Consider the following 135,000-nt stretch of genomic DNA (forward strand, 5'->3'; position numbering starts at 1 on the left):
GTTCTTTCTGTGTTTTTGGGTGGGAGAGTAACCACTTTTCATGTGCATAATAAATGTAGAGGTTTCTCTTTGTTTTTGTCACAATAATAACTATATTTTATGGTGATTTTCATCCTGATTTGATCTAGTTGACTTCATTTATATTCAAAATATATAGAATTATATATAGAAATTATGTTAAGAGAAATTATTTTCAATTAAATTGTTCATGACGTTATTGAACCTCACATGAAAAAAAAAGAATAGCACATTGGATTATAACACTAGGATTCCAATTTGAGCCAGTGCAGACCAGAATTCCAATCTGGGCCTCAACATTCACATGGATTCTGTATTTCTGACTTCTGATAGTCATGTGGTGCTGATTTAAGCTTTTCATATTTTAGTAACATAGAAATACATTTTACACAAACAACTAGAAATGTTAACTGCAAGTACTCTTGTTACCCCTGTGTTATATAACTTCAAAGTTACAACTGGGTCAGTCGAACTGGCCCTTTAAGAACGGTGCTGTAGCCCCCTCAATGAAAATTAAGTTTGACACCCTTGCTTTAAAGCAATGAACCCCAAATTCGTTTTCCTGAATTCAGCTGAAATCCAATTTTTACTAAATGAAACGAATGATTGGATCGAGCGGATGAAATTTAAATCAGGTTAAATGAATTAAACTCCATTGAAAGACGCCCCTGCTGTTCCCCTCCAGTCCGCCAGGCGGCGGCTGTTGCTCGCGGAGCCATTGAGCTGAACGGTGCACCGACAGCAGAGGGAACAGTTTGTCCCGCCGGTGTTTCGGTTTAGCCGCAGAAGGTCGTCCGCGGCTCGGCCACTTTCGGGCGTCGAATCACCGCCAAACCCAGCCTAAATATTCTCGGTTTGTAACGGGTCGGGCGCTGGAGACGGGAAGTTATGAGTGTTACTGAAGGAGTCGAGGATCGCGGCTGTGCGTCGCGCTTGGTCGGTCTGTTATGAAACCGTGCTAGCTTAGGCTAGCAGCTGGTAGCGCTGACGGGTTCGAACAAGAGACCGACTGAGGTGCAGGTGGTCCGGATAAACGCTTACAACTAACCGGCTTTTTAATTTTTAAAACGAGAAGCCGCCCTGAAGCAGCGGTAGAGGGTTTGGGTTGTCACCGTGTGAAACCTCCCTGCCCCCGGTCTCGGACCAGACCCCGGGCTCAGCTTCACGCAGCCAGGCGTCAGAGCGGCTGGTTTGATGGCAGCCGCGGCCGGTGCCCGGAGGTTACCCATGGGTGTGCGGACAGTCAGCGACTTCCTCCACATAGCCACGGTGGGCTCCCCGCGATCCTGTCGTACAGCGGTGCAAAGAGGATGCCAACGGCAAAACATCAGGTGAGCCTGGCACGGACCCCCCGGTTCTATTATTAAGGCGGCAGGCATTCGGAGGGTCGCCTCTGGTCAGGCGCTGCTCGGGAGAAGGTCACAGGCTGGACGGAACCAAAGTCACTCTGCTCACTGATTCTCTTCTCATGGGGAGGAGGGTTTTGATTCTCTTGATAAATACATAAATATAATTGCGAAACGCTTTAACTGAAGCCTAAAATGTACCTCATACGTTTGGCCTTATGTGTGTTTTACTTGAAACAATCATTTAATAGTTTCATTCCTCTTCTCAACCTCTGTTTTGTCATTTTTTTTAAAATTCTATGTAGATTTCAGTATTCCTGATACTTTCTCTTTATCCTATCTTCCTAATTTGTCTGTTTCATTGTTATTGATTTATCTTCTGTTTACTTTTTGTCTTCCTGTGTTTATTTCCCTGTCCTTACATGTTTAATGTTAATTTTTTCTTTCAGTAAATCACTTCAAATTGTATCAGCGTGCCTAAAACATGCACTCCATCCACAATGTCTGCAAAACATTATGTCCTGTTATGTATACATATTAAATCAAGGATGGCCAAGCAGAGTCTAATATAATCAAACACACAAAGGGCCGGCCACTCACCACAGGGTAAACATATGGCTTTACCTTGAGTGTGTAAAAGCTAGCAGGCCGATAATAGTTGGGGGCTTGTATAGTTTAGAGGTTTTGGGATAAAATTATTTAAAACACAGTTTTGATACCTCAACAAATAGATTTCTGAGAGACAGAAATGAGACTGAAGATTATTTGATTGCCATACAATTAAACTTAGGATGTGTTTGAATGTTGTTTCTTGTATGTAGGAAAATTTCTATTGATAGAGTGTTTAAATGTTATTTGATCTCTGGAATATAGCTGTTAGTGTTGATTATGTATTCTGAAACACATCCAGGAATCAAAGGAAATTTCCTGCATGATTTATCAGGAAAATTCCAAGCTGATCTCTCTAATATGTTAAACAGCAGTTATTGTTGTTTTCCTTCCCACAGGGTTTTGGGAAACAGTGGGTGGGAGAGTATTGCTCTGACCCTCAGCAGGTTAAGGGGCGTGTTCTACTACAAGAAAATCTATGTAATTTATAGTTATACGAATGCTGAAACACAATCTGACATATCAAACCATTTTTGGCCTTCTCGTTCAAAGCTCGACACACAACGGGTGAGGATGTTCAAAAACAAACAAGATTCAGGAAGCTCCTGGTGCGGCGCTCTGCGTGCGCTCGCTGGAATGTTTCTTTTTGTTGCCTCTGGCCGATCGTTGGCTTTCCAGAATGAGGCTTTGGAAAACATTTTCCCTCTTACCTTTCAGACATTTGTCATCATGTGGCATTTTGATGACGAGATCTCCCAGGGTGCTTTGCCTTCAGGATTGGGACACAATGACAAGCGTTCCCCAAAGCAGAAACTTCATCAGCCTCACCAACAAAAGAAAGGAGTACTCGGAGCGGAGGATACTTGGGTAACTTAGCCCTGTGAGCCACTGACATCTTGTTTTCGACGTCTAAAACAAAGTTAATCCGTGCTTTTTCTCTCTTCTAGGTATTCTATGCAAGAAATGTACGATGTGGTGGCCAACGTTGACGAGTACAAGCACTTTGTGCCTTGGTGTAAGAAGTCCCAGACCATCATGAGGAGAGCCGGCCACTCCAAAGCTCAGCTGGAGGTGGGCTTCCCTCCAGTGGTGGAGAGATACACGTCCATGATCACCAGTGTTCGGCCTCATCTAGTCAAAGTAAGTGACGGTGGCAGTAACCGCTGATGTCGGTCTCAGTATTTTTTTATGTCCTGCGTGAGCGATCTGTGTAGGGAAGTTTCTTTAAAGTTCTTCAAATGGAGAGGTGGAGAAAGTGATGAATGATACTTCACGAAAAGCTAAAACATTTGCTTTTAAAAAAATCATTAAATAAAAACAGAGCAGATTTCTCAAAGGATGCATTTGATTATTTTACTTAAATAGAATATTTACTTTAAATTAGATTTCCTAGACAGTCTGTAAAGGAAACACACAAAGAGAAAGAAATATAGAAATAAAGTTTACATTTTAACTGCTGAAAGAATTAAATAATTTACTGCAAACATGTAGATCAAATGTGGGGTTATATAATAATAGGTAATTTAAAATTTTGGGTGTTCCCAGTAGTGACTAAAGATTTTTAAATTAGATTATTGGCATAAACTCAAGTAAACCTATCTTTATTTTAACCAAAATAAACAAATAGCCAAGACTTTAAGTTCACTGTACCATCAAAACCTTTTTTTAATGACAGTCCAAGAGACAGCATGTATTAATCAAGGACTTAATGACTGTAAATTCCTGTAATTATTTGTTTCCATTCCTACTAAAATGTGATAAAAGTTTTAATCTGAGCAGTCACCTGAAAGTGAAGCCGAACTGGTCGTGTTTGAGACACGAACACGTTGTTTAGTTCGTAACGCTGTCGTCTGTCTCCGGGTTGTTTCAGGCAGTTTGTACAGACGGAAAGTTGTTCAACCACCTGGAGACGATATGGCGCTTTAGTCCTGGCATTCCCGGTTACCCTCGCACCTGCACAGTAGACTTTTCTGTAAGTATCCTGAGGTCCGTGCTTCACCGTGGACTTTTCCCCTCGTCTGTGGCCTTGTTTAGAGGGACAGTGAACAACACCTGATCACTCCCTTCCCCTGTGTTCTCTCTCTCTCACGCAGATTTCCTTTGAGTTCCGCTCGTTGCTGCACTCCCAGTTAGCCACCATGTTCTTCGACGAAGTGGTGAAGCAGAACGTGGCGGCGTTCGAGCGGCGGGCCTGCAAGGTGTACGGCCCAGAGACTCGTATCCCCCGAGAGCTGATGTTCCACGAGGTGCACCAGACGTGATCACGTCCGCCGAACGCCCTCGCCTGGCCTTAAACCCGCCCCGTTCCCGGTCCCCCCTCCCCCCTGTCCCCCCCGTCCCCTGCTAACACTTCTCAGACCCGCATGACGCCGCTTAGTCAGTCCCCACCTCCAAGCTTCCGCCGCTGCGCAGACGAACGAGGACTCCGCCTCCCGTTAGCACAATGTTGGAGTTCTTTCTTTAGCCCCGCCCCCTTGAGTTTCCGTCTACCTCCACTTCAGCAGGAGTCCAGCGTGTTCAGAGCTGTTACAAGCTGTATTCATGTCGTAAACCACTGATACCTTCACGCTGGAAGTGTTAGTGAGTCCTTTTTTTTTTTTTTTTTTTTTCCTCTTCTTCTTCTTCTTCTTCCCCCTCCCGAGACACGAGCCAGGCGTTGGAGCTCGCTCCGGCTCAAGGTTACTGTTCTAACCTCCCTGCTCATCAAGTAAATTGCAACTCTGGGATCATCTCGCTGCCTTGTACGTTATCGCTTCTCTTGAGTTTTAATATATTTCCTGACGTGAAATAGTCGCTGTTTTCTACAATAAAACATCCCAGCTCGTTTATCCATGCACACATTTCAGCGGATCCAGATTTTAAAACAGGTGCCATGATTCGGGACGTTAGGAGAGCGTTGTCACTGTGCAATGAGACGATCCGATGGCCTCGGCGCTCGGAGGCTCGTTTAGCTTTAACTTGGTTGTTGTGCTGTGAGCGTTGTTTTTTGTTTTTTTTTTTGAGAATGAGACTTAGCCTGCCAGTTTTACTTAATGCCTTATTTTACAGCCCAGCTTTGAGAGAGGGGGAATAAAAAAAATAAATAAGAAAATTAAAAAAAAAAGTAGAGTTGAGACATTTAAAGTTTGCACAACCGGAATGAATCCATGTTTTCATTTCTAGATAGTGTTAAAAATAGAAAGTAAAGAGAAGTTGCTTCATTTTGTGTTTAGTTGCCAAAAGGAACTAAAGACGCGTTGATGGGACGCGTCAGATCAGAGGAGATGATGACAGTCGTGTGGATGTTCCCTTTATCGTGCACGTTCAGACAGAGTGACGGGCTGTAGAATAAAACATTACGAATCATTTATCCTCGTCTTGCTTATTTGTGGGAGCTTTTCTTTCTATTTATTGAGATGCATGGATGTAACGGAACTGAAACCAGGCGAATCCATGTCGAGCCTTTCCGTGTTGCGTCGCTCGGGGCCGGAGTTCAGTCCTGCTGGGGTTTGCTCTTCATATCGGAGTGAGCCGTCGCTCCTCAAGCTCACTGATTGTATCGTTTTCATACGTAGAGGTCGCCAGAGGTCGCGCTGCGACCTCCTCCGTCACCGGCAGTTTATTCAGTCCACTCGCTCGAGATTCATTCTCAGATAAGACTGAACTGTGGCTCGATAGTTTTTTTTTTTTTTTGAAGCTGACGTGTTTTAGTTGTTTTGTTTAGAGGTCATGTGAAAGTCGAGGGTCAGTTAATCAATGCATGAGGAATATGTATTAAAATCTAAACAGGCCTGTGAATCACTGTTCATGTTAAAAATGACCTAAAAAAACAGTAAGTTATTAAAGATTTTAAAATTCTACTTTTTTTTTTTTTTTTTTTTTTTTTGGAGTGTTAAGTTTTATTTTTTCTAGAAAAACTGATAAACAAATATTGAAAGTTTTGATTTGTGATCATTCAAGCTGTCCTGTAAGTCACTACAGGCATTGAACAGATGGCGTTTTGTGTCGGTGTATCATCCAGTCCGGGCGCCAGCAGCGACTTCACGTGGAACGACCGCTGAAATGTGTTTTCTTTCGTGCCGTGGTGTTTCTATCCAGACTTAACGGTCAGGATTACATTCTCTCCAGGCTAAACTGTTGTATTGTTTCCCCCTCTAAAAGATCTTAAACTTGAACTGAACTGATAAACTGCTCATTGTTTGCTGCTTCAGTGTTAAATAAAAAAAGCAAGTCGTGGTCGTCAGGAGAATGATACACTGACCAGAAACTCTGAAACCGAGTGTGTAAATGTGACTTATGGGATAGCTTTGTGTTATCAGCGATGCTGCGTCATTTAGGAACCTCAAGTTGTAGCAAGCAGTAGTGCGACGGTGGCCAATCAGCTGCCACCGATTGAATAAAATGAAGTGCTGTGTAGTAAACGAATGTGACGACGATGCATTTTCTATTAAGAGCAATGTGCAAAAAAAAAAAAACGCTAAAATGTTATGTTATTACACTATTGGCAAGATTTCCATTACTGACCTTGTTACACTTGAGTTGACCAAACTGATGAGCTGGCAGGGGATTTCGCTGCAGGAGCTTTGTCCTTCGTGCCAATACAGCTCGGAGAAACATAAAGACAGGAGAGTGAGTCTGCCTTTGCGCTGAACCTGAATAAACAAAAATGAATTAAAGCCCCACACTGTGTCTCCTCCTGAGCGGCCTCGGCCCGGTTCGTTCACTCGGAGGGAGGCTCCGTCGCCGGCTGAGCCGCTGCAGCACAAAGTGCCGCCGTCACTTTGGACTTCAGTCACTTTTAATGTTGCACACACAAATGTATCGATGTAAATAGTGTGGATGTACCCTCAAAGCTTTATTTAAATAAAAAAGGAGGCGTGACCTGCCTTGGTGTGCGTGGTCTGTGAGTCGCCCGGCGGTACCGGTCCCCCCCCTGCCCTCCACCTGCGGTGGCGGCGGCGGGGTTCAGTGGTTTTAACGGCACAGTAGAGGCACGAGGCGAAGGCGCCTCGGCAGCCGCAAAGGCCAACCGGAGAAAAGGACACAGCTGACCAGAAGGAAACCAGAGTGGGGTGAAGGTATGTGGGCCAGTTATTAATAACAGCACGTAGAAGAGGTGGGTATTTGAACCATCCTCCTTTTCATGATCATGAAGGTACAAAAGGAAATGATTTATTGAAGCCAGACGTCATTCTGGCATTGAGCGCTGATTAAATTTTTTTTTTTTTTTTTCAGATCAGTTAGGAAGTTTGAGCTCCTCTCATCCAGAATGCAGCTGGACGTGTGCCAACAAGCATCAGAAAGACAGTTTATAACCCTCTCTGTGTTTGAGCTTTATTTGATTACTCCATGAGCTCTGTGGAGCCCTCAGGTGTTCAGCTGGAGGATTTTCATCCTAAAGTTAGAACAAAGCCCTTTAATTACTCCGACCCACATCTGTGGAATATCCAGCCTGAATCCCAGACGACACTGAACACAAACAAGGAAAACCTGTTCAAACAGGCTCAAAGCTTTAGTTTTTTTTGTTTTATTCTCTGCAATATAATAGGGTTCACTTCCAGGTGTGTAGCTCTCTTATCACCATCAGCTAGATTTAGTTACTGTGACCTCGTTTGTCATTTTTTGCGAAGATGTTCTTGTTCTCTGAAGTTGATCAAACAAATATTTCAGTGATGCCCTTATGTACTGTCTCGCAGAGGTCATATTTGCTGTTTGCATGTCCTCCCCGCTCGCAGTTGTTCCTCCCACAGTCCAGAATATTGAGGTTAAAGTGTCGACTCTACGTTGCTTGGCGAGCGTTTGCTCTGCGACGGAGCGGTGACGTGTTACGGAGTGTATCCTGCCTTGACCCAGTCAGCTGTGATCGGCGCCAGGACCCCCGGCCGACTTAGATAAAGAGGCCATATAACCTGTGGCTCAGTTGGAGAGGAGTGGTTAGTACTTATCAACTTCCTGTATTGTGGAATAAAAAAAAAAAGAGAACAAACGAGTGTTATTAAAAACCTTTATTTTTCATTTTTTGTTAGGTTTTTCAATAGTTGCTCCGCAAGCTTTTCTTGCCCTTTTGACGCATCCAGCCCCCATCTCCTGTTTGCTTTTCAACGAATCCTCCCAGTTATCACATACCTTCATATACTCCTCTACGATCAAAATAACCACAACCATGTGGAGAAGATGCTGCATGGTAAGAACACCACAAGAAAACACAAAACACACACACACACACACACACACACAAAAAGAGAAGAAATGAAAAAATAAAATAAAAGCAAGGTTTGGAGAAAGTGAGAAGAAAGCAGAGCAGAGAGAATCAAACATCTGCGTGAGCGACTGACTAAACGCGAGTACTGTCCCGGAGGGGGAAACGCCAGATCTAAAGCGACACAAACACTGGAGTGTTGACCAACCTGGGACTTAAGAGCAAGCTTGAAACCATCAAGTGAAACACCTGAAGGAGAAAAAAAAAAAAAAAAACAGCACCAGCTAAGCCCACAGAGCCAGGCGACAAGTTTGTGTATGTACAAAGATAGCTGCAGGGTTTGCATTTTGTTCGCTGTCAGGGTTTCGCGGTGCCCAGTGAGGCGGGGTGTTAACAGCGGGGCTGACTGGGCGCCGGGAACACGGTGGTAAACTGTGGTACTCATTGTGGTTGTTACAAGCAAGTGATCGCACAGAGCTCATACATTCAAGCTATACATATATATACCTATGTACACAAAGTATAAATAAAACCACGAAATGAGAAACCAATTATAGTTTTTATACATATTCAACACCAGAAAAAAAAAAAAAAGAAGAAGAAGTAAAACCCCCATAAAAAGGGACACAATCATCCTGGGAGGGTGTCTACTGCTACTAAATCAGGGACGCCAATCAAGCAAGTGCTCATTTTGGAGTAGTTGAAGTTTATAGAGCTCTCCGGCGAGGGAGAAGCGAGTATAAACTCAAATAAGACAGGACTTAAACAAATTCAATACAAAGCTCCCTCCCCTCCCCTCCCCCGCTCCCAATATCCCACTTCAGATTCAAGCTTGCTCTTAAGGATCTTTCACAGGCTGACGATTCCAACACCCTTTGCTGAAGTTACTGTACATTATTCTGGATTCTCTACTATCTATGAGACTCTTTGAGCAGAGACATTTGATTTAAAAAAAAAAACAAAAAACAAAAAGGAGAGCATGTTGAGGGGAAAGTATAGCAGAGGAAGAATTACTATAAAAACAGAGACAGTTATTTTGATCATAGAGGGGATACAGGTCATCTTTTAAAAGAAAAAATAAACTACGATCGGAGAAATAAGGGGGGACACTAAAGATTTAAAGGGGCAGTATCTTTTAACCGAGTTTCATTTCTCTGAAATTGTATTTTTTTTAAAAGGGGCTGTCAGTTTGACTGGTGAGGAGCCTTGTTTTTCCTAAACTGGAGTGTTCATAAGTGGGAGTGGAAAGTGTGGACCGGACGACGGCGTTGCATAGAGGAGAAACTAAACTCAACGGGGATCATTTGCTCGGAAAACCATCTGAACTGAAACACCTTGTCGGCCTATCCCCACCCCCCACGACCCAAAAAAAAAAAAAAAAAAAAAAAAAAAAGCCAGGAAGGCTTATTATTCTTTAACTACAGATCTGTTAAGCAAATCAAGTCCAGTCCACTCCCACATTTCCCTTTAAAGCCACTGCCTGGCGGTGTTTGGGCCGCCGTGCTGAATGGGGATGGCGCCGGCCGCTCGGGGGGAGTCGTAGCCATGCTCGGCAGACCTGCAGTGGGGGCGTGGTGTGAGCCTACGGAGGGTTACGGGGACGTGTGTCTCAAACTTTTGCACCAGATATGAACACGCGGCAGGAAAAGCTCATCGGCGGGTCAACTAAACACACCTAAACACTACTGGTGTTGACAATTTTAAAAGGCCCTTCTTTTGTGAAATGACATTAAAAGCGTACTGTCTCTTTGAATCCCATTAAATCCCTGGGGTTGGAAATGACAGGGGGTCAACGTATGTCTGCCTGTGTGATATTTCCACCTCCTCCCACCCTTCACTAACCCCAGCTTCTTTCACAGGCGGCGCCTTCAGCCCGACTTTGCTCCGACCAAAGTCATCAGTCCATCCGTGCTCATGGACTTGGGGCGCTCCAGCGGGAAGCCGAGGGCTCGGCTCCACACCAGCTGGGCCAGAACGCCGAGAGCGCGGGACACGCCGAACAGCACCGTGTAGTAGTTCATCTCGGTCATGCCGTAATACTGTGGAGGGAGGGAGGGGGGGAGGCATGGTCAGCCGGTCGGCGCTTACAGCGGTCAGATGCACGGCGGTCGGCGTGTCTCACCTGCAGCAGCACGCCGCTGTGCGCGTCCACGTTGGGCCAGGGGTTCTTGGCCTTGCCCTGCTCCAGGAGCACGTTGGGGACGATCTTGTAGAGCTGAGCCACCAGCTTGAACATGGGGTCGTTGGGCAGATGCTTCAGGGCAAACTCTCGCTGGCAGGTGTAGCGCGGGTCGGTCTTCCTCAGAACGGCGTGGCCGTAGCCGGGAACCACCTGCGGCCAAAACAGCAAGGTCATTTTAGAGGTGAACGAATATGTTACTGATAAAGAGTTATACAATCATCACAAAGAGCACTTTCTATAGAAGCAATCGTATTTCTCCCATATCAGGATTAAATTTTGGTTTTATATACAACTCCATCAACAACCAGATCCTGATACGTCTAATCTTAACACCACAGAAATAAGTTCAAACTGTGTTAATGTGTCTCAAATAATTCTTAAATTGTATTTGTGACATAAAATATTACTTTTCCTAATTTTATTTTCTCTTTTTTTCTCAAAGTCTGTGAACACATTTCTAAATTGGTAAAAGGTGATCAAAGAAAGGAAAAAAAAACTGATAAAATAATAAATCAAGAAAGGCAGACTTGTATGAAGTGTATGATCATTCAAATTATTTTCTAAACAGATGGTGTGCCAGCTGAAAACACGGAATCTAAAAAAATATTTATAGACTGTCATATTAGGCTATTAGACTATCATATTATGAATTACACCAGTCAGCCATAACATTATGATATATAGCAACACCAGCCATCTCTTCATCAGGGCTTAGTTAGCTGGTGAAACACATTAAGCTGAATATAAAAATAAATAAATCAGAAAGCGTGTGAGAAACTGTGATGGTAAGACGACCGTGTCCGATAGTGTCTAAAACAGTAGCTCTTGTGCAGAGTTCCAGTCTTTAGGAGTTACAATCAATCAGAAGAAGAATATTAACTATACTGCATTGTTTTAATGTTGTTTGATTGATCAATAGTGGAGTCACACAACCAAATCAGTGCAAAAAGAGACGATCCTAACTAGTGACAGGTGTAGTGTGTTTTTACCCGTCCAGACTTGAGAGTGTTCCAGATGTAATCCCTCATCCTCTCATCAGACACTTCTCCTCCCAGCTCCTTCTGCAGAGCCGTCAGCCACACCAGCACCTCCTGGGAGACGCAGCAGAGCAGGGTGTCGTCACAACCCAGCATTCGGAATAAATAAGTAGGCTTCAATCATGATCTTCACACTGCCCAGACTGCTTTTTCCCCACTTTAAATACCACAGAATACGACATGGTGGTACCAGAAACAAGTCAGTCCAGTTTTACCGTACTGTGTGTTTTGGGAATTCTTAAATGTCAGCAGTGTTTTGAAATAAAACTTTCAAATATGTCAGCAGGATCTGAGAAACAGGCGGCCAAATCATATGATTGATTTTTAATTAGCAAACATAAAACCAGATGGCAGACTGTACTGGAATCGGTGCGGGAAACTTTGACAGCTTGCAGGCTTAATGAAGGAGGAGTGACCTTCCCTCGTGCACGGCTAAACAAGCTGTGGTGGTGGAGAACGCTCTCCAAAACAAGTTTCACAATTCAACAGAGAACAAAAAATAAACCCTGTGTTGAGGGACAATAGTTTTAACTTCCTTTCTTCTCAAAATCCACCTTATTGTTATAATATTAGCATAACTGGGATAAAATGTGAAAATCATAAAAGCACAGCTATCCAGAGTTAATTCTGCCTACATCTGAAACTGTCTGAAAAAACAATGATTGGCTTTGTACGGACCTGATTGGCCAGGCCGTGCAGAGGCCCAGCCAGCCCGTTCATGGCAGCGCTGAAGGACAGGTAGGGGTCGGACAGGGCGCTGCCCACGAGGTGGCTGGTGTGAGCGCTGACGTTGCCTCCTTCATGGTCGCTGTGACGTCACAGAGGGAGAAAAGGCAGCAGCATTGAGATCAGATCAGTGCCAGACAGCTGAGGATTATGGGTTCTTGCTGGTTTTGGGCACTAGGTGGCGAACACCGTTTGCCGGACAATGCAGCGTAATCAGTCACTGAAATGAGCAGCCTGCCAGCGCTTTGCCCTTTGTATCCGAGCCGCGGTCGACAGCTCTGAATGATTCTGTGTCCGATCCCACAGTGACGTAAAGTGACACAGTGGGTTACGACATGCGGCGCTTTCATCGCTCATTTTGCTGCACGATGGAAAATCTGATGGCTAAACAGAGTGCAGTGTACGTTAGATATAAATCTATAATCTGGGTTTCAAAGTCATGAGACACATTCAGACTCCTGTCACACACCGAGACAACCTGAGCTCATCTACGCCGATCATATACAATTTTTTCGGCTTTCTTTTCCTTCTTAAACATACATAAGTAGAATGTGGGAATTGTGCAGTGGTTAGCACTCTCAGATCACTGTGAGATGGACCCCGGTTCGATAAACGATGGAGAATGGTCATGCTTGATGCTGTTCAACTGACATGAAGGTTTGACATAATGACCTATAATCAATAGATAAATATGGCTAATATAAATATATATAATACACATTCAACATATTTCTACCTGTAATTACTACTGTATAAATTATTTTGATTGCATTAAAGAAACAGATATGATCTAAATATCTATTTTATTTTTGTGCTACTCTAAAAAGACGTAAATCACAGAATCAATTCTCAATAACACTAAGCACTCGTATAGTGTGGATGTGATATAAATGTTTAAAGACATTGGAAATGACCCCTCTGGTTTCATGGTCGATCCGACGCGGCCGGCCGCCATCCTGCAGTTCATTTAACGTAGCTCCTTAAAGCCATGTTGGAAATGAGAGCTCTCCTGACACATGGCCCCGTTGATCTACTCGCTCATGAAAACCCATGAATAAAATCAATAAGATCCTTGTCCCGGAGCAGCTCGGCCTGTTTGAAGAGCCGTCCGCTCCTTCAAACGCTTCATCTTAGTTTGTTTAACGCTCCACGTGTGATTTACATTAACGCTGCGCCACTTTGATGGCGAGGCGTAACCGGAGACAGAAGCTTGGAATAAATCCAGATCTCTACACGGGGAACCAGTTCCCGACATCAAAGCGGATGTTTTTCGCGCTGCACCTGTGAATGGTGAGGTAGAGCCTCATCAGCTCGGTGAACTGAGCGTCGCTGTAGCCCAGCATGTTGGTGAAGTTGTGCGACCAATCCAGGTTGGAGTCGATGGCTCCGATGCTGCTGCCTTCGCGGTACAGGTTGCGGTAGATCTTTGCAGCGATGCAGGGCAGTTTGGCAATCAAGTCCATGGAGTCCTCGTAGACGAACTGGGACAATAAAGACAATAAGATTAGGTAACGGCATTACATAAACAAAAAGCATCTGAGGACAACGCATTTGTGCACCAGATTCACTGGAAAGTCCTCTCAGACAGGCCGGACCGGATGTTTGCAGACCCAGAAACGGGTGAAGAGGAACTGACCTCCCAGTACTTGGTCTTGTGGACTCCTTCAGAGTACGCCCGGGCGAAGCTGCTCTCGCTGTTCAGGGCTGTGATCGCAGCACTGAACTGAGACATGGGGTGCAGGTTTGTGGGGAAATTGTCCAGCATGGTGACAACGTGGGAGGGGAGAGCTGCTCTTTTCGCCCACTCTTTGGACACCCAGTTCACCTTGGAGGAGGGGAAAAATGAAAAAAATAAACACATGTAAACCCTCCAGTTAGCGAAACCTTTCAGTTATTAAGCAGCTCGCAGTCATGCTGGATTCAAAGTTCACTCCTCAGCTGCATTCTTTAACTGACATGATAGATTAATCAAAGGGTGGAAGTTGAAGTATCACAGTCAGGTAAGGACAAAGCCTCCTGACAGCGTTATCGTCACGCCTCCCCAGGGCCAGATAACGTAAAACAATAAAATGTCTGCAGGCTGCAGCTTGTTTTTCAATCAACCTCGGATTCAGGGTGTTGGTTTCTCGTCACTGTGGCTGAGTCATCACTACAGGTCTGCCCTCTGTAACCTAATTTGCTCCCTGTAGCCTGACCTACCGCAACAGTTCATAAGACAAAACTCAAGAATTTTACATATCAATATCTTCTAATGTTGCTGGAAGATCAATTAAAAAACTTCAGGTGTTGTTGAAGAATATTTTTATCCATTTAGATTTTCAAGTCAGTAAAATCCTCATCATCAACATACCAATTATAAAATCTAATTTATTGCAAGACAGACTAAAATCTCTACAGATTTTCCTGATTCTATTTCTTTAAACTGGCTTCAGTCCTTCAAATGAATGCATTATAAACTTGGTTGAGGGGGGTGTTTTCCAGTCACCTGCTCCTCGGTGGGGACCTGTCCTGTGACCAGCAGCCAGAAGAGGCCCTCGGGCAGCGGCTCCTCGCCTCCCGGGGCTTTGGGGAGCAGCTTCTGACACTCTGGAATGCTGTAGCCCCTGAAGCGAATGCCCTGAGCAGAGGACACACGGCGAGACGTTAGTCATAACACACACGATAACCAGTGCTGATGATCTGATACAGGAAGCAGTAACCGGGAAAGCAGGACGACACAACAACGGTTCTGTAACGCTGAGAAATCACAACCTCACTTCATTTCACCGAGTAAAAAAAAGAATGAAGTCAAAGTAAATTAAAACGAATGCAGGAAATCTTGAATTCATTATGCTGGCTGCTGTTTCTAAGACTGTCCTGACAAACACAATCATCTTTTCAATTATAACAGCTGAGTAAATTAAAACTAGAATAACTCTTTGAAATTGATCTTTAGAAAGAAATTCCACTGAGAACTTTAACAGCTGGAAAGAAAAAAAAAACTACTTTTGCCAAGCCCATTGGAAACTATTCCCCAGTGACCTTGTACCTTGTTTGATAACCGAGATCAGAAATTTTATTGTGATTTACTGACAGCTGTTAATGAGCGCAATAAACTAATACTGACCTCTTCAGGATCCAACACAGAGGTTTCATACACCAGACCCTTCATGCCCCTCATACCGCCATAAACCTGAGGACGAACAAAAACAAAAGAAAAGAAAAATCACAAAAGTGCAGAGGGTGAAAACTACTGCCACGACAGTTAACATAAATGTGTAATCAGCACATTATTTCTGTATTATGCAACACTCGACATTTTTATGGTGAAATAAAAGAGCTTCCTGTTCCTGCTAACTCACCAGACAGTAGATATGTGATAGATATGCAGTGCTAAAAGTTATGATTTTCCGAAAAGCGACAGTCAAGTTTTCCTTTTATTTGACCGTTATGTTAGAGATGGACAGGATTATTAAAGAAACATTCTTAGAGTTCTGTCTTGTCACCATTAACCAAACAGTAAGAGGGTAGAATATTAGGAACACCTCATAACAGTTTTTTTAAATTCATGAAATTTGATTGGTTTGATCTGCTTCCTACAAATGGCAAATTCCACATGAGATTATCAGAGAGAAAACAATCAAGGATTCTCACATGATAAAAGCACAATATATATGAATCAATCTCCCAAATTTAAGTAAAACAAGTCTCCTCTAATCATTTAAACTGATAATATGACAAATTCCCTTAAAAACCTGCCCACAAGTTTTACATTTAAATCAAAAAGAGAACATTTTCAATGCACCATAAATCTAGTGATTCCAGGAGGTCCGTTGACTATGTAAAAAAAAAACAAAAAACGTGGAAGAACAGTGAATAAGACAGTAATAATTCATACGCATTGTCCGTATGCGCCAGTTCTCCATTAGCCAATTGCAGCAGGGTTTGCAGTGACTCAGCGAAATGCTTGGCAGGCAGAAAGCCGTCCACAACCTGACCTCCGAGTGAGGTCGCTGAGCACCGATGCCTGACACAGAGGGGAAAGCCGTGCACAACCGCATGAATTATATGCGAATGTAATGTGGTCAGGGGCTTCGGAGTTCCTCCACAAAATTATTACGACGGACCACAAGCCTCTAGCTCCGTTAATGTATTCTGCCTCGTCTATATTTTAAGCACTCATGTTGTTTACGGCTGTCGGAATCACTCACCATATCCACAGTAATCTGCCCTATGTTGGTTTTGCCGTACTGTTGTTTAAAATTCTTGATCCTGCTCTGTTCTTTGGGAATGAGGTCTGCCAGGACATCCTTCAAGTTCTGTGACAAAAAACACAATATTTAATCAGTGATGCTATTGACTGAACAGCCAGACTAAAAATAAATCACATCCTTTCAATGTCGACTGCAGTTAATTAAACAAAGTTCAAGTAAACATTTCAGAAGGAGAAATTGATCTGTAGCAGTGCAGAGGTCAGCATTTTCTGTTAACAGACAAAAAAAATCCAACTGTGTAAACCTTTTTTCTTTTTCAGCCACAGATTTGATGGCGTGCTGAAACATGAAGCAAGCAGAAAACTGGAGTGAACTTACTGTTGTTGAGGCGCTGGCATTTCTGGCAGCGACAAAGAAGCAAGTGGCATTCTGTGGAATAAAGAACAATGACAAATCATTTCAAACGCCAAACAGCAGAATGACCTGCATCTACAAGTTAAAGAACTTGATGATTGATAAATAATTAATCCGTCTTGTCCAATTTTTAATTTCTCCACTCTGCATAGCCCCTCTGGGCATTGTCTCCAAAAGTGTCACGTTTCAACTGGTTTCCATTTCTGGTCTTGCCATCTTGAGACGGGTGGAGGTTAATCTCCACTCAAGGTTATCCCAAATGTTTAATGCTTCAATAAGACATGTCTGGACTGATCAGAAATAGCTGCAACAATTAAATGGCAATAAGATTGATTTGAGGAAGTTCCTCTACCAGCACAATAGACATTATCCAGAGAAAAACAAACAAAATATTTAAACACTGATGGTATCATGACTCGAACCATTACTTCCATCAAACAAGAGAATGAGTGGCATCAAAAACCATCAATAAAGTATTGATTCTTGTTAATGTGATTGCCTGATTTCACCCCATTCCGATTCCAGTGTAAAACAAACAGGATACGTTGGAACAGGAAATGTCATTGCGTAACGTTTTTGCGAGTTAAAGGTTTTCCTCCTCGGTTACTTTTAACATAAACAAATACGCTCCTACAGAAAGGCCAGTTTCAATTCTGCATTAACGATCTTACAATATCTTCATTTTGTGCTGGATAGTTAGAAGAAAAGCAACTGTCTCAAAGATGGCTGCTGCCAAAGTTGCAAATTGTGGAGGAAGTCTAGTTTTAATTCTTTGTCTCAACATGTTGTAATGAGTTCAAACTGAAGATGATTTTCATACAAGACATTATAAAACTTGTGTACATGAAGTCTTAAGGTGTGAGTCATACATGGAACATCAAAACCCTTTGGATTGCTGGTGAAACTGTGAGAAAATTATGGGATGTAAGAGATTAAGGAACACTGGCACAGGTTAGGAAAGTGTTAGGATGGCCCTAATCTCATTGGAAGCTCAGTGAAAGCGGCGAGACGTTGAGCCAACTGCTGCTCACCACACAAACACAACCTCTCTGTCAACCGATTTAAATAGTCAAAGGCAGAAAGAAGAAGGGTGGGGGGCAGGGTGTCCACTCTCTGGATCTGCAACTATTGAGGGTGAAAAAGGTCGCCACGGCTTGTCGAGACAAAAGGTAGGATCTTGCGTCACCGCGCACACTTTCCACAGCTGAGAGAGAGATTATGCAACAGCTCAGTGACTTAAATATAGAGCACCAGTGTCTCTCCTTCACCAACTTCCAGCAGCAGTTACTCGACTCTGAGGGGCTGATAAGTAAACTTGTAAAGGCTGTGTTCCAAACAAACACAAAACCTGACTGATCAGCCACCAAGCATTCATTACAAATCATAACTCCTGGTCTGTAGTTTAAACTTTACTAAAGTCAAGCTCAAATACATGTTTTTTTTATTTTTTTTTAAGGATAGTTTCTGTTGGATAGTTCTTCACACCTTCAAGACTGTAACATTTCAACTTTCTAACTGGGTGTCTTTCAGAAGAACTTGGAAGAACACATGTAATTGCTCTTAGGGGAATTAAAAGTAGCTGAAACAAATATCACAAGACCTCACAACAATATTGTCATACTATCACTGTGAACCACATGATTTTTAGTTGTAGCTCTTAGAAAACGATGTTATGCAAGAAAAGAGACGGAAACAGAGATAAGGCTAGATATAACAGGACGCCTGTGATAACCCCCACTATCTATTTGGTTGAAGCTAGTTCATCAGTCAGAGTGGGCCTAGGTAAAGACCACCAAAATGTGTTTTTAACATTATCAGTGGTGGGGATCCGCTGATACGAGGGTCATCAAGTCTAAGTAGTGCACCCTGAGAGGTCAGTGGAGTAAGACAGTAGGTTACAGACACTGGAAGGTTACAGCCGGCATGGGAGGCAAAACACTATCACTGATAATCGAGGATACTACAGAAGATATTAATGAGACAAACTCCAATGCCTACTGAAGCAATCATTTTTAACACGTGTTGAGAATCATAAAGTATTCTCAGAAAGGGAATATTAAAAATAGTATATTGACATGCAAGGCAACCTGTGTCTACTGTGTTCAATGCATTTGTATGATGGATCCACGAAGCATATGTTGTGGTACGTATAAACTGCTTGATATCATCTAATTGGCTTAAATCTTCACCTGAAGGTCAACGGGGCAGGTGAATACATCTTAAGTTGAAGCTGTCGTCTAGGCAGCCACAATGTTAGCAACGAGAGAAGCATTGTTTGGCGGAAATCAATACGACATGTGGATTTGTGAGACAAAGTTAACCCAGTCTAGTCACCACTGGTTACAGACAGGCTGTGACAATACCAGGCCATCGGGCTGCTCGCTAACGACAGCTAACCAGGCACTAAGTTTACTAACAGCGCATTTTTACTCCATATCACCCCGACATGAAACAGCGATTAAGAGCTACCGTTCCTTCCAGTCATAATCGATGTGGGTTCGTTAACTGTCCAACTGATCAACTACATTTAACAGTGCGGTTGACAAGGCTGAGCAAGCTAGCACTAACTAGCCCGTCGTTAGCCGGCTAGCATAAAGTTAGCTTAAAGGTCTCGTCCACAGCTTCGATTCAGAGGGTGTCATCGAAACAGCGTCTAAATCTCTTACCTTTGAATTGAGGAGTTTAGGCGCTAGCCTGCTGACGGTCAGAAACGACATTGTGTCTGTGAGGAAGTGTTATTTCCACCCGTAAAGCTGAGGAAGCCGTTGCCAGTGCACCGCGGAGCTGGTTGAAGGTGCCCCTCCAGAAAGCAGAAGGTTGAAGAGGGATTCGGGCCCGCAGCGAGCCGCCTCGCCGATTGGCCGATGGGCCGGATCGGCGTAATACTATGGAGTGATCTGATTGGACAAGGGGACAGTAGCTGGTTTCTGATTGGATGGAGGCCACTCTCGCTTCAGTGATGTCATCTGAAGAGCGGGGTCTGCTCAGGACCGAAGTTTATAAAAAAAAAAAAAAAAAGTCTCTTCTTTGTTTGGATCGATTGAAGCTGAACTTCAGTGACACTGAGTGTGTTTTTTCAGAACAAACATCTTAATCTATTCATTCTTAACAGGCGCCTCTGACGGGCCCGTTGTCTGTAGCGTTCCTTAATTAACTCCAAAAAGTTTCAACATTGTGTAAATGTGTTAGAAAGATTATAAAACATGAGGCCTCTTGGAAGTGACAACCCACTTTAACCACGAGACATTCTCTCATGGTTCCCACAATCCTGTGAAGATGGATGGATGTCACACTGGAAGCACATGACTCGAAGAAGCCCTAAGTCCAAATCATGAAAAATAAAGAACAAAAAAAAAAAAAAAAGGAGTTGATCTGAAAAAGTCTATGATAGACAAAAGCTGTATGTCCTTTACTATTTTTCTAATTTCCTCAGCTCATGGTTGGGAAACTTTAAAACCAACCAAAAAGTTCTTTTTCATGCAATACTTCTGTTAGTATTCATGAGTTTACGGAGCCCCTAAAGGGACATCAAAAAAATTATTTTTTTAAGGGAGTTGTACGTGTTCACGTAAAGCTTTTACGTGCTCACGTAGAACTTTTACGTGCTCGCGTAAAGTTGTTTACGTGAGCACGTAGAACTTTTACGTGCTCACGTAGAGTTGTTTACGTGAGCACGTAGAACTTCTACGCGCTCGCGTAAAGTTGTTTACGTGAGCACTTATAACTTTTAAGGGAGCACGTAAAACTCAGCTCCCGTCCGTACGCTCCCGTCCGCGCAGATTCCTCCGGGGACATCTGCGCACAGCATTGGGTGTACACCGGTCGCACCTATACGCATGCTCCGGAGCGCTACAGCAAACAAACCAGTACCGAAGTTAACATTGAAAAGTGAGTCTGTGAAGCCATCAGGCTGTAGCTTAGTCAATAAAAGACACCCAGGCCAGCCTCTCATTTATTAATCAATCATAAAACGGCACAAGGGTGCACTGCCATATGAAAGAGAGATCGGCATTTGTGCATAGCTCCTTTTATATTTTCATGTTATATATAAAGTTAGATCTTGGATTTCTGCTATTATTCTTAAGATTCAAAATTATTCTTACTCTTTATTTGCACATTTCAATCGCTTTGTTGCACCCCCATGTGTGTTCTAGCCTCTCTAACTTGAAATTTCTCCGTGGTGAGATAAATAAAGTCTATTCTATTCTATTCTGATATTTATCAATATGATAATGGTATGGAAAGATGAAATCAGGTCTGACATCCTGTGCATAAGTTTGAGTCAGTATGGATTTGCGGTGCAGCACAGAAAAACCTGGCGGAGTAATTACAAAGCGAACCTCCAACATGTCGTAAAACACAAGCAGCACATATTCAGTACAGATTCAAAAGTGAATGTATATTTAAAAAAACTAATGCTCTTAAAGAATATCTAATAAAATTTCCTCTTGTGGGAATAATAAAGGATTTTTAACTTTCAGTAACTGATGGATCCTGCCACGGAGAGCGCAGTTTTAACAGTGCGCACGCGCTGCTGCAGAGCGCATTTCAGACGCTCAGATCCAGCAGGGAAAGGTGCTGTTTAGCTCCGAAATGGTGTGTGACTTTATTTTGTCCTGTGTAGTTTTAGAAAATAGTGTACTGGCTGATGGAGTTACTTTAGATGCACTGGTGCCATGAGAGGACTTGATGTAGGAACCAGGAGAGACTCGGACCGGAGGCTGGACGGAGGAGACGGACCTGAAGAACCACGACTGAAATGTAAATATACTATAAGTTTAGCAAATGATTTATCTAATCAGTGATTTTATTCAGGAAAATAACTTAAAGGAGGTAGTAGAAGTAGTTAATGTAGAACTCAACAAGATAAAATAGTGGTTTGACAGTAACAAATTAGTTTTAAATGTTAAAAAAACTAATTTTATATTGTTTAATGATAGAGAAAATAATATACATATATCAATTAAAATAGATGGGATTCAAAGAGTACATAAAACAAGATTTTTAGGTGTTATTATTGATAAAGACCTTAGCTGAAAGTCACATATAAATTATATTAGAAATAAAATATCTAAATCGATTGCAGTATTACATAAAGTAAAAGCAGTTTTAAATCAGTCAGCATTACTTAACTTGTATAAATCACTAATTATTCCATACTTAACTTATTGTGTGGAAATTTAGGGGACGACCTGTAAAACTTATACACAACCAATGTTCATTTTGAAAAAAAAAGGCCCTGAAAATTATAAGTAATAATAGAAATAGAGACCTATCAAACCCACTATTCATTAAGTATAATACTTTAAAATTTGATGATATAGTTGAATATAAAATACTTCAGATATTATATAAAGCTAATAGGAACATGTTACCAGGAAAAATTCAAGAAAGATTCAAAAAAGAACTTTTTTATAATCTAAGGGATTGACATTTTTAAAAACCCCAGATTCAGAACAAAAATAATGGAACTCACTGTGACTGTTAAGGGAACCAATCTGTGCAATGCCCTTCAGAAAGAAGTGAAAGAAATGCGAATAATCACAGCATTTAAAAGAAATGTAAAAACTACATTACTGGAAAATTATGCAATGTTGGACACATGAGATTATGTGTCCAACATTGCATAAGTTTATTCTGACAGAATGGAATTTGTTTTTGAATTTTGATTACAGATGATTGAAATTTGAGACGGAATATAAGCGGTTGGATAAAGAAGAGGTAGATAGAGAGAAAAAATAATAGGTGTGTGTAATGAGTGTAAAATTCGGTGAAAAATATTATGGTGTTTGTAAATACTGTGAAAATATGTAAAAATATGAACTGATGAAAGAAGAGGCAGACAAAAGTTATTCTTCTTTCTGCTCTGTTTTCATTCATGTATGTATTACTTTCTTTTATGTATATTTTTTGTGTCATCTTTTGAATGAAAATAAATCTATAAATAAAATAAATAAAATGTGATGCCAGTAGCCCAGATATAATATATTAGCTGACGGAAGATTACATACAGACAGTGGACGTTTAGTCAAACATTTTATTCAGACTTCGACAAACTGTCATTAATTTTGTTCAGTGTATTATTGATTATTGGTCACTATTGTGGTCAATGAACGGCAGATTTCTGTTGATCTTTCCAGGATCTCTGCCGTGATGACGGCTGCTCTCGGTCCAGCAGCACCGCTCGGTCCCGTGTCCTGCTCAGCATCGGTCCGGTACCGGGTGTGTGTGTGTTGGGGGGGCGGGGACCTGGCCATGGTGCAGCTGCTGTATGAGACATAAATAAACGAAACAATAAAAAATATGAGCTGTGTGAGTGAGTCAGCCTCATTATTTGCTATATCAGGGTTACATGAACGGACCTATTCAAACCTCCGCCGGTGTCCGTTCATCCTCGGTGACGCTGCTCATTGCGGCGTGATCTTCCTCCAGACAAAGTGTTTCTGTCCTCCTTTAATTCCAGTTTTTAGTCATCCACTGAGCCCCTCCTTATTTACCTTCACCTCAGACCTGAGAGGAGCGATATCCAGAATCCGGAAAAGTTTCTTTTTTGCCAAAATTGCGGGACTTCTGAACCATGAATATAGCCGTGCCATCCGCTGCCGGTGCAGCTGAATCAAGACCAGCAATCATGTTTGCTGTAGCGCTCCGGAGCATGCGTATAGGTGCGACCGGTGTACACCCAATGCTGTGCGCAGATGTCCCCGGAGGAATCTGCGCGGACGGGAGCGTACGGACGGGAGCTGAGTTTTACGTGCTCCCTTAAAAGTTATAAGTGCTCACGTAAACAACTTTACGCGAGCGCGTAAAAGTTCTACGTGCTCACGTAAACAACTCTACGTGAGCACGTAAAAGTTCTACGTGCTCACGTAAACAACTTTACGCGAGCACGTAAAAGTTCTACGTGAGCACGTAAAAGCTTTACGTGAACACGTACAACTCCCTTAAAAAAATAATTTTTTTGATGTCCCTTTAGGGGCTCCGTATGAGTTAAAGATTCATTTCAAACAAGTTTTTTCTATTACAATTAAATTGGGGGGGGGGGGGGGGAGATAAGCAAAGAGTATGAACTTCATTTAGAAAAAAATGTTTAGGGAAATTGATGATTGGTTCTATTTTCAGTTCAGCCTGCTTTATGAGAATCAAAACACACATTCTCACTTGTTTGTTCAAAGAAATAATTTATTTCTTAAATACACAAGAAAAAGTTAAAATGCCAAGATGTATCAAAACAAAAACATACTGTATGTCCGAATACAGTATACAGATGCCTGTACAGATGTTATTGTCATCGTTCTTGATTTTGAGCTTGATGTTAATATTCTTAGTTGCATACTCATTCCTAATCACATAATGCAAATAGAACCAGAGGATAAAGTTCACAAAATGTATTTGACACATTTAGAATGATCCATATGCTTCATTTAACCTTATACAAGCTGGAAACACACTATAAAATAACTAAAAACAACTCATTTTTTACAGTGGCAGGGTATGCACAGGCCTTTAACTGATGGAGATAGTTTGCGTGATGTCCTGGAGATAAGGTTAAATCCAGATCTCTTTTACCAGAGCCGTGCTTGATTTTGTTAAAATGTTATCTGTGTCATTCTGAAGTTGATACTATCGCTGGTTTATTCAGTAACCTGTATGAAAACGTCAAGCATTGTATGAAATCATTATCTATGTAAGACTGCGTTTTCCCATTGCATGAAAAAAGTACTTTGAAAGTCTGCAAGTGTGTTCCCATCTGTTGGCTGAATGTGCACAATTAACCCTTGTGGGCAAGATCACAACCTGAAAAACACACAAAATGCAATTAAAAGTAACCCACATCATGCAGCCATTACGACATGCATGTTATAAACGCTTTGTAAACTTTTCAAGGAATCTGTAGCCTTCTTGTGAACATCTCAGTTGAATTGTGTAAACAAACAGGACTCCAAATATACAACTGAACAGCAGAATTAATTGTGTGCAACACGTTATACAGTACATAAACTTTTCCAGTTGTGTAGGAGGTGATCTGACATGTTTGGTCCCCTCTCCTGTGCTCTTGTGCCTGGAAATCAAACCCAAGGTAATGGCGTACAGTCCCGAAAGACAGTCTTTCCGAAAGAAGAGGAAGAATGCTCGAGGGCTCAGTCGTCTTCCTCCTCGTCATCCTCTTCCAGATCGAGTAGGGCGCTGTGCTTCAAGCAGGTTTGGAGGTAGTTCACCACAGTCCGCTGGAAGTGCTGCACACTGCGGGGCTCTCTCAAGACGTGGCCCTCATCGGGATACAGCTGCAGAGAATAGTTGGCCTCCACCTTCACGAGCCGGCTCAGGAGCTCCGCGCTGTGCTGGAAGTGTACCCTCGCTTTGGTGGCACACACACACCGATACACAAACATGAATTATGAAAGATGAAAGAAATTCAACGATCGAATGTGAATAGATGTCTAACTCACCGTCTGCAGTTCCATGAAGGATCAGAAAGTTCTCGTCCTTCAGCTTATTAACTTCTTCCAGCACCGAGGCAGTCTGAAAGCAAATCATATTTTACAGCTGAGGAGTAAAACTCATTAAAGTTTAGCAGCCACATACAGCCGAATGTGATCTTTAGTGGGCTGGATTGATATAACCCTTTAATAATGAAACTTAGTCTTTTTTTGTTGTTGTTGTTTTGTTTTTTTTACTGCAAAGATGTATGAGTACTTTAGAGGAAAATATCTATTGAAACACAGTTTGGATGGCGTTTTTTTTTTTTTTTTCGCCATTTCACTGACAAGGAAGTTTTGAATTGGAGACAAGACACTCCAGACTCTCTGTCCAGGTCTGTTACTTTGATAGCAGTAAGTAAGTGATCCCCAGTGCGTCAAGAAAAAAATAAAAAACAGTGCATTTTACTGACAAATCCAATTTACTGTGTTCCTTCTTTCACTTTGTCATTTCTCGCTGCAGAATGGATCGTCTGGCAGGCCGGTTTTGCCCCACGGGCAAAATTTGACACCTAAGATTTACTGGATAGATGGTATGAAAATTAACATTATTTGACAAAACCAATTCAGTAAACCTTTCCTTCAAGATTACACCTTTTCTTACAAAATCCAGAAGAACTTCAATCAATTTTATGTGAAAGCCCAGATGGGACGTGCTGTTTAATTGTATTGTTTTGTAACGAGAGGTGTTTTTTATTATTTTGTCACAGTAGATTCATCAGTAAACGTAGACTGATGCACCAAAACATTCATTTATTATCATCTTGGGGGCTGTAATTTGCAGTTACTGCATTAATGTAGCAGGCAAAAAAAAGAAGACAAAATAATTGGACAAGCTCCACAAACTGCTACCTCCAAATGGTCATAAAGTGGAAACGACGCAGCAATAACACAGTTTCAACAGAGACAAAACATGGAAACCGTCACAGAAATAAGATTTATTGCTGGATTGTTGCATTTCATTGCATTTATTCTGGGTGATAATCTTGTATATAGGGTGTATATATTCATCACTTTAATCACTGTGAGCACATCAAACCCACGTCTGTGTCAGTAATAAATAATGAAGAGGTTGGAGCCTCACCGAGTAAGCGTGCTCCTCCTTCGCCGGAAGGCCAAGATACCGCTCCGAAAACGCAGCACCTGAAAAAAAAGAGAATAATTTTTGCTTTATTACATTACCTACCTCTGCGTTTTGGCACAGTTTCCATGGGCTCATTTTATCAATATTTAATGACGTGATCTGAACTCACTGTAGAGCCTGAAGTCAGTTATCGGTGCCACGGCGGCTGTGCACTGAAAGAGCTTATCTGTTGCTGCTAACATCTTGAGAGTTAGATATCCACCAAATGCCTGCAAAAAGACGCAGCAGAGCATTGAAGCTGCCAGTTGATTCAATGGCTGCAGCTGCAAAGAGTGAAATTTCCCAACATTAAAGCGCTTTAACCTTTCCGTAGAGGGCCATTCGGCGATCATCAATGTAAGGCAGCTGCATCAACAACCTGAGGAAACATCATAAAAGCCCTTAAGTTTTTCAATTACCTTCCTTTATTGTCACATTTAAATGATATGGTTTCATTTTGCTGCATAACTGCACTGACTCAACAACTCCCAGGTAATCTTTGACTCTCAGCGAGCCGATCTTGCGCGGATCCACGGCGGCGGTCTTCTGCCCGCGGCCGACCCCGCTCCTGCCGTCCACCCAGGCCAAGGCCACACTGTGCATGCTGGAGAGCACCTGAGGCCAGTCCAGGGCGAATTCCTCTGTCACCGACTGACCGCCGGGAATGCCGTCTCTGAGGGGACAAGACGGACTAGATCAGAGACCCGGGCCGCGGCTGCTGGGCTCGGCGGGGTAAAAAAAAGAGGCTGGGGATCATAGGTTGTCAAACAGATGGTGCTGGCTGTCACTGAGCATGACTTTGCCGTGACACTTACACAATGATGAGGAGAGGGTGCAGGTTGGCCTCGTAGCCCTGAGGTAGAGATAGTTTCAGGTGCAGGTCTGAGGGGAGTAAACAGGGATTGCAAAAGGGACGATGATGCATTAAGCGCTTGTGTCTGGAGCACATGTGACTTCCACCACTAATCATGTAACCACTGGAAAACTGAATTATTGCTTTAGATAATGTTTAACTAAAGCAGTCTCTTCAGGGCTGTGACACTTCTTTATTGCTGATAACACAAGTTCTTGATTGATCAAAACACAAAATATGTCTGAATATAACTGGGTTAGAAAAAAAAAAAAATAAAGTACAGTTTGTTGGTCTCACCATGGTTGTCTGCTGGGAGTGTCCTGAACAGAGTCTCAGGGAGCCTCTTGTCCTCCAGAGCTTTAGACAAAGGGCTGTTATCCTCCAGCAAGACGTATCCTACAAGAGGTAAAAGCACCACCGTCATATATTCTTCATTCTACGCGTTAATGCTGACACAGTGCGCCAACAGTTTATGTGGGGAAGCTTTACCATCTGCATGCAAATTGTTCCAACTAAGCCCACAGACAGAGGGCAGTGTTCCCAAGCATGACATTAAGCAATCTGCATTTTGGTATGCTTGAATATGTTGCTCTCTGCAGGCAGCCAGCAGAAACTGCAGACAGACTGTGTGTGTGTGTGTGTGTGTGTGTGTGCAGTATAGCTTATTGTTCCATTAGTCAGACAAGCAGATGTAAAACTCACTGGAGGGGTCCTTTGTACTGTGAACCGTCACTTTAGGGATTCCTGGGCCTGGGGATTTTTGCAAATGACAAACATTATAAAACCAAGTGGCTAAGCAGCATGAAGCCTTCACGTTCACTGCAGCTCTGCACGTCCCTGAGTATGTGTGTGTGTGTGTGTGTGTGTGTGTGTGTGTGTTATTTTACCCAAGCAGTAGAGAGTGAAGTGGGTCTGATTAGGGCTGAACACGGCTCTGAAGAAGCGACATCCATCTATGAGATTACAGGAGATGCACTGGCGCTGAAACACTCCATCCAGGTCCACGCTAGGAAACAAGAGGACACTGTTATTGACCACACGCTGAAATAATGGGACAGTCTCAAGCTGCATCGTGTGCTCCAGGAGAGAGTCAAATGATTTCTACATTATTAAGGAAAGTGTCAGCGTCTGGAGACAAACGATCCAGGCAGTTGACTTTTCAGAAACAAATGGGGTTCAATAAGGTTAGACATAAAAGTCGTTATACAGATTGCTCTGTTAGGCAGTGTCGAGTCTCTAAATGTCCCTCTCCACTCCATTGCTTACAGATTTCATACAGGATTAATCACGGCCCCAAATTTAAACAAGCCGTTCCCTCTCGTCCGTAATAGTGAGTGATGTGCAGAACCCTAAAGCGACGAAAGCTCATAAAAAGACACGGGAGCAGAGAGGTGGATGAAGGATCAGCTGAATGTGAGTGTAAGTCAGTTTTAAGTTTCAGGCTTGACGGGGAGGTAGGACACCTGTACAGGAGTCGGGTCAGGTCAGTTAACGACTCACTTCAAAATGTATAATTTTCAGTTCATACTAAAAAGAATCTGAAACATTCCAGAGTGAAGAAACAATTAGAATGGCCTCAATAGAGATGATAGATTGTGCTGCAGGAATATTCACAGGAAGTTTGCAGACAAACCAAGAAGCGTCGCCACCAGGCTTGTAACAACACTTCACAACACACTATGGTGCGGTGAGTCAATCCGGTACATTACAGATGGTGAATTTGTCTCGTTGTGGTTGTTTTCTTCAACAGCTTTTTTTTTTCATTTTTGTTTTCTGTTTTTTTTATATAAATTTCTATCCTTTTTTGATATTACTCATCCTTCTGTGATGAATTTGAATCTATCTTTGATGATTTTCTGACTCTTTGTGGTTGATCCATTCCTCTCTGCAGTTTTTTTTTCCACTTCTTTGTGTGTGTATTAAATGTGTTTGTGTTTGTTTGTGCCTTTATCCTCTTTAGCATATTTCCTGTGTTGGAACTGTTCCAGTCTATGATCGAGTCGTATGTCTTTGAAGCTGCTCTGTGGTCATTTTCACCTTCTTCATGATTGTTTTTGTGTTTCGCAGCATATTCTTAGTGTGCCTCTAATATTTTTCTTCAACTCTTTGTGATTTTGTGATTCACTCTGAGTCTGATCTGGAGACTCTTTGTCATCATTTTTCTTCTCATTGTGTTTTATATTTCATGTCCTTGCGATTGTGTGGAGCCTCTGTGTTGTGCTTTAGCGTCTTTCTTATACATGATCAATGCCTTTCTGTCGTCATGTTGTTTCGCGTCACAGCAGTTTGCCACCTCTATTTTTTTTTTTACATTCTTTGAGAATGATTTGTCGTTAATCATATCTTCTTTGTAGGTTTTTGTGTTGTTGCAAGGTTTCTGTGATAAAATAACATTTTTTTCTGTCTTATTGGAAGGTTTGAATCTGTTTGTCCTTGTTTTTACGTTCTTTGTATTTGTTTTGCAATTCTTTATGGTAATTCTTTGCCTTTATGTTGTCCTATAGCATCCTTCTTGCATTCTGTTGTGTATCTCTGTCGTCTTTTTTCTTTCTTTGCGGTTTCTTTTCATCATTTTTTACTTCATTAGAGTTGTTTTGCATTTCTTTGTGGTAGTTTTGTGTATGATCAGCTGTGATGTTATTATTCAGATATGTTCCATACATTACTTTGAAAACCCCCAAATCACCCACTGAGGTCCCCTTTGTCTAGAAACAGCGATAAGCCCAGAGATTAGCCGAGCGGCGGCATACCTGTACAGGTGTCTGCTGTGTCTGGACTCCTCTGTACTCAGGAAGTAGCTGATGAAGAGGAAGATGGACCACATGCACAGAAAATCAGTTGGAACACTGAAGGAGCGGCAGATCACGGTTTAACTTCATCCTAATTATTCTGAACATCAAATATTCATGACAAGAATTTATCTACACGTATTTACATATTTCAGCATGTTAATAAAAGCAGCCTTTGCATCGGGCCTATTCTGTAACGCGGCGTCAGTCTGCTCCGTATGCTACACAGCACCAATCAAGGATCCATGTAAACACAAGGCTGTACCAGTGAATTATTTCTCTGCAGGTAAATTACGGCACTAACTCAGGGGATCTGAGACCAACAACCGCTGACAAGATTTACAATTGACTTTGGTTGTTTGCTTGTGACGCTCACACCTCACTCAATCAGCCGGTGTGGGCTTTCTGCCCCCAGCAGGATGAAGACAGATTTAAGCAATAATCTGCTCTCGTCAAGTGTAAATAAATCTTTGTGCTTAGATCCAATGGCTACAGGCGAAGCCAGGCTCAGAGCTACTTCACCCAGCGCTACACGCTCTATTTTAAATACTATTTTTCCACTGCAGTCATGAGCGTATCAATCACTGACTGTGCGGTTCGACCTAATAAGAGAATTTGCTCTCAAACAGTCGACACGTGGAGAATTTACTCTCCGCTCGCAGCGAGAGATGATCATTATAACGATGGCCAATATTCGACTCCACCCCCGCTGTCACTTGTGTGTTCATAGTAAGGCGCTGAGAGCTGATAAAGCGTGATTTAACCGCGCTCCACACACTCCGGCTCTCACACATACATCTTCCCAGACTTCTCGTCCAGGGCGCAGAGCACGGTGACGTCCCAGCTCCCCGATGTCAGGAAGCGAGGGGGTACAGAGGGGATGGCGGGCTGCGTTACACAGAGAGAGGGAGATGAGGAGCAATATAGAAGCAGTCACATATGCAGAGTAAAAATAGGTGCAGCCGCACTGCAAGTGTGTGTCAGCCACTGACAAGGAAATAAAGAAAAGAAGATAGGTTCATAAAGTTAAACCACATAAAGACACTGATGAGAATACAGGAGGAAATGTTTCATTAATATGTTCTTTTTGATGTCGGAATTGAAATCAGAGATGCACAGAGACACATCTAAAGCAATAGCACTCATGAGCCAAAGGTTTGGTTTTCGACTACCCACAGTCTGCCTTTAATGCCTCATTTGAAAAGAGAAAAAGATAAACAGGCACAACTCCATCCAGCCAGCACCACCCAGCCCCAACTCCCCCACTGCAGGTTTATGCTAGAAAGGAAGAACAAAGCAATATTAAATATTCCTCAATTACTCAGCTCGGGCTGAATAAACTGTTCAAATAAAAATGAAAGTGAATTCTGTCAAATACTGAACACCACAGGACAGAGAATAAATTCACGGAACAACTGGCGTAAAGATGGAGTTTTGAGCGAGAGCTTGCATAGTCAGGCAGAAAATAAACGCAATTAAATAGCTGCGCTAATCAGAGACGTGGAGGAAATTGTGAGAGGAACACACTTTATCGTCAGTGCTGAGATCGGCAATCACACACGGTTTACGTGCCTCCCACCGAACCGCCACTGAAATATGAGGAGCCGCTTCTGCCATAAATCTGCTGGAGCTGAAGGATGGAGCCGGGGCTGCACAGTGGCGTAGCAGTTAGCCTCACAACCACCAGGTCTGGGTTTGATTCCAGGGGAGGTGTGGGTTTATCTCTGTTTCCTACTGGAGCCCAGAATGTTAATTATTGACCTTTTACATTATCCTTCAGTGTAAATGTGTGCATCACTGCTTCTCTGTCGTTCTTGTTGTGATTAACTGGCGACCTGTCCAGCATGTATCGACATGCTCCGTCCTCCTGTAGCGCAGAGCTGGATAAAGCGGGTAAAAAGGACAGATGGACGCAGCAGCAAGTACTACACAGTGGAGGCAAGCACAGTGAAAAAAAAAACACCCAGATTTGACTTTGAGCCATCTGCTTTCTAACCTGCCCGAACATGTTTAGTCAGGTTCGATTAGACAGAGTCTTGATGTTACATTTCCTCTCGGTGTGAACCAGAAATCTTTCATCTCCAGCTCCCTACAAACCTTTGGTGGACAGCATGGGAACAGAAGACGAACGCATGATGAAGAATAAGTGAACACACCTGGGCTGTGAGGCCAGCGATGTGGCGAAATTCTCCACGAGCTCCTTGCTTAGCCGGCAGGATCGTGTAAAACACCGAGCCGTCTCCGGAAAACAGCGGCACGTCCTGTCAAAGGACAGTGCGGAGTCAAAACAGAGGCAGCAGTGATAAACTGGTGAAATCAGACTCTATAAGATGGAACCGACGCGTACTTGTCGTTGGTTCTGTAAGATGTCCAGTGCCATTTTGTGTTTCTGTGGAGTCAAATTGCAGAAGATGATCACCTCATTTATAAAGTATTAAAGTGGATACAAATGACATTACACAGGCTTTACACTTTCATCATTTATTTAAAAAAATAATAATGCCAAGCAGGAATCAGACAGGATTAACAGAAAGCCATCAGGAATAGAATTCTGCAGTGCATCACTGAAAATTCCTCTCATGTAGCAAATGACCTTAAATATTAATTCAGCCAGCAGAGGTTTGAAAGCTTAAAGAAATCAATCCCAACTCCCAACACTGTGTAAATGAAGCAAAAATTCTATTAAAGCTGTATACTGCAGCCGCGGCGGTTCAGATTACTAATGTGGAACAACTGATGACCGCTCACCTCTGAGCACGCCCCTGTGGTGGCCTCGCACACACACACCACTGATTGGTTCTGGGCACGATTCAGCCAGCGGACTGCGAGCCGGGTGCTGCTGATCCAAGTCACCATGGAGATGTAGCTGTCTCTGAAGAGGCGATGCAGCAAATGATACACGGGAAAAACAGTGGGGGAGAGGAATGCAAAAGAACGTAAAAAAAAAAAAAAAAAAAACTAAGCGGAGAAGAATTTAGATATGTCTGATGAATACTGGCAGGCGATGGCTGAAATCTTCAAGGTTCATTCAGTCTTTACATTCACAGATATATGTTAGGTCTGTGCTCTCTAATAGGTTCATGAACCGCTACGCCGGGAAAAGTAGATTTCATCAAATTGGGTTCAACGGTATCTTTGACTGCACAATGTGGCTGAATTGGACAACTGCAATGTGTGTAGAGGTCGTGTGTATTTTCTCTGGGTGCTGCGATTTCCGCCCTGAAACGATCAGGAGACTGTCCAGGATGAATCCCGTCTTCATCTGTGACCCTCAACGAGACAAAAAGGTGTCGAAGAAGGATGTAAGTCATCTCTGAACAATGTGAAGTGTGTGTTTGGTTCAGGCAGACTGGGCCCTGCGTTAACTTCCGCAAGAATCTGCAAACTTCTGTTTAGTGTTGATTGAACTGTCGCCTCATCTTCTCTTGGCCGTTGGTGGCGGTAGCTTGTGGCTGCAGTCACACCGCGCGGTGTGACTTCTCACACTGACAGAAAATCATCTCAGGCTGTCTGTGGTCACACCATGGTGGCTGCAGCCGTCCACAAACTGTCTCACTTCTCAACTCACAACTCAAGATATGCTCTTGATAGACTGACAGTGTCGTCGGTGACGGGCAGAGCCATGCGGAGCGTCCTTTACCTGGCCCTGAGGGAGTCCGGAGGAATCATCTCCAGAGTGTGAGCTGGACCATACAGATTCACCACAAACAGACTGGCTGATGGGATACTTGATCCAGCCTGTGAAAGATCAAATAATTATTGTTGACAAGAGAAAGTGGTGAATTATACACCGAGTGCGACCTTCCTATTTGATTTTCTCTTTCGAAGCAAAAAATCCTCTCACTGGCAGACTGTGATAATGCTTCTTATGGCCTATCAGTCTCAATAACCACATCAATCTTTTACTGTATTATAGAATTCCTGAGTCAGTCCAATAATCAAAATGGGAGAAAAAACCAACTTAAACAGAGAGATTACAAGTGCCGCCCTCAGAATGTATAATGTAACTTTCACTCTCCAGATGTAAGGCTTGACGTCTCTGCTTTACTTGAATGTACGCCGGCAGTGTTTCTAGAATTTATGGACACTCTGATAGTAGATCTGTATTATGCAGTGAAAATAACAGATTACGGCATAGGACCGTCGTTCTCACAAGTATAATATGGATAACTTAAACTCCTCATGGTAAACAAGTGAGAAATATAAACACATAAATTGTGCACCAAATGTGATTTTGGTCAGTTTCACACTTTCCTTTGTTTTGATGGATGGCGGTCCTCCAGTGGATAAATCCTTAAATAGCAACTATTTTCATCTGCAAAGGACTTTCAAGGTGAAGTCTTTTGCTTCTTTTTTATTAAATCTTTTCATGATTTTTGAGAGGTAAAACTGTGGCTTTACTGCTCTCAGCCTGGTCTGCTGCAGTGCTCTCGACGCTGCCGCTCCTCTCTCATGTTTACAGCAGCTTCAAAATGCGGCAGCTCGTCTTTTAACTGGAAAACTCAAGCGAGAGCACGTCACTGCGGTCCGGGCCTCCTTTCACTCACAGGATTGGTTTAGATTTTCTTACTGTTTCGTTTTAAATCTCTTCACAGTTCTCTGTTGAATCTGTTTGACCCACCACGACCTTATGTCGCCTCTGAGGTCGCGTACGTCTGCTGACCAACATCTTCTACCAACATCGAGATGTAAAGACTGAATGGATTTGAGGTTTTGCTGTCCGAACTGTCAGTCTTTGAAACGTCTGCATGTCAGGACGTCTCCACATCATATTCTGAGACTCTCTTCTCCTTCCACTGACTTTTAGCTCAGTAAGAGTTGCTTTTTGCTGTTGTATCACTATTGAAATCATTGCTTTTTATAACTCCACAGCACTTTGGTCAACAGCTGTTTTTTGTTGTTAAATGAATCTGATTACATTTCAATCTTTTTGTATTTATAATTTTTTTTTCACCTCAAACTCAGTTAAAAAAGGCTTAAATACCCTTCAAAACTGTCCTCAGTTGGGAATTTTCAATAAACCAGTGTCCATCCCCTCGATTTGTATGTCTGCTCTTTATAAGCTGAGCCAAGTCTTGCTGGGTCTGAGTATTAAAAACAAAAAAAAAAACCCTTCATTTTGATTAAGTTCATCAAGTAGGAGAAAAATAATTCTGTGTGTCGAATATGGTCTCATTTGATTACAAGGTTTTTAGAGACTTATTAACTCCAGAATGCATTCATGCTTTAATTTTTAAACACTACGATGTTTTGCAGATTTAATCATAAATTGGCATTCAGTGGTATTTGCAGAAACCCCTCCGGCAGTCACAGAAGCTCTGATTCTTCTCTCAGTAAATCTCTACAGGCTTTGCAAACTTGGATTTGGGCAATTTGGACAGCTGTAACGGCTGCTGAGGAGGCTTCGACAAAGCCCTAAATTAACATGAAATTAGCGATCTGACTGCTTTTGTAAAACAGAGATTTTAGTTTCAGATTTTGAACAAAACACAATCCTATAACAAGGCAGCCATTTGTTACGACGGGTTACTCGATGTATACTGGCGTTTATAAAAGATGAAAAAACGTCATGTTAAATGGAAAATCATTAAAAACTCGCTACAGCTGAACGTGTCCGTATCCTCTCTGAAGTCTCTCTCAGCTTACAGATATTCCCGTTATGATAAATGAATGTTTTGGTCTTTTCGTGGAACACTATTCGCAGGTCAGCATTCGCTAAACTATTGATTTTCACTTTAATCCTCCTCTGGAATCTGCTGAACAGTTTAAAATCACTGCTGGATTTTAGGTCGTCTGAAGTTTTACCACTAGTAAATGTTTGCAGTGAGGCTCGTGCGCGCTCACAGCAGCGCGCGGAAGGCTGTTCTGTCCGGTTTGATGGCCTGCTAATAGATGGATCTGTCCTTGTGGGTTGTCAGTTAGCCTGTGCGGGGAGGACATTTCCCCCATAAAACCGCGAAAAGAAGGAATCGCAGCTTCATAAACGGAAACCATAAAAGAGCTAACAGCAGCGCACGTCTTTGACCTCAAACACGCCAGACTGTCACTCACATTTCAGGATGGTTACATGGTGAACACGAAGAGACAGGAAGTCTGTAGTTTGAATTCCTGTGGATACCTTTTAAAACTATAATTCTCTAAAACTGCCTGTGTTACGATGTTCTTCTTTAATCGTGTTCTTGAGACAGTAAATAATTACCCATGAGGGCGTGTTCCTTCTGCTGTGCAACAAGGGTTTTCTCAGACTACTCTGGTTTCTTTCAAATAACTCGAGACTCTAAATTGGTAATTTGCTTTAGTGTGTGTGTGTGTGTGTGTGTGTGTGTGTCAGACTCTGTCTCTCTGTGTTAGCCCTCAATGGACAGCCAACCCGATTCAGCCGCAGCCAGCAGGAGTCTGCTCTGGACCCTGCCACACTGACGCCGTTAAAGTAACAACAGAAGAATGGATGTTACATTTTATAATGTGTGAGTATAATGTGACAAAAAATAAACACCGTAGTTCATCAGGGAGGGATATTCCCTCAGGAGAAGGCTGTCCCACATTTGTGGAGACTGGAAAAAGCTGAATAACATCTATCAGCTGAAGGTCCAGTGGGACCAAACTGTGACTGATTAATAATAAATTGTGGTGTGGAAATTCTTTCCTTTCACAACACTAAAGTCCAATATAACAAGGCGAGTGAGGCAGTAAGCATCCCATCATCTTCACATTAACACTGTGCTCATATGAGTGGCGGCTGTTTGTACCTTGGGGTAGGGGAAGAGCACATTGGAGGGGTAGAGGCCGCCTAGGAAGTGGGGTATTTCCATCACAGGCGTGGCAGAGTTGTTGATGCTGAGATAAGCAAGCCGGGCACCGTCCAAAGACCACCAGTGTGCAGGATAAGCCAAGAGAATCTCCTCTGTTTACAAAAAAAAAAGAGACCACAATTCACTTTGTTGTCACACTCAAAGAACAAATCTGCTTTTCATGACTGCTGCAGAAAAGCGTGAAGCTGGAAGCACGTCCCACCTTCATAGGTCCAGTCGGAGAGTCCGTTCACTACGTTCTCCTCCGGCTCTGTGGCCGTGAGGCGCAGAGGTCTGCTGCTCACACTGGGCCTGTAGTAGATGTCGCCCTCGAACACATAGACCTGGCACAGCAGCCCACACAGACAGCAAGAGGCCATTATCAAAGACAGGAAGGTTGCAGACTTCAGAGCTGGCTGCCCGATTCAAACAGAGGATGCTGTCCAAGAATGAATGAATCACTGGCCAACACACACACACACACATACACACACACACACACACACACACACACACACACACACACACCGGTGAGAGCCAGTTTATCTTTTATTTGCCAGTTAATACGGAGCAGATGAACACTGACACAGCTGCAGCGGCCAATTATATTACAGGGAAAGTAGATGAATTATATTGTGATTGTAAAACAGCCCCATTATAGCAACACGGCCACTGGAGCTGAAGTTCAGCTTGTAATTACACAACAGCACCGATGTTATCGAGATGCAAATGATATCAAATGCAATAATGGGTAGACTGCACCATTATTGATGATAAAGGGTGAGAAAATCTTCACTTCATATCGAGAGATTAACCCGATATACGGCAGATTGAAATATCTCAAACCCTCGAAATTAATAATGGACATCTCAAAATCTTTTATGCTTTCATTTTGGTGACCTTTTGAAATATTTGAAAATAACCAAAGTTTAATGCAACTTTCATAAAATTAAATGAAATTTATTCCAAATTATGTCTACTGGATTTGTTTATCACTGGATATATGTGAAATATCGACCAGTCCTACTGCTACACTCTTTGAGATAAGTTTTAAGTGCCAATTGTAATAATTTGGCTTGATTAAAGGTTAAACTGATGACTCCACGAGGAGCCGTGAGGTAGTGCAGCGGTTCGCACTGCTGCCTCTCTCTCTGGATATTCGGTTAAAACCACTTAGACCAATTGATTCATCTCAAATGAACAATAAATTTTCAGCTGTCCTACATGCCTCCAGTCAATGGTCATTGATTTAATGAATCAAGGAATCATGTGGGTACATGTTACAAGAATTTCCCCAAGGGATTAATAAAGAATATGCATTAATAAAAAACAACCAGTTAATTAGAATAAAATCAATAAAGTGAATTAAAGAAATTCCCATTTGCTATTGGGTGAAGTGCAGTGGTGACCAGAGGGCAGGAGTAAGACGTCAACTAACAGAATGTGGCCTGGTTGTAGGACGAGGAGGGCGTGTATATGTGTGTGTGTGTGTGTGTGTGTGTGTGTGTGTGTGTGTGTGTGTGTGTGTGTGTGTGTGTGTGTGTCTGACTGGTGACATGTCCAGGCTGTACCTTGACTTTCACGTCACCTGGGATCGACTGCAGCCCTGATGGATGTATCATGGATGGATGACTGGTTGGACGGACACCACATAGATTAGCAGAAAGTGCCTCACTTACCAGCTGGTTCCCCTGAGGCCCCCAAGAAGCGTACTGCAGCACTGCCTTGTCACCATCGGGAGGGTTAAGCTCCTGCAGGTCCCTGGAACACACACAGAAAGCCAGACTTAAGCATTCATTAGGGACAGCCGTCCCTCTGATGTCCGTCCACGCCCCGCGCCGCAGAGAGCTACGGCACTGCGAGGACGAAAAGAGCAAGATGCAGAGAAGGAAATGAAACAGAGAATGGAGCTGGTTCATGCAAGAATGCAACATTTTTCGTCTTTCTCTCCGTATTTTTAGCCACACAGTATTTTATCCTTGGGGTAGGCAAACACTTCCCTCCTCTGCAAGGCATACTCAGGCAATGAGCAACACTGCAGGTTTTTCCTAAAATCCCTTTCAGAATCACTAATTTCACGTTCCAGGGATAATCCACAGCCACCACAGAGTTGTTTCCACTGATAATGCTGAACATGAATCTCAGGCAGTGAGGCACAGTACAAACCTTCCACACGGAGCCTGCAAGAAAACACTGACGAATGAATGCATGTCCAACAGAAACATGGCGCTCTGATTCGAATGACACACACTTTGGGAGGAAGTTTCTCAATCTGCAGGTCTGCTTGCATCTGTCACGCTCATGCCCAGTGCAGCCCATGCATTAGCATTCACGAGTCCACCTACCCATTAGCCACATTGTAGATAGCATAGGAGGCTGTGAAGGACTGAGAGAACACCTGAAAGAGGTAGAGGATAACATGCACACAGCTGTGCTGCACAGAGATGAAAACACACACACGCGCGCACACACACACGTTTCAGTGCTCACTCATGCTCCTACACACACACACACGTGTGTAAAGTTAAATAAAAATGACACAAATGTTATGAGGGACGCCGCCGAGGTCAACCTTGCAATGGAGCAATAAGCAACGAGGAGCCGTGTTTGCCTTCCTGAAACCTTCTGAAGTCGCTGCAAAGCACTGCATCAAGTGGCTTATTGCTGGAGACAAAACGCAGCAGCACAGCACTATTATTCTGCAAAATTAGGCAGCTAAGTAGTCAGCAATCCCACAATTATTATTTACTGGACTGAGGTATTTTTTTTTAATGTGATTCTTCAGCCCTCAAAGTGCCTCATGCTGTTTGTGGGGCTCATTGTCAATGAGCATCAGTTCAAAATCACTTTCTTTGTTATCCATCCGATCACATCGTAGCACCATAGATTGGATTTATATATTCGAGTCATTAAACCACTGGCAGTAATTTCGTCTACATTACATCATTACTCTGATCACTAGTGAATAACCGAAAGTTGGACTTTTGAGACTGAGTAAAAGAGACAGGTCTAAGGACATAATCTGCAGCAGTAAAGTACAGACATTCCTATTAAACGCCATCATTACGGCTAATATCCTTCCCACTGAGCTTTATTGTAGCTGGCAACTGTGTCGCAACCCCGACACAAGCGTCAGCAGATCTGAATAATTAAATTAACATGCTGAAGAAGACTAAGAGAGCCCAATCAATGAGCGTGCGCACATGTGCCACTGAAGAGGAATTGATCGAAGCATTACCTGATGAATTCTAGGTAATATATTGATTTCTACCATTCTCTCTTTTGTTTTTGTTTTTTTTTTTTTCAAGTAAAGGGATTAAAGAGGCGTATTTGCCCACTGGCCTCTGAAGGCCCCCCTCAGCCACCCGGAAAACCAGTCCCTACAGAAATTAAATGTCACATCCTCTACACAGCACACTTAGCAGTGAAATTGGATTTTTCCTCGCTGTTGTTCGTTCGTTGTTGGGGAAATGTATGGATGGAGTGACACAGAGGTAAAGCTGCGGGGATAAAAGAGCGGAGGCACGTTCTCCGGCTGACTAAATGACATCAAGATCTGATTGCAGTGTAAAGTCTCAGCGTGAGGGGCAGAGGGGTGTACACTAAACCAGCATCAAGCAGCAGCACGAACAGGAAGAAGGAGAGATGAATTTGTCAAACAGAGAATTACAAAGTGAGCAAAAGGAGAAAGACAAAAAAAAGAAATGAACGCAAAAGACAATCTGCATACAAATCAAGGCAAAGTGAAGCTGCTTATGTTTACAACCTAAATCAACGGAAAACTGGCATAGCATGTAAAATTACGTAAAAATGCAACATCTGACGATGAACTGTATAAAATCATAAAATGTTTAAAAATATTTCCCAATATTTATGGCAGTAAAATAGGTTGAAACGTCTTCGAGTATGAGTAAAGCATTATGACATGCCATTATACTATCAAACAATAAAAATGCACATTACACAAATAGTACATGAGTAGATCAGCAGATTTTCAATAGTTATGAACCAAAGAGTTTACAAGCTTTTGAAAAATTTGGAATATGAGAAAATAGCTGGATAAATCTTTGTAAAATCTCCAATATAAATAGATTCTGTCCATTTTATTCACTGTATTCAAATGGCTTCTGTGTTGTTTTTTTCATTATGCTCTTTGAATAGAGGCAAGGAAAATGTTGCATATAGACATAACAAACACATAGAGTGAAACGACTAACAAAACAACTGAAATGCCAGTAATATTTTCATCTTTAACAAATAAAATGCAAACATATAGCAACATTATTACCTTGACAATGTGCAGTTGAGTTGTTAGCTGCACTCTTGTTTAAAGCTGAGAGTCTAAGCCTCGGCAGCATATTGAAAACCGAGGGAGTGATTTACTGCGATCTTTCATCAAGTGTGCCAAATTATACGGTCACGCAAATAGATTGCTCTTTCAGTTTGTGTGGATTTTGCAGGTGATCAGCAAAGAACAACACTATAAGTGGCATCACGTGCGGATAGATGTGTCTGAATTAAGTCTTTACGCACATTAGGTGTGTTTACAAGAGGATAACCAGCTGGGAATGGTATCGTTTCAAATTCATTTGTTCACGGTCACCATGGTATGACTGAACAGAGCGCCGAGCCGCAACAAGATGAAATGAAATGTAATACCGTGGTGTTGAAACAATGTGCTCGTGGAGGAAGTTATCTACCATATTGAATTATTGGTGCAAAGATATCTGGATTTTGCAAATGAAAAGAAAAGAAAAATGCAGTATGGGAGATAATGGGACACAAATCCAATGTCTGAAGTGCAACAGAGCAAAGAATGTTATAATAAAGCAGATAAAAGTTGTGGCGAGTCAGCTGAGGAAATGCCTCAGCATAAACTCCTCCCAGTAATTGTGTGATCTGGAATATAAACCAGATATTGCACGCTGTCAGATGAGGCCATTCTCACCAGCAGAGAGCAGGCCAGTTTCCCAGCTCTGCTCCGGATTCTATAATGGCCTATAAAATGATTTTCTTTGACATGTGTGAACTCATTTTGACGACCAGGACATGCAAGGTGGCCCAAGCTAGCAGTAAAGGGTTTACAGTCTGACACTGGATGGCTCGTATTAAATGTTTCATTCATTATGAGTTTTTGAAGACTGAAAGTTAAAGGAAATATCAATTTTTAGGGCCAAATTGTTAACCAGCACTGCCATCAACTCTATGTCGAGTCAATTGTTTATGATTTGTTTGGAAACCCGATGCTTGGACTTGTAATTTAATTTTATGAAGGTGTTGGCAGATTCCTCACACTGCTGTGTGATTGTATATGTACATGTTTGTGTCTGTCTGTGTGTTGAACAGAGCGTCTGTCTTGGAGAGGCAGAGTGAATTCTAATAGCTGCCAGTATCATATCATAAATCCTCCAGATCGCTCTGCTTGTCACTCCCTCCTTTTTTTTTTTTTTTTTTTTAACTACCCACCCACCCCCTCCATACTGCCACGGGTGGGGAAATGGGGATGGGGGGGTTTACAATGCACAGATTAAACACCCTGGAAGAAGATAGTGTGGAATAATGTGGAAGAGGATGTGTGTGAAGATTACAACACCCTTAGCCGGAGCCCAGATATTGGGATCTTTTGTACGGTGCTGAATGCACGGTGCAGAGATAAGAGCATCCTCCCGTCTCAACATTGTTCCAGCCTCACAAGCATTTCTAAGCAGCCCCACAATGCGCCGCCTTTGATACAAACACCCATCAGCGTTTGCTGCAGAGTGCAGACACAACTCCCCTGGCGTTTTTGTTTGTCCCTAAACTACACCGTCTCACCAGCCGCTCGCTCGTTTGCATCCGCTCGCCGATCGGAAACGCTCACCTCTGCTGACCTATTTTATTACCACTTGTTTAAAATCACGTCAGTCATCCTTATTCCTCTGGTTTTTTCATGCAAATAAACACTCAAACAAATTAAAAAAAAAAAAAAATCTTGCTTAAGTCAAACAGGCATTAAAGGAAAGCTATTTCCCGGAGGATATCTGCTTTCTCTTGTTCCTACGAGGCAGAATCCCTAACTCACTTCCATGTACACCGTCTTATCAAAATCCATTTATTTTCAACCACCAAGCACCAAGCATCCCCAAAAGCCTCCAGAGCTAATACAAAATCCAGGGAAACCTTTTAACTTTACACATAGCCGGCTCATCCATTTCTCTCCACTGCAGCTCTCTCCTTCCAGGATCTCTGACATTCTTTGATAATCATTCTGATTGATTTCAACTGGGCAGTGTATCTGAGGGCAAACGGTGCATATCCCATTTTTCAGCCCGCTCTGCCGTGAGTGTCTCTCCCCCACTGGCTCTCTGTTTTTCTCTATCATTCTCTGCCACTCTCAGCAGAGTGCTGCTCCTCTTCTCAACAGCAAAGCCGGTGCCTGGCGCAAACTGCTTCAGTCAGCATAAATCCCCCCAGAGATAGACAGAAAAAAGTGAGTGAGAGTGAGGAAGATGAAGCAAGAGGGAGATGGAGGCAGCAACAAAGACGGGAGGGGGGGGGTGACGGAGAATAACCCCCGACGCACGCCAACGCCAGCCGTACCCGCGCTCGAATACCCATTTCTAAATAAACAAGTGATTCCAGGTGGCGTGCCTGCTGCCTCTGATTTCCTCGAGTGTGCACACACTCCAGGCATACAGATGAGACCAGACAATCCGTGCTGATATCAAAGGAAGTATGCTAATGGCGCGGTATAAATTCAGCCAAAGCAACCTGCGGACCCGGTCGTAGATCCGAGCCCTCTCTCCACAGAGATATCTGGGAACTGATTGACTACATGCTAACTGCTCAATAATTCAGTTAGAATGGATGCGCTGGGTTTGTGACGAGCGCCGTAACACAGCAACAGGCTCACTCGTTCCCCCCCCACACACACACGCACGCACGCACACACACACACACACACACAGAAAATATGATACGCAGTGATTAGAGCACAAGCAGGTTTCAATGAAACCCAGAGAGATGGAGGAGTCTGAGAGAGCAAACAAATGAGAGCACGTAAAAGGAGAAAAATCAGTTTTAATATTCCTCCAAAAAATGCGTGGAAAATGTGCAGAGGACCTCCGTTTCTTTCCTTCTTCGCCGATTACTTGCACATTACACGGCTTGCCTTCCCTTTGAGGACACAAGTCAACTGTTTATTAACGATGTGTTTACAGAGTGAGATGAGATGGGTGGAGAAGCCGAGCCGTTCGGCGATAAAGTAAAAAATCAGGAGTCAATCTGCGATTCTCAGCCCCGAAGCTTATCTGAAAGCACCTGCGACCGCGATTCTCCTCAGTTCCTCATTAAAATTCCCCGCTGAACGAGCGAGGGGCGATTTCATTACTGCAGCTCCAACTTTACCTCTTCATCTCATTGATACCCCCCCCCCCCCCGCCCCCTGCCGTTTTTGCACCTTTTCACTCCCCACTTCACAGTGATAACTCATTCTTTGCTTTCCTCAACGTCTTGCACTTTCTGCCATCAGCCAGTTTAAATATTCAACTCCTCATATGTTAACCCAGCCATTTGGCGGGTGGTGTTATGGAGCCGAAGACTGCTGCAGTAGCAGAAATGAGCTCACACACACACACACACACACACACACACACACACACACACACACACACACACACACACACACACAAATCCCTCCTCCTCCTCCTCCTTCATGTTCTTGCTCCCTCCCGCTGTTGTTTCCTTGAGTCTCTGATCAGGATGTGTGTCACCAATGTTTTGCAGCCACCAGTGGCCCGCCAGACATGTTTCGGGTTGTGAGACATAATGGCCTGTCTTTGATATCCGTGGATAATTTATGGGCCTAGATATTTTCTGCTAGTTTTCTTTTTCGGGAACAATCGGAGAGACGACAACTCACCGGTCGGATGTCGTACGCCAACAGGACAAACCTCTTGTCTGCAGACACCTGGAATTTAGTGGCGGTCAGATCCTGCAGAGAAAACGCAACGTTAGACGACAACCTGGAGCGAGAAGGCAGCAGTCTGATATGGAAGCCGTGAAGCTGTCGACGTCCCTTCAGAGGTTCATCAACACAACACAATACTAAATACTGCTTCCTGGCTGAAATATGCAAAAACAACGAGTGCCGATATAATGGTCAACCAGCATTTCCTCTCTAATCATGTCTCTGCAGATAAAGCATCTGTACTCATTAAAGCCTTCGCTACAGTTTCCCAGTGGCTCATAAAAACTCTCAGAATATTATGTCACAGTGTATTTTGATGCTGTGTTCTATCTGCTTCCTTCTACACCGTCAACGTGGCGGTGATGTTTCACATCAAGGGTGATACTTGATGCATATTCCAGCAGATTCCTGGGGGTAACAGTATTCAAACCAGTGAACCTCCAGTTAAAAACTCACTTTTCTAACCTCCAGTCTAAGGTTCAGGCTTTAAAAATCACTTTCAATAACGTTTGTGTATTCAGGTGATCTCATTGATTGAGACTCTAAACAAAGCCTCATTTCAAACATTCAGTGTAACAAACAATAATTAGTTTTGGACAGACAGAATTTTTGTACAGTATAATACATTTGATACATTGAAGGAGACTGAAGTTCCATTAATGCCATTTTTTTTTCAATGATTTCTAATCTTAGGAGTCCCTCAAAGATCAGTCCTAGGGCATTTTTTATCCCGTTATCCTCTCACTGATTAAAAAATTACAGTCTAGGTCAGTTAAGTGTCTTGTATTTGTTTGTTTATTCACCTGATATAGTCAATAAACTTCGTAATGTGGCTACTTTATAAAGACGTAACAATGGAGCAGAAATATTTTTACATTCAGCATTTTAATAATTAACAATTTTATGTATTTTTACAAATAAAACACTTCATATTTTGAGTGTAACATGATGCATTAAAAATAATAACATAGCGCTCTTGAATATTTAATGATGTCTTACAGTCGTGAAGTTTCTCCCACACTTGCTGAAAACAGTGATTTCTGATATGAAAGGCTGAGACTATATTTAGCAAAAAACTGCCTCTGGATTTCAAACCAGGGAACTCCCATGTGTTATTTTGTATGCACGCAAAAAAAAAAAAATAAAAAAATACAGTTTTCTGTAATTGGAAATGGTAGCTGAGATGATAAACTGTATCACAACGCCAAGGAGAGACTTCTCAACCTGACAACAGAACCCTGCTTTAAGCTCCTCGGCGATGACCCATATAAGTCTGTCAGTGTCGCGCAGAGGCGGTGTTCAGAATGATGCCCTTGCTTGGGAAATTCTCTTTGAAGGCACATGTTGAGGGCTCACACAGCAGCCAGAGCGGAGGGGGAAAATGAGCCCGTACTGTCACTCTGAGAGGTCTTTTTTTGGTCTGAACTGGTGCGATGTGGAGCCGCTTCCCTGCCTCCCCTCCACATTCGATCTGCGGATATGAGTCAATCAATACCCAAACGCATTCGTCACGCCTTGTGTTTGCAGTTACTCACCAGGGAGCTATTGTCCAGAAGGGTGCTCGTTAGGTTGTTGGTGAGGCTGAATGACAGGACGTGTCCCTCTCGGGTGCGCAGAGCCACTTCGTTCTCTGAGAGGAGCGGAGACGGTTCAGAGTTATTAGACGGAGGATCTGAACCCGCAAAGTCAGAGTCAGCCGCTTCAGTTTCAGGTGACGTCAATCCGTCCATCAGGATCATGCTTCTGGATGACAGCGCGGACCCTTACCGTTCAGCCACGCCACACTGGGGTCATGAACTTTGAAATCTTCACTTTCCAGGTCCTCCATGGTGAGATGGGAGCGGAGCAGCAAGTGTGTCTCATCTTCAAAGGCAGAGACACAAAGTTCCCTGGATCAGCAGAAACTTTTCATTTGTTTACAGACATGCAGCATGCTGGGATTTTTATTCTGTTTGGCCAACGCTTCTTTTTTTTTTTCTTGGCATTAGCTGATAGTCTATGGCATTCGCTGTATTTGGAGAATGATTGTTCACTCAGTTCAGCATTTGGAAAACTGCAATTCTTCACTTTACAAGACAACAAAGAGGAGGGTGAAATACACACATTCCTTCAGGTATTCGTGTAAAGAAAGCTGAGAGAAAAGTCTAACAAGTGGATGATCTTTTAAATTCATTGGGCTCAAAATTGTAAAAAAACCCCACAAATTCCAAGAATAAAGTTAAAAAGTAAACCTGAAGGGTTCCATTAGCGTTTTCAAAACTAATGGAGCAAGTCAAGGCCGGCGCATTCCTTCCTTGCTCTTCTGGCTTTATAACACCTCCAATGTGAATTTTTTTTTTTTTTTATGCGTAGCTAATACCCTTTTCGTTGTAAATTCATGCTAATAATAACAAAGTTTTTCTTTTCAGAAGAAAAAGGAAAACATGAGCCAAATCATCTCCAATTCATGTTCTGGTTCCTCCAGCACCGCTGCATACTGCATGATCTCCCAGTCGCTGCTGAAGCCTGGCAGTCTTAATAATATCTATTTAAGAAAAGCTAGAGCATAGATTAACACTTACTGGACTGACCCTACAGAAGAATCAACTTTTTTGTGTGAATATTTGCATATTTGAAGTACATGTTTGTTAACTGTGGCTCTATTTTGTCCGTAGTGCAACTTTCATCCTCTTTATCCCTGGGATGGACCGTCCATGCTGCAGCCTGGCTTCTGCACACTGCTGATGCGGTGTGTTCGCGAGCCTCGTATGAATAAAGCATGCATAGGAGACAGGTGGTGAGATGTAATGTCATAAATGGTATACGTCCTGCTGCTCCGAGTCCATTCCTGTTGTGTCAACCAGTTCTCCCTGTCACAAACATAGTATTTAATAGATTAGATAGGAGAGAAAATAAAAATTTAATGGCTTCTTTGCGCAGGAAATCTCCATTGCAAAGTAGTTCAAGAAGATAAATACACTGTACATGGCAAAATAAAGATTTAGGGCGAGATGCTTAAGATTAAAAGGACTATTAGACTAAAATGTTGCTTCCTCGTAACTGTCAGCTGAATTAAAAGCAGGAGGAAACGGCTAGCCAGGCTCAACAACAATAACAAAATCCACCATCCAGCACCGCTACATCTCACAAATGACCACATTATTCCTCGTTTGTTTAATCAGTCCTAAAAACAAAATTGCACGACTAAGAAGTCACTGTTTTAGTGGCTTTTACGATCTCAAAGAGACGATTCTGCAACTGGGAGCAGCCACTTCCTGGATTCTACCCTGGTTGCCTGGCAACTGATCAGAGGAAAGAAACCATCCAGATGTGGACTTTATAACATGTTGAAATGACGAATTTACATTTATTTTGCTCATTCTAAACAAAATTTAAAGCGAAGCAGTGTGGCTTACAGGGAGTGAGGAGGTTTAGTTGCTTCTGGAACGAATCGGGTTTGCGATATTTCTGTGTTCCTGTTCTTCGTGCTAAGCTAAGCTAAGCGGCAGCTGGTTGGAGCTTCACATACCCTGCAGACATGACAGGTAAATCAATATTTTCATCTAAACCAGAAAGCATTCCACTCTCACATGTGACATATCTCTCGGAATATGACAGGATATCTCCTGCAGTGTCAAACTGCTCCTTTCGTCCCCCACATCACAACGCTTCTCTGCTTTGGTGCTTTTACTTCCCTCCGGCTTCTCATACCCTCTTTGTCCTTTCCCTCTCTTTTTCCATGTTCTTACCAGGCGTGAGGAGGATGACAGAGAGGATGACCAGAGACATAACAGCCAGGATCACCACCATAGCAATGCCGATGCCCTTCCAGTTCCGCGGGGGACCATCTGTACTCCCCAGGTCCTGATAATAAAGAGAATACAAACACAGCGATGAGTGTGAGCACAGCCGAGTAGGAGGAGGAGGACGTTAGTGCTGCTTCATTTCCAGAGTCTCACTGAAATTTCCCCCCCTGACAGACATATCTGTGCAGTCAGCCTCAAGGGACTGAGGCCGGTCTTCAGCATCACTGAAACCTGGCTGAATTACACTAATTTTCCATATGAGAGCTGCATAAAAATTGTTGCATTAGAGGGATCTGCCTTTAATTGCAGCAACAATTTTGTGCCGCGCCATAATTTTTCTCCGCCGTCGGCTCATTTCACCTGTTACATGACTGATGGGCCGCGCGGTATTGCTCCGACAGGGAGGGGGGGGGGGGGAGTGAGACAGGAGTTATCGGGAAACATGTACGACTGTGTCCTTTACAGCCAAAGCAGTTATCCACCTCATCTCTTAAGACCGGCTTTGGACGCATCAGGATTCATCAAACAGCTCTGGATGAAGTTGTTAATGAGACAATATAAAGAAGAAGGAGAAGGAGAGTAAGAAGCGACTTTACAACCACGCAACGCATAAAAGCACATCAACCAGATGAGCAAAACTTCAAGCGGGGACTCGAGGCCCTGCATAACCTCTGAGTGCAATCAAGAGGAACTGATGGGACGAGGCTGCATCAGTATCAGTCACAATTAAACACAACTGCGTGCTGTTTTCAGGCTGTGCTCCACTCCCTCATAATGAGTGGCTGGCACTGCTGGAGCCACAGCGTGAGAGCATCGCCACAGAACGGCCATAAAGCTCTGCCTTCATTATGGCTGCCCACCCCTTTGGCCGATTCCCCCTAAACCTCACCGGGTCCCATCACTCTCCTCCGCGCTGTGGAGAGGACGCCAGCGCAAGGAGGGCACGCAAGGTTCACTGGCCAACAGATTGCTGCTCTTCAGTCCTCCCTGGGTGACACCAGCTGTCCTCGACTCTGCGCTGTTGGCCACAAAACACTGCGATGCCCATCCTTAATACATTCAACAATTCATCTGCAGAATAACACACTTCCCTTCCCTTCCACTCTCAGTCATTTCGAATAAACCCCCTCCAACGTAAAGCGCTGTAATCTGACGAAGATCTTACATAAAAGTCAAAATGTCTTAAAAACAAATTCAGAAATAGAGAAATATTGTGAAATCTGTAAGATTTAAGATCACTGCAGCTAAACCAGGAACCGCACTCTTATTTTTTTTCCCTCAATGTGTTTTTTTATATATTTGTTTGCTATAATAGACACTTCTATCCCTTTCATGAGCATTTCAGATGTTTTCACCTCTCACTGTAAGTAAGCAGCTTTCATTTATCCTCGAGATGAGAGAAAAATATACACGTCTGCCAGCACAGAACTCTTGCCAAGGTCTCATCTTTAATAGATGTACTTGGCTGCAGTAGCATAACATGTTCAAATTAAAACCACTATGTGTTGCACCTAAGGGGACAACTTTTAAGTGATGTTTGAACTTTCACTGCAGGCTTGGTGGAGCTGGGTGATTGATGTCCACGCGGCTGTATATCTGCTGGCCTTTGTAACGCTCACTGACACGCTGTTTTATCTAATTCTCCTGCCCCCGCTGCACACGGCCTCTCACGCTCACAGTCTTCCCCATTAAACCCTGGGTGCAGGTGAACACGTTCTACTTCCCGGGAGTCTCTCAGGGAAACACCATTATACTTCTGTCAGATAAGAAAAAAAACCCACAGTGCACGAATCCTTTAGGGGAACAATCTAAACACTATTTCATACTAAAGTGTATTTATCCACATCTGATACAGACTGTGGGTTATTACCGGGTGGAAATGTTTATTTTTTTCTCCTGAAGATATGGGGGGGGAAAAAAATAAAAAATACAATTCTGTGGGCTAAGTGATCATTTAGTTCTTGATCTGTGCAACATAAAAATTAGTAGCAAATTAAGTATTTTCACATTAGATCATTTTCTCTTCTGTGTAAAATTTCTGGTAGTTTAGCCTACACTCAAGGGTTTTAAATGTAGTGAGGGTTAGAGTATTTATGTTTTTCAGGAATAAATCCTATATCAGGGAAAGCCTGTTTACATTCTGGACATCGTCTTACACTGTGCAGCACAGTCAGCATCTTCAGTCTCTGAAGAAGTCCATTATTTCTGTGACAGCGCTCTTTACTTTAAAGCATTTTGACTAAACTTATGGAAATACACTGAAATTATATATCATTTGGACATCGCTTCACGGGGTGTTTAATTCAACCAGAACATTATCGGCAGTAATAAGAACAGACGTCAGTCAAAAGGGAGGTTGTTTACTGAGGCAACCATACACAGACAAATTCTGGATTACCAACAATTGATGAAAACGTTCTTTTTTCCACTTATTTAGCCTTCAGGCATTTTCACTTGCTGTCCTCTTTTAAAAAAGAAAAAGAAAATATTACCACTCTATAAAAATGTGTCTCTTTAGTGTCAAAGAAAACAATTACTGGTCAGAAATAAATGGAAGATAAATGGAAGTGGTGACACTACGTGTTGTGAACTATGGGGATGAATGAGTGTAATTGAATATACAAAATAATAAAATGACTAAGTTATTCTGGGATCCTAGAAGTGAAACTAAATTCATGCATTTGATTGATTCTGACACTGTTTTCAAATCCAAGTCTTCCCTTTAATTATGTGAGCAAACCTGAAACCTGGAACATCCTCCTAATGGGATGCGGCTCCTATCATTCCCCTGAGCAAAGACATTAAGCCACACTTCCAATTAAGGTTGCATCGCCGTTAAGACGGACAGGAAGAATCCCTCCAATCCCCCGAATAAGGAGTTTTGTCATACTTTCAAATGAGGCGCAGATGCATGCAGCAGAATCCCCCCCCCCCCACCGAGCGAACAGCAGCGAACCCGTGGAAACACTGATTGGTTGCTGGTCACAGCGCGTGAGGCAATCTAATGCAGCACAAACTGCTGGCACAGGTGAATACATGACAAGTCAATTCGTGTGATGGACCGGGTTTATCTCAGTAAGGATCCAGACGGACAAGCAGAGATATGTTTGCGCAGGTTTTTCTGCTGAGCCAGATCCAAAATGAATTGCACGTAAGCATTCGCCGTGCGAGCCGTCTTCTTTCTCATTCAAGCAGCGTGATCCCACAGGAGCCGGAGTGGAAACCTGGATGGAGTGTCAGTCAAACACCAGAGGGTGCAAGAATGCAAATCAAAGGGTTTTTTTTTTTATGCTTATGGATAACTCTCCTGAAAGGCGTCCCCGGAGAGGACTTTTTGGCAAACGTTGCACAACTGAATTAGAGCAGAGCTCTTCCATTTGCCGGGCCAGCCGGGGGATTTTCGCTCGGCCAAATGAGAGAATCGATAAGGTGTACAGTTGTACAAGATCCAGAGGGAAACAATTAATAGTGGGAATACAGCCATAAAGGAGACTTTTAAAAAGACACCCTCTGTTGAGCACAGCTCCACACAAAGTTTGACACGTCCTTGTGGAATACTGAGACGTGTTTTGACCTTTCTACCATCATGGTTATCATACCAGGCCTTAATTGCGCGCAAACAGATACTGACATGGCTCCTTTTATTCAAATCTCTTCACAAAAAAAAAATCTATTACCAATCCCAACATTATTGATTGACTTTGCACGTTTAAAAAAAAAAAAGCAAGTCACGCCAAGCACAATTGTTCAATCTGCACATAGTGCAACACAACTAGGTTGCGCAGAATATAGGCAGTGCTTAGAATTCATAAATTAGGCTCAGGAGACCTCCTTAACTCCATCTTCGCTGTCTTTGAGGCATCCTACAATAAATCACATGCAAGGGAATGAGGGAACCAATGCAGCGCCGCCCGGGGATTCTGGTTCTGGATTTGCATACTTCTAAACCCGCCTTTAACATTGGCAGACATTGTTTATTACAAGCATTACATCTGGCAAGGACATCAATGAAATGAGTGCCAACATTAAGAAGGGGAACAACTGTTGGAGGAACATGCGATCCTCCATATAACCTATATGCCCCTGATTTTATTGATTCATTTTAACTGCTCACTAGGGAGAGTCGAAGATTAGCAAGAAACCCACGTTGGCATTATTTTGTCAATATTTCTCACCGCTTCATTAAAAATGAAGATCATCATTAGAGCAGACGGGAACTTTAACTGCGGTCACATGAATGTCGTGATGAGACACTACGGCTCGATATCGATTCATAACCAGGCCCATCGTTCACCCCATCCAAAGGAAATCCACAAACAAACAAACAAATAAACAAGAAAGCTGTAGAAGGTGCAGACACCATATGGGACTAACTGGGCTGATTTCTTGCCCTCCAGGCTGTGACTAGACAATGCAGCAGAAGCCAAGCTGAAATGAAAGACCAGCTGCTTTAGCCTCCACTGCTGTAAGGCTGCCCTATCTTCTTTTCATGCTCCCATCACGACCAGGAAAATTACTGTACAAAAAGGTCCTGTGTGAGGGGGCTTTTTCACAGCAGGTCCAGCCACTCAAAGTGGCCAAGTCCCTGCCTCGGGAAATAAGCAACATCGGAAAGACACATGAGGAAGAGCCAGTGGTGAGGAGATGTGAAGGTCCACTAGAACATGATCAGGAATGTGTCATTTTTTTCCAGTGAGCTGAAACTCTACAAAGAAGTTTGACTCACAAATAATATTCGTTTAATACGATCACTGTGCCACATTATCAGTTTATCATTGTTGAGAATGAATAGTGAAAGAATACTGCCTTTTGAAAAAAGTAAATCATTGTTCACTCTATTTCCTGATGATGCTGTATTGTCTGAACGAAGAAAATGCCTCCTGGTTTTTCTACATAAAATGGTTGTATTTCTGTTTTGGGGTTTTTTTGTGGCATCACAATGCAATTATATCAAATCTGACATTCACCCTCTGTATAACGACTAATATAATATGAAGAAACACAAAACACACAACACAACCAGCAACAGTCATTGATCCTGAAAACCTCAAACCACAAACAGTGAAACAAACTTTTCTTTAACCGATGATCACAAACATATGGTGCTGTTTATAGCCCTCTGGGTGCATTTTGTAGTATTATGCTCCGAAAATAAAAATTTGACTCCTCTCTCCAAATGCTGTATAATAGTTTGTAGTCCATTGGTGCACCCATAAACCTGCTTATTGAATCTGAATATGATTTGCCTCATTAATCGCTTCACTGTGCAAAGCATATTGATTGGAGATTGTGGTGTGAGATTTTGTGACATTCACAGGTAATGGATTGTCTATAAACCCTGCAGCCCTGTGTGTCCCTCTCAAGGGGACAAAGGCACAGCTGAATGAACACAGAGATGTTTTCAGATACGTTTTTTCATCGAGATTTTATCACATTAGCTGCGGAAGTAAATGACCTAATGATCAGAGTGGCACTTAATGTCAAACATCCCTATCCTGGGTAATATGTGCCAATTAAAGATCATTTAACTCCTCAGTCTAGTCTGTCCTCCTCTGCCTCACCAGGGCAGCTGTGTGCTAATGATCCTGTGATTGAACCTCTTTCCCAAACACTGTGACAGTTTGATATGTTAATTAGCTGACTTGCCAAGATTTGATGTTGCAAGGCACTATAGAGAAGGGGTGAAAAAAAACAACATAATTCAATTTCTGAACACATATAGATAATGCCAAACACTAAAGTTTTGTTCAAAGACACACTGCATATTGGCAGTCCATAGATAAATGCACTTTCCAAAAACAAGAATGGTGATTAATGTGATGCAAGACTACACCACTACATGCAATAACATATTAAACCACTGATATCATTAGTGTGCAACATACACTCATAATGCAAAACAGAAGACATTTTAGAGGCATTTTTTTTTCACAAAACCAAGAAGAGACTTGATTGTTACGACTTAACAGATGAGGTGTGCTAAATCAAAACCCAGAGAGTATAATTGACACGTGAGCCATAATTAATAGGGTCTGTTTAAAGTGGAAGCAATAAACAGAATATATTGGTTCATAATTATTGTTCATTGACAGTGTGCACCTATGCAGCAGAGGGCTAATCAATCATACAGTGCAGGCTGCCCCCCTTTGTCACTGTGCTGGAGCTGCTGGGGGGGTATTTTCCTATGAGAATACAAAAAAGAAAAGAGAGGGGGTGAACATTTCTGTGGGTGCAGATATCCATCTTTAAAAGTCTGCATGGGACAGAAAGACAACGTGAGTGTGGCTGACTGAGAGGACTGGACGTCGAGCTTTTCGCCCGGTCCGCACCGCAGTGCCCGGAGTCAGAGGTGGAAAGTATGAATGAATGAATGAGTGGATGGACCGAGCGGGGCTGAAAACACCAGCGGCTCCACCGCCGCACTACAGAGGACACTCAGAATGTACCCCATTAAAACAGCCTGCAACCCCCGCGCGCGCTCCACACACACACACACAGGCGCATGCATCAGATATGCCTCAATAAAGAGAGGGGGAAAGTGCTTGTTAAAAAAAAAAAAAGAAAAGAAAAAAAAACAGTAAATGCACACATACCAGCTCCGTGGTCATGTTCTGTTGAGTTGTGGCAATCATGGTGATAATCCGCAACAAGCTCTGCCGCCTCTGTAGCCTCAAACCTCACCGAGGAGCTGCACTGTTGTCTTGCGGAGCTTTTTCTGCATGCTCTGCTCCTTGCAAGTTTGTCTTCAGTGGGCTGGTGGTCCTCTCTCTCTCTCTCTCTCTCTCTCTCTCTCTCTCTCTCTCTCTCTCTCTCTCTCTCTCTCTCTCTCTCTCTCTCTCTCTCTCTCTGCTTGGGTGACTCTCTCTTTGATTCGCTCGCCTATTTCCAATCTTCTTACATCCTATTGATTGGCTCAGAAATGAATCATGACAAGGTGTTGGCTGACTAGATATACAATCGGGGGCTCAAGCTGTTTCAGCACTCCCTGCCGACAGTCAAAATGACTAATTATAAGAACATAAAATATTTTGTCAATCATGAAAAACCAGCTCAAATGAGAAGCACAGTAAGCTTTCATGGTTTGGGCAATAATTCACTGGCCTCAACTTGCATAATAATATCTCATTCCTCCTGATGTTGTTGCCAACTGAATACTATAATGTAATATAATGCAGGGCATATAGCCTGTTCAATAGAATTACTCGTCAAAGACCTGCAGACAAGCCAGACACATATCTTCATAACTTATGCACACATAATATATCATTGAAGAGCACATTGGAATGAATGTAAGGAATTCCTGTCACCCTATTTGTACAGTTTCTTGACTAAATGCCACTGAAATGCCGAAAATAAAGTCTACATTTACCTGATGCATATTTCAATTAATCCAATCAAAAAGTTATCTTTTGGTGTATTGTTGTTGGAAAATGTTTAAATTGATGTTTGTTTAGTTTTACCCAACAATGCAGACATTGTGCATTCAAACGCATAGGGCAGTTTATTATACCATATCGGAATAGTACAATTTAATATTATCCAGTGCGATGGATTTAACATCCAATATGCAGACAAGGAGGAAATGATTTTCAACAATACTTAAGATTATAAAAAGTGTTCTCAGTTTAGATTGTGCTATGACTGCATGAACAGGTGTTTTGAACTTTCTGAATGTTAAAACAATTTACAGTTTTAACATTAAGATTCAACAGAATGTGTATGCTTTATTATGTATATAAAACTAACGGTCGTTTTAGTGTTCTTTGTTGTACTTATTAATAAAAGCACAAACATTCTGTACACGAGCATCATCTGACACCTGTTACTCATAAAGACCAAAGGCAATTAAACTTCTGCTTTACCCACAGCTCAAATTGACTGAAATAATTCACCCATTAGCATTAAATCCTCTTCATAATTCACTCTGATGAAGCAGCTTCTCTCTGGAACTGTTGCTATCAATGAAACTGTCTCTACTCACACTCAGTACGCCTACTTATCAGTGATCTCAGCTGACTGTAACTGACAATAGTCTCACTGTAAGCACTGGACTTAATATTCAGGGTTTTGGCCACAGTCAGTGATAGCGTGTTGGATTTATATCTCTATTTTCTCTTTACTTGGTAACTGCCATTGTGTTGTAACCTCTGCTGTCACTTGTCAGCATCCCTTGAAAATAAGAGGATGCATCTCAAGAGGTTTATCCTTGTAAATAAACTCTGAACAGCAACATCATGTTGTAGCAAAGAAACGGTCTGAGGTGAAGACATGGTTTTCAAAAATAAAAGACAACCTTTCATAAAGATGTGGAAATTCAAAAATATGAAGACTTGAAACAGCGGGACAGAAAAAAAAGACAAGACATGAGGGTGCGCCAAACATCCGAGAGGGAACAGGAGATTCAGGGAAATAGGCCAAGAGAACCAAGCAAGGCATACCGATGAAGAGCAACAAGTAAACAGAAGAAACTGACAAGGATGACACATATCCACACTGAGGGGAACAAGGCGCAGGTGACAATCAAAGTAATCTGGGAGAGGAGGGAGCACAGAGGAGGACACAAGGGTGAAGCAATAACACACTGACCTGACCTGTAGGAAGGGAATACAAGACCAGAAATGCTCTAAAACTGAAATGAAAAGCAGAACATCACCAGGAAACTCAAGGACATCAGGGACCATGAAAGAAACAACATGAGAATAAAACAAAATGTAAATACCACCATGACAACATATGATCTAATAAGAATGACACCGTATGATGGGTCAAACATCTGCAATCATTCTCTATGTAAAGCAAGGTAAATTTATTTCAATGGCACCATTCAGACAAGAGGCAATTCACAAGGAAATAAATCGGAATACATGTCAACAAAGTGATTAAAGGAAGGCATTGAACCGAGAATAAATAATTAAAATTTCATTAAGACAAAGTAATAAGATAAGTAAAATGTATTTTTGATGGAAGGTCGCAGCCAATAATTATTTTTTTATATTCTGATGGTTAAGTGAGTGCATCTGAAGTAGGTTTTTTTTTTGTTTTAACTCCCCCCCTACAGGTAAGACTCTCAGTAAAGCTCTTCCAGAGTACCTCAGGGCTCTGGATCAGGTCTGAATGTTTCATAATTTAGAAGTAAATATCAGATGTATTTAGACTATTAAGTCTGTAGAGTTATGAGAACCTGAAGCCTGGCCTTAACTCAGACTGATGCTGAACGTTACATTTTTTTGGCACGCTTTGGGTGATGATGTATTCTTTCTACATGAAGGATAAAGAGCAGTCTGTCTATGATTTTCCACTTTGACGTTTCAAAAAGAAAAAAGTCAGCATCTCTTGACCAATAAATTATCTCTATTTTCAAAATATTGAAAGGAAGTTCAATGTGTCCATCTGTTTCTTGCTATTTACTGGGCGTAGGCATATTTTCTGAGGAACAACTTTTTATTCAGAATTTCATATAATTAACTGTTGATGAAAAAAAATCTATCAATTATTAAGAAGTTTTTTTTTTTATCATTTCTGTTTGTTGAGCGATCTAATGACTGTTCCAACAGTCATTTATTTTGAAATGGCTTCATTTCCTTTTTGTGACGTCACACAATCCAATTTGCTGATTGGCTAGTTCCGGAATTTGAAAAGTAACGCGCTTAGTGTGATTCCGAGTCCTGCGGAAGGAGTGACCACAATGGTACGCTGAGTTCATTGAGATAAAAAGAAACGGTATTGAAAGAACCGTCTGTGTTTGTCTCTGTGTTTGGCTACACTCCACAGCGTTTCTCCCGAGAAGTGAGTATTTTTTAACTGTGTTGTTTGTGTGGGAGGAATATCAAACGACTAGGAAAACTTTAACGGAACGTAACCGCCGTATCGGTGTTTTCCAGCTAAACATCTCTGTACGCTTTAGGGTCGAAAGTGACATTCCAGTTCAAAAGTAATACAGCTAACAAAGAACATATACTTTAATGAAACTCTGGGTACAGTAGGGTTTAGTTCATTCATTCATAATATTGATCAAAAGGCTAAGCTAGCGTACGCTGCCACTTACATTTGCTTCTTCGCCGGTCATCCTGAGTTGTTTTCATCCTCATTTTATATTGTTTTCAGAGTTTGAAAAACTGCTTCGCCATGGACACTGCGGTGCTGAGCCTCCAGGGCTTGTACGACACGATGAGGACGCAGGTTGACCTCCTCAACGAGAACATTGAGCCCAGTGAGCGCTTTATGGTTCTCCGTCTTGTCATTATTTGTAGCCGCCGCGGGCGACCGGGGTGTTTAACGCCTCATTTCAAAATGTCTCTTTTTCTCGCCCCAGACTTCATTCAGATGGCACAAAACTTCGACGACTGCCGTCGCAAATGGCTGCGGGCTGAACTGGAGCTGGGCTCCTGCAAAGAGTCCCTCACCAAGACCGAGACGGAGCGGGGAGCTCTGGAGGTCAAACTGAAGCACGCCCGCAACCAGGTGGACGTGGAGATCCGCCGCAGACAAAAAGCAGAAGCAGACTGTGAAAAGCTGGTATGCACAGGGGTTTGGGGTTTGTTATTGGGCTTGATCTGATCTGAATCTTATTTATGATTTTTCTGCTTGTATTTCCATAATGCAGGACCGTCAGATTCAGCTGATCCGGGACCTCCTGACCACTGAAGGCTCCTCCAACAGCATCCAGCTGAGTGCAGAGCAGCGCTCAGCTCTGGCCTTCCTCAACACAAACTGTCAGCCAACCTCCCACCTGAATACCAGCCGAAGGCAAGAAACTCATAAATGCAACACATTATAATATTCAGTCCTCGTTTCTGACCTGTGCCCCTGCTCTGTTTTGCTGCTGTGCCTTTTATTTTCATGTAACTCCAACAAAACTACATGGATCCACTCGAAACTCATCTCCGCATTTTCATTTGAAGCATTTTCAATTAGAAGCATTCACTAAAATGTTTTCATAGTATTCTGAACAACCTAACTTGTGGCTAGTAATGCCATTACCTTTTCTTTTGGTCCTGACAGAATGACGACAATAGATGAGTCTGCCTCCATCCTGTCAGACATCAGCTATGACAAAACAGATGATTCTCTGGTAAGTCCTTTTTTTTCCCTGCACAGTCCAGCTTTGAAGTAATATTATTGTACTCTGGATTGCCCCTGATTTGCTTGATGTTGACAGGATTGGGATTCCTCCACTGTGAGGCCAGCCCGACTGAAGAAACGAGAGAAGCGGGTATGTTTATGAAATTCTCATTTGAAAAGTGACCCCTGTTTCCTGAAGGTATGGGTTTGATACATTTCTTTCTGTTTTCAGCGCTCCTCCAGAAACCACATTGAAGGTCCTCCAACTGCTTCCAAAAGGTCTCGATCAACAAGCAAAACTGCAGGAATGGTGATTTTATTTTTTGTTTTAACAAGTATAGTGCCATAATAGATTCCCTTTAAATATCAAGCATTTGAATGTGCAGCAGTTTAAATCTGGAATCAAATGGGGACGTTTATCACAAAGCAGAGTTGCAAGTTCATTCTGAACGGTTGTGTTTACTGTGACAGGGAAATGAAAGCCTTGTAACAACAACCACAGTGACTGTTCCTGCGGGCGGTGGACCTGTGGAGGCAGTTTCGACTATAGAGACTGTTCCTTACTGGACTCGGAGTAGGAGAAAGACCGGTAAGATGTCACCATGTTACATAGAGGTCGAACAGTAGAACGTTAAATAGCTGAATCGTTTTTTCCAAGTCAGTTCTGCCTTTCTTTTCTGGATTTTATTTGAGCCCATTTGTAGATTTATTTTTGTTCTACTCTGCTGAGTACCGTTCAGAAGGGGGAAAAAAATGTTCCATGTTAATTCTTAACTGTGAAACTGAGCTCTCTGAGGGACCCAGAGGTTTTTAATTCTGTGGACATCACAGAAACCCTGTCTCTTTACATGACTTAATCATCTGGGGATTATATCTAAGCCCACTCATATAAGGTTGTTCATTCTCATTTGGCTAATTTAGCCCTCAAGCAAAACCAGATTCATCTTCGTAATTTAACTGACACGATCAGAACAAGGGGCTCTTACATTTGAGCCAAAAGTAGCATCACAGTGTGTTTTAATGAAATGTGACTCTCTACAAGGATGAACTTGCATTGGTGTTGCCGATACGATGTTCACGGTGTGTGACATACAGGTGTTTTATGTTCTGTGTCTGCGTTGCAGCTGCTATGGAGTGGGACTCTGAATCTGTTAAGTCTGTGGATGTCTTCAAGCAGCCTGACAACCCAGAGGAAGAGATCAGAGTGATGCCCTCTACCCCGCAGAGCAAAAGCGGTGTCCGCTTTCACGAGTTTGTCTCCAAGACGGTAAGAAATCTATTCATTTCAGTGAACTCCACTCTCCTAATTTGACCAGGAAAGCACATTTTTCCTTAAATACAAGGTCTTCTCTGTGAATTTGGTTTTCTTTGTGCTTTCTGCAGTAATAACTTGATCACGCTTTTTTATCCAATTACACACATGTTTTGGGGGAACTCTAATCTCGTTAGGCTTCTAACTCGGTGTGATTTCTTGCTTCGGCTGCAAAGGCTCCTCAAACTATTAGTTAAAATCTGCAGCAATGTAGGAATATGGGTCTGTGTTCTGCAACCATCATTTTTAATTCATGTTCATGTTTTAATTCAGTTATCTTTGATGTGTTAAAATCCATCCAAGAAAGGCCATACGTGTGCGAATGTGGTCTGAAATCTCATATGTGGTTATGTATTATGCAGAGCCAGTGCCACGAAGTCTGATTTACTTTGCAAATGCAAAGACATTGTAATATGATCTCACAGACTGCAAGGCCAGTCTTTCCTCTGTATTTTAAATATTGCTCTTTAGTATGCAATTTTTTTTTTTTAATCTGTTGCTACGCCTGACATTTTATTCACGTGTCCGAGCCCTTTGTAAAGTCCTGTACCTGCGCTTTATGTATGTAAATAGGTAATCAAGCCCGAGTCCTGTGTGCCCTGCGGAAAGAGGATCAAGTTCGGCAAAGTTTCGCTGAAGTGCCGTGACTGCAGGGTGGTCTCGCACCCTGAGTGCCGCGAGCGTTGCCCCCTGCCATGCATCCCCAACTTGGGTGGCACACCAGTCAAAATTGGGGAGGTGCGCCACACCATCTTCACTCGTTTGTGTTTTGCATATGCCCGCATGTATCTGTAAACACTCTCCAGTGGCGCCGCAGGTGGGTTTAGCGTCCGTCTGTGTTCACAGGGTGTGCTCGCTGACTACGTCCCAGACACTTCGCCCATGATCCCGCCGCTCGTGGTCCACTGTATCAGCGAGATCGAGCAGAGGGGCTTGCATGAGGTGAGCGCTGTTCTGCTATCCTAATATTATGCAGGGACGTGAAGCACTGTAATGCCTCGCACATCCCAGCAGTTATTTTTAATGTCTTCCCCTTAAGCTGAAACAGAGAGCTGTAACTAAGATTTTACAATCTGTTCCTGCAAGATTAAATTGGTAATTGGGCTGTGGAATGGCTCCAGATATGCTGATTGCTGTGTGACTGTGCTGTCTCTTCCCTCCTTTGTTTTATGCTTGACTCCTTCCTGGCTTTCCTTCTGTGGCTTTTTTTTTTTTCCTCTGAATTTGCCATGAAGTGTTGGCTTCTTCCTACTCCAAACTGGCTGCCCCCTCTGTTGCTTTCGTACGTGACGTGCTTTCTCTCAGCGTAGCTCTTAAACCTGCCGCGTTTGACTCTTCAGATTTTTTTTTTGCTTGCACCAATTAGTGATACGACGCTGGAGCTTCACTGTCTTATACAATGAGAGAAATTAAACTGTTCTCATGTTTCTATGACTTCTTTGACACAGTTTTGCCTGTCTGATATGGAAATTTGGGGGTTTGTAAGAATTTTTTGTGAGATTTATTAGTAATTAACAGTGTTTTAGTCTGGTTGCTCCTCTACTGCTTTGATTATGCATGTAGAAGAGATAATGATTGTGGGGGGGAAGGATTCAGTGAGAGGACTTGCAGGTGATTAGTGTGAGGAAGGGGGGGACACAGGAGACGGAGGGTATAGAAAGAAAATCATCCACTGTAGCAACCCCTAAAGGGAAAATGTCAAATGAAGGGGATTAATTAGCTGGATTTCCCCCCCAACCTTTCCAGGCTGGACTGTACCGTCTTTCCGGAGCCGAGCGCACCGTGAGGGAGCTCAAAGACAAGTTCCTCCGCAGCAAAACCGTCCCCGTCCTCAGCAAAGTGGACGACATCCACGCCATCACAGGCCTCCTCAAGGACTTCCTGAGGAACCTCAAGGAGCCCCTGGTCACCTTCCGCCTCAACCGGCCCTTCATGAACGCAGCCGGTACGTCTGTCAGTCTGGAAATGAAACGACTGCAAACCGACACACTTCAGCTTGTCTTTGCAGTTTATTCTGAGCAGTTTTGTGGAAAACGCTGCTGGGAAGTTGTCCACAAAGCAAAAAAGCTTAATCTTCCTACAGTGAGAGAGTTTTTTTTTTTTTTTTTTTTACTGTGTGCTTGTTCACCGCTACATTTATTTCCTTTTAACTTGCTGCAAAATCCACAAAGCATCCCACTCCTTGGTCTTCACTCTCATTTGTTTTCTTTGCTCTCCACAGAGGTTTCAGACGACGACAACAGCATCGCCCTGATGTACCAGACCATCGGCGACCTGCCTCAAGCCAACAGAGAGACTCTGGCTTTCCTGATCCTTCATCTGCAGCGGTTAGTTGCTTCACTCCTTTTAACGTCGTACTCTTGAAGTTTGCTTGTTTTGCATATTTCCGTTAAGGATTCAGTGTTGAGATTCATCTTTAAAACCGGCCTTCACTGAATGTTGGTGTCCAGTTACGTTTTCCATGGTTTGATTGGGCCATAGTTGCTTTGGGCAAAAATGTGAACAGAATTTTCTGAACGGCTCGAGTTAATCTGATTCACTGACGTCTGGACACTCTCTGAGCAGTTGGGTCGCTGACGGTCGTGGATTGTGTTTTTCAGCGTCGCTGACAGTCTGGACACCAGGATGGACATCAGTAACTTGGCCAGAGTCTTTGGCCCGACCCTTGTGGGACACGCCGTTCCCAACCCGGACCCAATGACCATCCTGCAGGACACCAAACGGCAGCCGAAGGCGAGTCCTTGACGGCTCTGCGTCCCGTGCGTTTGTGCATACGCAGGATCAGAAATCTGGGAAGCAAAAGCTCATTTACCAGCTCCTTCATCAGAAATATTGACAAGGAGCAGCCGGCGTGTGTGTTCAAAGCAGGGGGAAACAAACTCACATTTTAATAAAGTAGTCTGTCAATATTTGGACCTTTTCCACCACGCCATTTAGCAGCTGCATTCTGATTCCACGCTAGGAATTGTATAAGAAGTTGTTTTTCTTCCCTCTGAAGTCAAAGCTTGCTGGGCTGCTGCGGCTTGATCCGTCAACACCTGCAATCCTTTAAGCTGAAATACTGACAGTAAATAACTGAAACAGACACTACAGTTGGCCTAGTTTGATATCGGAAACATCAGCGGGTTGTTTTCAGAGGGACGGAGACTGTTTGCAGCTGTGCTATACATTACAGGTTGTGGGACTGCATCACATAAAAAAGCCCCCTGGTTGAATATGGAGCATGACAGTCTATTATTCTGTGGATTTCCTCTGGCACACACGCCCAGATGGATGGCAACACTCTCCTCTTTTATTCGCTCTGCTCACAAATCTTCCCGAGGTGTGTGTGTGAGAATGTCTGTCTGCTCTCAGCGCAGTCGTAGACATACCCACTGCTCCCCTCCTCATCGGATTCCTGACACATTTTCAGATTAAGGGGCGTCGGGCTCGGTTGGGCAGGTGTCACATTTTGCCTGTACCCCGATAAATATCATTTCATCTAACTGGTGGCTCCATATTGCCCGTGGGTATTTGAGTGTGTGTGGTCGTCTGCCGCCGTTTGCCTTGTGATGGACTGTTGACCTGTCCGGCGTGCGCCCCGCCCCGCCCTCGCCCGCCGTCATCCGGGATGTTCTCCAGCGTCCCACGAGCCTGAATTAGTTGTATAGAAGATGGATGGACTGAACGTTCTAGTGGAAACAATGAGGTTAATACTAATGAGATGTATTGGCACGGCAGTTTTTCACTGAATTTCTCCTGCATAAAGAGGCGGCTTTAAAATTAGCACAACAATGGCTGACTTTGTCACTGTCTTTAAGGCCCACTATGGAGAGAATTACACATGCATAGTGGTGCATATTTTAAGTGTTAAATTGAATGATGCTCCTAAAAACTCAATTCATTTTAATTACAAATAACATGTGGAATATTTTATTTATTATTCCAAATGCCCATGCGTCTTTGTGATTTCTAGCCATTATGATATTCCCATTTATTTTTTTTATTCTATAGCTGCCGACATGAAGAGAACAGCTGGATACCAAGCGTCTCCCTTCTGTGAAATTGTACACACGAGAAAATCCTCCTAACGCGCAGTTTTCCAGTAATTCCCGTCCGCCGTTCGCTCTTGGCGAAGGATGAGGCAACCCTCTGAAATAACCCTGCTGCTTTTTTAACATTTCTCCTAATATCCCCGTGTTCAGGTTGTGGAGCGCCTGCTGGCTCTGCCTGCCAGCTACTGGAGCCAGTTTGTGATCGCAGACAGCGAGAAGCCCAACTTGGACCATCTGATCATAGAGAACGCAAACTGCTACGCCACCCCCGAGAGAGGTACTTTATAAACCGAAAAAGTGACGATATAATGCCGTGTGCGGCCACTGACTGCGTGAGATGGTGATGTCTGACTGTGACGTTGCAGTGAGCATCCTGGGACCCCTGACCACTCCAGAGCACCAGTTCAATAAGACCCCCTCCTCTAGTTCGCTGTCTCAACGCATGAAGTCCACTCTAACACCCAGGTGAGCGCACAAGCACAGTCGTCTGATGCCCATTCTCACAAACATCACATGATTAATTGAGGTGTTCAGAAAAGCCATTTAAAAAAAAAAAAAACTTAAAATGAGAATGTAATCCAGATTTCCATAAATGCTGAGTCCTTTGAACATCTTTTTACGGAGCCTAATCTACTGTGCCCAATCTCATTAGCCGTCATTGACTCTGTTCTACCGTCGACGTGTCCTAATTAATATTTCCTTTGTGTCCCCCGTCTGTCGCAGATTTGGGAGCAAAAGCAAGTCGGCCGTCAATTTTGCTCAGAAGGGAAAGTTCTTTTCATCGCCTCTCCTCAAATAATATGAAGGAGCTAATCTCCACTCTGTCCTCAACCAGAAGTACCACCTGATGCATTTGTGCGTTTATGCAACACATAAAAGCTTCCAGATTAGGCTTCCTCTCTGAATTCCTTGTATTTTGCAGAATTAGTAGTTGTATTTACGTGTTTGTTTTTTAACCAAATAGTAGGTTTTTCTATCTATGCACCCTTGTGTCTTTAGAGTAGTTGCTTTGATGTAATTCTTCACATGCCATCCTCATCTGGGACTTGAAGAGCGTACTGTATTCCCGCCTGTTTTAAGAAGCGTGCTCGCAGATGAAAATATGTCCTGTTCCTGTTTTATTGTAACCATTTCTTTCGGGAGTTTTTCGGCCCATGTGTCACTCAGAGGTTGAAAAATTGCTTGTTGGGCGTTTCATTTCAGGGCGTGTGTGTGTGAGTGTGTGTTGATCAGTTTTGCCGTAGTTTCTTTTTGGGATTAAACAGTTGTCACCAGTGACGTGTCATGTAAATGTTTAGAATTGTATGTTCCTCTTTTCATTTTCAGTCAGAACTAAAACCAGTAGTTTAACAGACTAAAAATGACACTTATGTCTTCTTGACCAGTTGTAGATTTTTTTTTATTATTATTTTTACGTCTCTTTGCGAGGGCCAACAAAGCCGCGGACTCCCATTGGCTGTGATCACCAGGAACACTGTCCGCTGGTTGATTTGTTCCGGCCTGTAATCTTTACTTTATGTGACGATTTCCCCACCACCACCAGTGTTTATGGCCCTGTGTAATGTTTGTACTGTGGGGAGATTTACTCTGAGCAATCCCCTGCAAAAGGCATTTACTTTGTTATATTAACCAGTTCAGTTCACTGTGGCATTATTTGATTATTGGCACACTGTCTGCAGTTCATGTAACTTATAAAATACATTTCTAGCATTTACACAAAAACTTGTCTTGTGTGAATCTTTCCAGTTTGGGTCACATTTCCTCCCCGCAGGTGTCTCAATGCACTTTCTTTGATTCAGGTAATGTAATTTTTTGTTTAAATTACTTGTAGCACATGAGATTAGTCTATTTTCTTATGAGATGCTAGCAGCTCTAGCACACTGGTAACCTAAGTTTGATGAAGCATCGTGAAAATTGTGTTTATATCATTATGTGCAAGACTTTCCAAAGTCCCCCCCCCCGATAGCACTTAAAGCCTGAAAACTCTTTCCTCCTCTTAAAAAGCAAACGCTGGCGTTGTGATATAGATGACTTTTCACCGCTCACTTGAGAGGATCTCGAAGCGTTCGGGGTACTTATGGGCTCTTGTGTGCATTACTAACTCCATACTTTATACATGCTGCCACGGACTTATAAATTGTTCTTGGCTCCGAGTTCTCTCGCAGATTTTGCAACTGGGCTTTTTTTGGATCCTTTCCTTCTGAGAGATGTTTGTTTGAATACAAGCCTAAATAAATTCCAGAATAGCTGCAGCTTTTGGCAGACGCACACTTCAACTCTATGATCATCTATCAAAGATGAGCAATAACTTTGGGAAGCTGAATTTTGACCGCATGTCTTCCACAAAGACTTATTGGCGAAAGAGCGGCTGTTTCAACAGAAAGGAAATATTTTCTGCCTCTTTCTTAATCAATATGCATACTTTCTTCTTTTTTTCACCTTGTGTTTTGCCACGAGGGTAGGGGTTGCTGATGTCTGACGGATCTTTTTCCTTGGCAGGCAGTTATAAAGGCATCATTTTAATAATTGTACGATAATGCAAAGCGGTTCAAAAATGGACCTCATCATTCCTCCCGCTTGGCGGCTTGTCAAAGTTTTCTAATTCCCCAGCAGAAGGACAACGCTATTGATTATGTGCTTGGCCTTACAGGTTGGATACTGTGGTTCAATTAGATGCTTCAGTGGAAAGATTGCATGTTCTCCCCATGCATATGTGAGGACAAGGAAGAAAAACGTGCATCTGAGGTTAATTATTTGTTTTAAATTGTCCTTAGTTGTGAATGTGAGTGGTGACTTATGAAATTGATCCTGCTGTTTCTGAAGGGATGCAACAATAATTTAAGCTGTAGTGGAGCTTTATTGAAGGAGAAATGGTTTCTCCAAGTCCTCATCAACTGCCTTTAATTTGTCTTTGTGAACTTTTTTTTTTTAAGGGTCATTTGCATCTTCAAATTATCATTAACCGTGTTAAACTGGAGCAGCTTTCAAGGTTTTTTTTTTTTTTTTTTTTTTTTTTTTTAAAAAGGAGCAACCATTTGTTTCAACTGTCAAACAGCAGAAAAGACTGAGACAAACATTTTATTGTTCTCAAATGCAAAATGGAAAAAAAAACAAAAACACCTGAACATTTGTCTGGAAGTGTTTGTACAGGGAATCCAACGAGCAGCATCTAGAATTTCGGCCACGGCCAGAGCAGAGGCGTGTTCTTAACGTAGTCCTGGAAGGCGGGCTCGGACCCCCACTTCTTCATGGCCTGCTTCTCCAGGATGGGGATGCCGCTGACGTGGCGCAGCAGGAACCAGACGAAGAGCGGCGACACCACGCTCAGGTACTGCTGGCCCTGCATGACGGAGGAGGCGGACAGCCACAGACCCGACCACTGCAGTATCTCTCCCAGGTAGTTGGGATGCCTGCTGTAGGCCCACAGTCCGCTCTGGATGAACTTGCCCTGGAGGAAGCGGAGCAAATTGGGCGTCGCAGCAGTTAAAGACTCGGTGAGCGAGGCATTAACGCAGTTTAGAGGCGTGCATCCGGGAGCCTCGTTACTTACGGCGTTCTCCGGGTCACGCTTGAAAAACCATTTCTGCTGGTCAGCAATAGCCTCGGTGGCGAAGCCAAGGCCCCACACGCTCCAGCCGATGTAGTCTCTGGTTCCCAGAGGCGCGTCGCGCCGCTCACTGTTCAGCATGAGGGTGGGCAGGAGGGTCATAAATACCCACACGGCTGAAAGAGGCATGGGAAAAATGAATCATCTTCAACAAACCTCGCCTTAATCCTTATGTGAAATAGATGCACTTAAGTCGGTCTATAACCAACAGTTCCTGCAGAGAATAAATGCATATAAAAAGGCGGGAACAAGACAGTGATTTATACGGGGCAACCCTCCCTGGGGATCGGTGCCGAGTTGGTCAAGGCCCGTCGTAACGAGACCGAGGCTTTTACGCTGCTTCCAAGTACCTTGAATACTCCAATAAACAAAGAACGTCCCTGGGCTGTCTCTGACATTGTTGAACCGGCGGTCGTGACCGTCCTTCAAGATCCGCATGAAGAGGAATGTCCCCAGCCTGCGAGGAGAGGCCTGGTTAACATTCAGTCACATTAACCACGGTATTATTCATTAACCAGAGAGATCTGACTTTGAAGTTTCACATTCATTAGTCCCTCCTCTGACCACACCGAGGATTCCTACCTTCACTGAAACTGCTCAAAACTCCACAAGAAGATGCAATCTCTTAATGCCACTTAGTTTTATTAAAGTATAGAGGAAGGTCACTGAGGTGGATAACAAAGCTTCTCACCTGAGTCCCCATGCCGTCACCAATCCTGTTTGTACTTTCTGACGGGTGTGATTGGCTCCTCCCCAAAATCGGCTCAAGTGTGCGAGTAGTATAAATGTGCCAGAGCCTGGAAAAAGAGAGAGAGAGAGGGGAAGAAGTGCAAACTCAGGGCGCTGGATTGAATGCGGACATGGCGGATGGCTCTACTTGTGGCAGAGTAAGGCGTGTCCAATAAATCTTTTACCCAGGACACTGCAGACTATTGGTTCCAAAGTTCAAGGGTGAAAACATACAGGAGCGCAGAGCGGACTGCAGACGCAGGGGAAGACGAGTAAAGGAGAAGAATCAAGGTGATTTATCTGTGAGATTATTACGGAAAAAAAAAAAATCAGTCACAGGTGTCGACAGGTAAGCCGAGTTGTTACCAGTTATCGCGGACTAGCTGTATTCAGGATTTGGATCTTCTCAGTGCAGACAGACAGAAGTGTGAAAGCAGTTCTGAGTCTGCGACTTCCTTATTGGTCATCTCTGCAGCGCTGCCTTTATCAGATGAAACAAATGTGGAACATTCTAATCAAAATTAAGATAGACTTCAACTACTCTTTCTGTTCACCAGTCATTCAGTCGGCTAATTATCTTCTTGATCAAAGGACTAAAATCTAATCTGTTTGAAGGTGTCTGAGTTAGATCTTGTGAATCACATGCTCATTTTGTCCAAGAGGTAAAAAGACTAGTGAATGCACAAACTACTCCATAGAAGCATGGAAAAGCTGTTGCATAGTTAGATAAAATATCTATAAATGTTGATGCAGATGATGCATGTCTAACACCTTGATGATCAATTTAAGGAGAACTTCAAATGCACCGATTGATTCACAGCATGTATAAATCCCTCCAACGATCAAAAACATGTTCAAGTAGTTAAAGTGTTACGAAGAATAGTTTTTGCTGCTGTTACACTGAAATCAGGAATGCAGAGGAATGCCTGATCGTGTAATTGAGTATGAATGGTGTATATTCCTGCTGGGGCCCACTCACAGGCCCCCGGCCCCGGGCGCGCCTGGTGCGGCCCTGCTGCGGCCGCGGCCGCGGATTGGATCTAAAGTGTTTCTAATCTGAAGGCGGAGCTCTGCGGCTGTTTCACAACAAACTGGTTTTAGATAATCCAACTTTTGTAACGCTCAACGAGTAACGTGAATTTAACATGCAAAAAGACAAGAAAACAAACAAACAAACAAACATGCAGTTAAAATAAATGTTTCAGTAACGTGAAGGAAAGGCGCGTCTGTGGAGATGTTAAGCTTTTTCTAGGAGATTATTGTAAAGAATGATCTCAATAACTAACAACGCCGCCACACCAAACAGCACACGGCTGCTGGTACGTTAAGGTTAAGGGGTTTTTTTTCCACATTACCGGCCAGGTCGTAAAACTTCTCGGTCTTGAAGGCGGCGGCCAGAGCCCAGCCGGCCCACTGGACGCCCAGGTCGGTCAGGGCGCATTTGACCAGCGTGCTCCCCATGGTCAGCTCCTGCAGCCGGGCGAGCACAGCGGCAATCTGAGGGCTCGTCATGGAGCCACTCCTCCTCTTCCTGCTCCTCAAAAATACACAAACACGCTGGTTAAAGTTCAAAACCGCACGACACCGCTCCCGGAAGAAGGCTGCCGCAAGGGACTCTGGGTAATGCAGTTATAAGAGGATCAGCTGGAATCGGGAGTGAAGCTGTGTTTGCTCTATTTTATCATAACTGAGCATCATTCAGCTTTGTGCTACGGTATTAAAACTGCGGCCAGGTTAAATTATTTATTATTCTTTGTGTTTTGAGTCGAATAATCAATTTAATCATATTTTTGTGAAAATCCCCTCACTGTATTGCAAGTCTGATTTTAAATGTGTAGAGTATGGCCTTCTTGGTATGGCAGTGGTTGGCATGCCTCACAGGCAGAAGTCGTGTTCAAATACCAATAAGGCCTTTTTTTATGCGGAGTTTGCATGTTCTCTCTGTATGTACTCCAGTTTCCTCTCACAGTCCAAAAACATTCATGTTTAGGTTCATTGGTGGCCCAAAATTTCCCCTGATGTGTGAATGTCAGTGTGTGTGGTTGTCTGTCTCCGTATGTTCACAACGTGATGGTCTGGCCGCCTGTCCAGGTTCCCTTGCTGATAGTTAGTTAGGATCGACTGTACAGGTTACTCTGCATTTCACAGAAAACCCCAAGAAACACATTCAAGTGAGCCATCGTGAGCAGTTAATCTAAACAGATGTATTTCCATCAGCAGTAACAATCAAACTTTTCTCAAAACTTTAGTCATAAATATTCAGTAATGTTGTACAACATAAACAGAATATTCAATGGAGACCGAGCACCTTTGGTTCAAAAGATTTGAGATTTATATCTTGTGAATATTGATCCGTACATTCTGCACGGCTACAACAAACACAAACTGCATTACAAAGGCAAGGGATTTAATTATCACATCTGTCTTGTGTTTCATCTCAGGAACAAAGACGGATAATACCAAACATGTCTGACAGTCCCAAAGGAAACTCCAGTGACTTTGCTAAGAAAGTCCAGCGGCAGCTGAGCAGGAGCAAAGAAAAGGTACATCTGCTGTTTTTTCATGTTTCCCAAACAAGAAGAGGATAAATGCAATGATTATTATTCAACTACTGTTGGCTTAAGAGCTTCTCTCTTCTGTGTGTGTTTTGTTTTGTTTTGTTTTGCAGGTGTTGCAAAAGCTGGGCAAGACTGCAGAGACCAGAGACGATCAGTTTGAACAATGTCTCCAACAATTCAATGACCAGAGTGTATGTACAGCGTCGCCGTTTCACAGAAATATGTGTGGCGTTACTATCAAACATCCATCCATCCATACATACATACATCACACATGCACAGTTAGAACATGCAATCTCCACAGAGACACTGTGTGTTTGGATTGTAATCACAGACTCAAATATATCAAATTATTACAGTTAAAGACAGGCACTGATACAAGCCTCCTATGTATCTGCAGTCTGACGGGAACCGGATCTATAAGGACCTGAGGGGCTACATCAATGCAGTGAGAGGTGAGAGTGCTGCTGCTGCTGCTGCTTCTGCAGAAAGCAGTTCATTTGTGCCCTCTGCAGGCATGATTGTGTTGATTCTGCTTTTCAACAGACATGCGTGAAGCTTCAAGACGCCTTTTCCAGTCTCTGTTTGATGTTTATGAGAGCAACTGGATGGGAGAGGAGGATTTAGGGGCTATAGTAGAGGTCAGTGGTGGTAAAGTTAGGATTTTGCAAATGCAGAATCAGCTAAATGTAGCCATCATCAGGGAACCATAACCTCTAATTTTTTTCCCACCCTCTCTCTGAATAATTGATGAAATATGTGTGATTTTAATGAAGGGGGAGGACCTTCTGTGGAATGACTACGAGGTGAAGCTATTAGACCAGGCCGTACGCACCATGGAGTCCTACGTGGCCCAATTCCCAGACATCAAGGTAAGCAAAGAGGGAGCAAGTATGAGTAAATACACACACAAACACACATACACACAGTTCAGCAGACACCAACATGTGAATTAAATGCATGCATGGTGAATTTATTTTCAATCTGCAGGATAAAATTGCCAAGAGGGGAAGAAAACTTGTTGACTATGACTCTTCCCGCCACCACCTGGAGGCTCTGCAGGCCGCAAAAAAGAGGGACGACATCAAGATACAAAAGGCAATTATTCATTAAAGATCAATAAAGTCACATACTCTCATTTTCATGGCGCAATTCCACACGAATGTGTTCATTTTTAATCGCTTTGTAGGCAAAGGAAGAGGAGAACAATGCCAAAAGTGTCTATGAAGGGATCAACACCGAGCTGAAAGAAGAACTTCCTGTTCTCTATGAGAGGTTTAATATTATATTATCATATTATCACTCTAATATATGCATGGATTTCCTGATCTGTGTACATAATGCGCCCGGTTTTCTCTCACAGCCGTATTGGATGCTACGTGTCTGTCTTTTCTGCCATGTCAAACCTACGGGACATCTTCTACAAGGAGATGAGCACGGTATGTTCTTCCTGCCACGTCAGTCCGTCGGCGGCTGCAAAGCGGTTGTCTGACCACGCTTCTTCTCCTCCTTCAGTTCAATCTCGATCTGCAGAATGTGATCAAAGAGCTGCAGGCTCAGCATCCCGACAAAGTGTTTGCTGTGAGGGGACTGCAACGGTGAGGCTTGTTTTCTTTGCTTTTATCTTCAAGGTTTGAAGTCAATTGGCAGTTCAGGGGAAACACTTTCAAAAACCGAAGCTTCAACAAACTTCACAGATCATCAAACGCTGTAAACTGTCCTCCTCTGGCTCGTCTTCTCTCCCCATATATTATTGAAGTAAAACAAACATTTTATTAACTCAAGGAAACTTAAGGAAGAGCTGCAATGCTGTTGTCTTTAAACGCAGTAGCTCCCCAATTTAGGCCGTGTTCATGTGTAAAACCGTGGAATCCATTCGTTTAGCTCCAGCACAAACTACGAATGTTGAACCGTCTCGGAGAATATGTTGTCATGTTACCAAACAGAACGCAGCACCAGCTAATGAGTCTTTTCTGAAATGAACACAGAAAAAACAAAGCTGTTGTGTAAACTGGACCTCATTCTGAAACAACTTCACCCGCCTTCAAAAGCATCTTTAACAATTTCCTGCAGTATCTGTCAGGATCACTGTATTTACAGTCCCTGTGCACCATTAGCAGCCATAAATAAACATTAGTTTTGGCTGAAATTTTTCATTTTTACACACTGTTTCACTAAACTCCCTCAAACTGGAGGAGTGCCTCATTAATTATGAACTGCTGACAGTGAAAATGTCTTTAAGTAACATTAACGTCAGCTGAATCCACAGCAGCTGAGCTGCATTCGCACCTTTAAATCAATGTTACCTCACATTTCTTCCGAGCGGCTGTCTGCACGTTGGCAGCCGATCTAATGCATTTTATCACTCCTTTTCGATGTTAGTTAATAAACATGTAACATCCAGTTCATAGAGCATCTTCCTCTTAATGAGCGTTTAGGTTATTAGACTGACTCTTTCTCAATGCATCACAACACAGCCAGTTATGTCTAATTATATGCACAATATATCCTTGTAAAAAGAGGCAATTAAAAGTATCACAAGAGTATTTTTCCAAGTAGTGGCTTTTATTTTTCAATTGAAGGTCACAGCAGCTCCACAGCTGTGGTCAAATACAAGCTTTCAGCCTGCCTTTTTAATGAGCCTTAATCAGTCTGTTTTTTTGGGGAATTTTAGGTACGGATCCCTGAAGAGAAGGTCTTTGATGTCGCCTAAAGCTTGGAAAGCCAGTTTCTCTGATTTCCACTGGAACTACAGCCCGAGACCCACTCTGCGGTCCAGCTTCAGATCCCCGGACAAACCCCGCCACAGCACTCTGTCCAGAGAGAGCGGCAGCTTCTCCGGCTCCTCGCAGTCAGTACCTATCGAAAACCTGATTCCCGAGTCCAGGGACGTGGAGGCCGAACCGAGCCAGAGCGAGATCGAGAGCTCTGCTCAGCAGGAAGGCGCCTCGGCCGAGACGTCAGGAGACAAGCCCGAGGAAGACAGCAGTCAGACTGAAAAGGACGAGGCCTTGAAAGAGCCTCCTGCAGAACCTGGCTCTCAAGAAGGAAGCAAAAAAGCCCCTCCGAGTGACAGCAGCTCTGAACTGAACAACTCCTGTGATTCGGAGAGCTTGAATCTGTCTGGCGCAGACAACGGCCCGCTGCACATCGAGGAGGAGGAGGAGGACGGCGACGATCCGGAGAGCCCTGATCTGACGAAGCCGAGCAGGCAGGGGAACGGTGACGTCTCTGTGCTCAGCTCTGACGACAAAGACTCCAGTCCTCCTCACAAGGTTTGTCATTTGATTCTCACACAGCTGAGTGAAGCAGCTGCCGGCTTTTTCGGGTTCCGGTTTCTGAGACATTTTCACTTTATACATGAACACAATGAGAGTTGTGCTTCCTGGATCCTACCAGCTGTCGACAACAATATCCTGCGAGGTGAAAACATTAGGAAACATGCAGCCTTCAAGCAGAATCCTCTGCTTGGTGTGAGAAAAGGTGTGGAGTGTGGTGAAACCTGTGACTCAAACTCATCCTCCCTCATCCTCATGTCTCTTTTCTTGCAGGACACTTCTGAGGTGGACTCAAAAAGCACAGATGTCTAAAAATTTCACATCATCACAAAAGGTTTGCGTTGACCAAAGTTTAGTACCGATTGATTGATTTTGTCTGTGTTTTGTCGGCCTGTTGCTTCTTTGTCTGACTTTCCCTGAAATCTCTGAATGTTCCAACAGAACAGCACAGAGGAGACTGACGTCAACAGCTGCAGGAGAGGGAAAAAATGTGGAGACAGCCTCTCTGTCACTGTGGACTCACGACCCACGTCCTATTGCTCTTAGTTGTCCTACTTCACATTTTATTGAAATCAACTTTATGTGCGGAATAGAACATATTTTGGTGATGCTGTGTAATACTTTTGTAACAGCCTCTCCTTATCTCGATTATTCTGAAAGCTACTGTATAGTTTAGCAAGTCGATTGACATTATACAGCATGTATAATGTGAACACTGGTTTACATTGTTGGAACTACTGATAGATGCAATGTACTGTGGTCTCAATTTTGATAGGAAGTAAGCTAAATACTACTCTCATGTTGCCCTGATCCAGAAGAAACTACAGAAGAAAGCTTTGATGAAAAATCCTTAGTTCTTTTTAAATGGTGTGGGCTTTTTTTATATATATATAGAAAACCTTCTTTTAGCAGTAAGACTTGAGTATTGAATTAAATGTTGGTAAGTTTGATTGTTTATGAGAGAATCAGGAAATCACGCTGAACATCAGTAGTCTGTTAATTTTAAAGCCTCTTAATAAATTTGCACAGTTAAAGTAAATGTATTCGAAAATTTGGACACAATAAAATTTTTAAAACGTTAATTTAAAACTGTGTCATTTGACTCTCTGCCATTAAAAGTTCAGGATGATGGGTAAAAAGAGACAGAGCTCTCACTCAGACTGAATTTCAGTGCTCTTCAAAGGTTTTATAAAGGTGATTTATAGAGGTGATTCCTGGTGACATCTCAACAAATTCAAGCAGTGACGCAAAGTAATTAATTATCTCGAAGCACATAGGAGCAGGAAGAACATGCAGACTCCACACAGAAAAGCCCCAATGCTGGATTCTGACTGCTACACTGCAGTAAAGGACGGACATTCAAGGGACAAGATGAACAAGTGGTGATAATAATGTAAAATGTAAAATGTGGAAGTTGCTGCTGCCTGACCACCAAATTAAAAAAACTCAGACCTCCGACTGAGCTGCAATAAACTCCATGCTATCTTCTTCTTCTTCAAATTATTCAAGAAACCAACAGTGGCAAAACAGTCCAACTTCAGAGTTTTCAAAATATCCTTTAAATGTAAAGATATAGCAGATTCTGTGTTCTCATTTAAGCATCTCTCATTTCTATGAGATCCCAAAAGATGTGGAAATGATCAAAGTGGTGTAACGAGTCTGTGGGAGCAAGCTGGAGCAATTCCTTAATGTGCAGGAAGAGATGAGAGCTTCCTGAAATGTGTTTACTGATCTCAGCATCTTTCACTTCTTTCACTGAACTTGTGAGTATTTTGGTAAACGGAGAGACGACAGGGGAATCCCACTTTCAAAGTTCAACACACTGTGAGAAGTGTAATATGGGTGAAACTGCTGATCAAACGAGAAAAGAAAGCAGGCTCCGGAAAACTTTTTAATGACGACATTCACACACATATAGCGGGTTAATCCACAGCGGCGTGAGAAGATACTCTTTCTGCTTGCTGTCAAAAGGGGATCAATAGAGTTCAATATTGTGATCTTATCCCATTCATCTTCTTTATTCCACACAGAGTGCTGGAACTGATCCCACTGGGTCATGAGTGTACAGCCTGAACAGATCAGAGGACAAATACAGAGAGACAGACAGTCTCTCTCTCTCTCTCTCTCTCTCTCTCACACACACACACACACACACACACACACACACACACAAACACGCACATGTTCACACAACTGAGTAAAGAGTAAAGATAGATTGAAAAAAGAATATATGATCCTTAAATTGCATTTCTGATAAAGCTGTAATGAGGCTGTTTACTGGGCCACACCTCGTATCAATTTTCATATCAAGAGTTTGCATGTTCCCCCTGAGCGTCCTCACACTACAAACAACTGCAGGTTAGGTTCAGACCTCATTTTTCTGTAGGTGACAGTGTGACTGAGTGTCTTTTGATACCAAAAATACCTATAAAACATGCTTGGTTGAGGCTCTTATATGTAAATTCACTTGTGTTGGAAATGGTTTTGTATTTATGAGGTGTAATTATATATTTTTTCATACATATTTTGCTTCTTTCTCAGATTCCTGACCCTTTTTCTCAGTTCTTTTTCCCAAATACTCGAATAGATGCCATGAATCTGTTTTATTCCCTTCGATTTATGACTTCATGCTGACATTTTTTATTAAAGAAGTTTTTCACAGAGCTTAAAGATTACATTCAGGATTTTTTTAATCAGAATTTTGGCATTCTCTTGGGATTTTTACTGATTCCTCCAGAAGTCTCCAGATTTTTCTCCAAATTTTCTCTTTTGAATTCAGTTTTGTCAAAGTTCTAAGATTGAAATCACAGTTCTGACTATTATTATTCTTTGTCCGCAAAAAGAGAAAAGATTTTTCCTTTTTTTTAGCTTCACATTTCTGATAGAATTAAATGAAAAGAATATGAGTAAACATTCAGATATGTATTCAGAATTCCCCCTGAGGACCACTGACACACTCACAACTTCTCAACATATTATTTGCTCAAGCTTTCCGAAAGTTTAGCATAATATATTGCCTTTATTTTTTAATAAAACTGTTATTATATTTAGTCTTTTTTATTTGATTAATCGCTGGACATCGAAAAGTTATTGTTTTTGTCTATATTTCTGTCAAAAATATCCAGCTGCAGTGATCCATCTCGCTCATAGACGAGCTGGGCCTCGGAAAGGGAGGGGCGGAAATAGAGAGCGTGCGCCGCGCTGCCGGACTCACGAGTGCGCAGAGGAAAGAAAAGTGTCCAAACCGCAGTCTCCGCGGCGCGCACGCACTCACAGACGCTTTCCCGGAGCCACGTTTACCTTTTAGGGAAACGACGGAAAGCTGTGTTTGGTTTCCACTCCGCAGCTTTCCTCGTGAGGGGTTAAAAAGTGAAGAGAAGTCCGGTTTGGTGTCGCGCGCGGCGGCTGCGCCCAGGTAAGCTCCGCGCACAGCAGCTGATGAACAATGAAACCTGGTGGAGTCAGTTGACATTCTAAACTTTATCTTTAAACCGCTCTCTTTGTGGTTTGGAGGATTCTGGGCTGAAAACACTGACGTGTTGAGGGTCTGTGAGGGTGAAGAAGTTTGAATTTCAATTCAAAGGTCATAAAAGTTTAGTTTAGAAAGAGAAACTGAGCTGGGGGGTGAAGTGTGTCAACATGTCTAACAAAGCAGGAAAGAGGTGTTGACCGGTTTGTTTTCACTCTACAGTAAAAACAGTGGAAAACTTAACCCTTCTCTCTTTTTTTTCCCATGTTTCTTTTTTCAGGTTTCCACTGACAATCATGAATGGTAAGTTTTAAATATTTACCAGTATATATTTTACGACTGTTTCTGAAGAAGGGAATAATATAGTTTATCTTGTCCATCTCAGTATTTGGGTAACAGTTTGCGGTTTTCCTGGCTCGTTTGTTTTAATTTTCTTTAGTTGGAACAAGCTCTTGACCACATCAGAGCTCGTGCTATTGTTCCTCTCTGGACTGTCAGCTACAGTTTTGATTGAATTGGGCCACACCTTTAAAATGTAAATGGTAAAAGAACCTTTAGAACTAATTTTCCCACCACTTTAAAGCTCTTTTTACTTTCAGTCTCTCTCTGAGATGACTTTTTCAACCATATCCTGAAAAAAACCTCAATCTTGCCACATCCCTTCAAATGATTTTGACTTCATATCTTCCCCCAACCTTCACTATTGATGTAATGTCAATGTAGATTTGGCTGCAGCATCTTGTTTGAATCGGCTGGAGGAGTGAGATCTCAATGTTACGTCACCTAATCTTTCGCTGTGACTCACAGTGAACAAACCAAAAAGATCAGTGACTGTAGCTGCAGTTCTTTTGTCCTTTTCTGTAGTTTTTCCACTTTGCAATGTCATCCTGTTGGCCGGTTTGAGCTGTTTGCCAGGCCTGTTTGACCTACACACTTTGTTGGACATCTCTTGAAGAACAGATAATTGATTGTTGGTCACTCAAAATTAAATAAATTTTGACCTAATTTCCTTTCAAACTAGCATTTAATGGTTCACCACAATCCTTTTTGGAAGTGTTTAATGATCTTATTATGAGATTATAATTTAATATATAATATTTTGGAGGCTTACAACAGAAACCTCACTGCATTTCGGTCAAAACAAAAAAAAAAAAAAACAGTGACAGATCATTTTTCCGGTCACTTGATCAATATAAGGACTTCATTCTCCAATATGTGTCAGTTATTTGTAATGTGGATTATATGCAGGCACTTTTCTCTGATTAGAATAATTGCATCAGAAGGGATTCGGAATGAAAAAATGAGAGGTTGCCAGGTTTGTCTCAATGCCACCCCTGAATAATCAGATTACCGCGTTGCCCCCTCCGCTGGCAGCCGCGCAGTTACACAAGGCGCTGTGGGCCGAGTGTGTGCTGAAGATAGAGCACAGCCACATTTTTAACATGCTTTTTATCTCGCAGCTACAGATATGGTGTCTTTGACGACACTCGACACACTGACTAACGCCACTGTGACAAAGGGTGAGTGCCGTGTGATTTATAGATACGGTCGGCTCGTGAATGGCTTGACCCACAATCATTGTTGATAATTTGTGCCGTTTAATCGCAGATGAATTATGTTTGTGTGTTTTTTTTCCATCATCTTTGCTTTGTACATCACCAGCAGTGGAACCAACAACCATTCTTCCCACCCAAGCAGACACCACCATCCTTCAGGGTAAACGACTGCTCATCTCAGTTGACTTATTCCCTTAAAAATACTGTGTCTCATCAGCTGCTTTTTCTTTTTGAAATCTGTACTTTAGTCTGAGAGCTTATTGTGTGGAAGAATCTTTTTCCTGCCCTAAATTGAGTCAACTCTTATCTCCAGAACAGTTTCCTGTGTTTTTGCTGTAAAGCAACAGTTATCTGCAGTAAACGTTGCATGTGGAGTTCATCAGGGATCGATCTCTGGACCACTTTAGTTTCGATCGTCCAAGCTCCAGCCACTTTCAGTAGTTCAGCCACAGTGATGATTTTAACCAGCAATTAAAAATCGCCTTTTGTTTCATCTTCTAAAAACATTTGAATCAACTCTTTGGGGCTTCTTTTGTTCTAGTAAGTCTTCAGATCAGAGGTTTCATTAGAACAGCTGTAACTGCTCCAAACGTCGGCCAGATCCAGAAGATTTTTAGATAGGAGATATCAAGAATTAAAACAATGAAGCGGAAGAGTGTTTCTCACTGTCAGCATTAGTATTGGGCTGAATTAGATCAGTCCTTCAGGAAGCGAGGGATCGGATTACTCTTCCACTTAATCAAACACCCCCTGTGGGTTGTTTAGTATCCTAATCGACCTGTTTATCTCTCTTTCAGTGGTAACGACGGTTGCTCCTTCGGGTGCAGACTCTGCGGTTGTGGCAGGTAACTGTTAGTTTTGTGACTTTTTCTTTTTTCCCCTCATAATGAAGCGTGTGCTGAACGTCAGTCGTTTCTTTCAGTGGTGGTCGTCCTCATCCTGCTGACGGTAGCCGCCCTCTGCTTCCTGCTGTACCGTTACCTCTGCCACAACAAGGGAGACTACAGGACGACGGGGGAGCCGGCTCCGGGAGACGACTTCGACGACGACTGCAGTAACCAGGCCGCCACCGAGAAGAAGGAGTACTTCATATGAAGGAGGCGGAAGGCCTCTGCAGCGTGAGAGAGGAGCCGAGGAAGGAAAAAAACCCAGACGTGTGCCATAACATCGAGAAATATGACAGCTTATAATCTGAAGGAAGGCTGCTGCTTGTCCTACAAACAAGTGAAACCAAAGAGAGGAGAGCGAGCGAGGATTGATGGACACGAAGCAGGTGAAAGACGAGGAATCTGCGGATTAGCAGAGCTCAGCGCGAGACAGGTGGTGGGATCTTCAAACATCGACAGTCAGCCGTAGGATCAGAAAATACTCGGCAACAATCAGAATGGAAGATTAGCTCGTCTGCAACACTATTTATCTGCCGCATTGGTCTCTCTTGTGTTTGAAATCTTGTTTTGTTCATGGATACTGTATTCCTGCCAAACACAATTGCTGACGTGTTGTGGTGCTGTTACTTTTATCTGCTTTTAATAGAACTTTTTTCTATGCAATCTTTTTTTGAATTATTATGAGAGCTCATTTTGGAAACGGGAAAGCTAAATGTGACGTTTTGTATTTGTTACCTGACATGGTTACTCATGACTCCCTTGTTTGATACACATTGAAGGCAATAAAAGGTTTTCTTGGACTTTTTATTATTTATTGATTACCACGTTTCTTCGACGGCGTTCTCTAAACGAAATCCCTCGCTGGCCTTTAATATTGAATGTGAAGTGAAGACGGCGAACGCAGCACAGCTGTCATAACTTCCATTCAGGAACATAGCTGCTGAGTTAAAACAATACAAGTGTAGAAAGATGCTTCAACAGAGGCAGGAATTCCTCCATTGTGCAGATAAATTGCAATACGCTGTGAGTAAACGGAGCTGGAAAATCTGCTCTTTGTGTTTGGTCCATTTATAGCAAGGGAGTCAAAGATTCGGCCCGCAGGCATGAATCGGCTCATGGGATGACCTTAAGTGGTAAAAAAAACAAAGCTATCAGTCCACTAAATCAAATTGTGCTGTATGTGGCTTAAAATGAGTTGGACGGCTACATGCTCTTCATTCGGGTTAGTGCTGCCAGCAGCTGGAGCCGGTCTGTCACACGGCAACAGAAAGCCACACTAGTATTTTAGAGTCTTCAATTAAACTAACCCATGCTCTTTAGAATCCAGAAGGAAAGAAGAAACATGCAAACTCTACACAGAAGTCTGAGGTGTGACCTCCATATCAAACCAAATCTCCTCAGTGTTGGCCCGCATCAGGATGAATCACTTTTTGGCCGCGCCACAGGAAATCACTGAAACTTGCACCGGATGCCCGTCCTGTCGCAGCCGGGATTCGAACCGGGGGGTCACCAAACGAGTCAAGGCCGGACCAGATCCACTGTGAAACTAATCCAGATGCCCTGATCTCCAGACTCCTGGAGGGTCTGTCCTGGTCTCTGTATCGAGTCTCCTTGGGGTTTCTGTAGATCTTGGCGATGATACTTCAGATTGAGGTTCGTTCGGCCCTCCAGGGTCCAGACTGGAACCCGCTCAGTCTGTGAAACTGTCTACATGCTGAGAAAACCGCTTAAAGGAGCAATCAGATTTTACATGCACTTCAGAAAAGTGATTAAAAAAATTCCTCTGTTTTACATGTTTATTCCATTATCAGATTTCTTCAGTACGTTCGTAGCGCTGCAGGAGTCAAACTTCCCGTTATTTTCAAAGTATCTGATCTTAGCCAATTTTTGAGGATCCGTATTCATCTGATTTCCTGTTTGATTATGAAACATTTCAACATTTGGCCGTTCCACGATCAATTAAATAGCCTGAAAACTTTAGAAATCAGATAATGATCGGTTTGTAGTGTGCATGTAAACAGGCTGAGTGACGGTAAAATGATCCTGAAAGTACAAATAACAGCAAACCAATTAATACATGGAACGAGTTACAGTAAAATATACATGTGAATAAAAACACAATAAAAATCACATTTTCAAATTTCCAAAATAACCTTTATTCTAAACTTACATTTTAAATTTTAAGTTTAGTATAAAAAAGTTAAGTGCACCTAAGTTCTTTTTTTTTTTCAAAGTATTCCATCTTTGACATGTCTCAGCAAACTGTAGTGACACTCATCTCCTTTAGTAATCTTAAAAGATAGAACGTGTACCAAAGTCCATCACATCACTTTAGTACACACAATCTATTTTACAAAATATTGTAAAGAGAATCCCTGAACTATAAATGTCCATAATCCTTCAACAAAGAGTGATCCGTTTTGCTGGCTGTGGTTGGCATACCATCTACTGGTCAGCTGTAGTTTACAGTACTTCATATTGCTGGGACAAAGCCACCATGATGCTGCTTTACAAACAATCCGAGCGAAGATGGAGGGAAAGAAAAAAAAAAGAAAGAAATAGAAAAAAAACATTTGGCTTTAATAGAAGTTTTGAAAGCTGTGGCCCGGTTTCCCCAAATCAACGTGGATTCTTGGTGTGTGTCAGTGGAGCGACACGCGAGTCGTGGAAGTTTTCCTATCAGCTGCACAGAAGAGGTTCGTTTGAGGAGTGAGGCAGGTTTCCAGACAGATGGACCCTTTTGACTCAAATATAACACTGAAATCATCTTTTCCTTTTATTTTTTTTTTTATTTTTTTGTGGCGGCCACAGCTGTTAAAACTTGGTTTCGCTATGTCGGATACCCAGTGACACGATGACGCTCGACACCCAATGAAGAAGATCCACAAAAACATTAAACTGGCGGCTGGCTCCGTTTTCGAATCGACTGAAATGGATGAATGTTCTGAAAGTAGTTTGATCAACAGCACAAAAGATGTCGAAGAAATTAACAACTGCGCCGGCGGCCATTTCGCCTCTTTGCGTTTGCATGCGGGCTTCCAAACAGCACAACTCCGCACGGATGAAATCTAAAGATCTAAGAAATGTCACAGCTTTGTTTTAAAACCTTGAAAACAGAATTTAATAAGAGAGAGAGTAGCCCCTTGTCTGCCGACGTCTCCGCTTCACTTCGCAGTGCATCTCAGATACAAAGTGTTTCAATCAGATTTGTACAATTAGCAAAAGGTGCAAAAATATGCCACAACTTAAAAAAAAAAAAAAAAAAAAAGATGCAGTAGACCCACGTAAAGTGACACTAAACACTACTGACTGCAGTCGTGTCGGACGCCAAGACGCCTCGGCTTCTTGCTCAACGATATGTTTGCTTTTAAATTGTGACGTTTCAGAAATTTCAAGTCACAACCAAACATAAGTGCATTGTCGACCAGATCTTTGGTACAACCAGCTCATTGGTTATACTAAACAAACGACTCGCCCTAACTAGTCCCGTGCATCGCTTTAATGCGGAAAGAAACACTGGTGTTTCTGGATGAAGTCCCCTCAATCATGGGGAAACGTCTACAAATCAATATTATGATAAAAGGTGACGGTTTTTCTATCCTAAGTCTTCTTGAGAGTCTCTGTGATGATGCTAAATATAAAAAATGGGAGGGTAGTGGTCAAAATCTGTACAATTAAACATTTAGTGTAGAAACTCTGGGTATCCGACTGTGAAAAAGAAACAACGCAAAAAAACAAAACAAAACAAAAACAAAACAGAAAAAGCTAAACCGTTACGCCAACCACCCCTTCCCATTCATCTTACTATTTGGATTTAATTTGTCATTTTCTTTCCTTTAAGTTTACTGAAGTTAATTCGCTTTAATTTTAGGGCTATCCCCAGTGCTCTTTGGCACTTCACTATGCTCATCTACAAGTTGCCCAACAAGGTACAGTAAACCACTTTAGATATTGCATTAAATCTCATTTTGAGTTTTCTTTTTTCTCTCTTTTTTTTTGCTCTCATTTATTAAATTTATACGTGATTTAAATACAACGCCGTCAGATAGACAGCTCTGTGCAAGAGATTTGTCATGGTATTTTGGATACTGTGCAAAAGACAAGACAATTCTAACTAAAAGCATCCAGGATGCTGATTTTTTTCTTTTTTTTTTTTTTTTAAATCATCATACTGGTATTTACATGGAACTATTACACACCTATTAATTTCAACTACACTAAGAGATTTCAAAAAAATGACACGTGGAGATTCTTCTTCTTTTTTTTTTCTTCTGCGCTTGAACTTTGTAACTGCGTTTCACTTTCACTATAAAGCAGCTAAACTAGATAACGCGGGTCTGATATTTGAACATTTCATTTACGTAGCTTTTACAGGAATACAAGAACATTTCCGATGTAATTGGCGACCGTTGGATCAGAAGGAGGCCGGGTCTCCACAACAAATACGGATGCCTGGAGGAGTCCAAGTCCAATCTGGAATGACCGCGGAGGTTCGACCCAATGAGGAATTGTGGGATGGATTCTACAACCTTTTAAAATTTAGCGTTTGTCCTCTCCAGGCAGTGGCATTTAGCGTTGGATCTCTAGGTCAGAAGTGGAGTACTGTACCTTTCACAAGGGCTCTAAAATATTACATTCCGTTAGGTGATATCAGTATTGTGGCATGGCCAAGCAGCCTGAAGAGGGAGCCGTACGGGATGGGGGAAGAACTGGGACATAATGTAGGAGGGGCGGCTCGGTTTAGGCATGAAGTTGCTGTTACCAGATGGTATAACCTCCACTGGATCCGCCCAGGAAGAAGTTATTCTTGCGCTGTGTCATTACAACGTTGGCGCCCTGCATGGCAGCCAGCTGAGCGGCGTTGGGGGGGTGGCCGGGAGGCGGTGGCTGGAGGAAACACACACAGGTAGAGGATAAAACACAAAGGAGAAACACACAGCACTCCGTCATCAGTTCATCTCGGCGGATACTCACTGGGATGGAGACGCTGCTGCCGGCCGTGAAGCGAGCCCCGGCGTCGAAGCCGCCCTCCACCATCACCGTTGAGCCGTGCGGGTAAACGGCCCCCATGGGGTAGTAAGCCATGGGGACGTTCTGACCCACCGCCCCGACCGGCATGTGTGGCTGCATGGGCATGAACACCTGAGCGCCAGGGTAGTGAGAGGACATCTGAGGCACCTGGCCAGGCACCTGAGGTGGAAGCACATATCTGGGCTGGTATATCTGCAGAAAGACGGAAACAAGACGGATTTAAATCAGTTCACAGCCGATCCGGCAGTGTTAAAAGCGAGTTCTAAGTGAAATAGTTACCTCAGAATATGCAGGTGGTGTGTCTGTGTAAGGAGGTGCCTGAGGAGACATTTGCATAGCAGGAGGGTATACAGGTGCGGTGCTCTGCGGAGGGTACACAGCCTGCTGTGGATACGAACCTGCAAAACAGCATTTCCCCTTACAGCAAATATTTACCCTGAACATTCGACAGACAAAGCTCACGTTAAGCATCGTGATCACGCTAAAACATCAAGGTACGCTGAAGAATTTCTCCCACTTCATCATTTCAGTTCCTTATTTCAAGTCTCACGTGTAACGAAATGATGTGAACTGTCACAGTTATTGAAGTTCAGACACACATGAGACAGAATAATACAGTTCAGAAGAAGGAAAGGCCTTTACAGGGAGCTGCAGCTGATTGGTTGAAAAGCGCTCAGAAAAGTTAGAGACTTTAGTTGAGTGATGAGCTGGGACACAAAGACAGCAGAGAAAGAGAACGATAGAAACATTTATTGATTATTTGTAAATTTCTTTGTTAAGTAAGAGTGAAATATGTGACGGAGTTTCTTCTGCGCAAAGCCGGAAAGATTTTAAATAATTACACGAATCATTTACTATAAAGGAATTTATTACACAGCATGTAACATGGGTTGGAAGATCAACATCAATTCAGCTCATGAGGTCAAAGGCCTACATTTTTCCATCGCGCCACATGATTCCTGAAAGTGTGTAAAATGTCAAGGCTTAAATTTTCATATTTGGAGTTTGAATAAATGTTTCTTTTTGAGTTTATAAAGTGGAGAGTTTTGGATGCTCCCTTCCAGGGTCGCCCTGCACCGTGATCGGCACAAGATTCACGCCAAAGAGGATGGACGTGGAAGGCCTTGCTCATGGATCCACAGTGGTGAAACTTATAACATGAATGACTTCACCTTAGAATTTTGAAAACAGCGATTTGTGGGGAAAAAATGGCCCAAAGAGGAAATAAAGTTACAATAATGTGACTGTATGAAGTTACAGTCCCCCTGTTCTTCCTTCTCCACCTGCTTATTTTCAGAAAACTGTCTGCAAACTACCTTCATGGTTGGTTTGGCATCTTATCTTCCAACTTTTCTCGATGAGGGCCTTCTGTCCTGGTTTCAGTTTCATTTTCTTCATTTCGGGAAGTATGTCAGCTTTAGCTCATTCCTCCAATGTTTTGTTCTTCTTGTTTTAGACGAATATATCTTAATTCAACAAAACGTGTTATGTTGGTACGTAAACAGTATTAGAATCAAATTATTTCTATTAATTGTATTATTTGTGATATACGATGGTTTGTTTAAACATTTAAAGCCGCGGATTTATTTACATTTGTTTAATTTATTGGTAGCATTAACGAGCTAAACTCTCAGACTGTATCTGAAACTAGTGCGGTGATCTAATAAAACAGATACAACATGTTCCGCGTGTACACTGGCACACATAACAAGCAAATTGGAATTAAAAATCATCGGTGTATTTTTTTGGACGTGGAACGGAGAATCTGGCTGGAGGAGAGAAAAACACCACAGAGCAGTGAAGTCATGTCAGCCAGTGAAATGTGTCTGCACTGGCTGATGTTAGCGGACCACTAACAAAATGTGAACGGGCCGTCCAAAAAACGGCAGAAACGTACAAAATGACAGTTTATCTAAAACATCTGTGTCCAACAAGCCGGGGGATCTGTTAATAAACTGTTGGCCTGAGTGCAGCGTGTGATCTCGGCTAGTAACCAGAGAGCGTCAGTTATTGTTATGTACGTAGCTCCAGATAGCCATAACGACAGCCCCTCGTCTCCTTTACTTTACAACGCCAGCTTCACGGAGCGGACAGCTGGCTAACATCCCGAACCGTGTCTGGAGAAATACCTTTGTTGTTCATCGTTGCGGAGAAATCCGGAGGCAAAGGAGTCCTGGATGCTTTTTTGTTCTTGGAACGGGAGCTGTGTGTCTTGTCTCGGCCTTATTTCAGCTTACGGGGCTTCACACAATCAGCCACTTCCTTGTTTTTCAAGCTTCTTGTTGTTGTGGAAGTGCTGACGTCACTCGTTCTGTGTCGGCGCTGACCGACGCACGGACGCTTCTATTTTTTTAAGTTGCACGCGGGCGCCCCCTGCTGGTCTCCAGCCGCCAGAGCGTGACGGGAGGGGAACAGCACACCATTGAGAATGATAAAATTAATAATAATAATAATAATAATAATAATAATAATAATAATAATAATAATAATAATAATAATAATAATAAAGTTTGTTTCAGCAAGATGCACTGTATCTGTCAGTGTAACCTTCATAAGTTCAGCAACTACACTGATCTGCATAGACTTAAAAACTTCATCCATTCCAAATATGTGGTGCATGAAGTAAAACATCTGACAAGAATGGAGAGTAACTGTAATTTCCTGTGCAAGAAAGGAGTAAATGTCCATGACGCCCCTTCAACAATTACCAATGACATCTTTAAAAGAAAAAGATTTAAAAAAAAAAACTGTAAGTCAAATCAGAGTTTATTTCCTGTTTTTTCCAGTCTAGTTTTACTATCCATTTTGAGCAAGTGACACACTTTTACAGGTTATCAACTATGTTTTGCCATTGGTATTAACTGTAGATTAAATAATTGTTAAGTTCTGTGCACATGTTAATACTAATGTGTGAAATTCACCAAAGTGACTGAGAAAATGTATATACAAGCCCAGCTCTTTTCAGAAGCAAGAATGTTGACCAGAAGAAAGTCTTTCTCCCAGTGGTCAGGATGATCTCTGCCTCCAGCCTGCTGCGTCCCTCAGCCTTCAGGATGTTGATCATGATTGGAAAAACAGTGACATGATGCATGTTGATGCATGTTGAGATATGCTGAAAAGACCTATACAAGTCAAGAAATCCAACTTTTGCTGTGTAAATACTCTAAAACATGACTGGTGACAGTTTTCTTACTCTACTACCTGCCGGTGAAAGGCAGCATTCTCAGTTTGAGGGCAAGTGATGCTGACAGTTTCTACTAAAGGTTTATTTTCACTTATCAAGAATCCTGTCAGGATTCCTCCTCCTTCAACGACCTCAATGATCCTGTAGATAAAAATGAGCTGTGAAAACCCATGAAAAGAGGCAGGCAGAAAACTGACAGACCTTGGTTACTGTGAAAACTGTCTGGGGAGTATTTTTCCTGTCATTTAACAAAGGGAATCATCCGCTATTGACAAGATGAAGTATCAGCGAACATTTAGACAGTGTGATCGTCAAACGTTTCCACCCGTTATGATCCCTTTTGGGAATGTGTCATTTAAAGACACAGCTTTCAGCACAAAAGAGTGTTGGCTAAATACATCAGTCATGGGTTTTTGTTACAGCCATTCAAATGTTTGTGATATTTTCCAATGCCTACGCAGAATCTTCATATGATCCTGAATCTAAAGTCAATCATCAGCATTGATAATTGCGATAACTTACTGATCACTGATTGATGAATGCAAACTGAAAAACGTCTAAATGACTTATTGCAGTATTTTAAATCGATTAAAACCATTAATCATTTTCTGATGTGAATGCACTGATAGAAACATGACAATCAGGTCATGAGCACATTGTATACAGTAATTACTGGTACAAGACGGGTCAATATCGACATCTGAGTCCTAACACACCCAAAAAATATAGTACCAAGTTGTCACACAGCAAGAAATTATATTTTTCACCAAACACAACGAAATCTAAAAATTTTTTTTAGATTATTTGACCAACAACCTCATGTGTCATTTACACAAGCGTGGCAGGAAGCACGTGGCATGTGGCCACATTAGGCCATCTTGCTGTTCGATACCTGGGGCCTCTGAATCTTTGAAAGTAATGATGCATTCTGGGGGGAAAAAAAAGCATTTCTAAACCACATCAAACCAGAAACTTCCCACAAATGTTTCAGAGCTCAGAGAAGCTAATGTTGCATCCTGACCACTTTGTCTTTCAGATTTTTTTCATTTCTAAATATTTGTGTTTGAAATGCAGTCTGTCCTGTGACCTCCAGAGAATCCAGAGACACACGTTGATAACCAGAAGACGAGCTCCTGCCTGGAGAGTTGTGATTCCCGCGACTCTGTGAAATACTTGACCACCTGACGAATGAATGCTTCTGCTGGAGAAATCTTCACCGTGTTTCAATAAACTATCAGGCAGTACAAGGAGGAGATTGATCATCAGATCCGTCTCCTCAGTGTTTCCAAAAAAAAAAAAAAAAAAATTGAATGTGCTGTAAAGAAGAACAATAATTTTAATGAGAAAGTCAGAGACACATGAAACTGATTTTGTGGATAAGTTTTACTTTGTATGTTAGTTTCTCCCTTGACTGTGATTTGTTGGTTATGATTCCTAAAATTATACCTGGTATGTTTCTGGCTTAGACTTTGTCCCTATAGATTATGGTCATGATATTGATAGTTGTAAAATACAGCAGACAGTCCTCATGCAGTTTACAACAGCTGTTACTGCCAAATGAAATTATTTTAGGTCACTTCACTCAAATCGAATTGAAATGCGCAAACACTGTATCTTCACATTTATTTCTATGTTATCTATTTCACAGGAGGCCATTAGTGTGCAGTTCCGACTGTGTCCAGTAGGCGTCAGTATGAAGATGAACGCTGTTTGTGATCCTCAAAACAAGTGAGAGAAGAAGCAGCTTTGTATTTCTGTTTCGCGCCGGCTGCAGTCACACTTTTGTGTTTGCATCCCATGGAGGAAACATCTTCTACTGAAAAAAATGACTTCAGTCCTGGCTTTGAGAGACTTTATCGACGAGCGACTAAATGCTGCTGCTGGAGAAATATTCACCGTGTTTCTACAAACTATCGGGCAGTACGAGGAGGAGGTTTGTCGTCAGCGCAGACTGCTGCAGCTCGGTGGGAAACCTCAGATCAAGTTAAAAGGAACAGGTATGAAAACTTATGGATGAACACATGAGCCTGACTCGTGGACTGTTGTTGCACAGCGGACAGAAATGAAGGTGCAGCTCTTGATCACAGTGAAATATCAGCCGTGATTTTAAAGCAGAAACAGCATTAAATAGATCCCAGTGTTTCCTTTACATCGATTTTGGAGTGGTGGGCCACCATTCCTAAGTAACTTCTCTCCTGTGCTTCTTCAAATTTCTGAAAACCTTTTCCCACTGCCATGAGGGACCGATTATTAGCGGGGGTTTTTTTTGGTCAGTGGGAAAGGGGTATCAGCTCTCTTTTTTTTTCAACTACTCTAATGCCACATGTCTCCACTTGCTGCAGACTGTGTGAGCGCTCTGTTAGCTCGAACACACCACTCGCCAAACGGCTGGGTTAGCATTATATGAGGAGCTGAAAAACGCTGATTGCAGAAGGTGCAAGACATTGAGGAAAGTACGGTATGAAAACGCATTTCTGCTGATGTGAGTCGCTGCACTGCAGCAGCGGATTGGAGCCGACGTGTCGAAGCAGCGGCCATCTTGTGGAGGTGCTCCTCACTTGCACAGTGCATGATGTCGGCAGAGCAGGGGTGGCAAACTGAATCCCTAAAAGGCCGCCATCCTGCATGTTTTAGACGTTTCTGCTCTTCAGCACTCCTGAATCTCATGTTGGTGTTACCCTCAAGCTTGTAAAGAAAATCCCAATCAGGAGCCTGTCATGGCAACCAGCTGTGTTACAACTGAGAGACCTGAAACATGCAGGGTTCCACCCAGAGGACTGGAGTTCCACACATGTGCAGGAATGACATGTTTCTACAGTAAAAGGGATTATAAATTGACCTATTTTCAGCACATTAAATGGTCTGTTTGTTACACACACGTGGTTTGAGTGAATACACATAACTATGCATTGGTGCCTATTCCCACTTGCAGTCAGATGTGATGTTAGTGTAAATAATCAAACTACCACACTGATAATGGTGACTGTTGATGAACCTTTTTTCCTTTAGTACTGTTTTTTTGTGTGTGTAATATATGTATATATATGTTAAAGCTCATGTCCGGAGTTTCCGTTCGTTTCCAATGTAAGTATCGTTTTTTAACAGAGCTTAAATGTGTCAGTGTGGTTCCATACTATAATATAATACTAGCATAAAGCAATATAAAAATTTATTTATGAGCCCCACCTTCATCTCATAGACCCCCATGTTATCTGAAAAAGCGCTGGTCAGCTTCAGCCAATAGATTTCGAGCTTCCACTTTGTCATGTTGTCAATCAACTTGTGCACAGCCAGAGAGCGCGTGCACTCGCCCAGGCAGAGGAGAGTTAGCACCGCTGCAGCTGCCCCGCTTACCTCGGACATATCCATTGTCTGCTGAACATCCACCGTAAACAGCTAAACATGTAGGATGCTGTAGGACTCATTTTCAACCAACGGATAATTTGCGTGCTCAATTAAAGGGGCGTGGCTTGGTCGCTCATGAAAGCAGAGGGAGGGGGAACCTCCAGACATTGGATTAAAAAAAACCTCTCTCTTTCAAAACTCCGGACACGAGCTTTAATGTTTCTGTTAAATAAATGGAAAAATCAAACATTATTTACAATAACTTAATAATCAGCCTTTAAAATGCTATTTTCAGATGGCCCAAAAAAAAAAATTGTAAAAGTAATCTGCAGTCAAGTGATATTTGTTTACTCCGCCACAGCTAACCGGAGCGCCAGCCTCTGCTGCTGAAAAACATCTGAGAGGATGCTCCGTAGATGATCTGAATCAGAAACGAGGGAAACGGTGTTTGTGTGGTTTGCAACAATTCAGCGATCAGAAATACTCATGTTGCATACATAAATATTTCTCATTTACCGTATTGGCCCGAATATAAGACGACCCCTATTTTTCAAATATCATTTTGTGAAAATAAAAATATGTTGAAGACAATAAGGTTACTCATAAAAGAACTTTTTATTGTACAATTATTTTAAACCCAAAAACTCACAACAGAGACATTTCACGTGATTTAAGATTTAAAAAAATATATTGCATTATTAAAGGTGCATTAAGAGTTTTTCAACTTTAAAAATACTTATTTTCCACCATAAATATGTTACAAATGTTCAATGGTGTGTAGAATGTTCCCTGATATATTGTAAGTACCGCTAACAGCATTAAATTGTCACTTGAAAATTGCAGTGCCGGTCCGGCACCAGAATTTTTTTGCTGAGAATTTGAGATGAAAATATAAGAACATCTCACTTAACAGTGCAGTAAATGGGGAAAAAAAAATCTAGCACCAGACAATAAATCCTGCGATGCACCGTTTTTTCAGTAAAAGAAAGAACTGAACGATTGTTAAAGTGTGACAGTTTACAGCCCTGAGGATTTTTGTTGCTGTAAAATTAAAAAACTAAAGAAACCGCCTGGGGATAATGAAGGTGCTTTAGAATGGAAACATTATTTTCAAGTTATGATGCTAAATATGCTGCTGCCATCATTAATGCTTGCATCAAATGTACAAAATTTAAATAATCTAGATTGGACAGATTAGTTTAAAATGTAACGGGCAAAACTGCAATAATATAAAAAAAAAAATTGACAAAATTAATAATTTTTCTCCTCTTACAATGTGCTCGTATGGTGGCAGTGGCCTGAAAAGACAGCACTGGCTACATTTACGTGCAGTCAATATTCGTGTTAAGATAAATATTCGGGTTTCCTGAACATTTGGAATAACTCCAGGGAGATCCTCATTCAGACCACAGCCACAGGCGACGCCATGACTGCATTTGCACTTCATGGCCACTTAGGTGTGTTGTTTGCATGTTCAACCTTATTTACACAGACACCACAGAAGAAGACCGGCTGCTGCAAGCCGCTGCAGGCTCAGTCTGCATGTTGTTAGAAACAGAGCGTTAGCGCAAGAAGTGAATATGTTCAATGATGCGATGCACTGTCATTTTAGTAAAAGAGAAGACTGAACGATCGTTAGTTAAACTGTATCACAAGTTTCCTGGACTCAAAGACCAGATTCTTTGCGGATCGGTGTGCTAGCAGCGGTGTACTAGCAGCGGTGCGGTGGAGCAGCCTGTCCTGTCAGCAGCCCTCATCTTCAGAGGATAACGCCAATACATGGCTGACTTCATCTGCTTCGCTGCTCCACGTTCAGCTCCATCTCGGTTTCTTCTCAGACAACTTGCAGGCGGAAGTTGAGCAGGAAAAGTCGACTGTGTCAAGCATGTGACGTAATGCGCACTCCTGCTGACCTGATTTCCTTAAGTTTCGTTTTCTCCGCCATTACTCTGCCAGATGCTTAACGAGCAGCAACCTAGCAGTTAGGGCTGGGCGGTATGGCAAAAATTTCATATCACGGATTTTTTAAAATTCATACTGGTTTCCCGGTATTTGACGTTATTTTTTTTCATGCGAGAGTGTGGTTATACACATTTTCTTCTGATAAGAAAATAATTACTGCAGTTAATTGACTTTAAATAGCCCATTTTACTGTCATAAGGACTGTATCATGTTTGTTTTTTTTTCATATCCAGATTGCGTGATTGCGATCATTATCTCCACCCGCAGTTTGTTTTTTTTTCCTCATATGCAATGCAGTCCCTTTAGCGAACGCATCTTGAATGGACGTATGACTGTTACTTGCAGATTGAGCTGTGGATGTGGAGGGTGTGGATCTTAGTTTATGACATTCCTGGTACTCTAAAACGTGTTTGTCGGCTAAGGTGGTGAAGCTAATTGCTAGTGTTAGCACCGCCGGCTACCCCTTTTGCTCGACAGCATTTGCAAAAGAGTTTGGTCCACGTCCGACCTTTTAAAGCTGAAGAACTTCCAAACTACAGACGTGGCTCCTCTTTTTGGTATTAGTTCCTCTGGGTAAACAACGTGTGCTTCACTTTGAGAGCTCTCGCCGGCAGCCAACAACACGCTGTGTTGTCGGTGTGCAGCAGTGAAATGGGTCCCTGCTGAAACACTTTACCTCTGCGCACGTTCCGGACGTTGTTTGGGCTATTCACCGGTATTGCGGTATAAGAAAAATTCATATAATAACGAAAATAAAGACCGGTATTCGTTACGAACCGGTATACCACACAGGCCTACTATCTAAAAACAAAACAAGTCAGTATTTAAAATTAAAGCCGCCAGCTCAATGCTAACTATTAATGGAAACGCCATTGACTTGCTAACAGAATTAGCATCTGCGTTGAAACTTCAAAACAAACTGACAAACTCACAAGTATCAATTTCATCTCTATCCTGAACATCAACTAAGTATATTCGAGGACTTACAGGCAGATATTTTCGATGCGCTGTTTGAAATGAACCTTAGAAAAACAAACACCAGCCACACTTGCTCACAAGATGCTCTGTCTGTGAAGGCCAGTAAGATCTGGAACAGTCTCCCCCTCACTGTCAGAGAATGCTCCACTTTTCCTCTTTTCAGAGCTCAGCTCAAAGTGTGGCTTAAAGCAAACCAGTCTTGTAATCGCTGACTCTATTTTTAACATGTTTTCTTTCGTACTAATTGTGTTCCTTTTTTTCTCATATCTGCCTAGGGGCTACGGATGTCAATTAGCCTTGTGGCTATAATCCAGCATAATTACGCCTGTTATTTTGTTTTGGCAATGCAGATGTTTATTAATGTGCACTGTCCCTATCAAATAAATAAATAAATAACTTGCTCGATCTTCCTCTCACACTGCTGGAGGCTTCACTCTATCCATCTCACTACCTCCCCCTAATGGGGCGGCTGAGCCACTGCATGCAAGCAGAGGCAGTACAGTTCACCGGTACTTCGACTCCATCTAGTCCTCGATTATAGCACCACCCCATATTTGAGAATACCATTCCTGGAAAAAAATATTGTCTTATGTTCGGGCCAATACCGTATTTTCTTAACCCCACAGCTTCTGTTGGATTTCTTGCTTCTTAATGTTTCTATTTTGAATGTAGCCTCTCCTGTCTCATCCATGCCTCACTGTAAAATATTCACATCAGTGACTTTTGTCTTGTTTCCCTCCAGAGAGTCTGCAGATATACATCCCATCCAGTCTGGAGCAGGAGGAACATGAAGCTCCACACATTAAAGAGGAGGAGGATCTTGTTGAAGAAATGATTACTGATGGAGAAAAGGAAGATTCCCACGATTCTGTGAGACACTTGACCACCCGGCGACTGAATGCTGCGGCTGTGGAAATATTCACCGTGTTTCAACAAACTGTCGACCAGTACAAAGAGGAGATTGATCGTCAGAGTAGACTGTTCGAAATCATCTGGAAACCTCAACTCCAGTTACACAGAACAGGTATGGAGAAGTCTGAAAAACACATGAATCTGACTCACAGAGGATCTCTGTAGCTTTGTTTGGTTTAACCACCAGTGTTTTAGGCAGCCACCTGTGTATCCGCATTTTCAAAAAAACCCCGTCAAGAAAAAGAAAAAAAAGTTGCACGGGTAGGAAAACCCGTGCTTAATATCTGCGCAGCTGTGTCCTACCCTGCCATGGTCTAAATTATTATCTATGCTTTTGCTAGCTGAGCGCCACAGTGCAATTGGCACAGTGGTTTCCTGAGTGGCTCCACCAGTGTGAGCCTGTGTCGCCACAGTGGTGCCTCAGTGATCGAAATGGGCGGCCGCTCACTGTGTTTTAGGAGTAAATGCGAGTCATTACACGCTCCAAAATATGCTCATATGGTTACCCACGTGTGATCCCGGTGTAAGATTGTAAATGGACCCCCATAGAATATGGACCCAGGGGTCCATATTCCACAGTGCAATATGGACCCCCCCATGGAAAATGGACCCCCCTCCAAATTTAGGGAATGGTTAATTTTTTTTTTAATCATTTTTGGAATATACAGGGTTTCCGCCAGACCTTTTCAGTCTGGGCGCCCCGCCTGCACTAAATTGTGCAGCGCCCGGACAACAGAGAGGAGAGACAATAAAAAAAACTCTGACGGTCGAACACTGGCAGCTGCATTAGCTGATATATATATGTGTGTGTGTGTGTGTGTGTGTGTGTATATATATATATATATATAAAATGAAAACAAAACATTTAAAAAAAAAAAAATTACTGAGGTATATAACAAGTATTATACATAGTTAAAAATGTAACAAGATCACAGATACGGTATTATTATGATGAAATATCCCACTGAATGGCAAATTACAAAGAAAATAACAAAGAGGGGGCTGGATGTACTCATCCCAGTCCTCCTGCTTCTCACTGACGTACTTTACAACTGCACTGCAAAGTGTCTGGTTGAATCGCTCAGTCTGGCCGTTGGACTGTGGGTGGTAGGCGGTCGTCTTGCGGTGGTCAATCTTGAGATGTCTGCAGAGCTCTTCGTTGACACAGTTGCAGAACTCGTGGCCCTGGTCTGTGATGAGGACTTTGACGTTCGAGTAGCAGCAGACCAACTTCACCAAGACCTTGCTGGGTATGGCCTCCGCTTCAGGCCACTTGGTGAGGCAGTCGGTTATTACAGCCATATACCGGTTACCGCTGGCTGATGGGGGAAGTGGCTTCATAGGAACCACGGTGGGCCGACCGAGCCGCGGCTCATTGATTAGACAGAGCCGGTGCGAGTTAACATGGATGTTAGCACGTCGTCAGAGCAGCCTTCTGCGAGCCGCGATGGTAAACATCGAACTAGCGGATTTAATCCAAAATAGTTCGTGTTCTATCCTCAGAATGATTGGCTGTCCAAACGGTGGAATTGCTTTGCTTCTGTTTAATGAACCAACCACGAACGACATGCTTCATCAGTCTGGGGGATTCCATTGATGCACATTCTTCTTCTATGTGCTTCACACTGCACTATACATCTAACAGTAACAATGCGCCCTCTGCTGGACTGAAGGAAGTACTGCTGGACTTTTGCACTGCTGTGAACTCCATATAAACAACAAATACTTAAAGAATTAAATGGCAGCAACAAGTGTTAACCATAGCAACTGGCAATATGTAAATCTGTCAAACAGTCAATAATTTACTGCAATACTACAGTTAACTGACCCTAAATTTAGCGCATGGCTCTACAAGACCGAGTATGGTAAGCATGTTTTGTACCATATTAAAATATTAACTATATTAACTGTAAGCAGTCTAATAATTTTTCAATAATTTTTCTTCAATTTTTCATTCAAGAAGTAGATGAGGTCACACAGTCGTGCATATACCTCTTCAGCCTCCGAGTTCCCTGTTTTTACACTTTGATCATGTTTGCACTTTTTTATTTTTGTTAATTTATTTTACTTTTGAATGTGAACAGCAATGGCTTGTTTTAAGATTCACTAGGATTTAACTTAAGTGAAAACAATTTATATAATTTATTTTAATTGTACTTTTTTGTGTTTGTTAAAACTTTATTTTAAGATTGTGCCTTTTTGTAAGACTCGGCATTTAAGTAATGTTAATAAATGCAGATAATAACACAAAATAGTCATCATTTCAAAATTTCTGTCAACTTAATTTTTTTTTTTTTTTTTTTTTTAACATAAACACGGTGGGCTTCTCTAGCAGTCCAACCACCAGGCTTAGCAAGTTTTCTGGGGGAAACCCTGATTTCCCCCCCCCCCCCACGTTCCCCCTCTCTTTCTTTCTCTTTCTTTTCTCTTCTTTTTCTTTCTCTTTTTCTCGCTCTCTAGCGTTTCCGTCCCGGTCATGTCTGGCAGCCATACCAGATGCGAGTTTCTAATAACTGCTGCTAACAGTAAAATCTGTTCGGACAGTAAAAGGCTCCAGTCATACAATATTGCACACCCCAGCTGCAGAACAGGACAAGGGAGGGGAAAAAAAAAAAGAGGGAGATATTCTATGTTTTCCTTTTGACTGATTGGTGCTGTTGCTGCCTTTGTTTTTATCTAAACTTAAAACAATCTGTTGTAAGTTATTTAAAAAATAATTTTCTCGTCTTTTTTGTATCAGCTGTCTTTTTGTGCTGGGAGGGCTGAGCCCTGCTAGCCCTGCTAGCCCATTTATACCAGCCGTCCCTGGCTGTAATCCTGTTATTCATAATCACAGACTTTTTATTTTCAACAACTTAAAGAAAAATGTAACTTGGCTGCCAGTGACTTTTTCAGGTATCTTCAAATAAGGAATTATGTAAGATGTCATCTTCAAGATTTTGAGGCTGCCACCTTGCATAAGTTGGACCAGTGCCTGATAGATTGTCTCTGAAAAACATGAAATTTTATTTATCTATGACATTTTTCGGGCACTCGATTGGACTGATATGGGTTGAATAAAATCCACTTGGCAAAAGGACCTAGGTATTAAAATATCTGGACTCGTGAGTTAAGGAGCTTAAGTATGTCAATCTATAAACCCATTGAGAATGTGTTGGGGTGATTGATGGAACTATCATTGCTTTTTTTCCCCCACATGCCCAATAACGTTGCGGCTATTAATCCTTTTTGATGGGGTATTCCCTGTGAATATTTCAAAGAATGTTGAATGTTAATATGAGAAATGGTAGTGCTTACTTCACAATTGGAACGTTGATCGCATGACGGCTGATGGTGATTTTGACCTCGCGGCTGAGATATTTTTTCACAGCAACAAGGACTGCAGGCCGCCACAGTTGTTTTCAGTTTCACCGCTTGAGTCACTTTTTGTTTTCAAATAAGTTTTAACTGTAGAAGTAATCTAAATATCTAAATAACATTTTATCTTGTACTTTTTTGTCCCTCCAGAGCTTCAACAACACCATGACTGTCAGGAGGAGCAGCTCGTTAAACAGGAAACAAACTACTGTGTAGAGCAGCAGGAACCAGAAGCTCCACAGGTCAAAGAGAAACAGGAAGAACCAGGATTTCTACAGTTTAAAGAGGAAGAAGAAGAACCAGAGCCTTCACAAACTGAGGAGCACCAGGAACTGAATACCAGCCAGGAGGAAGAGCGGCCTGTACTGAAGTTTCAAAGTGAACCCCGCAGTTTGCCTTCTGTTGAGGAGAAAAGTGACCTGAGTGAACCAGAAGAAGTACCGGACAGTGAGCAGTTCCTCTCTCATGACTCTGAAGTCCACCATGTGAAAAAACATACGGACTCAGAATCAACTGTGAATGCAGAGCAGAGAAAAACAAGCATAGTTCACAGTGACCGTGTGGAGAACTCTCCTGTGTCAGAGAAGCAGGCAGAATGTGAAAAGCTTCTCCGTGAGGAAACCTGTGGGAAAAATGTTCATCAGAAACAGAAATTAAGTCAGAAGTCAGGAACTGGCACCGAGAAGAAGAAAACAATTTGTGAAATCTGTGGTAAAATTTACAAACGACAGGGTTGTTTGTTGAACCACATGAAAACTCACGCAGACGGGAAGCGCAATTCTTGTGAAACATGTGGAAAAACTTGCGTTTCACAGAGTGCTTTGTTGATTCACAAGAGAACTCACACAGGTGAGAAACCGTATTGTTGTGAAACATGTGGGAAAGGTTTCGGTTCACAGAAGGATTTGTTGATTCACAAGAGAACTCACACAGGTGAGAAGCCGTATTCTTGTGAAACATGTGGGAAAAGTTTCAGTGTGCGGAGTTCCTTGTTGACCCATATGAGAACACACACGGGTGAGAAGCCGTATTCTTGTGAAACATGTGGGAAAAGTTTCACTTCACAGAGGAGTTTGTTGCATCACAAGAGAACTCACACAGGTGAGAAGCCGTTTTCTTGTGAAACATGTGGGAGAAGTTTCCGCTATCGGACGAGTTTGGTGGTCCACATGACAATCCACACAGGTGAGAAGCCATATTCTTGTGAAACATGTGGAAAAACTTTCCGTTCACAGAAGAATTTATCATGTCACAAGAAAATTCACACAGGTGAGAAGCCGTATTCTTGTGAAACATGTGGGAGAAGTTTCAGTCAACAATCACATTTGTTAGGCCACAGGAGAATTCATTCAGGTGAAAAGCCATATTCTTGTGAAACATGTGGGAAAGGTTTCAGTGTGCGGAGTTCTTTGTTGAGCCATATGAGAACACACACGGATGAGAAGCTGTTTTCTTGTGTAACATGTGGGAAAAGTTTCAGTGCGAAGAACACTCTGCTGAACCACATGAGCACTCACACCGGTGAGAAGCCGTATTCTTGTGAAACATGTGGGAAAAGTTTCAGTGTGCGGAGTTCTTTGTTGAGCCATATGAGAACACACACGGATGAGAAGCCGTTTTCTTGTGAAACATGTGGCAAAAGTTTCCGCTGTCGGAGCAGATTGGTGGTCCACATGAGAACCCATACAGGTGAGAAGCCATATTCTTGTGAAACATGTGAAAAAACTTTCCATTCACTGACTAATTTATCCCGTCACAAGAAAATTCACACAGGTGAGAACCCGCATTCTTGTGAAACATGTGGAAAAAGTTTCAGTCGAAAATCAAGTTTGTTTATCCACAGGAGAATTCATTCAGGTGAGAAGCCATATTCTTGTGAAATATGTGGGAAAAGTTTCAGTCAACTAGCAAATTGTTTATCCCACAGGAGAATTCATTCAGGTGAGAGGCCATATGATTGCAAAACATGTGGGAAAAGTTTCAGTCAACAATCACATTTGTTAGTCCACAGGAGAATTCATTCAGGTGAGAAGCCATATTCTTGTGAAATATGTGGGAAAAGTTTCATTCAACGTAGTAGTTTGTCGACCCACGTGGGAGTTCACACAGGTGAGAAGCCATTTTCTTGTGAAACATGTGGGAAAAGTTTCCGTTTGTGGCATGTTTGGTCGCGCCACTTGAGAGCTCACACTGATGAGAAGCCATTTTCTTGTGAAATATGTGGGAAAAGTTTTCATGAATGGCATGTTTTGTTGCGTCACAGGACAACTCACTCGGGTGAGAAGCCGTATTCTTGTGAAACATGTGGGAAAAGTTTCGGTCAACGGTCACATTTGTTATCCCACAGAAGAATTCATTCAGGTGAGAAGCCATATTCTTGTGTAACATGTGGGAAAGGTTTCAGTAGGAAGAAGACTGTGCTGAACCACATGAGAACTCACACGGGTGAGAAGCCATAGTCCTCTCGTGTGGAAAAAGTTTGAGAATAATTTCTGTCATGTGAGAACTCCCATAGAGATGAGTTCTCAAAGACACTAGTATTTCTCATTCGCAAAGACTAGTTTGAGCCCTAAATCTCAAGGTATGATCCAGTTTAAAAGAAACATGTTTTTTGTTTGTAATTTGTCACATAAAATGAGTTTTATTCTTTTCCCCCTTTTGTATGGAATTACACTGAGGCTGAGAAATGGCCCACTTGCTGTACTTTTTTTTTTCTTTTAATTTCTAACAAGACTGCTTTTCTTTGTTATATGAACTGTGAAAATTGAAATAAAATGTTGACATGAATCCAGTCTTCATTATTCAGTGTTTGTTTTCAATTTAATGTAAATGAGTTGTAATTTTTACTGTTTATCTATGGAGTGGGGGGGGGGGGGGGGGGGGGGGGGGGAATAATTAATCTTGAAAAATATTTTAATGCAAGTACAGTTATATATATTTTTTTCATTTGTGGAATGTTTTTTGATGAACAAACTGAGTTGGTTTGTGAATCATTGGCTGTGAATAAAACACATTTTTTCGTTGGTGAGGTTTTGGCATTAATTTCACCATATTTCTCCATATTTATCTCTGTTAATGTTTCATGGCAAAAAATACCATTTGCTTACACATGCCTGCTGAATCACAACGTCTGAGGGCTTGAATTTCAAAAAGATGGTTCCCCTGACACCACACACACACACACATATCCAGGGTCAGTAGAATGTGGCTGCATGAGCACAGTATCCAGGTCTTGGAGTGGCCAGCTCAATCCACAGGCATGAGCTGCATTGAAAATCATCGGATTATTAAAAGGTCTGTTTCAATGTGTCAACTGAAAACTTACTTTTTAACATTTAAAAATAGATGACTCAGCAATTTATAATACATTTGTGTCACAAAACTGCTAAACCCAGCTGTTTATGTTAAGTGCAAGCAATGGGAGACAAGAAATGGTGGTGCGTCAGACTTAGAATTAGCCAAAAAGGAAATTGAGTGTGGCCTATGTCAGGTTCTTTACCCTAAGTAATTAAAGAAAATTAGGATACGAACACAGAATGATTCAGACAAAGTCATATTTACTTACAAGGAGAGAAAAACCGTTTGCTCAGTCGAGCTCACTTATTTCCTCCGTCTGAGCAACTTTTCCTCCCAGCTTTTATTCACAGAGGGTGGGGCAAGTGATAAAATTGGTTTCACATCCTGTTTGAGTGGAAACAATTCAACAGATGCAATCAGTTACAACAGGAAAAGGATAACGCACTCAGCTTTTTGCAGACTGCAGGCGTTTCACCCATCCTGCTGACTCAAATCAAAGTTTTCTGTGCAGTTTTCAATACATTTAACAACGAAAACATTTAGCAATGATAGTCAAATATAATACTTCCAACAGCTTACATAAAGAATTACAAGACAAACACCAGATACATTTTTCGTTAAAGAACTATGCAACTTTTGCTCTCATGCTCCTACTACTGGTCTCCTGTGAAAGCTCACTGTTGTAAACGTTCTCCTCGTCCGTCAGTCACCCCTCCTGAACCCACCCGTTTCCTTTTTCTCTGCTCGTCAGACAAAGGTTTTTTCTGTCTTTTTGGTTCTGCCATCCGTGAGCACCTAAGGGTGGCGTTGCTAATGCTAGCGAGGGTTTCATGTTTGTTTTATGCGCTTTTATACTTGCCCTTCCGTATGAGTGCCGTAAAGCAGGTTTGTTCTCGCGAGATTTACTTGGTCCGATCCTCTGAAAGTTCCAAGTGCTGCTTTCAAGACACAGGCCGTTTCTCAATATGCATACCTCTCTGTACTTGTATACTCACGGACTCGTGAAACGTCATCAGTCAGAGACCAAGTACTGTTGCAATTCGAAGTACGCATCTCACCAAGTACGCATGACATACCTGGATATCACTAACTCCGCCCACTTTACCGAGTCTACATCGGACCAGACTTGTGCAGACTTGAGAAGCGAAATTACCCAGAATACATTTCACAAGACATGCTGGAGGTGTAAACACACAACGGTGAGTAAAGAAACTCTGAAATATTAGCGTTATTGTTTAACAGAACGTAGTTTAAACTGTGTTTTAGGTGAGAATATAGCTGTTAAGAATGTTGATAGGGGGTCAGTCTGTCCATATCAAGCTTATTTGAAAATTTGTTCAGACGATTTCATGCGTGCTTGGTGAGATGCGTACTTCGAATTGCAACAGTACTTGGTCTCTGACTGATTACATCTGGGGACCGGACGGCTTAACAAGGCCACCCGGCACTCAGCTGCTTCATGTTGGCTGCAGCAGGCTGTGATTCTCCGCTGTGGTTAAACATGAGATATGGATCGATTTGGGTGAATCCAATGGTACCTTGGTCCAGTTTAATCTATTTCAGAGTAAATCTGCTCAGCTGAAGGAAAAGTTCTACTTCGTGTGATGCTTAGCCCACCGACGGGCTTCGCTATTGGGTACTCTCCCTTGTGCCAGCCAATCACTGAGACAAATCCAAAAACCAACGCGCCAATCCCTCATGCGCACTGGCACACTGCCACGCCGCTCACCAAGAGGATATATCCCTAGGTTATATCCCTGGTTATAACCCTAACCCTAACCCTCTTTTTAGGGTTAGGGTTAGGACGAACTGTTCCAACGGACTGTTCCAAGTGACAGCCTTGATGACCCATGCTGTCGGACCTGAAGGAGAAAGGACCCAAGGGGTCACATCTCCCACACATGCTTCCGTTGTGTCCTTGGGCAAGACACTTCACCCACCTTGCCTAGTATGAAAGTTGTGAGAGTGAATGGTTGGTGGTGGTCGGAGGGGCCGATAGCGCAGATTGGCAGCCTCGCTTCCGTCAGTCTGCCCCAGGGCAGCTGTGGCTACAATAGTAGCTTACCACCACCGAGTATGGTGTGAAAGGGTGATGTGATATTGCAGTGTGAAGCGCTTTGGGCTCTGTCATGCAGGGTAAAAAGCGCTATACAAGTGTAGTCCATTTACCATTCTGTAGGTGGAAGAGCTCCAATCCTGGAGGAGAGGACACACCGGCCTCCCAACCTGAAGAGAGCACTGGTCACCAGGACAAATTCAGGACTGTGGGAAGTGAGTTGTCAACTGAGGCGGTTGAGTATCAACACTCGTCACACTATTTTGTTTTAAACTTTTGCAGGTCTAAACATTGATTGGTTGATTTATTTGTGTAATTGGAGACATGCTTGCAGATCATGTTAATTTTGTTGACCTAAAATTTGTTTTAGACCAAGAGTGGGATTTGTGGGAATTAATTTTATTTCTAATATTCTTATTCTAATGCTGGTTTGCTTACATATGATATTCGAGGGTAAAATTGCTATAGTATGAATGCAATAAGCTTACTTGTGTAGGTTTTGATAAACTCTAGTTATGACCCTGAGAAAAGCACACAAAGTCCCGGGGAGGGTTCTTTGTTTGAACTCTTTGCAGATAGCATCCAGGGGAGCGAAGGACGGAAAGTCGGAGACTGACTGACCCACGAGGCTGGGAGTGAGGATGGCATGACGGGGCGACGATGGAAAACTACAGAGAACTATAGCTTTAGAACCCCGCCTGCGAGCGAGGGATCATAAATACACACACACAGATTAGACATCGCCTTTTGCCTGCTGGATGCCACTTTCGGGTAGACCAGGGACTCAAGGACCAGAATTCTGTGTCAGGGAAATAACATCTTACTGTAATAAACTCACACACTAAAAGCCAGAAGTCGTAAGGTCATTATTGTACACCTTGATTTTGGGATCCAAAAAGGCTCTGTGGGATCGAGGCGTGATTGGAGGGGAAGCCTCGGGTAGAGCGGCACCGTGGAGACTGTCAGAAGATTTTCACCTCGACAACTCACATCACTTTCTTCTTCTTTCTCAGCCTCGAGACTGATCTGAAGCTCCTCTCAAGAATTCCAAGACACAAGAAGATATGGACAAGCTGGCCCGAGAGGAGTCGCCATCCGGCGTCAGGCCATTCTCCTGCTGTGGCTGCAGCACACTGCTTCTTGAGCTAGACTGGCACGAGCGGTGCGTCACCTGCCTGGCCTGGCAGCATCAGTGCCAGTGAGCTTTCTGCCCTGCCTGCCTCGTCCTCCCGCTCAAAGAATCTGAGCGACGTTTATGGGCCCCGTTTCACTGACTTCCATCCCTGATGAGACCAGCGCTGACCTCGCTGCCGTTCCCGCCTCCTTCACCGATTGGGCCGAGTTGGGCGGGGATCTCCTGAGTTGCCGTGGCTCTTCTGGCTCGGAGAAGTTTGCACGGCATGATGATTCCCTCTCCACATTCTCCAGAGCCAGCCGTCTGAGTGTGCCCCGTGAGCCTGTGGAGCACCTCGCGGAGCTCTTCACCACCGCTGCGGACCGCACCGGCCTAGTGCTCCCGCCGCAATCTCTGGAGCTGGCGCAGCACAACTTCGCATTTGGGTTAGCAACCCAGTCGCGGGCTCGGTCACGGCCTGCGGTGCTGTGTCCCACCGTGCCATCATTCCAGGCCAACGTGCAGCGTGACTGGTGTGCGCCCCTCACCGCCAAGGGTGAACGGTGAAAGGCTACCATGAGTACTGATGTGTGGATGGCTGCCGACCTGTCTCCAGAGTCCCGGTGATAGAGGACTCCATGAGGCTCTGCCTGTTACCCACCTCCACCCCTTGGCCCGGCAGAAAGCCAATGCTGCCCTCTGAAAGAGACAGGCACATTGCTTCCTTCCTGGATTGTGGTTATGCTAATGGAAATCAGGTGCTCGCCTTAGCTAACAATATGACCTTCCTTCTAGGTTCCATTGATAAGCTCTGCCAAAAGCGGTCAGTTTGCCGTGCCACCGCCATCAACGGAGGTCACGCCATGGCCAGCGCCCAGCTTGGTATGAGACACCTGTGGCTCGGTCTCTCCTCCCTCGCGGAACAGGACCAGAAGGGTATTTTGGGGTTGCCCCTTTCTACCTCTTCCCTCCTCGGTCCAGACATTCAGGTGATCATCGAGCGCCTGGAGGCGGCAGCCCGGGGCTCGCAGCAGTTCGCCCCCACCTCCAGTCCCGCCGTGTGCTAAATCCACCACGCCGGCGTCCTGTGGAGCGGAGAAGGTCTGCCCCCTGGCATCCCGCGGCACCTGGCCAAAGTCGCCCAGCTGCCCGCCGTTCCTCATCCTCCTTGGGCTCCGACCAGCCGAGACGGTCCTAGGCTCCCGAGACGCGGAGCACTCCGTCTACTCGCCCCTCTGCATCTGTTGTTAAAAGTGTTGTCATTAAAGGCCGTCAGAACCGTTACATCACTAAAGAGTCCAAGGCGGCGGAAATCCTGTTGTGGGCGGACCGGCACCTGTCCTCTCTGAGAGCTCGACACGTGCCTGGGGTTCTCAACGTCAGCGCGGACAGAATGTCTCGGGGAGGCCCACTCTTCGACAAGTGGAGCCTGTCCCCCCGAGTGGTAGCCCGACTTTGGCGCAGGTTCGGCCATCCGGTGGCAGAGTTTTTCGCCATTGCAGAGAACGCACAGTGCCCACTCTGGTTCTCGCTCAGGTCGTCAGACGAGTCCCCTCTCAGGGTGGACACTTTCGCGCACAGGGTCTGGCCTCCGGGCCTCCTGTGCGCCTCGTCATATACTCTCACAGCCGCGCAGTGAATTTTGAAACATGCTAAAAATACAAAAGAAAATATTAACAATAAAGAAAATGTGCAAAATTTGTTTAGCATCTCATTTCCACAACTTACCACGGCACCGGACACAGCAGACTGAGAAAGTTATGTGGGGTGAAACACCCCAAGTCTGCAGGGGCCCAAGTGTACGTCACATCCGGTCACCGTGGGAACATTATGATACAGCACAATATTAGATGGCAAGTGGAATTAATTTTTACTCCGCTACACCAGCACCACGGTCAAGTGGCTCTTCTCGTGGCCGGTAGTTTTCAGTGGTACTTTGCGCAAGCCTCGCGTCTCCACAGTAGTTGACCCGACCATGTCAAACCATACCCCAGTTTCATCCATCGCTATGATGCCTTTCTCCGGTATCTTCATGGTTTCAATCATCCGCAATGAAAATCGTACAAACTTCACCAGCTTCTCAGTGAATTCCTTGGCGTCTTTCTGAGTTGTGCGTCTTCTGCAAGTGAATTTGCTGCGGTGAAGGAAACGGTCCAGCCATCCAGCACTAGCAGAAAACCTCTCGTCACTGCTGTCGCTCACGGTGGTGAAAATCTCTTTAGCCTTCGCCCTGATAATTTTTTGGGTCACTCTCTCATGGCATAAACGCTTACCAATGACCCATTCCCGCATGTTTACCTCTAGCTCCTCGCTTGCTTTCTTTCTTCCGCCACCACGCAGCCTGGACCTTTTGCTGTCCACCTCGGAAAGATGCTGGAGTTTTGTTCAGCATAGTCGACGACAGCCAGTTTAAATTTGAGGTCGTATTTTTTATTTCTACACTGAACCGGCGCCATGTTGGTTGATCGTTGGCAATGACATGTGACTGGCGTCCTCTACTGGTTAATTAGACCAGGCTTTTATTTGGGACAGGCGATTATTTGTTAAAATGCATTGCTGCACCCGGCAATTAAATGGGACCTGGCCTTTTATTGGGAGCCGGCTGTTATTTGGTGTTTTACGGTATGTTCAAATGATGCGATGCACCATTTTTTCAGTAAAGAGAAAAACTTAACGATCGTTTCCGCGCATGTTTATTGACCGCGCAGCCACTTTAAGAACCGAAACTGATACCCGTACGCACGTCTCTTGTTTGGTACCAGTATATACCAAAGTTTTCGGTTGGTACCACTGAGGTACCGTTAAACAGTACCCAGCCCTAGTCAGGACGGGGGACTGGTTCACCTTTGGCCTAACCCGGCCTTTCATCCTAAGGTGATCACTTCGGACTTTCGGTCGAGAGTGAGCTGGATCAGGGCACTTTGCTCCTTGCCTGGCTCGTCAGGAGACGATCCTCGGCTGTGGTTGCTATGTCCGGTCAGGGCTCTGCGTTGCTATGTTGAGCGCACGGCTGGCTTTCGTACTACGGACCACCTGTTTGTGCGATTTGGGGCCAGGGGGCGTGGTGCCCTGCTGTCCTCCCTGCGTCTTGCCCTCCACCTGCGGTGGTTCGTGCTGATTCCACGCGGAGCGTGGCCTCTTCTGCGGCTCTGTGCAGAGGTGAATGGCTTCTCACGGTGGGTGACATCTGCCAGGCCACCTCTTGGGCCTCTGTGTCCACCTTTGTGCGCTTCTATCTGATGGATATGTGCACAGACTCTGTAGCCACGTCAGTTTTAAGCAGGAACAGGGGTTCTGTCGCTTAACTGTATTGGTTCTTGTCCAGACCGGCTGCTGCTTCCCTGGGGGGTTCAGGCCGTGTGGTTCTGTTGCCTGCCAGAGGTGAAAAGAGTACTGTTACTCTAATGTGATTATACTTAAGTACAAGTAAAGTTACCAGTCAAAAAATCTACTCAAGTAAAAGAAGTAAATGTTTTAAAATGTACTTTGAGTAAAAGTAAAAAGTTACTTTTTAACAACAGGTGTTTTCTGCCTCTATTGTGCTGTGCAAAAAGGAAAAGAGGACATGCACATGTACATATCATTTAAACTGTTTTATTTAAAGGTAGTGAGGCAAATTCAATTGTATACATGAACTGTCAGAATATATACTTGCTCTACCACTGAAGATGGATGGAGCCCATCAGAAATGAAGGTCATGACAAGTTTGTCCACTTTTGCCTGTGGCACACATCTGTCTACGCCTGCCATCATGGCTCCAGTGTTTGTTTCCGTGTTGCCACACCATCACCAAAGGCCTTCAGCTTTGATGGATGTCTCCTCTGAAAACATAAATATACAAATATTTTCATTACCATGCAAATAGCTACCTTTATTAAATATTCAGCATTTAATTTATTATAATCAGAGATATGTTTTCTACACCCAATGCATTTGTGCATCAGAATGCAAAATTTGGTCACAAAAATATATGAAGTACAATAATGAACATATACAATAATAAACAAGAGAATCTGTAATCTAAATGATAAATGTATTCATACAATGTGTCTTGGTTGGTTCATATAAAGATCTAATAAAAGAACAGATATAACAAACAATTGTAGTTTGATAATTCATTTTGGGGATGCTAATGGAAAAGATTTAGAGCTTCCACTCTGGCGTTAAAAGTGGAGGCTTTAAAAAAAAAAAGCGGTTTGGCGTTTGCATGTAAGCACAGAAAAATGGAGACTGGCTTTCTGCTTCCACGACACTGTCGTGCTGGTGTGTGAGCAAAGTTATTTTGTAAAACGGGGGGAAGAAAGTATTCGTTTATGAAAAGATTCCATCATGAACTGCAATGCTTTCTCAGATGCAGGATTATTAGGTTAAGATAAATGCTAAATAACTAGCTTGCAAATTTGCATTTCTCAAGAACATACCAAAAGCAGTAAAAGATTTAAAAAGCTGCCGACTCATGCCTGGACTGCACAGACCACAGGCGGAGAAAGCAGCTGCTGGTTGTATGCTTTGGTACCTGTAATACTGATCACGTCAGGTTGGCACTAACTTGTGGGTATGATTAGCCAGCCGAATAACAGCATTAGCTAGTTACCATTACAGTACGAAGTCCAACAGGTTGCTACTTCCAATACCGTTTATTAGCAATACTATCCATTATTTTTGGGATAAAGTTAGCCTGTTCGGTGTCAGTTTAAAGGTGCCTTAAGGAGTTTGCACGTTTTATGCGAAACAGCGCCCCCTGCAGGCCTTGGGCGTAATGTAGCTTAGTGAAAAACTCGTCCCTGTGGCTTGCGTGCACGGAAGAGGTGAACTCCTTCCTCGCTCTTGTAGTAGCGCTCGAGTAAAATTTAAGTTTCTTTTACCTGGTGGGCTCTGTGCTGGAGCTGTGGCAGTGCTAGAAGCCAGTCTTTTCTTACTTTCTGGAAGATCCTGCTCAGTTGTTGCTCACTAAGCATCTGGTGGAGTAATGGCGGACAAAATGAAACCTAACCAGCCGGAGCATGCATTATGTCATTCCTTTCAAATTCTCCCCCAAAAAATTCTGCTGCCGGATCGGCACTGCAACTTTCAAGTGACAATTTAGCGCTGTTAGAGGTACTTGTAATGAATCTGTCAGGGCACATTGTACACACCATTAAAAATGTGTAACATATTTATGGTGGAAAATAAGTATTTTTAAAGTTGAAAAACTCCTTAATGCACCTTTAAAGGTTGTATAGAAGATCTTTATTACTAACAAAAATGAATTACAGCTAAAAAATGGCATTATTAAGATGTATCAGCCTTGTTTTTATCATGATCAAAAAAAGAAAATAAACATTAATCAACTCTGGACGTTGTAAAACCAACATTACTTCAGCCAATCAATAACGAGGTAGCCTCGTTATCTATTGGTTTTCTAACATGTCAATCAACCTCTCTACATTTGTAGCATAACTGTCATGCTCCTACACCCTTTTCGTACCCCCTCCCCCATGCGTTCCACCCATGCTAGGCTCTGATGCCGCTATCAACACCTTTTCACCTGTAGACTTGAGACAATTTTTCTTAATCATAGCTGCAACGTGCTTGCCATTTGGTGAAAATTTATGTTTCAATCTTAAAAGAAGACTTGTATGAAAAAGTCCGAAGAGTAAGAGGAGGAGGGGGTGGGTTTGTTTACGCCTGCATGCTGCAGTGCACACACAGATCAGCTGTGAGCTCCAAGTCTGCTCCAGTCATGCAGCTCCACACAAACCTCCCCGTCCTCCTCTGATCCACCCGAGAACAGGGACGGGTCAGGTACAGGATTTGGCGCAAGTGCAGGATTTTACTCATATTCGCTGTGTTTTGTGCTGTTCAAAAGAACACGGTAGCTATGTGTTAGTGCTATGATGCTAAGTTGCTACATGCTACATGCTTCTTTCTGCATAAGGAGGAGACGTTCCTCCATAGAGAGCAGGGGAGGAGGGGGTGTGTGTCACGAAAGGCGCAGCATTTCAAAATGGACTAACTGTCACTGAATTTCTCTCTCCACGGAAAATCCTCTGTACAACCTTTAAAGCTCGTGTCCGGAGTTTTGAAAGAGAGAGTTTTTGTCTGAGGGATCCGCCCTCCTTCTGCTTTCATGACCGACCAAGCCACGCCCCTTTAATAGTGCACGCGAATTATCTGTCGGGTGAAAATGAGAGTCTCCGAGTCCTACAGCATCCGACACGTTTAGCTGTTTACGGTGGATGTTCAGCAGACAATGGATATATCCGAGGTAAGCGTGGCGGCTGCTGCGTAGCTAACTCACCTCTGCCTGGGTGAGATTGACAGCATGACAAGGCGGAAGCTCAAAATCCATTGGCTGATGCTGACCGGGCTTTTTCAGATAACATGGGGCTCTATGAGACAAAGGCGGAGCTCATAAATACATTTTTATATTGCTTTATGCTAATATTATAGTACAGTATCGACCCAGACTAACACATTGAAGCTCTGTTAAAAAATGATACATACATTGGAAACGAACGGAAAATCCGAACACGAGCTTTAAGTAAAAGTAAAATTGCACTTCTTAAAAACTACTTGAAAAAGTACACAAAAAAGCTACTCATTACAGAAACACAAGTAATGTAATTGGTTACTTTCCACCCCTGTTGCCTGCCATTCTGGTGTCCTGGCTGGCATTGGTGTGTCGTGGTGTTTCGGTGCTTGTCGGACACGTTTGCGGTTGGCGCCTCAGTGCGAGGCTGCTTTCCGCCGGTGTCTTGGGGGTTTGGTGTGGCGGTACTGGGCGTATGGCCTGCCTACTTCCTTTTCCGCGCCAACCCTGTCAGCCTGTCCAGGTGGGGGTACATTTCTTCCTACGACCTCCGCCTTGGTAGTGTACCAAAAGCGAAGCCCTTAGGTGGGCTAAGCATCACACCAAGTAGAAATTATAGTTACTAAACATAACTACAGTTCTACGAGTGTGTGCGTGCCCACCTACCTGCAATCCCAGCTGGCCTGCTTCTGTTTCTCCTGGGCTGTTCTGAAGAAGGAAGTGATGTGAGTGCACGTTGGTTATATCCCCTTGGTGAGGGGCGTTGCAGTGTGCCAGCACGCGAGCGGGATTGGCGCAGCGGTTTTCGAATCTGTCTCAGTGATTGGCTGGCGCCAGGGAGAGTACCCAATAGCGAAGCCCGTAGGTGGGCACGCACACACTCGTAGAACTGTAGTTACGTTTAGTAACGATAATTTCACGTTTAAAGCTGTTTAATTTAAATTTAAAGTATAAAATGAGAGGTGAATGTTAATATTGACCATAGAGTTCAGTCTCGGTGTGTAAATGTTTTCTACTCGTTATACCGGTGAATGTTGAACCTTCAGACTAAAACTATGAACTGTTTCAATCAAGGCACTACTGAAGAACCAGAACCTGGTCCAGAGGTGATCTGCAGCCAGATGTGGATGGAGTGAGGTTTGTTTTTCCATGCTTCAATAAATACACGTATGAATAATATATTGAGTTGGTAGTGTGCGATTCTTTTTTTTTTTTTTTTTTTGTCTTCCTCAGAGAGTTTGGGACATGTGCAGGGTTGGCTGTGACGCCAAACAAGCTATAAATATAAGAGGCATAATCTGAAGGCCTAATCCAAGGTATCAGACCTGTTTCTTTACTTTGAATGACACCACAGAGGCTTCCTGTGATTAATATAATGATATATTGATATATTGTGGTGTTATGGTAAGAATTCACTGTGGACATGTTTGTTTGTTTCTGAATATTGAGATAAAGCTTTCTTCCCCTTCCAACAGGTTGTTACTGTCATAAAGGTAACTGGGTGTTGCAAGTCTGAGTCTCCACCTCCACCCAGAAGAAATCCAGCTGGTCGAAACAGGACCAGCTGGTTCATGAGGGATTTGATCAGGACCAGGGCCTCATCACAGCCTAGGTTGTCAATATAGACATCAGTAAACCTCCCTTTGGCCTCACAAACACCCTGCAGTATGATGGAGGGGAAAACTTTCTGTTTAGGAAACAGATGTTTTTGTGGTTCTGCAGGAGGAAGAATTCTGACGTGGCTCCATCAACGACTCCAACAGGACGGAGAAATGCCTGAAGACCAGGAGAGCAAAGCTCCAGGTTCCTCCACCTGCTCCTGTCTGGAAGGGGATCACTGAGATGATGTTCATCAGCTCATCCACAACACTGAGGACGGTCCAGCAGAACCCTGCCGAAACCAGGCCGAAGCTCCTGACTCCATCCAGGGGCTTTTTCCTGGAGCAGAATCTGTACAATATAACGGTGTTCTCCCAGGAAACACTGAAGACTGGAGTCACATCACCACTTTATCATTGACCTGTGCATGTTGTTGTTGTTGTTGTTGTTGTTGTTGTTGTTCCTGGTAAATAAAAGAAAGGACTTTAGAATTTTTAAAATCATGTCATTTTTTAAACTTTCCTGATGTTTCCACTTATTTTTGCTTTTTCTCTTGAAGGTTCTGTTGAAGTTTGTTTAATACATTTTCCTTGAACTCCTAACTTTGTCAGACATCTGTTTCTGATAAATATCTCTCTTTGCTTAATAGTGGAACACACTGATGTATTTACTGAAGAGAGAACTTTATTTGACACACAGCATCCAAAACCAGGGACATCAGATGTTCTCTCGCTGAAAGCAGCAGGCTAAAAAATGTCTTTATTCACATGCAGCAGTAGGTTGTCAGATTACAGAACAGAGACAAGACGTCATACTTACAGCTAACACACTAACCCCCTAAATACCCCCAAAGCAGAAGAAGAATAACAAAGAAAAAACTGTGCCATCAATGCATCAACACTACTATTGTTTGTAGCACTGTGTGAACACACTGCCTTCATTCTGTCAAAGCAAAGCAGATGTGTATTTTCTCTAAATGGGGCACATCCCCACTACCTCAGTGTCCCCTCAAGGAATACTGTACTGTAAGGTATCGCTCAGATAATGTTTATTAAAGGCATAGAAAAGACTGTTTGCACAGACTGGTTGGTGGTTCAGCTGAATTTGTTCAGTTCCAATAAAGGAAACTCAAACAGGCAAGTTTTACTAATTCAACATGAAGATAAAGTTAAACTGAAGTCATTTTATGAGTCTGTTGTAAAATTCCATGACTGTGTGTTTCTGAATATAAGTTAACCAAAGTACTAACAGCTTTAAAACAGGAAAAAGTTCAGGTAAATACCGAATCAGCACACACACAGGAAGTTATATAGAACACCTTTATATATTTCTATAATCCCCATCTTGATCTTGATCACAATAAGAAGTGTATTAACACAGCTGAGTGCAACATTTGTATGTAACCCTCCAGCATGTAAAAAGTCAAGTTTAGATGAGATTGAGGTGGGAACCTGAAAGGCTCGGGCCATCACTGCCTGCTTGCGTGAATCTCAGAAAAACACTATTCATTTTTAATTCTGACACTGCCGCTTTTTTGGTGTGTGTTTGAAAATGATCAAAAATCTCATTTTAGCAGATGTGAACTTTGAAGAAATAGAAGTAAAACGGTGGAGTGAATCCAAAAGGTTTTGTTAACCAGTATCTTTTGTTAATGAATGAGCCGTAAGTTAAATTAGAGCTCAGTTGAGCTTTCCATCCTTTAACTAACATCCTTCCTCTTTTCACTTTTCATGCTACATAGGGGAAAATGATTTCTGCTCACATGCAACATTCCTATTTAATTACAAAATCCAAAGACATTTATGGATTATGTCTGGAGTATGTCTTGAAACTGATTACATTCTTCAAAACATGACATCCATGTGTAAAGCAAAAAGCTAATTTGTATCAAATGGCAAAAACGTACATGCAAAATGTTTTGGTGTTCATCCAATCACCAATATCAGTTGTAATCCTGAAAGAGGAGGTAGTTCCAGTGAGTTCACACCAGGATGTCACTGAACGTAACACCACATCACACATCTATCCATTCTTCAAATCCAAGTTATTCTGTCTATAAATTGATATTAGTATCATCCATACTGGTAAAAATTGTTGCATTATGTTTCAAAGAAAATAAAATGTGCCGAAATGAAGAAAAAACATTTTAATGATAAAGCCAGAGACACATGAAACTGATTTTAAGGATAAGTTTGACTTTGGATGTAAATTTCTCCCATGATCGTAATTGCTTTCTTATGATTCCCAAAATTATTTCAGATATCTTTCTGGCTTTGTGTATCTTCAAAAATATTTGATCATGTGTTTATGTCTCACATAATGTACTATGATCAATATTTCGACAGTTAAAATACCATGAACAGTCCTCATGTACTTTACTATGCCTGCTGTCTGTCTATCTATCTCTATCTATCCATCTATCTGTTTCTTACGAGGCCTCAGAGTGCAGTTCCGCCTGTGTCCAGTAGGCGTCAGTATGAAGCTGAACGCTGTTTGTGATCCTCAAAACAAGTGAGAGAAGAAGCAGCTTCGTATTTCTGTTTCGCGCCGGCTGGAGTCACGCTTTAGTGTTTTCGTCCCACGTGGGAAACATATCTTTTACTGAAAAAAATGACTGCAATTCAGGCTTTGAGAGACTTTATTGACGAGCGACTAAATGCTGCTGCTGGAGAAATATTCACCGTGTTTCTACAAACTATCGGGCAGTACGAGGAGGAGGTTTGTCGTCAGCGCAGACTGCTGCAGCTCGGTGGGAAACCTCAGATCAAGTTAAAAGGAACAGGTATGAAAACTTGTGGATGAACACATGAGTCTGACTCGTGGACTGTTGTTGCTGAGTGGAGAGAAATTAAGATGCAGCTCTTGATCACAGTGAAATATCAGCCGTGTTTTAAAGCGCAAACTTTCAGTATTATAGATCCCAGTGTTTCCCTTACATCGATTTTGGAGTGGTGGGCCACCATTCCTAAATTCTCGCTGGTGCTTCTTCAATTTTCTGAAAACCCTTTCCTACTGCCACGAGGAGCCGATTATTAGCGGGTGTAAAGGGTGTTTTTGGTCAGTGGGAAAGGGGTATCAGCTCTCTTTTGTTTCAACGACTCCAATGCCACATGTCTCCACTTGCTGCAGACTGTGTGAGCGCTCTGTTAGCTCGAACACACCACCCGCCAAACGGCTGGGTTAGCATTATATGAGGAGCTGAGTAAACCTTGCTGATTACAGAAGGTGCAAGACATTGAGGAAAGTATTAAAACGCATTTCTGCTGATGTGAGTCGCTGCACTGCAGCAGCGGAATGGAGCCGACGTGTTGAAGCAGCGGCCATCTTGTGTAGGAGCTCCTCGCTTCCACAGTGCATGATGTCGGCAGAGCAGGGGTGACAAACTGAATCCCAAAAAGGTTGCCATCCTGCATGTTTTAGATGTTTCTCTGCTTCAGCACGCCTGAATATCATGTTGGCGTTACCCTCATGCTTGTAAAAAAGCCCAATCAGGAGCCCCTCATGGCAGCCAGCAGGGTTCCACCCAGAGGACTGGAGTTCCACACATGTGGAGGAATGACATGGTTTCACAATGAAAGCGATCGTGATTGGATGAATTTTCAACATTCATTCAAACGGCTCATTTGCTACACAGACATAAATAGAACTGAAGTAACTCAGACTGTTGCGGCTGATTCAGGTTTTTATTAAAACAATTGGTTTCAGAGTGTATATATTTGAATAAAATTGATATTATGTTGCCATGATGTCTCTCATCATCGCTATCAGTATAACTAATGCTGATATTAAACATGATAAATAGGAGGATGAAACATGTCTCATTATTCTGTCCCCCATAGCCACAAAACCTGGATATATAGAACACATACAACACTATATCACACATTCACAACTCCCGAAAAAATGTGAGAGTGTGGATTGTATTATTTCGCTTCTTTTTTTTTCCACGGCCATGGCATCCGGCCATGTCTCCATCCAGATTCAGTCTGGTCTTCAGTTGGTCATTTCACCAGAAAGCAGCTGTGTCGTATGTGGAACAACATACAGTGAGTTGTTATATTGAAAGAACCTAAACACAGAGTAGAGGGATTCAGTGTGTCCTGTCTTTGTTAATTTCACAGTGTAACAAACCAGCTCGCTCCATGTTATTCTTTACGTACACATCGCCAGTGAGAAGTGATTCTACAGGATCTGGTTTGCATCTCCTGCTCATTAGAGCATCTAGAAATGGGACAACAGTCCAAGATTTTTTCCAGTTATATTGTACTTGGATGGAAAATCCAGCATTTGTAAAATATTCAAGCATCATGTCTCATAGCTACATGTGCAATGTTTTCATCAAATCATTTGGAAATCAATGGAAAATTCAGTGAATAATTGTACTTTCGATTGAGAATCTCTTCTCTCCATACGCTGTGTTTCTCTGCTCAGGCTGACTCTGTGTTTTCACCAGTAGTGGTGAACAAATGAAATCGCGCTCGCCACTCGCGGCGGCATCACGCTAGCAGCTGTTTTGCATGGTCGGAGCACAGCATGCCCTATGTCAGCACGTCCGTTACGACCTCTGCGCTGATAGGCTGTCCTGGTGCGGACTCGCTTGAAAAGTTCAATTATTTCAACTCGAGCGTCGAGCGATGAGGTGGCGATCGGCGGGCGGACAGCGGCAGCGAGTGGCAGTGCGTGTCAACTGGCAGGCAAATTTTCGCTGAAAACGCTCGCCACTCAATGCGTGCTGATCAAGATTGATAATCGTGTCGTTACATTGATTTTGTAATGTCATCACATTGCGTCCAGTGGAAACACGGCCTCAGACTTACATGTACTGCTGCCTCTCCAACAACCTCCACAAGATGGCGGCGGGTAGGCATGTCTCTCCACTGTGAGCACACTTGCGTCTATGATCCGAGTATCATGTGTACAGGGTTAGATGTTTGACCAAAAACCAGTAACCACTTATTGTCATTCCGCCTAAAGAGATCGATGATTCAAATGTCAGACATACTAATTTTGCATACAGACAGTTTTCTCATTCCTTTTCTTAACCCCGCTGCTTCTATCAGACTTTTTGTTCTTCAATGTTTCTATTTTGAATGTCGCCTCTCCTGTCTCAACCATCCATCACTGTAAAATATTCGCATCCATCACATCAGTGAATTTTGTCTTGTTTCCCTCCAGAGAGTCTGCAGATACACGTTGGTAACCAGAAGACGAGCTCCAGTCTGGAGCAGGAGGAACATGAAGCTCCACACATTAAAGAGGAGGAGGATCTTGTTGAAGAAATGGTTACTGATGGTGGAAATGAAGATTCCCACGATTCTGTGAGAGCCTTGACCACTCTGCGACTGAATGCGGCGGCTGTGGAAATATTCACCGTGTTTCAACAGACTGTCGAGCAGTACAAGCAGGAGGTTGATCGTCAACATAGACTGTTCGAAATCATCTGGAAACCTCAACTCAAGTTACACAGAACAGGTATGGAGAAGTCTGAACGAACACATGAATCTGACTCACAGAGGATCTCTGTAACTCTGTTTGGTTTAACCGCCAGTGTTTTAGCAGACCTGCCAACCTGTACGCATTTTGCGTAGCAGGTACGCAATTTGACATTAAAACACGCTGGTACGCTCCGCCTCATTAAACTACGCAAAAAGCTGCAGACGTCTGTGAGCGCTGGTATAAATGCGGACCGTGGACGTTCTCATGTCTGACAACACGATGCAGCAGCAGGGCTCTGAAGTGTCACGCATTTCGGTGTGTTGTCACGCAGTCACGGCACACATTGTATTTGTCACGTTGAAAAAAATACCGGTAAATTAGGCTGGTGCGCCGCAGCTATGGAACCGGGAGGAAACACATGTGCTCCCCTCGTAGTGCTGCGGCGTTCAATGAACGAGTCGTTCGTTTGAACGGCTCTTTCAAGTGAACGACGAGAGCCGGTTCTCAGCTGTCTCAGAGCCGTTCCTTTGTGCAACTGTCCACGCTTCCTTCACATGTCTCCTGAGTGTCTCCTGAGTGTCTCCTGAGTCCAGCTGTCTCCGCTGCCTTCATGTGAATGACGGAGTTTCAGTTTTCCGCCGCTTGCTCCAGTCACCTGAACGCAGCAGCTAACTAGCTAGCGGAGGAGGAGTGTCGCGAAACCGGAGAGGAGCCGGTGTTTTGGAAGAACTGGTTCCCTATTAACTGGCGACTGGGTTTCTTTCACGTCCCTTGTTGCTGATAGATGTTAAAAACCAGACAAAAAGCCGTGTCAGACCTTTTATGAGTCTGATTTCAACATCTGCGGCTACTAGCAGCAGCAGCAGAAAGTGCTACAGGAAGTCAGTCACCAGTTAGCAAGGAAACCAGTTAATTTGAAACACCGTATTGACGGCTTTATAAAGGTTTTAGTAATGGAACACACGCACGCATGCCCCCCCCCCCGCCCCGGTCGACAACTGTCCTGGCAAGTGGTACTCCAAAAATTTTGCCAAGGTTGGCAGGTCTGGTTTTAGGCAGCCACCTGAGTGTCCGTAATTTAATAAAATCACATGCAAAAAAAAAAGTTGCACGGGTAGGGAAACCCGTGTTTGATATCTGCACAGATGTGTCCTTCCCTGTCATTTTGCTGGCCGAGCGCCACAGCTCAATTGGCGGAGTGATTTCCTGAGTGGCTCCACCAGTTTGAGCCTGTGTTGCCACAGCGATCGAAATGGGCGGCCGCTAGCTGTGTTTTGGAAGTAAATGTGAGTCATTACATGCTCCAAAATATGCTCATATGGTTACCCGCGTGTGATCCCGGCAGTACCCTTCGCCACACCAGCAGAGCTTTGTGCCTCGCAGGTTTGATGCCCCATAACTGTCCAAAATCAAGTAAACTTTTCCAAACTGGCAGCCTGTGTGGCGCTCCCTGAAAGGGGGGGGGGGTGTTCGTGATGAGGCAATGTTAATTATTAAATTCTTTGTAATAACTCTGAAAGAACCAATAATCTGCTGTCACATGATACATGAATGATTTCTGCTTCTGCTCAGTGATTAGTGAGTAGTGTTGACATACAGGGGTGTCGCTAGGTTTGAGGAGGGGGGCTTAGCCCCCAGGAGATGTACAGAATGTGAGCCCACGTAGCGCACAAGCACAAAGCTTATAATCCGCACATTCACTACGCTGTGAAATATTAATACAAAATTATGAGATTGAGTTGTTTATGCGAAGATTGCGAAGACGGAACTACTTACTAAACATGGCGTCTGGGCATAGTGATTTCAAAAGAAAAAGTAGTTCCCAGTATTTGCTTCAGTGCCGTAACGCTACAATATTATTTGTTGGTGTTCCACAGCGTCGTGAATGTGCGGATTATAATTTGCCCACCAAAGTGTTTTGGGGTTGTTGGATTGTGTATTTGATGAGTTTGACGAGGGGGAACAAAAATACCTTCCACTTCCATTGTGTCCGTCCCGAAAACCTTCCCCGACTCACCTCTGAATAAACAACAGCTCGCCCTCACAAAAAAATTATGTATGCTGTTCGAAATGACTAAGGAATTGCGCTAAATGGGCCAATTTGCCAAAATGTTGAAGTATCGCTTTAAGTTTTACACTGATTAGAACTCCTGGAACAAGTTTCTCCAGCAGTCTGCTTGCTGTCTTTGATATAGTCACCATCCGCTTTTAACTCACTGCTCGACTACTTTTCTCCCGTCACACGTCTGTCTGCATAAAGCAGCATGGAAAAGCTTACCTGGTGAATTTGGTGAGGTTGTTGCAGTTCTTTAGGCTACGTAAAGGCTGCAGCTCGTCCTGCTCCAGAACACAGACAGTCTGGGTCAGACATTAGAAAATACACAGGTCCCTGCATTAGGAGGCTAAACTTCCAATTCCACTGTGCAAATGCTGGACAGACAGTTTTTGATTTGCGTGCATCATATAAGTTATTCAGAAATGGGTAACGGTACAAAAAACTCATCAACAGGCTGAACTCACCTCTGTCTGTGGTCCGTGGCAGCCGAGCGTCGCTGTCTGGTGAAAGACTGATTTTCGGTTCACCGTAAGATTGTCGTTTTGTTGAGACGAGGAAGAATAAGTCGACTTCTCGAGAAAACCACCAAAAATTAACTCCTTACCACGACAAAGCAAAGGGGGGGAAAAAAGTATTTAGCCCTGTCCTTGTAGGGCTTCCGTACTTTCTTCTTCTTCTTTTTCTTCTTCTTGGATTGTCCTGGCGCAACTTCGTTGGGGATTGAATTTACAGCGCTTTTCTCTTGCAGCATTTTTGTCTTGCAGGTGTTTTCTGTGTTTGCAGCGCGTTTGCACCTGTCGGCCACCGTACGATATAGTTCAAATTAGGGATGTGCATTTTATATTTTTTTTATGACCGATAACCGACGCCCTTTAACCGGTTAATAACCGTTAACCGATAAGATTTAAGGCCCGTCCATAATTCACATGTCTGCGTGGGTGTGCGTTGCGCATTGGTCTGCCCGGACCGATCCGCGGACGTCCGCGCAGCAGCCACCTGACCGCGTTGGGCGCAGGTGGCGCCGCATGCGCCAGAGCGCCACAGCAAACAATACATGACGGTAAAAGTGAAGGCAGACGGCGCTCTAGCCTGATCGCTCCACACACCAGAGAGTGAAAATTTCATGGATGGAGACAGCAGACTGTCTGGAGAGAGAAGGTCTGCCGACAGAATCGCTACGGCGCCGCCCCGCGATTCAGAAAAAAAAAAAGGCTAAATAAACTTTAATATTGAATGATAACGTACTGACAATGTATGTGCTTAATTTTTTCTAAATAATCTGGAGTAAAGGAGCAGATAAACAGTCTGTGGAGCCGGAAAAGCTTCTCGAGGATGTGTGGAACAGTGCGCGTGCATGGAACTGCACAGAAAGAGTGTGCGCATCCAAAGCAACACCAAGTATGGACGACTTTTAAACGCCCTGTTGAGTGGTCACATGCTGCCACTCCGACATTCCGAAGCACCATCATTTAGACATATCACCATTCCAGATAGGGCTGCACGATTTTGAAAAAAAACCTAATTGCGATTTTTCTGACCAATAATGCGATTGCGATTCGATTTGCGATTTTCACATTTTATTCTTTCAAATGCAGAAAACAGCCAAAATTATGGTCGAAAAAAATCTTGTTACTTTTACATGGTCTTGCTCAAGTTGACACAAAATAATCTAATGTAAACTAAATTGACAAAGCTTCAGGCAGCGGCAGCCGATACACCACCGTGCTGTCTGCATCACGTTTGAAAAAAAAAAGAAAAAGAGTGCGTCGTTTTAATGAAATAACAAAAGAATCAAAACCCAATGCTGTCGAAATTGTAATTCAATACTGGTCTTGCTTGCATGGTTCAGAGAAAATTACTTAGACAACAGTTTTCAACGTGAAATAAATGGAAATTAAAAAAAAGAACCGCAAATAGGCACCACTGTGAAACCAACTTCAACTCGGAGAAAAAAAAAGAACTTGCCACCCTCTACAGATAAAGGGTAAAAAAAAAAAAGAATCCTTATTGCTGTAATATTCTTGGATCACAATCAGTTTAGTAATCCTACTCGGGGTCATCTTCCCTCACATTCTTGGGCTGTGCTTCACGTTTTCATGGAGAAAGATGAGCGCATCGACATGCGCTGGATGAAGGCTGGAGCTGTTGGGCGATCGGGTGAGCGACGGAATAACCTACGACTTGTCGACATTTCTGTAATGTGTAGCAGCGAGTCTTCAGGTGTTAGTACAAATTAGACGTGTTTCCTCTGGATCTGGCTGCTGCACGGCGACACAATCTCGGACATTTGGCTCCACGTCGTTTTTTTCAAACCCAAAGTAAGTCCAAACAACTGAACAACGATTCTTTTTTAATACCAACTGCTCCGCTCCCTCTCATCTCAGCCATTTTCACACCGTGAACGAGTCACACTGAAAACTTTTTGCTCCTCACGACACCGCAAAGCACACGCGCAGGGTTTGTTGTTAGCAACCTGACGCCAGTTAGCTGCAGCAGTGCAGTGCATACATACTTGCTTCCTGTTGTCATTTCTGATTGGCCGGTGGCCCAGAACGCGAGACTCGAACGTTTTGATTGGCGGATGGGTCTGTCACTCAAATGCCTCGAAAAACCTCAGCCCTGTGCGGTTTGGTTACCGCAGTAGTTAAAACCTCAATTTCGATGAGGTGTCGGTTAATCGTGCAGCCCTAATTCCAGACCTGCCAACCTGTACACATTTTGCGTAGCAGGTACGCAATTTGACATCAAAATACGCTGGTACGCTCCGCCTCATTAAACTACGCAAAAAGCTGCAGACGTCTGTGAGCGCTGTTATAAATGCGGACCGTGGACGTTCTCATGTCTGACAACACGATGCAGCAGCAGGGCTCTGAAGTGTCACGCATTTCGGTGTGTTGTCACACATTCACGACACACATTGTATTTGTCACGCTGAAAAAAAATACCGGTAAATTAGGCTGGTGCGCCGCAGCTATGGAACCGGGAGGAAACACATGTGCTACCCTCGTAGTGCTGCGACGTTCAATGAACGAGTCGTTCGTTTGAACGGCTCTTTCAAGTGAACGACGAGAGCCGGTTCACAGCTGTCTGAGAGCCGTTCCTTTGTGCAAATTGTCCTCGCTTCCTTCACGTGTCTCCTGAGTCCCTCCTGAGTCCAGCTGTCACCGCTGCTTTCGTGTTAACGACCGAGTTTCACTTTTCCGCAGCAGCTCCAGTCACCTGAACGCAGCAGCTAACTAGCGGAGCAGTGTCGCGAAATCGGAGCGGAGCCGGTGTTTTGGAATAACTGAGTCCCTTTTAACTGGCGACTGGGTTTCTTTCACGTCCCTTGTTGCTGATAGATATTAAAAACCAGACAAAAAGTCGTGTCAGACCTTTTATGAGTCAGATTTCAACATCTGCGGCTACTAGCCGCTACCACCACCCCCCCCCCCCCCCCCCCCGCCCCCCCGCCCGGTCGACAAGTGTTCCGGCAAGTGGTACTCAAAAAATTTCACCAAGGTTGGCAGGTCTGCCATTCTGAAATACCACTATTCAGGCACGCAAACGTCCCACCATTCCGACCAGGAAATCTGCTTTACTCCGAGTGAGTGACTGACTCGGCGCTGTCCGGTGCTTCACTGCAGATTTACAATGACAGCAAATTCTTATCTAAAATGTAAAAAAAAGATACAAGATTTAGATATAATCAACAGCACTGTAGGCTTCAATCATCTCCTATTGTTTTTTAAATTATGTCGAGAGTGAGCACGCTGGTGATTATTATTTTTTTTGTGTGTGTTCTGATTAATTTCCTAAATAAAGTTTTAGCTTCTAAAATCTGATTTTTAAACACTTCTGATGGAGCTTAATGTTTATCTGGATGATGCGGCTTCATACCAAACCATTTCACTATAAATCTGGACGACCCGTGGCGTGTCTGGAGATAAAAAATAATATTCAATGTAACGCCAGTTTTGTGCCACGTGCGTAAATGCGCACAAAGATACACACCCTCCCCTATTGTACAACATGGAGGGACCTGGAAATAATCAGTGACTGAAGGTGTCATCTGCAGCGCCGTCATTGATATCTGTAATATAATGCCAGCTGCATGAAGACACACGGGCTCTGTGGAGACCTCCGCTCCAGCTGGAGCTTAAAAAAACAACAAAAAAAACGATAGTATTAACCGGTCAAAGTTCCTGTTATCTTTTAATGGTGAAACGGTGAACCATGTGCATCCCCAGTTCAAATTTTGCGCTGTGATCCTTGCTCTGCTGTGCTGCTGACCCAGAGCGGGAGGAGGGTCCAGCTACAGACCCCAGGCCCTTCAAAACACGCCCCTACAAAACACGCCCATGGCGGCAAGTATAGTGGAAGTGAAGACGTGAAGGAATCATGTCATCATCCCTAACCGTCACAGTGGGCGTGTTTTGTAGTGTTACATGGGTCTGCGGTCTGCAGCTGGATATACTTCCAGAGCGGAGCTCTCTGCACTGCTCCATGCGCCCCCACCCCTCCTCTTTCGTGGTCAGAGGGGGGAGGGGCAGAAAGCGACACTCCGGGACTCTTCAGCAAACACAGAGAAAGCAGCGGCGGCTGCAGAGCACTCCAGAGCACGCGAAGGAGGAATTGGTCAGTAAAAGAAAAAGCAGTGGCTCTGTAATTTGGAGTTGGTTCAATTTTAAAGTATCAGACGAGCAACAAAGTCACGTGATATGTCGGGAGTGCTAAACAAGTTACAGCCATGGGTGGAAGCACGATTTTTTTTCACCACCTAAAACAGCGGCGCAAACTGCAGTACGGAGTGTGTAAAGCTGCGCGCATTATTCTGATTCTGATTCTGAAATGCTGCTCTTGCAAACGGTTGTCATATTTTGTTATGCAATGTTTATTATTTGCATCTGTAGATTTGTTAGAAAGGAGAAGAAAATCAGTCATTTGATTTCAATAAGCTGTTTTCAGTTGTGGAATTTAAAAAACGAAAATGCTTACTGTATTTTCATGAATAGGTTTATTTTAGAAAAATATTGGCCCATTTTATTTTATAAGCTATTTTTGTTTAAGATATATTTTCATTTAAATATGTACCTTACAGAGCTTTAAAGCTCGTGTCCGGAGTTTTCAAAGAGTGAGGGTTTTTTTTTTTAATCCAACGTCTCAGGTTCCGCCCTCCCTCTGCTTTCATGAGCGACCAAGCCATGCCCCTTTAATTCTGCACGCTATATCCGTTGGGTGAAAATGAAATCCGAGTCCTACAGCATCCTCCATGTTTAGCTGTTTACTGTGGATGTTCAGCAGACCATGGATATATCCGAGGTAAGCGCGGCGGCTGCTACGTAGCTAACTCTCCTCTGCCTGGGCGAGCGGCCGTGCTCTCTGGCTGCGTGCACACTTTGATTGACAACACGAGAATGCGGAAGCTCGAAATCTATTGGCTAATGCTGACCGGCGCTTTTTCGGATAACATGGGGGTCTATGAGACGAAGGCGGGGCTCATAAATATATTTTTATATTGCTTTATGCTAATATTATATTGTAGTATCGAAAGAGACTGACACATTTAAGCTCTGTTGAAAAATGATTCATACGTTGGAAACGAACGGAAACTCCGGACAAGGGTTGTAAATCTCTTTAAGATAGACGATTCGATACACATCTAGATACACAGGTTACGATCCCATTCAAAAACGATTTGTTTAAAACTAGAATGATTCGATGCAATTCGATACAGTGTAGGGACGATACGATTCGATTCGGTTGCACACAACTCTACAGTTAACATTTGTTGATGTATACATACATCTTATTTTGTAAAATAAAGAATTCTATGAAAATAACTTTTTTTTTAAAGTATTTTCAAATTTGTAAAAGACCACATATATCCCCACGGATGCTGTAAGGCACTGGTAAGTACAGTATTGGCCCAGATACAGTACGACTCTGATTATATGACGACCCCTATTTTTCCAAATATAATTTTGAGAAAATAAAAATATGTTGAAGACAATAAGGTTCCTCATAGAACATTTCATTGTACTGAACTGACAGTTTCACCTCCTTCCTGAACATCAACTAAGTATATTCGAGTACTTACAGGCAGATACTTTCGATGCGCTGTTTGAAATTAACCTTAGAAAAACAAACACCGACCACACTGCTCAGTCTTCTTCTCACACTGCTGCAGGCTGACACTCTGTCCAGCTCACTAGCTCCCCCTAACGGGGCGGCGGAGCCACTGCATGAAGCAGAGGCAGCTCTCGCGTTGTTTTAAAGACACACACTGTTAACCGACTTGCCAGTCTCGCGATACCCGGCTTATGTCTGCACAATCGATTCATCCAAGGATTCATGGCAGATTTGTATCGATTGATGAGGCTGATACCGACGCAGCCGCATCGCTCTCTTGTCAAACCGGATATCCGGTCGTATCGGTTTATCTTTCACAACACTACTCCGGACACGAGCTTTAATTTGAAAAAGGTACTCCTGTTGTTATACACATACATACATATTCAAGTCGTCCAAGAGCATTATAATTGGTGTCCACAGCACCTTAACTATAATAAAATAAAAAAAAGAAGAAAGAAAAAAAAAAAGAAAAAAACATAAGGAACATGGCCTTTGAGGTAGAAAAGTAAATAATGAGGTCAGCAAATGGTCATTTTTGAAAGTTTTAGATAAAATAAAATTGTCAAATAATAACGAAAAGTATCTTGCCTACAATGGGATATTATGGAATTACAAAGTCTGAACATAATCAAAAAAAGGTTTCCATATTTTCATAAATTTGCCAGAAGAACCGCGCAAAGTAAATTTAATTTTTTCAAGTTTACTAAAGTGTAGAATGTCTCTAAGCCATGCTTCAAACTGTGGAGGCAATGGGGACTTCCAGCACAGTAAAATTCTCCTTCTTGCTAATAGTGTCAGAAAAGCAGTGAAATCTGAGTTTCAGAAAGTGTTCCAAATAATGCTAATAGTGGATCTAGGTGAAGAGGTACTTGAAGAACAGTCGACAAAGCTGAAAAAAATCTGAGTCCAGTAGGATTGAAGGCACGGGCATGACCAGAACATATGTATTGAATTTGCAGGTGACTGATGACAGCGGTCACAGTCTGAAGTCACGGTAGAGTAAATACGAGAGAGTTTGTTTGGTCCAGTGAGTGCGATGTAAAATCTTGCACTGAATTAAGCCATGCCTCGCACAAAAAGAAGGAGTGTATCCGGTTCAAAATTTTATCCCATAAATCATCTTCAATACCAAATCCCAAGTCCTCCTCCCATGCCCTTTTAACTGCTGATAATGGGATATGAATTTTAATCACCATATTGCCCAGTCCTACGTTGTGGCTATTCATCCTTTCATTCCCTGTGAATATTTCAAAGAATGTTGAATGCTAATATGAGAGACGCCAATGCGCATGTCACAATTGGAACTTTGATCACATGACGACTGATTGCGATTTTGACCTCACGGCTGAGATATTTTTTCACAGCAACAAGGACCGCACGCCTCCGCAGCCCAACAAGGAAGAACATTCACAAATGTTTTCAGTTTCACCACTTAAGTCACTTTTTGTTTTCAAATAAGTTTTAACTGTAGAAGTAATCTAAACAACCTTTTATCCTGTACTTTTTTGTCCCTCCAGAGCTTCAACAACACCATGACTGTCAGGAGGAGCAGCTCTTTAAACGAGACATAAACTACTGTGTAGAGCAGCAGGAACCAGGAGCTCCACAGGTCAAAGAGGAACAGGAAGAACCAGGATTTCTAAAGTTTAAAGAGAAACAAGAAGAACCAGAGCCTTCACAAACTGAGGAGCACCAGGAACTGAATACCAGTCAGGAGGAAGAGCGGCCTGTACTGAAGTTTCAAAGTGAACCCCGCAGTTTGCCTTCTGTTGAGGAGAAAAGTGACCTGAGTGAACCAGAAGAAGCACCGGACAGTGAGCAGTTCCTCTCTCATGACTCTGAAGTCCACCATGTGAAAAAACATACGGACTCAGAATCAACTCTAAATCCTGAGCACAAAAAAACAAGCATAGTTCACAGTGACCGTGTGGAGAACTCTCCTGTGTCAGAGAAGCAAGCAGAATGTGAAAAGCTTCTCCGTGAGGAAACCTGTGGGAAAAATGTTCATCAGAAACAGAAATTAAGTCAGAAGTCAGGAACTGGCACCAAGAAGAAGAAAAAAATTTGTGAAATCTGTGGTAAAATTTACAAACAACAGGGTCGTTTGTTGAACCACATGAAAACTCATGCAGATGGGAAGCAGAATTCTTGTGAAACTTGTGGAAAAACTTGCGTTTCACAGAGTGCTTTGTTGATTCACAAGACAACTCACACAGGTGAGAAGCCGTATTGTTGTGAAACATGTGGGAAAGGTTTCATTTGTAAGGGTAATTTGAAGCGTCACTTGAGACTTCACACAGGTGAGAAGCCGTATGCTTGTGAAACATGTGGGAAAGGTTTCAGTCTACAAGGAAATTTGTTAGTGCACAGGAGAATTCATTCAGGTGAGAAGCCGTATTCTTGTGAAACATGTGGGAAAGGTTTCGTTTGTGAGGGTAATTTGAAGCGTCACTTGAGAGTTCACACAGGTGAAAAGCCACATGCTTGTGAAACATGTGGGAAAAGGTTCAGTCGTAAATCAACTTCGATAGTCCACATGAGAGTTCACACAGGTGAGAAGCCGTATTCTTGTGAAACATGTGGGAGACGTTTCAGTCTGCAATCAAATTTGATCGTGCACAGGAAAATTCATTCAGGTGAGAAGCCGTATTCTTGTGAAACATGTGGGAAAGGTTTCGTTTGTGAGGGTAATTTGAAACATCACTTGAGAGTTCACACAGGTGAAAAGCCACATGCTTGTGAAACATGTGGGAAAAGTTTCAGTTCTAAATCAACTTTGATAGTCCACATGAGAATTCACACAGGTGAGAAGCCGTATGCTTGTGAAGCATGTGGGAAAAGTTTCTCTGAACGCAGGTCTTTGTTAAACCACATGAGAATTCATTCAGGCGAGAAGCCGTATTCTTGTGAAACATGTGGGAAAGGTTTCGTTAGAGAGTGTCATTTGAAGTGTCACTTGAGAGTCCACACAGGTGAGAAGCCGTATGCTTGTGAAACATGTGGGAAAAGTTTCTCTGACCGCAGTTATTTGTTTGTCCACATGAGAATTCATTCAGGCGAGAAGCCATATGCTTGTGGAAAATGTGGGGAAAGTTTCATTGAACGTAGTCGTTTGTTGACCCACATAGGAATTCACACAGGTAATAAGCCATTTTCTTGTGGAACATGTGGGAAAAGTTTCAGTCACAAATCAAGTTTGTTAGACCACAGAAGAAGTCATTCTGGTGAGAAGCCATATGCTTGTGAAACATGTGGGAGAAGTTTCAGATTTAAGGGGTCTTTGTTGGACCACATGAGAATTCACACTGGTGAGAAGCCGTATTCTTGTGTAACATGTGAGAAAAGTTTCAGATTGAAGGGGTCTTTCTTGTACCACATGAGAATTCACACTGGTGAGAAACCGTATTCTTGTGAAACATGTGGAAAAACTTGCATTTCACAGAGTGCTTTGTTGCTTCACAAGAGAACTCACACAGGTGAGAAACCGTATTCTTGTGAAATCTGTGATAAAAGTTTCAGTGGACGATCATATTTGTTAATCCACAAGAGAATTCATTCAGGTTAGAAGCCGTATTTTTGTGAAACATGTGGGAAATGTTTCCATAATCAGAGCAATTTTTTGACCCACATGAAAACTCACACTGGTGTGAAGCAATATTCTTGTGTAACATGTGGGGAAAGTTTCCTTGCAAAGAGGACTCTGCTGAACCACATGAGCACTCACACGGGTGAGAAGCTGCAGTCCTGTCATACGTATATGTGGAAAAAAGTTTCTGTCGGCAGAATAATTTCTGTCACATGAGAAGTCCCAAAGAGATGACACTGTAGTATTTCTCATTCAAGACCAGTTTGAACAAAATCTCAAGGTATGATCCAGTTTAAAGGAGAAATGTTTTTTGTTTTTTATCCTTATTTTTCTTTTGATTTCTAACAAGACTTGCTTTTCTTTGTTATATGAACTGTGATTACATTGAAATAAAATGTTGATATGAATCATCCAGTCTTCTTTATTATTCAGTCTTTATTTTAATTTTATTCTTTTCCCCCTTTTGCATGGAATTACACTGAGCCTGAGCAATGGTCCATTTGTTATGCTTCTTTTAATTTCTAACAAGACTGATTTTCTTTGTTGTATGAACTGTGAATAAATTGGAAAAAATGTTGATCTCCAGCAGTGTTGTTTTTGGCAGCCTATTTTGATTTAGTTTTAGTCTTGGTCTTTTGGACGAAATATTAGTTTCAGTTACATTTTAGTAATTTCAACACTTCATAGTTTTAGTCGAGGAAAACCAAATGGGTTTTAGTCCAGTTTTAGTCATTAAAAGAGACTTTAAAAAAAGGTTTAAACAACACATGAGAAAAACGAAAAAGGAAATTGTAAACCAAACAGATGTAATAAAATGCACTGAAATGGCACAAAACCAACAGACCACATTGATGCCTTTTGAATATTAAATAATAACCTGGACTAGTTTGGTACTTTACAACCTCCATGCAGTGCTTATATGAGCTCTGCCAGACAGAATGAGAGGATTAACTGGACAATTCCCACGGAAATTGTGGCTTTGTGCCTGCAGCCTGCTGCCGAGTCTGTGTGTGTGTGTGTATAACTCCTCCATACTCCTCCTGTGAAATCTGAGCTAAGAGCAGTAATGGCAGAGTCTCCAGCTGCGCCACAGTTGCTAAACGAGCTGCAGTTACCAGCCATGACAGTGAATCAGCACTTTTTCATGCAGTGCGCATGGTTGAAGAAATGGCGTTTCTCGGGGACCAAGAGGCAAATTGAATTTTTTTTTCACAGTCTGAATCACAAGCCTTTCATGGATTTGTCCTGAAAATTTCATGTCAGTAGGGTCTTCCTTTCAGCCACAGCGATTGTGTGAACATGAGGGAAGTTTTGAATTCAGGCGTCTCGAAAATGTATTGGAGCGGACGGGAGAAAGTCCTGCACTCTCCTCAAACAAATGCAGCTGGAGAGAGAACCGTCAGTCAGAACAAGCAGTCAAACAGTTGGATTAGATCCTCCGTCTGCCACTACGAGGCATTTTGTTTTATTTTCTGCTGGATTAAAGTACATCCAAATCACTGCGTCTTTTCCTCCTGCAGAGCCCCTGTATAAAGTTGCCGCCATGCCCTCTAGTGGCCGGTGCATGCAGTGCAGGCGTGGTCAAACAGGAAGCAGCTCATGAATTGTTGATATTTTCAGAGTAAAGCAGCCGATCTGTGTGAACAAACTGGGGGAATCGCATTTGTTTTAATTTATTTTGATAATCAAAATACTGACATTTTCGTCTAGTCTCGTTAACGAAAACAACAGATACGTCTCATCACGTTTCCGTCTTTAAAGAGATATTTTTAGCTTGCCACGTCCCGTTTTAGTCACGGAAAAAAGGGGCGCTGACGAAATATTTTTCGTTGTCATCGTTAACGAAAACAACACTGATATCCAGTCGTCTTCATTATTTAGTGGTTGTTTTTAATTTAATGTGAATGAGTTGTAATTTCTCCTGTTTAAAGGTGCTGTAGGCAGGATTCTGCATCTCCACCATCTTGCCTAGGGTTACCTAAGTAAGATGGCAATTTGAAACACAGCACAGCCAATCCTGTCCTGTTTTCTCTGACATCATGCCCTTACACAAGTTAAGCCCCTCCCACAATAACGTGCGACGAACGCCCCTCGACCAATCACGGTTAGAGCCTCAGGGGCTCTTCTGATTGGTCAAAGATACCTGGAGCTGTGGAGATTCCTTTTCAGCTCAGAACAGAAACAGGTGGAAACGCTGCGCCCTCGCAGTAGTGAAATTATGCTACACTCCTAAAGGATTATCAATGGATACTCTAACATTTAATCCAAAGAAAACAGAAAAATTAGCATTGACTAGCAAAATCCTGCCTACAGCACCTTTAACTCTGTTAATGTTTCATGGCAAAAAATACTGTTTGCTTACACATGCCTGCTGAATCACATCTGAGAACTTGAATTTCCAAAAGATGGTCCCCCCCAACACACACACACACACACACACACACACACACACACACACACACACACACACCACACACATCACATACATGTGATCGGAGTGGAGCGCTGCAGCGCGCGGAGCAGTGCAGTGTACGGCGCACAGAGTGGTGTGGCTCGGTGCGGCACGGTGCCTGCATGCAGTGTTGGACCGGGGGGTGGGCAGGTGCAGTGTGGAGCAACGTGGTGCCTGCATGCTGCGTCGGGAGCCGTGAGTAGGGTGCTGGATGGGACCCCCAACCTTTAATTCTGGGCCCCCCCCCCAACCCTGGGCCTGGGACAACAGACCCGTTTGCCCCCCCTGTCGGCGGGCCTGCCCAACTATGTGAAAGACTGCCCTATTTCTCAATGATAAAGAATCCTTTAAAAAATTCCTGGATCCAGACAGTGATCCGGATCATCACCAAAATTGAATGGATTCTAAGTTAGCCCAAGACCCACCTTTCCACAATGTTTCATTGCAATCTGTCCATAACTTTTTCCTTAATTTTGCTAACAAACCAACCAACCAACCAACAAACCGACGTGATTACATAACCTCCTTGGCGGAGGTAATAATGATGTAAATGTAATGATGTAGATAATGTAAAAATGTAATAATGAAAGGCAGAAATTGTACATTTTCTCTTTAGATCCTATAGATCTGCATAAAGTGGGACAAACTGTTGAAATCTGTAAAAAATAGCAAACAATTTGGGCTGGATGGGAAAATGATCTCAATAATGGCAGAATATATTGCCTCGCCTGTTTGTCAAATTTTTATTTTAGTTTGCGTGTTGAAGAGTGTCTGTTCCCCAAAATTTGGAAATTGGCAAAAGTCATCCCCCTACCTAAGGATAATAAGCTGGCTCTTCGTGGCACTGATAGCAGACCTATTAGTACCGTATATTGCCAGTTCTGAGCAAGATTATGGAAAAGCTTATATTTGCACAAATATCACAATACTTTATGAATTTTAATCTCACTTCTGATTCTCAGCATGCCTTTAAAGACAGCCATTCTATCTCCACTGCACTTGTCCATATGACAGATGACTGGCTATGTAAACTTGATGCAAAAAATGATGTTGGTGCAGTCTTTTTAGATATCAGCACAGCCTTTGATGTGATAGATCATAACTTGTTGCTGGACAAACTGTCTGCATATGGCTCTTCTGGTTGTTCTCTTAAGTGGTTTAACAGCTTTTTAACAAATAGATCACAATCAGTATACTTTAACGGTAGCTCTTCTTCGGTCCTGAGGCCAGACTGTGGAGTTCCACAGGGTAGCTGCCTTGGTCCTC

General features: G+C 42.9%; 9 protein-coding genes and 1 long non-coding RNA gene across 11 annotated transcripts; 6 read left to right on the forward strand and 4 right to left on the reverse strand.

Moving 5' to 3' along the window:
- The first annotated feature begins 1,212 nt into the window (after window positions 1-1,212).
- On the forward strand, window positions 1,213-6,460 carry coq10a (coenzyme Q10A). Its single transcript, XM_030119878.1, has 5 exons — window positions 1,213-1,349; window positions 2,691-2,840; window positions 2,921-3,113; window positions 3,844-3,945; window positions 4,067-6,460. The coding sequence occupies exons 1-5, from the start codon at window positions 1,213-1,215 to the stop codon at window positions 4,232-4,234; spliced, it is 750 nt and encodes a 249-aa protein (XP_029975738.1). The 3' UTR covers window positions 4,235-6,460.
- Window positions 6,461-7,942: 1,482 nt separating this feature from the next.
- cs (citrate synthase) lies at window positions 7,943-19,531 on the reverse strand. 2 transcript variants are annotated; one of them, XM_030119871.1, is made up of 12 exons: window positions 19,370-19,531; window positions 16,668-16,718; window positions 16,287-16,394; window positions 15,203-15,268; window positions 14,582-14,713; window positions 13,733-13,921; window positions 13,378-13,577; window positions 12,049-12,178; window positions 11,323-11,424; window positions 10,274-10,483; window positions 9,994-10,190; window positions 7,943-8,129 (listed from the first exon to the last, which is right to left on the reverse strand). In XM_030119871.1, the coding sequence occupies exons 1-11, from the start codon at window positions 19,418-19,420 to the stop codon at window positions 10,020-10,022; spliced, it is 1,410 nt and encodes a 469-aa protein (XP_029975731.1). In that variant the 5' UTR covers window positions 19,421-19,531; the 3' UTR covers window positions 7,943-8,129; window positions 9,994-10,019. The 2 variants fall into 2 exon arrangements, with proteins under 2 accessions (XP_029975731.1, XP_029975730.1); XM_030119870.1 differs by lacking the exon at window positions 7,943-8,129 and having other exon boundaries at window positions 9,958-10,190.
- A 932-nt stretch (window positions 19,532-20,463) lies between these two features.
- LOC115408917 (uncharacterized) lies at window positions 20,464-23,005 on the forward strand. Its single transcript, XR_003933807.1, has 3 exons — window positions 20,464-20,591; window positions 21,328-21,464; window positions 22,844-23,005. It is a non-coding gene; the product is annotated as an uncharacterized LOC115408917 (long non-coding RNA).
- An 862-nt stretch (window positions 23,006-23,867) lies between these two features.
- Window positions 23,868-55,119, reverse strand: LOC115408916 (inactive dipeptidyl peptidase 10). Its single transcript, XM_030119884.1, has 25 exons — window positions 55,066-55,119; window positions 48,416-48,530; window positions 46,455-46,550; window positions 46,223-46,317; window positions 44,640-44,711; window positions 39,085-39,137; window positions 38,419-38,500; window positions 36,963-37,083; window positions 36,698-36,852; window positions 33,589-33,686; window positions 32,697-32,820; window positions 32,296-32,337; window positions 32,105-32,209; window positions 30,745-30,836; window positions 29,910-29,957; window positions 28,047-28,165; window positions 27,862-27,909; window positions 27,457-27,555; window positions 27,122-27,188; window positions 26,785-26,979; window positions 26,631-26,685; window positions 26,437-26,536; window positions 26,268-26,326; window positions 25,154-25,226; window positions 23,868-25,062 (listed from the first exon to the last, which is right to left on the reverse strand). Exons 1-25 carry the CDS (start codon window positions 55,102-55,104, stop codon window positions 24,845-24,847), a joined length of 2,370 nt encoding a protein of 789 aa, XP_029975744.1. The 5' UTR covers window positions 55,105-55,119; the 3' UTR covers window positions 23,868-24,844.
- A 3,009-nt stretch (window positions 55,120-58,128) lies between these two features.
- Window positions 58,129-66,590, forward strand: racgap1 (Rac GTPase activating protein 1). The gene is made up of 17 exons (XM_030119867.1): window positions 58,129-58,258; window positions 58,577-58,682; window positions 58,785-58,987; window positions 59,076-59,218; window positions 59,474-59,543; window positions 59,631-59,684; window positions 59,766-59,843; window positions 60,005-60,122; window positions 60,658-60,800; window positions 61,419-61,583; window positions 61,692-61,787; window positions 62,592-62,790; window positions 63,067-63,172; window positions 63,446-63,578; window positions 65,030-65,156; window positions 65,245-65,344; window positions 65,603-66,590. Exons 2-17 carry the CDS (start codon window positions 58,598-58,600, stop codon window positions 65,676-65,678), a joined length of 1,896 nt encoding a protein of 631 aa, XP_029975727.1. The 5' UTR covers window positions 58,129-58,258; window positions 58,577-58,597; the 3' UTR covers window positions 65,679-66,590.
- A 1,268-nt stretch (window positions 66,591-67,858) lies between these two features.
- Window positions 67,859-70,804, reverse strand: LOC115408908 (uncharacterized). Its single transcript, XM_030119876.1, has 5 exons — window positions 70,571-70,804; window positions 69,178-69,283; window positions 68,837-68,943; window positions 68,430-68,602; window positions 67,859-68,327 (listed from the first exon to the last, which is right to left on the reverse strand). Exons 1-5 carry the CDS (start codon window positions 70,725-70,727, stop codon window positions 68,049-68,051), a joined length of 822 nt encoding a protein of 273 aa, XP_029975736.1. The 5' UTR covers window positions 70,728-70,804; the 3' UTR covers window positions 67,859-68,048.
- An 876-nt stretch (window positions 70,805-71,680) lies between these two features.
- bin2a (bridging integrator 2a) lies at window positions 71,681-75,363 on the forward strand. The gene is made up of 11 exons (XM_030117791.1): window positions 71,681-71,758; window positions 71,884-71,964; window positions 72,174-72,228; window positions 72,320-72,414; window positions 72,550-72,645; window positions 72,764-72,871; window positions 72,963-73,048; window positions 73,137-73,212; window positions 73,289-73,371; window positions 74,448-75,048; window positions 75,325-75,363. Exons 1-11 carry the CDS (start codon window positions 71,681-71,683, stop codon window positions 75,361-75,363), a joined length of 1,398 nt encoding a protein of 465 aa, XP_029973651.1.
- A 9,460-nt stretch (window positions 75,364-84,823) lies between these two features.
- Window positions 84,824-88,285, reverse strand: dazap2 (DAZ associated protein 2). The gene is made up of 4 exons (XM_030119880.1): window positions 88,124-88,285; window positions 86,274-86,392; window positions 85,938-86,186; window positions 84,824-85,850 (listed from the first exon to the last, which is right to left on the reverse strand). Exons 1-4 carry the CDS (start codon window positions 88,134-88,136, stop codon window positions 85,722-85,724), a joined length of 510 nt encoding a protein of 169 aa, XP_029975740.1. The 5' UTR covers window positions 88,137-88,285; the 3' UTR covers window positions 84,824-85,721.
- Window positions 88,286-100,272: 11,987 nt separating this feature from the next.
- On the forward strand, window positions 100,273-102,418 carry LOC115408910 (gastrula zinc finger protein XlCGF8.2DB-like). Its single transcript, XM_030119879.1, has 2 exons — window positions 100,273-100,690; window positions 101,699-102,418. Exons 1-2 carry the CDS (start codon window positions 100,482-100,484, stop codon window positions 102,189-102,191), a joined length of 702 nt encoding a protein of 233 aa, XP_029975739.1. The 5' UTR covers window positions 100,273-100,481; the 3' UTR covers window positions 102,192-102,418.
- A 25,763-nt stretch (window positions 102,419-128,181) lies between these two features.
- LOC115407443 (zinc finger protein 239-like) lies at window positions 128,182-130,740 on the forward strand. Its single transcript, XM_030117792.1, has 4 exons — window positions 128,182-128,193; window positions 129,963-130,248; window positions 130,333-130,668; window positions 130,721-130,740. The coding sequence occupies exons 1-4, from the start codon at window positions 128,182-128,184 to the stop codon at window positions 130,738-130,740; spliced, it is 654 nt and encodes a 217-aa protein (XP_029973652.1).
- The last annotated feature ends 4,260 nt before the right edge of the window (window positions 130,741-135,000 follow it).

This window comes from Salarias fasciatus, chromosome 20 (assembly GCF_902148845.1).
Source record: "Salarias fasciatus chromosome 20, fSalaFa1.1, whole genome shotgun sequence".
Taxonomy (NCBI): Eukaryota; Metazoa; Chordata; class Actinopteri; order Blenniiformes; family Blenniidae; genus Salarias; species Salarias fasciatus.

Coding starts and splice junctions, on each gene's coding strand:
- dazap2 (XM_030119880.1), bottom strand. Junction 86,187..86,273: donor CACCACCTGCATATTCTGAG/GTAACTATTTCA, acceptor GTCTTTCTGCAG/ATATACCAGCCCAGATATGT. Junction 85,851..85,937: donor GCAGCAGCGTCTCCATCCCA/GTGAGTATCCGC, acceptor TGTTTCCTCCAG/CCACCGCCTCCCGGCCACCC.
- racgap1 (XM_030119867.1), top strand. CDS start 58,598: ATGGACACTGCGGTGCTGAGCCTCCAGGGCTTGTACGACACGATGAGG. Junction 58,683..58,784: donor CAACGAGAACATTGAGCCCA/GTGAGCGCTTTA, acceptor TTCTCGCCCCAG/ACTTCATTCAGATGGCACAA. Junction 63,173..63,445: donor CTGATCCTTCATCTGCAGCG/GTTAGTTGCTTC, acceptor TGTGTTTTTCAG/CGTCGCTGACAGTCTGGACA.
- LOC115408916 (XM_030119884.1), bottom strand. CDS start 55,104: ATGATTGCCACAACTCAACAGAACATGACCACGGAGCTG. Junction 27,556..27,861: donor CAGTACAAAGGACCCCTCCA/GTGAGTTTTACA, acceptor TACCTCTTGTAG/GATACGTCTTGCTGGAGGAT. Junction 26,980..27,121: donor CACCCTCTCCTCATCATTGT/GTAAGTGTCACG, acceptor TTGTCCCCTCAG/AGACGGCATTCCCGGCGGTC.
- LOC115407443 (XM_030117792.1), top strand. Junction 130,249..130,332: donor CCACATGAGAGTTCACACAG/GTGAGAAGCCGT, acceptor AAATTCATTCAG/GTGAGAAGCCGTATTCTTGT. Junction 130,669..130,720: donor TCACTTGAGAGTCCACACAG/GTGAGAAGCCGT, acceptor CTCTGACCGCAG/TTATTTGTTTGTCCACATGA.
- coq10a (XM_030119878.1), top strand. CDS start 1,213: ATGGCAGCCGCGGCCGGTGCCCGGAGGTTACCCATGGGTGTGCGGACA. Junction 1,350..2,690: donor TGCCAACGGCAAAACATCAG/GTGAGCCTGGCA, acceptor CTTACCTTTCAG/ACATTTGTCATCATGTGGCA. Junction 3,114..3,843: donor TTCGGCCTCATCTAGTCAAA/GTAAGTGACGGT, acceptor GGGTTGTTTCAG/GCAGTTTGTACAGACGGAAA.
- bin2a (XM_030117791.1), top strand. CDS start 71,681: ATGTCTGACAGTCCCAAAGGAAACTCCAGTGACTTTGCTAAGAAAGTC. Junction 71,759..71,883: donor TGAGCAGGAGCAAAGAAAAG/GTACATCTGCTG, acceptor TTTGTTTTGCAG/GTGTTGCAAAAGCTGGGCAA. Junction 72,229..72,319: donor CTACATCAATGCAGTGAGAG/GTGAGAGTGCTG, acceptor GCTTTTCAACAG/ACATGCGTGAAGCTTCAAGA.
- LOC115408908 (XM_030119876.1), bottom strand. CDS start 70,727: ATGACGAGCCCTCAGATTGCCGCTGTGCTCGCCCGGCTGCAGGAGCTG. Junction 69,284..70,570: donor GAAGTTTTACGACCTGGCCG/GTAATGTGGAAA, acceptor CTCTTTTTCCAG/GCTCTGGCACATTTATACTA. Junction 68,944..69,177: donor GTGACGGCATGGGGACTCAG/GTGAGAAGCTTT, acceptor CTCTCCTCGCAG/GCTGGGGACATTCCTCTTCA.
- cs (XM_030119871.1), bottom strand. CDS start 19,420: ATGTCGTTTCTGACCGTCAGCAGGCTAGCGCCTAAACTCCTCAATTCA. Junction 16,719..19,369: donor CTAAACTCCTCAATTCAAAG/GTAAGAGATTTA, acceptor TTTATTCCACAG/AATGCCACTTGCTTCTTTGT. Junction 16,395..16,667: donor ATGCCAGCGCCTCAACAACA/GTAAGTTCACTC, acceptor TTTTTGTCACAG/AACTTGAAGGATGTCCTGGC.
- LOC115408910 (XM_030119879.1), top strand. CDS start 100,482: ATGAAAACTCACGCAGACGGGAAGCGCAATTCTTGTGAAACATGTGGA. Junction 100,691..101,698: donor AAGCCGTATTCTTGTGAAAC/ATGTGGGAAAAG, acceptor TGATTGCAAAAC/ATGTGGGAAAAGTTTCAGTC.